General features: G+C 32.7%; 1 protein-coding gene across 3 annotated transcripts; it reads right to left on the bottom strand.

Moving 5' to 3' along the window:
* Positions 1–75,151: 75,151 nt before the first annotated feature.
* On the bottom strand, positions 75,152–136,097 carry LOC142318319 (transmembrane protein 135-like). Of its 3 annotated transcripts, none has more exons than XM_075354891.1 (9): positions 135,942–136,097; positions 129,741–129,859; positions 127,723–127,846; positions 125,680–125,831; positions 102,612–102,711; positions 95,880–96,017; positions 84,051–84,191; positions 76,697–76,860; positions 75,152–75,345 (listed from the first exon to the last, which is right to left on the bottom strand). In XM_075354891.1, exons 1-9 carry the CDS (start codon positions 136,095–136,097, stop codon positions 75,276–75,278), a joined length of 1,164 nt encoding a protein of 387 aa, XP_075211006.1. In that variant the 3' UTR covers positions 75,152–75,275. The 3 variants fall into 3 exon arrangements, with proteins under 3 accessions (XP_075211006.1, XP_075211007.1, XP_075211008.1); XM_075354892.1 differs by having other exon boundaries at positions 127,795–127,846; XM_075354893.1 differs by lacking the exon at positions 129,741–129,859 and having other exon boundaries at positions 135,942–136,077.
* Positions 136,098–144,179: the final 8,082 nt, after the last annotated feature.

Here is a 144,179-nt window from a genome sequence, read left to right as displayed (position 1 = left end):
AGATGGCTCTAAACACGATAGTTATGTTAGCTGTGCTTTTGTCGTTGGCAATAGAACATACATGTTCTATTCTAGGCTTATCAGCATATTCAGTGTTTTCGTCTCGGAGCTGTATACTATTAATAAGCTCTTAAATATAATTAGCTCAACATTTCAATACGTACTTGTCTGTTCAGATTCCATGAGTGTCTTGGAGGCGATTAGTGACTCCAGACATCGTGTTGTCTGTGATATACAGTCTGCTACCTCTGAAATGACTGAGCGTAAAACAATTGTTAGCTTCTGCTGGATTCCTAAAAATATCGGAATTTCAGATAATGGGCGTGCTGATAATACGGAAAAAGATGCTTGTTTGTAGCCTCTTTCAACAAAAAAATCTCGTTTGTCTTTCAAAAAAATCGCGTTTTTTCGTACGATTTTGTTTGTTGTTTGTAGAGAGTGGTTTATGATGAGTGGCAAAGTACATGGATTGCTGCCATTACCAATAAACTTTGTCTAGATAAGGACAGTGTGGAGCTCTTCATGAAGGAATTACCATCGAGAAGAGTTTATTATTTACCGTTTGTGACTAGGGCACACTAGGTTCACTCATAGATATCTCATGACTTACACCAAAGCACTCGTTTGTGTTTGCTGCGACTACCAGCTAATGGTACACCACATTCTTGTAGACTGTGTTTTTTTGTAGCATTATCTTGTTAGTTTAAACTGGGGCCTAACATCCGAAATATCTTAGGGAAAATGAAACGATGTATCGAATGTCTTAAGGCCGTGCATCTGCATTCAAATATTTGATTATTCATGTAATCTTTTTCGTCTATTTTTACTATTTGGGGTACGCCAGATGGTAATACTATTTTTTAAATTACTACCAACAATAATTACTATAGATAAAACAATTATGTTTAATGACAATGTTTAGTAATGAATGATTCAAATTCAAACAAAACTTCCATTTTTAACAGGAATATGTAGTTATTTTTAATTTATGTGTATCACTTATTAAAAAATATAATAGTAATAATGAATGCATAAAAACTTTTTCAAGCTTTCATGTGAAGAAGGTCACAGTATAGTATAGAAAAACGTATATTCAGCAACCTTTTTTTTAAAAAAAATAAAGTAATATGGTGCAAACACAAACCATTGAATTACATTTATTTACTGCTACGAAATAAAAAATTTTGTTTAAAGAATTACAATTATTATAACGTTATCATATCATCTAATAACAGAATAAATTCTAGACTATGAAAATTGTATTTATTATATAATTATAGTATTTAGATATAATAAATATACCTATATAATTGGTAGATTTTAGAGCGAGGTTGGACTGTATGTTCATAGATGATACCTTGTTGCTTGTTGAATAACAGTTTAATGAATTGTCGTCTTGACATGAAATGAATTGTAACATAACGTATAACTTGACATAAAAAATTAATGCTAACATTAATGCTAACGTTCATCCGAACAAAGAATGGAGTCCATCCGGACTAAGAGTATGACGTGACCGTCTTGGATCAGATTCGAGCGCCGAATGCTAGTAATTATGAGTAACACTAATTGTCCATCCGGACGAAATGAAAAATGCGAACGCATTGCGCGGGATTCTACGTAGAATACTAGTACTGCTTAACTCTCCGGTGAGCGCTAGCACCGAACGGCTCGATGTGGAACGGAACAATAATAATATAATTATGCAGAATGTATCACGAAGTTCTTCCAGAACTTTCATAACCTATTCTGTTCGTAAAACTGTTTTGTTGGCAGAGTTACGACTAGTGAAAGATGTCGCTCGGATTTCAGCTTCCCCGGTGAAATGAGATCGAACTGAAATTTTTACCACGTTAATTAAGAGGCAGAATTAGTGATTTCTTATGGTTTTTTATCCGAAAAATCGAATAAAAAGAACACAGAACTGTATCTGCAGTAGTTTTTGACAAATCTGGGGGTGGAAACCAATAAATTGTGGTAAAAAACTCTGTTTTTTTTTTTTTTGTTTGACGTAAATCCTTTGTTAAATGGGTAATAAACAAAACTTGTAGAGAATTTAATCCTGAGCAGAATGGTGTAAGATAAGTTAAATAAAACAAAGAGAAGTTAGAAAAATTCGAACTTTATTTAGAAAGTACATTTCTACATTTGTCAGAAAAGTACTTTTTTCATGTAAACAAAAGCCAAACTTTTTTTGGATGATTGGGTGATGTGAAAAGTTTGTTAAAACAAAACACTGTTAAAGACTGCTGTTAAAAAATTCAAAAGGAAACTGAAAATTGCACAACAATTTTAAAATAAAAATAAGTAAAAATTTCTTAAATAATAATTTTTTTTATTAATGACAAATACAAAAAATTTATTTGAAAAATTGTTATTTCAAAGTTGGTAATAAAATAACAGCTGATTAACAATGCGCAATATATACTAATGATTAAATAATTCTGTAAGGTGCAATAAGTATATTTGGTTCTGTGAATTGCACTGTCGTTGGCGAAGATTTTCTATGAATTTTAGTTTGAACGTGGTCGGTTTGCCATTGAAGTAATGCCGTAATTATTATTTACAGAGAAATACGTTGATTTGGTATTCATTTTGGCTGTGTGTAATGGTAATGTTACAGTTGTTGTAATAGAATATGAAATGAGTTTTCCGAATTGCAGGATTCCATATCCCAAAACCATTAGCGCAACTTTTCGCAATCTTCGGGAAACAGATTACTACCTAGTTTTCGTACCAGCTACAAACCTTTCCAACATGACGTTGTTATTTATGAGATTATTATTGATGTAGGCTTCAGTACACGATATCTTTCTAAGTGGATCAGACTTTCGTATTCGATGATTTGGAGGAAACTTAAATAAAACGACTTTTATCTTTATCATAAACAGCCAGTTCAACATATACACCTAGGAAACTGTCCGCTTCGCGTGAAGTTCTGTAACTGGTGGAATACAAATCTACAATTCTACAAGTATGATTTGTTCTTCGACAAGGCAAATTTCACTTGAGACAGCATCAACAACTTAACGTAACGAAGATACATGGGAAGAAGTAAATCCTAATGAAACTGTGGAAGGTAATTTTCAAAAATGATTTAGCATTAATGTATGGTGCAGCCTTCTTCAAATCTGCGGTATGTACCGTTCATATTACCTGGCCGCTTAAATGCTAAGCACTACTTGCATTTTCTTCAAGTAGAATTGGCACAACTGCTTAAAGATGTTCCTCTAGCCCTGAGATGCAAAGGATACTTCCAGCACGATGGCGTATCTTCCCACTTAACTTGTGCAGTTTCCACTCATTTAAATTTATCATTCCCCTGAGAAATGATTGATAGTGGAGGTTCCTGGCCACCAAGATCATCTGATCTAACACCTTACATTTTTGCGCATAAATAGGGATTTTGTTTTCTTGTTTTCAGTCATTTGACTGGTTTGAAGCAGCTCTACAAGATTCCCTTCTAGTGCTAGTCGTTTCATTTCGGTAATACCCCCTATATCCTACATCCCTAACAATTTGTTTTACATATTCCAAACGTTGCCTGCCTGCACAAATTTTTCTTTCTACCTGTTCCTCCAATATTAAAGCGACTATTCGAGGATGCCTTAGTATGTGGCCTATAAGTCTGTCTCTTCTTTTATCTATATTTTTCCAAATGCTTCTTTCTTCATCGATTTGCCGCAACACTTCTTCATTTGTCACTTTATCCACTCATCTGATTTTTAACATTCTGTAGCACCACATTTCAAAAGTTTCTAATTTTTTCTTCTCAGGTTCTCTGACAAAGTCCAAGATTCCAAGTTGGGGTCGTCCAAGTTTCACTTCTATATAAAGCGACGCTCCAAACATATACTTTCAAAAATCTTTTCCCGATATTTAAATTAATTTTTGATGTAAACAAATTATATTTCTTAATGAGGGCTCGTTTAGCTTGTGCTATTCGGCATTTTATATCGCTCCTGCTTCGTCCAGCTTTAGTAATTCTACTTCCCAAATAACAAAATTCTTCTACCTCCAAAATCTTTTCTCCTCCTATTTTCACATTCAGTGCTCCATCTTTCTTATTTCTACTACATTTCATTACTTTTGTTTTGTTCTTGTTTATTTCCATGCGATAGTTCTTGCGTAGGACTTCATCTATGCCGTTCATTGTTTCTTCTAAATCCTTTTTACTCTCGGCTAGAATTACTATATCATCAGGAAATCGTAGCATCTTTATCTTTTCACCTTGTACTGTTACTCCGGATTTGAATTGTTCTTTAACATCACTAACTGCTAGTTCTAAGTAAAACGGGTGTAGAGAATATCCTTGTCGGACTCCCTTTTTTATTACGGCTTCTTTCTTATGTTCTTCAATTATTACTGTTGCTGTGTGGTTCCTGTAAATGTTAGCAATCGTTCTTCTATCTCAGTATTTGAAACCTAATTTTTTTAAAATGCTGAACATTTTATTCCAGTCTATCTTATCGAATGCCTTTTCTAGGTCTATAAATGCCAAATATGTTGGCTTGTTTTTCTTTAATCCTCCTTCTACTATTTATCTGGGTGCTAAAATTGCTTCCCTTGTCCCTATACTTTTTCTGAAACCAAATTGGTCTTCTCCTAACACTTCTTTCACTCTCTTCTCAATTCTTCTGTACAGAATTCTAGTTATGATTTTTGATGCATGGCTAGTTAAACCAATTTTTCTGTATTCTTCACATTTATCTGCTCCTGCTTTCTTTGGTATCATGATTATAACTCTCTTTTTGAAGTCTGATAAAACTTCCCCTTTTTCATAATCATTACACACCAGTTTGTATAATCTATCAATTGCTTCCTCATCTGCACTGCACAGTAATTCTACAGGTATTCCATCTATTCCAGGAGCCTTTCTGCCATTCAAATCTTTTAATGCTCTCTTAAATTCAGATCTCAGTATTGTTTCTCCCATTTCATCCTCCTCAACTTCCTCTTCTTCCTCTATAACATCATTTTATAATTCGTTTCCTCCATATAACTTGTCAATATATTCCACCCACCTATCGGTTTTCCTTTCGTATAATAAATCAGTGTACCATCTTTGTTTAAAACGTTATTTGATTTTAATTTATGTACACCAAAATTTTCCTTAACTTACCTGTATCCCTGTCTATTTCAAAAATGTTCATTTCTCTTTCCACTTCTGAACACTTTTCTTTAATCCACTATTCTTTTGCTAGTTTGCACTTCCTGTTTATAGTATTTCTTAATTGTTGATAGTTCTTTTTACTTTATTCATCACTAGCATTACTATATTTTCTACGTTCATCCATCAGCTGCAATGTAGCATCTGAACTCCACAGTTTTCTACCATTTCTCTTTGTTCCGCAAGTTCACTTCTGCTGATTTAAGAATTTCCTTTTAACATTCTCCCATTCTTCTTCTACATTTTCTACCATATCTTTTTTACTCAGACCTCCTGCGATGTCCTCCTCAAAAATCTTCTTTACCTCCTTTTCCTCAAGCTTCTCTAAATTCCATCGATTCATCTGACACCTTTTCTTCAGTTTTTTAAACCCCAATCTACATTTCTTTATCACTAAATTATGGTCGCTATCAATATCTGCTCCAGTGTAAGTTTTGCAGTCGACGAATTGATTTCTAAATCTTTGGTTAACCATGATTTAATCTATCTGATACCTTGCAGTATCACCTGGATTTTTCCGTGTATATATTCTTCTATTATGATTATTAAACTGTGTGTTGGCAATCACTAAATTCTACTTCGTGCAAAACTCTATAAGTCAGTCCCCTCTTTCATTCCTTTTGCCCAGCACATATTCCCCCACTATATTTCCTTCCTTGCCTTTTCCAATGCTTGCATTTTAATCTCCAACTATTATTAAATTTTTTCTCCTTTTATGTGTTTAATCATTTTGTCAATTTCTTTGTATACACACTCTACCTCATCATAATCTTCATATGTGCTTGTAGGCATATAGACGTTAACAATCATTGTCGGTTTAGGTTTTGATTTTATCCTTATTACAATGATTTTATCGCTTTGCATTTTGACATACTCTACTCTCTTCCCTATCTTCTTGTTCATTATGAAACCTACTCCTGCCTGCCCATTATTTGAAGCTGAGTTAATTATTCTAAAATCACCTGACCAAAAGTCGTTTTTCTCGTCCCACCGAACCTCACTAATTCCTACTACATCTACATTTATCCTACCCATTTCCCTCTTTAAATTTTCTAACCTACAAACCATTTTTATACTTCTAACATTCCACGCTCCGACTCGTAGAATGTTATTTTTAAATTTTCTGGTGACCCCTTCCGTAGTCGTCCCCACCCAGAGATCTGAATGGGGGACTAGTTTACCTCCGTAATATTTTACCAAGGAAGGTGCCTCCATCATTGCTATATGAAAATGCAGGGAGCTACATTTTCTTGGAAAAAAAAAGCAGTTTTAGTTATCCTTTGCTTTCAGTTGCGCAGTACTCAGAGGACTGAGTGTTATTGATATGGCTGGTTAAGTTGTCCTGACCTACGCCCTTAACAACTACTGAAAGGAATCATTCCTTAGCCTGGCTCTCAACAAATACCTCTGATATAGTTGCACCTTTGGTCCAGCTACACTGTATCACTGAACACTCAAGCCCCCTCACCAACGCCAAGGTCTCATGATTCATAGGGATAGAAGAAAAATATTGTAGGCAAAATAAAAATACATTCTTGTGAGGAATTAATTGCCTGCATCACTGATGTGGCTGAGCAGCTTAAGGACAGCTCCGAACAACTAAACAGAGCAAAAAAAATAATACAGAATTGTGCCATGAAATATGTATTCATACTGTCAGTGTTTTGTTCCTAACAATAAATGAAAACGTGCATACACATGTGAAAATAACCACAAACAGTAGGCACAAATACCAAATCAACTGAAATACTACCTTTAACATAACTGTAGTGAATTTATTACTACTGTATGAACAATGTATAGAAATGTGGTATTTAAACTTAGCAGACTTGATGAAATAATTACCTTGGAAAGCATTCTTCTATTTTATCAATCACTTTTCAGGTAGGTTATTTAGTCATACTGTATTCAATAATTTTGATTACTTACTATCACTTAATTACTTACTTACACTTATTTTGTGTGATAAATAACAATGTAGAAGTCTGGTATATCTCTGTTAAAAATTAGATAAATAAGAAAAGATTATAAAGAGAGATTTATTTCCAAAGAGAAATTTTGGCTGCATATCTGTAGCTAAGATTTCATTTCTCTCTTTTGTACATTTAGTCATCAATGTCTTTTTTAAGATTTATAATTTTTTCAGCTGTTTAAAGTTAAAAAGTCTGATCCAAGGTTAAAGATTATCTTTTCCAGACTTTTAGATTATCAGACAGGCAGCAGCATTTTGACCTCCCAGGGCCTCAAGGAGTCAGGGCGCCAACCACAGAGCCGCAGTGCTTAATTCGCTTACCATTCCTGTCTAGCCAGAGGGCTCTGCCCCTTGCACTTTCGCACATTACCCTGGTGATTGTGAGAATAATATGGATAAACAACAATTAAGTCTTTATAGATACCTGACAAAGAAGCTAAATTACAAAATACAGATAGTAGGTAACTAAAGTACACAAACCTTTGATAAGCAAAAATCCACAACTTATTTCATTTGCAATGGTGATAAATGTACTGATGAATTAAATGGATTAAATTCTCTGAATATTTTTAATTCACAACTTTACCCATAAGGGGAATAGGGTCTTGTTCTATTGCTTAAAACCTTCTCTGGGAAAACATAACACAATGTATCCTGCAAATTTGAAAGCAATTGATCAGTTTGTTCTCGCATGGTTGTGTGAACAAACAAAAAAGACAAATATCAGCTTTATACTTAAGATATATTTTCCCTACAAACAACACTATAAACACATAAAATTATTATTAGCAAGCTCAATGCAAAACTGCCAAATTAAGTTTGATAATTACAATTAAAAGTTGATCATAACAAACTATAAGATTCAACTTATGACAGTTATCACTGTTTATTGTCAGTTAGACTTACGACAGTTAGGCATCTGAATTTTTTTTTAAAAACCTGATGTTGAATCAATGGACTACAAAAGTATTTGTTATATCAATGGGTAAGTTTGCATTGAGCTTGCTAATAATTTTGTGCGTTTATGATTGTTTTTATTGATATATTAATTGAATGCACTGGACAACCTACTTAATAAAAAAGTGTTTATAAACACTATACTCCCCTTGCAGAATAGTATGCCAAATTTATCAGTATTAAATAAAACTTAAGAACCCTCAGCTAATCAGAATTTTGGTGTTGTAAGAACGTAACAGTTGTTAACACATCCGAGCTATTAAAAACTTACAAATACAGGGAACCTTGCAAGATAATAAATAATATAATCTTATTACCTTGACAGGCTTTTTACAATTCCTGCCAAGATTAAGATGGGATATACACCTTAGCGTAATATTTAATTTGAACACATGTAACATTTGTTTGATGTTACAAATCTCTAAAAATGGTCTTCCACGATTGTCTGTTGGGAACATTGAAAATAACTAAGTAATTCTTATCAATCTACTTCTGTAGAACATAAGATGCTATTTAAATGTTCTTTTCTTGATTACTCAAATAAATACATCATAATTAGAAGGGAGCTTCTAGTCATCTTGGTTTCTAATTTTTAAATGCAGAAAATGACTGATTTGAGCCTTTTACTAAGCTTATATATTTGATTATTCCACTAGTGAAATCATTAACATTTTGAATTCTAATTTGAGATTAATTTTATAAAAGCTTGTATAAAAGCATAATTTATATTTAGAAATAAGCTATTTAAATAAAACAGTTTATCAGGTTGATAGCTATCAGAAATTAAGTCCTTAATTGATCAAGGCATTTATTGTAAGATAAGAAAACTTCATCAGCAGATCACGTTATGAAAGAATTTAGAATGTTTATTTTTAAATCAATATATATTAGGGAAAAACGTTGTATCAGTCTTTATTCTTGTAGGAAATCATCTAAATTCCATGAATGTTAGAGCATACAGTTCTGATTGCTGGATGGATTTGAAACAGAAGTTAGTTGGAATTTTTATAGGAACTGCCCTAAATACAACTACCATAGTCATAGGAATTCACAGTAAAAGAATAAATCCATTTTTTAATTTTTTTAAATGTAATTTTTTTTATTTTTCTTAAGGACTTGGACCTCTTCCATGGGTATCAATGAGTGAAATATTGGCACCTAGTATCAAGGCATCAGCTTCTTCAATCATTACATCAATATGTTTTATTCTCTTTACAATTACAACAAAATATTATCCATTTCTTAATTCATTTGGGTCGTTTGTACCGTTTCTTTTCTTTGCAGTAGTAACTGTATTCTCATTTCTCTTCATACTTATCTTTTTACCAAACACTAAGCAGCTTACACTATCACAAATTCAAGATTTCCTTCATGGGTTGAAAGAAAGAAGTATGCATGGTTTCTACAGTAGTATATACTTATTGAGTTCAGGGAAATTAGCTGCAAGGCATGTGCAACAGCAGGAAGGAGCTGGAACATCAAGACAAAGAGCTTTACCAATACCAGAAGAATCAGATAACAATTAGCCAATAACTTGTTGATTTATTGAAAGGATTAATGATTGTGTCTATTTTTTTACCTGTATCAGTTAAAAAAGATAATAAATAAATTGTATTAATAATAATAATAATATACTTACTATATTTATTTATTAATATTTATTAAATATAGAATTTATTTTAAAAAATCACAACACTAATTGAAGAGTTACCTGACATTCTTCCATTTTGTTCTCTAGCTTATGTAAATTGACATAAAATAACCCAGCATTTTATTAATAAGAATTAATTTATTTAGAGATAAAGAAACATTAGTTACATGAAAATGATGCAGCTTGAATTGTAACTGTCTAATAAAATTCATATCAAATAATAAACAAACTTCTCAATTAAAGAGTAGGAATAAGTGATTCAAACTTTGGTAAAGAACAAGGATACAATAGTGAAAATTAATGTCCCATTTAGTACAGGTAGCTTGTGGCTGTAATATTAAAAACTTTTGAAAAACAAAAATGTATGAATAATTCTGAAAATGTCATTGGAATGTACAATTATTTCTCAGAAAACACACTGTTACTTTTTGTAACAGTTTGTTTAAAATAACATTGTTACTTTAAACAATAAGTACTTATAAGTAACACCGTGTACTTTTTGCAAATAAAAAGTGTATTATTTTTTAAAGAATATCAAATTTAAGTTAATAACAAAATGAGCTGCCTGAAATGATCATCAGTAGCAACTGTATTTAAGAAAGGAATGGATATATGAAAGCTATTAAAGGCCCTTAGTTGAGGTTAGTATCAATTACCTATACTGACTAGGAAGCAGGTGTTTGAATTTTGAGATCCTGTTGACTAATGGGCCAAGTGAGAGTTGCAGCTTTGAATAGGTCTTAAAAAAAATCACTTTCTAGTTAGATAAGATGGTTGATGGTCTTGCCTGACTGTTTCATCAAACCATTTTAAACATATTAGTCATTTTATATTAGACTATATTTTAGTTTTAACATGGGAAAAACATTGTACCTATATCATTGTTCAGTATTATAAAATTCATATTTGTTATGTTTTGAATAGAATTATGGGTAATATTAACTATTGTGCAAAGTTCTAAGATCTAAAAAAACAAAAGTTTGTGTAATAATATCCCCATGATTATCATAAGTTCTAAGATCTAAAAAAACAAAAGTTTGTGTAATAATATCCCCATGATTATCATCTTGGTGTGATACAATATTAAAAAATGACAGCCATAGTGAAAAAAAAACTATCCTTTCATACAGGCTTATTAAGGAAAGCGCAATTAGTTAACTAATCTGCTCTGCCAGTTTCAAAAAAGTTTCTTGGCAAAACTTAAAATGCTTCAACTCTGTTTATTGCTGCTGTTTTCAAAGATTACTTTTTCTGAAAAAATTTTCCTAGATTTCCTTAGGCCTTGATCTCTAATAAGATTTTTCTAATTTCTGATAACCCATTGCTCACTTACTGACTTTTAGCAATTCACTTACTAACGATTAATTGCTTACCTTCCTTCATAGCCTGCAAGATCGGTAGTCTAACAATCCTGTCATTCAATAGATTTGTACTGATTTACCATTGGAAAAATTCATTTTACAATTTTAGATACAATGCACATCCTTTCTCTAGACCTCTGGATAAAGGGGTATGGATAACTCTGAACAATTTCTGGAGGAATTTTTATTTTATTTGGCAGTTTGTGAGGTGTTATCAAATGGGTTCATAATGCAAATTAAACCTACCTTGTGGCAAATCAATATAGTTATAGGTAATATAGTTCTAGGAAGAAAGCACTTCCACTATGAGAATTTCAATCCTTAGTATACAAGTATGTTAATTACTAAAACTGAAGCTGATGTGACAACTGAATTTTTTTATAAAGTAGAATAACCATTTACAAAAATGAAACCAGGGTAGTAAAGAGTGAAATAATACCCCATATGTCACTGATTTACCTTTATTGTTATGCAACAGCAGGCAATCTGCTGATATCTAGGTACTACTCAACCCTATAAGTAACCCATAACGTCCAATGCAAAAGCTGCCTTTTGAATGAACTTGACTATAATCAATGGAACAGATTCTAATTAGTGCTTCTTGTGATTCACGTGCTTCATGTACTTTACAGCTGAATTATCTGTTGTATAGAATGTACTACTTTCTTTTAGTGAAACAGCAAATTAATGTACCACTAATTTTGACATGAAACATTTGACATACCACATCATACACACTGACTACATATTGAGGGACAATTTGATTATAGAATAATGGTCATTTAATTCCTAGTTCTACCCTCAGTTCCAAGATTTCATTATGTATACAATAAGACCTCATTTCTTTTTCTTTTATTGGTATGTTAGATTCTATTATAACCTGTTTTTTGTGAAACAAGCTTAAAATAACATTAAAAATTATTAAAACATTCACATTTTTAAAGAATTTTATCCTTAACTTAAAATCATTAGTTTTACATTTACAGTAAAAAGAATGAACAAGGTCCATAAGAAATAAGTAATTTTTTTTATCAAGTAATTGCAGATAACATTATTCTTTGGTATTTTTCCTGTTCTTATCTTTAAAGTATGTAGTTTCATCTCAGTCCTCTCAGACTGCCCTTTCTGCTATACACTGCTGTATAGCATTTGAGTTACCTAGTTAAAATGGTATGGAATGGCTGTTATTCTTGATAGTGCTAGAGATATTTTTGGGAGTAATTTGTATCTCATATCATATTATCTGCATACTTTTGATTATAGCACCTGATATCCAGCATACTTTCCACGCATTAGATTCGCATAATAATCTTTTTCTTTGAAACAAGAAAATAAAAATATTATCTTTCGAATGTAAACTTAACATTATCAAAAACTGATGCAAAAATAAAAATGAGATAATAGCCCAAAACTTTTGATCTACCGAATGGATAGTCACAACAATTATAAAAGGTAAAGAATAAATTCTTGAAACTGTGAAAAATGCTCAATTTTTGAATTGAAGCATCATTCGTAAACGTCACGGTATTATTGCTGAAATGGAAACAATGTTAAAATTATGGTGTGATAATCAAGTAAATCTGAAAATTTTTCTTGATCAGAATATGATGCACTTTCAAGCTAGGCTGATCTTTCAGAGATTAAAAGAAAAAGCTGGGGAGGCAGCTAAAGATGAAATGTTTCAAGCTAGTAACGGTTGGTTAAGCCGATTCAAAAGTCGCTGTAATTGACATAGCATTGGAGATAGTAGAGAGGCAGCAAGCTCTAAAAAGAGGCTCCGCCTCTCTATTCAGAGAAACTTAAAGCTATAGAAGAATGTGGCTATACCAATCAAACCATATTCAATATGAATGAGACTGGCCTGTTCATGAGTTCTCTGGTCTCTTGGATGCATTGCCAGAGAGTTCTGTAGCCTTTTAGTGTGCTGTTCGTGTTTTGACTTTCGGTAGAGTGTGTATCTGCATCAGTCTGAGCGTTTCTTATTGCATACTGCAGTTGCCGTTGTATAATTTCAAACAGACTCATTCCGTGCCCTCCTTGTGGTGTACAAGGCTTGGATTTTTACGAACGTGTACCCGTCTCAGTGCGGCGAAGAGGTGGCAACGACTTCTGGTCGTAAGTACCCTGTAACAAAAAAGTGAATACTCCCTTAAGTCCTCGTGTTCATTTAAGAAGGAGGGTAACCATGATGCTGCACGGTATCACGGGGTGTTTGAGGTAGGCGCTGGTCTCTTCCAGAAGTTCTCATCTGAGGGTAGAGTTTTTTGAATTTCGCATCCTGCCGCGTCAACGAGTACCTTGACGTGCAACGATGTTTCAAATGTTGTCGCTTCGGCCACAGGACCAAATTCTGTAAGTATGCGTCAGTCTGTGCGCATTGTGGTGAAGAGAGCCACAAACACGATGATTATCCATTGTCCGCAAAAAAAAGTCACAGGCACTCCGTGAATAGCAAGGAGTGTGGTTGTTACAAGAGTGCAGTTGAAGTTTATTTCAATTGCCCTCTTGTATTAATTATTAACAAATAATAATTATTAACAAATATCCTAATAATTATTAACAAATGGAACCAACAAATATCCTTCCCGCACGATAGGTATTACCAAACTGTTAAGATATTATTACAATTAAGAAATCAGGATACCATTAAATATGCTTAAAATCAAGTACAAATACTTTGATTTACATTAGATCGGTAACAAAATGAAGCCATAAATACAGAAACTGTAGTTAGCAAATTAATGCAACAAAAGTAACTAAGACTGATATTTTATTTTTATAAGAAATAAAAGTCTTAAGAGATTTAAATAATTTATTAAAATACTTGTAATATTTTAGGAAAATTAAAAAGTATATTCTTATAAGAAATAAAACTTAAATATAAGTTTCTACAATAAGGTTTACTGTTCTGCTATTATTTTACAATTAATAATGAATTTTTCCATTACTTTTGAAATTTGTTTTATTTTTTTATCCTAAATCTATTTTAACCACTACTTTTAATTTATACAAATTATTTGTGTTTAATATATACATATCAATATCAATATATCCTTTTGATATGATTTTAAAAAGCAATTTCGGCAAAGAGTTCTTCAGGATCTGGAATGTCTCCCCAGATATCCTCTTCAGCAGCTTCAGTTATAAGTCTAAATTTTTCAAGTTCTTTTGTTAATTCTGGATCTTCTTCAAATTCCTGTAATCCTTTGTGAACTTTTTTTAATTTTTTCAGACTTTTCATTTCTTGTTCAATATCTAGATCTGAAGGACCTGCATCTTGATATTTTTGTCCTTTTTGGCGTTTTTTTCTTTGTTTGCGTTCTGGTTTTGCTTTGTTAACAATTGGTTTTGGCTCCGAATAAGATGCCCAGTTTCCTGCATCTTCACAAGAATCAAACAATGAATCAACTGCTTGCTGATCTTCCACAGTCCCGTTTTTCTTTTTTTCACTTTTCTCAACTTCATTTGGTATATATTTCATTCCTCCCAGTTGAGGGTTCACCATCAAACTTGATGCTTGAAGGCCAAATCTACCTAACACCTGTTGATAAAAGAACAAAACAAAATTACCATTTACATCTATCTTTATATCTATCATTTATATCTATCTTTGAGTGAATATGTGTTTCTAATGGTATCTAATTGGTTTTTGTTTTGTGTATACTTTTAGGATGTCTATTACACTCAGCAATGACAATCAATAATTTCAGCAATGAAACTCATAATTCAGGAGTGAATAATTTAAATATATAAATTTTAGCAATGGCAAATCAAACAAAATTTAATGATAAAACATCATTAAAAATTTATCTCAACATGTATTCAGTTGTTTTAGTTAATCCTCAGTGATTAGTATAGTTGTTTCTTACACATCTTCAGTGGTTTTTTTTTTATTAATTTGAGATTAGACGCCTAGACAGTTGTTTTGGATGTGGTCAAAAATGATTTGAATTGTGTCTGTTTATTTAGTAAATTGTTGTTACATCTTTTTGTCTGTTTATATACATTTTATAATGTTCACTGCATTAAGATATGGCCCTTTTTTGTTAAGTGTACAATGTCAAAGAGTTTTGAACAATGATGGTTTAATTTGTCATGTCAATGTATCGGAATTTAAAATTGTTGATTTTAATAAACTCTAAATTAAAATTTCATCATTGTCTAATATAATTATGATTAATTATTTTCTATTATATTATAAAAGTTTTAGCATAAATTATTTTTTATAAGTTATGTAATATAAAGTTGTAGTAGGTAAACTCATTTAACTTCTACACTATTGACTTGCAGTATGTTTCAAAATAGATGTAATGTCATTGTAAATAAATATTCATGACTGAAATATGATCTAGAGTGGTATGCAAGCTATTCATTTATTAATATCTCATTATTCCATGTAAGTTTGCTAGCATTACCAACCAACTACTGGAATAACTTTGTTTATTAAACAGTGATATGTATTAAACAACGATAAGTATAACCCATAAAAAAAAAAACAGGAAATAAGTAATGCAAGAACAAATGTGAGGTTAAAAACAGCTAAAAACTCAGTAATGTCCATATAATTATATTAAGTATGCAAAAATAACTCACGTACACGCACGCTTGTTTATATTTATAAATTACAATTAGATAGAAATTTTAAATGTTTCTACCAAAACAGATCACAAATAAAAAAACTGTTTAATATCAGCTAATTATTAACATATATATAAAAATTATTAACATATATAAAAAATGATTAACATATATATAAAAAACATTGAATAGTATCATGAACTTAGCTACACATTACAGGTTCCTTCAAGAAAAGACTGTTTCAGGTGATTTTGAAGTTAAAAATAAGAAAATATTTCCTGTAACTTATAGATCACAATGCTTTATTTTCGAGTTAAGCTGCCAAAAAATTCCACCCTTATCTTTTGTTGTAGATAATGTATGTAATGCTGTATTAACATTTTTTTGATTCTGTATTGTATAAAATTAGTCTATTCTTATTTTATTTGACCTAAAATTATTGAAAAATTTCCACAACTTTATCTAATATTTTTTGAGAACGATCACATAAAACAAAAATTACAAGTAAAAAAAAAATATTATTTTTAGTGTTTGTACAGTACTGTTGAGTTGCCAAATTAACAAATAAAACTTTGTTAATAAATAATGTAGAGAATTTAACTGAGAAAATTGACATGAATTTAGTCAAAAAAGAAACTTAGAAGAAGTTAACTAGTTTGAGAAATTTTGCTTCAATTAAAAGCCAAATCTGGCAGAAATTTGTATGATTCTAAATAATAATGAAATAAAATAACTGAAATCATCAATAATAATGTTAGTAAAGATAAATAAAACTAAACAAAATTTTAATATCTTACAATAAAATTTAAGAAATTTCAACATTAAAATCAAAGTGCTTCTTAACTCAATTCTGAAGATCTTGAAGATTATTAACTTAAAAGTTAATAACTGTTGGTCTTCACCCAATTCCATAAGGAAAAATCTATTTGAGAGGTCTGGAGACCTTGGTGGCCAATTAAGAGAAATGTCACCTCTAGTCCAATTTCCAGAAAACTGTTCCTTGAAAATTCATGATATTAAGTTGTGGAGCTCTTTTGTGTTGAAAATCCTTGTTCACGTTTTGTTAGTGAAACATTTACCAGTAGAAAAACAGCTTTATTTTGTAAAATTCCTTCTGGGTAACTTTGTTCCATTAGATGATCAAACAATGTTCTAATATTAGAAAGCTCCAGTTAATTGGTTTTCTATAATACCACACCTCTCTCATTCAATAAACATTTGTGTCCACAATATAGTAGGATCTATTCTGACCACTGATGAAAATTTTCAGTATTGTTGAAAAGTATCCTTTTTTGGCAAAAGTATCCGTTGGCAAAAGTATCCTCATTATTATGCAGTAGTTAAAGTATACAGTGATTCACATTAATCCATTTGTAATATTGCAGTGGCTCAGCAAAACATTCTTGCTGAAGGTGACACACTTTCAAGCCATGAAAATGTAATGTTCTAGATCATTAGTTCCCTAGATATTCTTCATAAAGTTATTCTACAAGTTTTGTCAATTGTTTGAAGAAAATTTATTAAAAATCAATTACTGGAAATCAATTCCAAAAAACAATTATAAAAAATTCTACTAAATACTTCACAGTTTGGAACCGTAGAATTCCTACTTTGGTTTTCTGCAAACTGAAGCTTTACCATTTGCATTGCAAAATTCATTCATGTAAACCATATCTGCATATTTAGCATGTCTAAATAAGTGTTGAATTGTTAATACACAGATCATATGTAATTTAGTTTTTCAGACTCTATTTGAATTATTTTTTAGCACAAACACAAATAAAAATTAAATTCTATTTTGACTGATTAAATTCAATATTAAGTAAAAATATTTATAATTCAAACAGCCCAAAATATATAACACCTTGTATGACTAAATTCACTTTCAAATTAAATTTCACTTTATTCAATTAGTGATGCACCGCCAATTCTAATTAGATAAAGTAATAAAATTCAATTAAAAATGCATTATAATAAACTTATTTGCTGATATGTAAATAAAACAATTCTGAAATTGCACTCTTACTTTTCTGTAGTACTTTTATTTTGCCTTTCTTTTTTTTTGCTTTTAATTGAAGAAAAATTTCTTAAAGCAGTATTTGTTTCTTTATAAGCTTTTACAAAACTTTACTTTCGAACTGGCTACTTAAAAGTTATTATACTCTAAACCAAAGAGATTTTTATTTTTTAATTAAGCTTTTTTAGTCTTTTTAATATTAGATCAGTTCTGGGAACCACTTCATTATAATTTGTAGATAAATATCATCCTAACACCTTTATCGACACGTGAATCTTATAATGCTAACAGAAACACCGATCGCTGGGACTTGTGAAACTACTTTTTTTTATATTTTCTTTTTGTCCCACACTGTAGTGCTAAAATATTATGTAAATTCCTAATTACATTTCTAAGCACCTAATTAAACTGCTTTAATTTTTTTTTTAATTACTTTTTCATTAGTAAAATAAAAATATAAAAAAGTCAATTTTTAAAAAAGGAATTTTGGTGTTGTAAGAATTTTGAACATACATTTTTCAAAAAGAGTTTTATTTACAGCTAATCACATCGGTATAATTGATAGAAAAAAAAATACATGATAGTATGATGTTTTTATAAATATTTATAAAAATGTTAAAATTTTTTTTTTTAATTTTCACATTTTATTTTTTATCTTAGAGTACACTTTGAGCATTTGTATAAAAAGAACATAAAAAAATATAAATGTTTTGTAACTTATAATAAAATAATAAATTATGAAATTTCAAACTGCCTAGTTGTTGGTCCAATATTTTCAGTCTTTACACACAGTCTAACAGTGGCTTGAGTTGGTTTGCTGAAGTTGTGATCTTCAGGAGTTGAGTCCCCTATTCCATCACTATTGTTTCCTGTGTAAATACAGGCATTATACAAGAAGAATGTTTTGGCCTCTGTCAGGCACATAATTTTTATACTATATTTGTGCAGTTTCTTTGGCATATACATTCGGCAACTCACCTACCTCTAAACAATATTAACATCTCATCAGTTGTTACGTTCTCTGATAAACTGTACATCTGTTTAGAGTTTTCAATCACTTTGTGAAAATTTCTGATATTGCAGAGCTTTATCACAAGCTTTCCTTATATGTCGGGTTTGAGTATCATCAAATCTCAAACATGAGAGTAAAATCTCAAAGCGCTTTACTGACATAGACCCATCGAAAAATAGTATGTTTATAACATTTTTAGCAAACATGTATGCAATGGTTTTATTGTTAGAATTTAAAGTAAAGAATGAAAGCAATAAGCTGAATCTCAGTATTGTCAGTATCACAGTAATTTGACTTACTAGTTGAACCACCTAATGTATTTCTTGCTTTGTGTGTACAACTATTTAATCAATTATCTTGGGATCAAACAGCATATTCCATATTTCTATCTTTTCAGGCTTGTTTCCTAATCTTTTTTTCTATTCCAGTCAAACCTGGTAAATGTTCTATAATGATGTTGTGCACTCGTGTTGCCTACAGGCACTCATCCTTGGCTCATTTGTGCATCAAGGATAACCTGGTCCACACACATTCTTTTTCATTCAGCTTGAAACATATTCTGGCAAATTCTTATCAACTAGAACAATTTTGATTTCCAATTCACCACTCCTCATTGGATCTTCAAGCCCCATTTTGCTGTCCATATCCTCTGTATCTTCACTTGACACTACGTCAGACAATATATAATCTGGGTCAGTGTCAGAATCGTCCACGGACTCTCTTATTTCTGAGGCATTATTGTCTGCTTCCAATTCTTCAAACATCATATTTATGCGTTTTTATAGTTTTTGCCATCAAAAGCAACCTGCCTACCCACAGATAGGTGAAAACAGATTTATTGTGGAGAAAGGTAGTGGGAGGGTAAGCACTGTGTAGCCCAGAGATCAAGGTCATGCAGGGATGCTATCATAGGAAAATGAAATTTCTCCCTGGTCTCACATATCGGTACAAAGGTGCAAAAGTAAAGGTAAAGGTAAAGGTGATTTTGATAAAGGTGCTAATATTTTACTATAATTAGTGAAAAATGTTAGTAGTGTATTATATTATCTACAAAACAAACATCAGGGTGGAATCTTTAGACAGCATAACTCAAAAACAAAGCATTCCCACACCTATACTTGTTTGACTTCTTTTCCATTATTTGGCTCTACAGTTACCTGAATGTGTCCTTTCCTGGTGAAACAGTACACATAAATAATCAATGTGATGTTTGAAGTCAATGTGATGTGATGAAGTATTTTATATACTGTTTCTAACTACCAATATATTAATAAGCAGCGAGAAAAATAAAAAAAATGTTTGGGCAATCAGTGATTCTTAAATTAGGACATATGAAATGGAATGAGCATCATATTAAGTTCAATTAAACAGTAATTCTTAAAAAAAAAATACAATCCAAGTTGTGGTGTTATCGCATCTTATTCTGTGAATGTTGATGATGTAAAGTATGCTAAATTTCACTGGAAATCATCTAACACTGACACCGATATTTATTTTTTAATGTTAATTTTAAACAACAAAAATATTTACAAAAATTAAAATGTGGTAGGTATTTAAAATGTTAATGTTTACAAATTTGTTAACCTGAAAACTGTTTGCATAAAGATTGATTTACAATTGAAATACAGATAACACCTTTAAAAGCCTTTTGCTATTAGAAAAAAGAAAGTTGTACTCTAAGAAAAAGCTACAGGGGCAGTGAAATAGCATTCTAAATACTAAAAGGTGAGCAAAATGAAAAATATTTTTTCACAATATATTATGTTAAAATTTCAGTTGTAATATGTTTCAGATCATTACATGTTTAATCAGTAATTAAATTGTAATGAGATTGCCAATATCAATAAAACAAAATTAATGAGTAATATTACCAAAACAACTCTTTTGAATTACTATGCTATATATTTGAGCTATTAATAATTGTAATTGCTATGAATTATTAAAGATGATTATATTTACCTCAGTGAATAAGGTAATTTACATCTCTATGAATAAGGTAACAAGAAACAGGAATTTCTTACAATAATTTGTTTCATTTTATCTTTTGTGAAGTTTGTCCACTTTTTTATGACTATTAAAACCACACATTATTTCATAGTAGTGATTGTAAAATTTATTTTAGTCTAGTTTATAGATTCATTCCAGCATTTCTTCAACAGAAGAAGATTATTTTAATGTGAAAATTAATTAACTAGGTAAAGTTTTCAGTTTTTACCTTGCACAAGCCTTTGCTGAATTCACTTGAAAAACTGTTTTTTTTTTTTTTGAAAAGAGGAAAAATATACATGAGTATCAAAATTTTCCATAAATTTGTACTAACAGTCAAATATAATATCAGGGTAAAATTATATTTGCAACTTTCTTTTATTAAGAATTTTATTTATAAGTAAATTCTATTTGATTATAATAGAATTTTTTTTTGTTTCAGGAAAAGTATAGGGACAAGGGAAGCAATTTTAGGCCTCAGATTAATAGTAGAAGGAAGATTAAAGAAAAACAAACCAACATACTTGGCATTTATAGACCTAGAAAAGGCTTTCGATAATGTAGACTGGAATAAAATGTTCAGCATTTTAAAAAAATTAGGATTCAAATACAGAGATAGAAGAACAATTGCTAACATGTACAGGAACCAAACAGCAACAGTAACAATTGAAGAACATAAGAAAGAAGCCGTAATAAGAAAGGGAGTCCGACAAGGATGTTCCCTATCTCCATTACCTTTTAATCTTTACATGGAACTAGCAGTTAATGATGTTAAAGAAAAATTTAGATTTGGAGTAACAGTACAAGGTGAAAAGATAAAGATGCTACGATTTCCTGATGATATATTAATTCTAGCCGAGAGTAAAAAGGATTTAGAAGAAACAATGAACGGCATAGATGAAGTCCTACGCAAGAACTATCACATGAAAATAAACAAGAAGAAAACAAAAGTAATGAAATGTAGTAGAAATAACAAAGATGGACCACTGAATGTGAAAATAGGAGGAGAAAAGATTTTGGAGGTAGAAGAATTTTGTTATTTGGGAAGTAGAATTACTAAAGCTGGACGAAGCAGGAGTGATATAAAATGCCGAATAGCACAAGCTAAACTAGCGTTCAGTAATAAATATAATTTGTTTACATCAAAAATTAATTTAAATGTCAGGAAAAGATTTTTGAAAGTGTATGTTTGGAGTGTCGCTTTATATGGAAGTGAAACTTGGACAATCGGAGTATCTGAGAAGAAAAGATTAGAAGCTTTTGAAATGTGGTGCTATAGGAGAATGTTAAAAATCAGATGGGTGGATACAGTGACAAATGAAGAGGTATTGTGGCAAATAGATGAAGAAACAAGCATTTGGAAAAATATAGTTAAAAGAAGAGACGGACTTATAGGCCACATACTAAGGCATCCTGGAATAGTCGCTTTAATATTGGAAGGACAGGTAGAAGGGAAAAATTGTGTAGGCAGGCCACGTTTGGAATATGTAAAACAAATTGTTAGGGATGTAGGATGTAGAGGGTATACTGAAATGAAACGACTAGCACTAGATAGGGAATCTTGGAGAGCTGCATCAAACCAGTTAAATGACTGAAGACAAAAAAAAAAAAACAATTTAATAAATTCTTATTTTGTTAATAACTGTTCAGCAGTTTTAAGTTCAATTATCTCTTTTGTATAGGGCATTGCAAATTGAAATTTACAGTATTCTCTAATTTCATACAGACAGCTTTCTTTTACCTGTGATATATAAAAATGTTTTTCTCCTTCTGAAAGGGTATCCCATGCTGCAGAAACTGTAGCTTTTAATTTATTTTTTGATGTATCAGGAAAGAGCCAATGATATAAAGTACGAGTTCTTTTACTAAAAAGCGATTTTGCTGCTTTAACCACTTCTTCATGTTTTTCATTACTTAAAACCATTTTATTACCATTGCCTTGCTAAAAATAAAATGATTTAAGTTGATAAGCAAATAATAAATTGTAAGTATTATAATACAATAATTATAATATAATATATATGTGCTAAATAATAAAAAAAAAATTGTGCACTTACTGAAAATTATTTTTCTCAGAGATAAACATTTTTTTAAATTTATTATACTAGGTTTGAATGGGAACCAGAAAATTGTGAGTATAAATATTTTTAAGGAAATAATATTTTAATAGTACAAAATATGTAATTTAAGTAAAAATTCTTTCTCTAAGATAACATATTGCAGGTGAGCACTTTACTTGTGGAGACATTCCTGCAGTGCACAAGGAGAAATTGCTTACTAACAGGTGAAGGGATCTTTGAGACTATGAAATGTTAGCTTTTCTTGAAATTAAACAGTTGCAATAAAATTGCATATAGCTACCATAGGTTACCAGATGGTTGAAACATCTGAATTCAACAAAACAGATCAATGCCACAAACAGGACAATTATCTACAGTATGATATAGCCTGAGAGGCTACCACTCACAACGCTGAGTGGCAGCGTTGTGAGTGGTAGCCTCTCAGCCTTTCCAAGGTCCAGAATTCATATACAAATCAGGGATGGGATTTTTACACACTATAAAATTTTCATTTCATCTCATCCACTGAAGAAATACGTAATGGTGGTCCTGGAAGCTAAAAAAAGAAGATGTTTTCAGACATGAGAAGATGTCTAGAGATTTTGGAACAAAGGTGTCCAGCTTGGTCAGCTTGATTTTGTGACAGTATCTGTAAGGCCATTCTTATTCTGGAAAAAAAAATGGATCAATTATACTATGCTATTACATAACACACTGCATGATATTCTTATTTCTGTGTAATGGACACTTGTGTTGTAGATTTTGTTGAGCTTGGTGCAAAAATTCTGCTTATTTACGATCCATTGGAGTGGCAATCCTCAGACTTTTAATGAACTCATCGTTTCGATTTAATTTTTAAAAGCATTTGTTTAGAGAGTTTTTTCTTCATTAAGTGATTATTAGCTTTGACTTTCTGGAAATTCTGCAATTTTATAAATGGTAATGTAAAATGCAAGTCTACACTCTTTTAACTACATAAACTAGAACTACTGTGCAATGTACAGACACTGCTTGACAGCCACTTGAATTTTGTGGGCTTGTTTTGACCAAATCCAACACCCTTGATTATTATTTGATATACGAATGATTCACACATTGCCTGAAGGTATGCAAAAAAATTGTTTCTGGCCTGAAATTGTTTCTTCAGAATTCATATTATGTATTATCCAATATAACACAATAAACCTATTTATTTATTTTTTTTTTGTTTATACTAATGTAAATTATAAATAAAAACTTATTCTCTAATTATTTTTAAACTGATATAATAAATACATTTTAAACTGATATTATTAGAATACTGCTTCAGAATAGCACTCATGTTTTACACTTTGGATTCTTTGTACTTGTAAATATTTTTTTCCTAGTTTAAAATTGAAAGAGGATAATTTATTTGGATGGCAAATTCATTTGTTTATTCTGTCCCTGCAAAATCAGTAATCATATTGACTGCTATGTTTGAAGAAATTAATAAACTAGATGGGTGATAGAATTTTCTTGAGTACAAATTTTTTTGTTTTAATTTATTAATAGTGGTAAAAACATATTTCAATCATACAACTTTATCTTCCATTCTTTTCTGTAGTTAAATTAAAAAACTGTTTGTATCATTTATTGTATATATAATATTACAAATAATGATGAAAATATTGGCCAAATGAAAATGTGTGTCAACATCAATCACCTTTTATGATAAATATAAATGAAATGGATTCCCTTTGAAAATAAACAGGACTAAAACAAAGATAATATTGCAGAAAGAAGAAAAATAAAGGATAAGACAAAAATGTATAAATTTATAAATAAGATAACATAGGATTTTGTTTTATTTAAACGCACAATTTAATGTGGTTTGAAATTAATATCCAAAAGCAGTAAAAAATTTAATTTTTTATGAATACTGTAAGGTACCAGGTAATAGCTTGGTACCAGACAGTCTCTCACTCCAATATTTTCTGGAATATGACAATTTAAAAAAAGAGGATAAAACTTCTAATATTTTAAAATATCATAAGTTCTTGGATTCATTTCTAGACTAAACAATTTTGCCATCAGAAATCATGTGATTCTTTTTCTTCCATTTCTGTTATTAAAAGAAATATACTTATTCTAAAATATACTTTTTCTGGGTAATAGGTCTTTTCGATTAAGTAACAATTATTATGATCAGATAACTTCATCTCAGAGAATATTTTTTAAATTATAGTTTTTGTTGAAATAACTGCTTCTCTTTTGCTTATTGAATGATTTAGTTAAAATTTCTAGGCTAGTTTAACTTTGTCTTAAGATTGCATCAGAACATTGTTAAAAGCAGATATCAGGGAAAGAGTAGGCTGTGGAAAATATTCATATCATGACAGCTTCTGATCTGCCAACTTTACTTCACAATGTCTTTTTAACAAACATTATTTAGAGTGAGCCATGGTCATCTTGCTGATAACTCAGGGTATGATACTAAATATCATGAGAAAAAACTTTTTAATTTTACAGTGCTATATGTTATTGCTGCACACTGATGTAATGGATGTGGTGGATGCATAGGAGTCCTGGAACTCCTCAAGAAAAAAATAATTGAACCTTTAAATTTATAGTTTCTAAACTATTTGTACAAAACTGTTGTTGAGTAAAACACAAATAATAAATTATTAATTAATAAAAATAAACAAATTATAAATAATAATTTTAAATTGTTAACACAACTAGTAAAATTCAAAAGTAGTTAGTCATTTTCTTTATAGATTGAATTTTGTTTTCCTTAATTTATATCAAATATGACTAAAGCTGCCACTTGAGCTTATGTCACTTAGTTGATTTATCATAGATTTTATTATAAAACTTATTCCCAAGTATAAGCTTCAAACTTATGAAGTGAATTGTTTAATTCACTTCACTTCACAAACCAAAACAAAATTGGAGTGTTTCATTAATGACAAGCCAGATTGATTGATTGGAAATAATCTTGCATTTTTAAGTCTAATTATATTATATATTAAAATTAATTGAGAATCTTCGCAACAGGATTTGGGATAGAAACTTCACTCAGGGGAGATCATCCCCAAAAATTCTTGAAATATATTTAATATTTCATAAATTTCATTTTATTTCTTTATCATTTTTCTTGGAAATTCTTAATCTATTCCTGATTGTAATTCTTATTTCAAAGTCATCCTGGTCTTCAAAGAAACCTACGTCTCTGGCTGTCTGAAATAAAATGCTACTCAAATTTGATTCTGTTCTTATGGTGCAGCAGTCTTTTGTGAAATTAAGACTGAAGTTATCATCAGCTCAAATTTATCACCAAAAGTTAAAATTTTGTTCTGTCAAATACCATTCAATTCAACTCAATTGAGCATCTGACATGAACAAAGATTCACTGAATTCTCTTGGTTCATTGTTTATGAAAATTATTCCCAATTTTTCTATTAATCATGCAGTGTCAATCATTTAATCCATGTTTACTGCTGTCATATTTGAATGAAAAGACTGATCCTAGATTTCAGACTCTTTGGATGAACATTTTTGAGATTGCAAGAGAAGCTGGTTTTATTTAATGAACTTCTTGGGTTTATGATGATTACCCTAGCCAATAAATATTTTCTTCATTATTCAGTGCAAAAGTTAAAATAAGAAACTTTATTTTCAACACAAAAACATATTGCAAAAATTACTGACAAACAAAGTGCACAAATTTTTTTTGGTAATGGATCCATGAGAAGAGATTCAAAACATGAGTGAAATAATAATGTTGCTACAAAAATATTAATTAGTTAACAATTTAGGTGGATTGAATTAATTATTGAAGGTTTCCAAGATGAATTCATTACTCTCCTTTTGCAGATATTTATTTATTCTCTGCTAAAACTCAACTGCTGACTCAGAATGAGTTTACCCTCACTTTTTTACTTCTTTCTTTTCCTGTTTAGCCTCCGGTAACTACCGTTTAGATAATTCTTCAGAGGATGAATGAGGATGATATGTATGAGTGTAAATGAAGTGTAGTCTTGTACATTCTCAGTTCGACCATACCTGAGATGTGTGGTTAATTGAAACCCAACCACCAAAGAACACCGGTATGCACGATCTAGCATTCAAATCCACGTAAAAATAACTGGCTTTACTAGGACTTGAACTGTGGAACTCTCGGCTTCCAAATCAGCTGATTTGGGAAGACGCGTTCACCACTAGACCAACCCGGTGGGTCTCACTTTTTTTACTGCCCTACCCAAACTTCACATTTCAGATATTTTATAGATGTATTATAATGATAAAGCAATAAATCAATGGAAACTGTGAATGCTTGCTTTCCATTTAGAAATTCAACAGTGCCTAGTCCTAACAAAGTTTACAAGTCTTGCCAACAACTGATATCTTAGGCCTGTCTTCAGACCACCTTTCTTGATATATTATAATAAATCTTCTCTGATGAATCTAGAACATAACACAACTACATATACTTTGTCAATTGACAAAAAGGAACAAAGCTATCTGCAACAGTATAATTTAAGCTGCACCAGATGTCCCAGAAATTTCCATATTAACAGGCAGTTTACTTAATTTTTCAGAATTAAATAATGGACAATATCCAGGCTGAGTACAATAATTAATAGAAACATTCTGATATTATTGAAAATTCTTACTAAACTCCAACTACATGTTTTTTTTTGGTTTTTTTTGGTATATTCTGGGCCAAAAACACTTCGACGTGTTCATTGCCTGGACAAGACAAATATGTTGTAATAAAAAAAACAGATATTACATTTTATATCTAAATTAGAATAATAAAATTTCCTGCTGTTACACAGCAGTTGGCTGATACACTCTATAGCAATTTAAAAATCTGAGTTTAAACAGACGAGCCTAAGGAACTGTGAAATACGAGGTACGACAATAAAGTAATGAGACTGATTTTTCTTTGCAAGATGTGGCAACCCTGCAGCTTGCGTAGGCACACCAACTTTGACCTTGGTCTATAAGCTACTTCTAGTCCAAGCGGCACATCGATGCAACTGCTCAGTCGTGAGTTGTGCTGTATAAGTGAACACGTGTTTGTGTCTCTCGTCACAGAAATGAAACCGCAAAATATTACGCAACGGTATGCAATTTCTTTTTGCGTTAAATTGGGTGAAAACGCGACGACAACTTGTAGTAAGCTTCAGAAGGCTTTTGGAGAGGAGGTTATGTCAAGAGCTCAAGTTTTTCGGTGGCATAAAATTTTTAGTGAAGGCATAACGAATGTTGAAGATGAAGACCGCAGTGGACGACCATCAACCTCACGGACAGATGTCAACTTGACCAGGGTGCGTGAAATCGTACGATCTGATCGAGGATTATCCGTGAAAATTATTGCAAAAGAACTCAACATCAATCGAGAAACGGTTCGTCTAATATTAACTGAAGATCTTGGTATGAGAAAGATTTGTGCAAAAATGTTCCCCAAAAATCTCGCACAACAATAGCGAGAAACACGGAAAAATGTGGCAGCCGATCTGTTAGAGCAAACGGAAATCAATCCAGATTTGTTGAGCCGTGTTATCACTGGTGATGAATATTGGTTTTTTCAATACGATCCAGAGGCAAAACGCCAAAGTTCGCAATGGTGGTCAAAGGGATCACCCAGACCAAAAGAAGCTCGCATGTCAAAGACAAAAGTGAAATGCATGCTTGTGTGCTTCTTCGATTCCAAGGGTATTGTTCATAAAGAGTGGGTACCTCCTGGACAAACAGTTAACCAATATTTCTACAAAGAAATATTAGAAAGACTTCGTAAACGAGTTCTTCGTGTCCGTGTCATGATTGCTGATAATTGGATTCTAGATCACGATAATGCGCCATCCCATACTGCTCTGTCAGTACAGCAATTTTTAACCTCAAAACAAATTTCAGTACTACCACAGCCACCTTATTCACCAGATATCGCTCCGTGCGACTTTTTTCTATTTCCAAGTGTCAAAATGGCGGTCAAAGGACACCATTTTCAAACAACACAAGATGTCCAAAAAGCTGTGACGAGGGTCTTGGAGGAGTCACAGCAAGTACAAACTGATGCATCTGTTTGAGTCATCAGATATCCATGAGTGAACCTAATGTGTCCTATTCACAAACAACAAATAATAACCTCCTCTTGACGATTATTTCTGCTTGAGGAGTTCCATGGTGAAACACTATTCTTAATTGGATGAAGTTTATTGTTCATGATAGCATTCTAATCACTTTGTCTCTCATCATGAACCACCCTCTTCAGTAAACAGAGTAGATTGTTAAAAGCAATGCGATTCATGAAAAGAGGCTGGAAACAAGTCTCTTTTGCCGCACTATCAGCATGCTCATTGCCTGAAATTTTTATATGGCTGGGGATCCCGCAGAAGCTCACTATTGTATTACATCTAGTCATTTGTGAAATGACGCAATGAATCTCACAGATAAGTGTGTCCAGAGTTCACATCATTAATCGCCTGTAGGGCACTATAGGAAACTGTAGGGGAACTGTCATTAATGTACCTATTGGGCACTCATGGAATCTGAGCAAACTTGAACATGTCGATATTTTAGGCTAATTATATATAAGACCTTATTAATGGCATACAGTTCTGCAAAAAAAAAAAAAAATACTGGTGATGCTGACAAGGCCAAACATGAATGTTCTGTTGCAAACAACAAAGTCACAAAAACACAATTAACGTTTCTAAAGCCGTCCATATAAACTGTAACATCAGGATTTATGTTATTTATAATATTATAAAATTAGTTTTGTAAGATAACCGAATTTGTGTTCTTTTTATTAAACTGATAAAGATCAAAATAGTAATTAATGAGAAAAGGCTGCCAAGGAGGCTAATAACATAAAGCAACAATAAGAACTGGAGGTAATTGCATATATAAAGCTGAGGAAAGGCATTGAGCTCTGATGCCTAGTGGAGCAGTATGTCTCAGCTGTTCCTGTTATCGATTAGTATGTTCGTTAACCTATATCGGAAGTATAATTATTTACAAACCAAAGAATTTATTGAAGTTGAGGAGCGATTGGAATCTGGAGTGGATGGTGGATCAATGGAATCCAATGCTTCATCAATGCTGTTAAATGTCACAATATCATCTCTTACTTCTTGGAAAGGTTTAAGCTCTTCAAGTTCTTCATCAGGTTCTTGTTTTATGAATTTTTTTGTATCTTCTTCCTAGACACAATTACAAAAGTAAAAATTTATTAAAGTGGAACAATATAAAAGACTATTTTTTGTAACCTAATATTGTAATATAATAAATAACTAGCTTTTCAGGGCTTGCTTTGCTTGCCTTTCCATTCTAGCCAGGCACTTAACCACCTGCAACCCCTGTTTTGTCTGTTATCTCCATTGTTGTGAGAATAATAGTGATAAATAATAATTAAAGTCTATAAAGCTCTCTTACCTTCACTGTTTCTGTTGTTCTTGATATAAAAGCTTTGATATGCTTCTGCTCCTGTCTAGACAAATATATCCCTTTTGGTTACCCTTTCCATCTTCGAGCAGACAATATGAACATACATTTGATCATTGTGCCAATTCGTCCATGATCAGTATACTTGATCTGTACATTGTAACTAAAGCTACTTTTACTTCTATCCTTATGTGACCATAGGAGCTCTAGAATGACATCAGTATGAACTCATGAATTTAACTGCAACTGACATTGCAAATTTATTGCAACTTGAGTCTGGTCATTGCGGTCTTACTGAGCAGCTGACCAAGAATCACGCACATCAGTTGTTTCAGAGGAAAAAGATACTCTCATTCTTTTAGCAGACTTTGAATAATAAGAAATTTAATAATAATAATAAGACTTTGAATAATAATAAGGTAACTTCTCTTTCATTAAGACATATTTTTTTATATTTGAGAATCTTATATAAAGAGTGTTTTCCCTCGGAGATGGAATTATCTTCGTCCTGATTCCAACTATAGGCCATACTACAAGGACTGGATTTTTCGGCCAACTGCAGATATGAAAACTTAAATGATTAAGGAAATGGATTAACACATTTTTAGAGATGGCCATGTGGTGGCTAGGGTTGAAGAGATTGGAGGTGAGATGGAGGCCCTTCTGCTATCCACATGCCCCTTACGATGGCAAGCATGTAGCATGCAGCATCATGCTACCTATTCCAGACCAGCTGGAGTACGGTATCACAAATTGATAAGAAAATATGAAATTGCTGTTCTGGAGACATTAGCAATGGCTCTTACCAGCAGTAAATATAAGTTTGGAAATCATCTGTGGAAAAATAAAAGAGTACCCAGCAGTAATCATCCAACAGGATATTTTATCATCCGTCAGTAGTTACGAAGAATACATTAAAATTTATACTGACGGTTCTAAAACCAAACACAGTGTTGGATGTTCCATATATGTAAATGGAGATGACAATTTTTTGAAACTGCCAGATATGGCAAGTGTTTATATGGCAGAACTTATTGCCATACAGCAAGCTCTTTGCTACTCTGAATATTTCTGCGAAGAGAGTGCTTATATGTTCAGATTCGTTAAATGCATTTAATGCAATTGGGAACAAGAATATTAAGGACGTTCTTATCGCAAAAAACCTATCAATTTTGTATGTTTCAAATGAACAAGAACAACGATATGTATTTTTATGGATTCCAGGGCATGCTGGTATGGCAGGAAACGAAAGAGAAGACAAAGCTACCAGAAACGTAACAGTCTGTGATAACCTGGATAAAATTCCTGTACGGTGGCAGATGTAAAAAATTGTCTGACTAATACAATAAGAAACAGGTGGAGAAATGATTGTAGAAGATTAAATACCAAACTAAAAAAGTTAAAACATTTCCATATAATTGGAGAACAACATGAAGCTGACTCGCCGAGAACAAGTTGCAGTGACCAGAGTCAGAATCAGTCACACGTGACTGTTAACAAATTCATATTTTTTAACTGCGAAGAAAGACCAATGTGTGGTGTTTGTAATAAAGCACTTATAATCAATCATCTAATGGAAAAGTGTACCATATATGAGGATCTCAGAAAGATGTTCGGGCTAATAAATAATGTTGCTGTTGATTTGGAAAATGTAACTAAAGATAAAGTAGTTGCTTATCTACATCCCAGTGGACTACTAGCAATTCTATAAGTAATTTCAAGCTTTGGTAAAGAATCTCTAAAGAAAGTAGTTTAATTCTATGGACAAAAACAAAAAAAGAGCGTCTTGAAGCGTGGCATGTATAAGGCTGGAAGGTAGCCCCCCTCTTGCCTAGGACACCCAGGCTCGCCTGCATGCATGATTGGGGGAATCATGGTGAGGCATGGCATGTAGGACCCTGGAGGGTGGACAGAGTGTGCAAGGCATAGGTTATGTGCAAGGAATGTCTGGTGCTGGAAGGACAAAGGGAGCCACCCTGCTGAAGGGTTCTTTGGCATCCTCAACAGGTGGTCGAATTGCTCCTATGTCCCGAGGGGGACCCCGATGGCTTAAGTCTACATGACAATTATATGGAGGCAACCCACTGCCACAGTATTTTATGACAGCTGATGTGCTGCTTAACAGCAGTTTCAGTTGCCCCAGGGGTGCTTAAAAAAGAAGGGAAGGAAAAGAATTCTATGGATATGGATTCTACAGATATGAATAATGTTGGTATTGTAAAGACATTCTTTTTTATTTTTGTCTGTGTTTTATTTATTATTTCTTTTTAATATCAGTGCCTTTACACCTTGTAAGTGTTCTCAGTGTTTGTGCTTAACTGTTCTGAGTTAATAATTTTGGTGTTTTTAAATAAAATGTAAGGGTCCTTCACACCCTTACATATGAGGAACCTGATGGCGATTCAAATCTTCTTTAAAGAACATGGCAAGGGCTAAAGATTGTACAGTTTAATGACTGTAGATTGTAAATTAATATCAATCATATAATAAAACATTGAAATATTTAAAATTATACTGATCAGAACTTTGAGATCTTTTTCTTTTACTATGGTAACAGAAACATAATGAAGTAAAAGGATTTTTTTTTTCTTTAATATCTTAACTCCTATTAGGAATATTGTGATAGTTCTAATTGGAGATAATGACCAAACCTCTAAGGTATAAATTTGCAAAGTTTCATTAAAACCTATCTTTAAGTGTTTGCATGATGCATGTACAGGAATGATTTTATTTAATTTATTATAGTTATCATTTTATATCTAATAACCTATTTCTAACTATGTTAACTTGTTTGTAAATATTTACCATATTTAATATTCTAGTTTTAATAACTTGTTTTGTAATAAATTATATATATCAAGCGAACTGTGCTTAAAAATGCTTTAAAAGATGATTTTAATTATCAAAATCAAGAATAATATTCCCAACTGATTTAAAGTGCTATTAATATTTCATCGGTAGTTGCTTTTTAATGAAGTTTGGATTTTTTTTGATAGCTTAACACCAATCAAGTCTTATTTGTTAATTATTAATTGTTAGTGATAAACGTTATTTTAATTAATTATTATTATTAGCTTTTAAAATAATGATTTATGTATAACATTTAATTTTAAAACTTATGAAAATATCTTCTGAACAAAAAAAATTAATTTAATGAAGTAGTTTATTTTAATATAATAGATTAGTTTTTTTAATGGGCATGTAGGATATAATTAATTACTTTTGATGCTCACTGCAAATCACTTCGTTGCACAGAGAAGAGTAAGTTTTTGTAAATTTCCCTTTCAAGTAATGGCAAATACTGCAATACTTTCTAATTCTTTTTTGATCAGGTACATTCTGCTGTGGTTGTTCACTGATTTTAAAGAACTTACAAATTGTAGCTGTTAGTTCTTTACCAAGAGTCGGGATACTAATGCGCTTCATCTGCTATGGAGTGGTCAATTTTTTGTGTAACTCTAAGAAAACGATTCATTGGTTTTTGGTTGCAATCTGGTGATTTTTTATAGAATTGATTTATGTATGTAACATATGCATTAATAGCAGTAATATTCAAAATATTGTATAACATACCCAAGGACCAACTACGAGACTTCCTCCCACAATTTGTGTTCTGACACATTTGATCCAACTTGTCTATTGCACCTTTTGTCTGATTGGACACAAGGATGATTTCAGCTTTTTAGAGGGAGTCTGCACAGATGCATTATCATGCATACTTGACAGAAACATCACCAGTTTACTGGTTCTTGGCTTACAGGAAATGGCAGTTATTTCATCAGAGTAAAACACCAATGATATATGTATGTCTCTTTTAAGGTACTTCAAATTGTGATCTGGTGGAAGTTCATTTTTCTTAACTGTTACAACAATTGTCAGTCCATAATCAGTGAGAAGCTTTTTGATGAGAGGAATACTTGTAAACCAGTTGTCAAAATTTATATTTATGTTACTGCTTCTAAATCCGTCAACCAGTTTTTCCACGAAGAAACTTGCTGCAGGTTCCCTTAGGTATAGACCCTTTATTTAACTATGGAATAGTCTTGATCATAGATTTATTTTTTTACTGTATTTATTCAGTTTGGTACTCATGTAAATATGGAATGGACAACGGCCTCGAAAACCAAATAATCGCTTGTCTATCATGCAGTTGGATCCAAGTTTATAATTTTGTTCATGCAGTAATTATTAATGAAATTATCCCAGACATATTTTAATAAGAGCCTATTTACTCTCAGTCTTACCTCTCTTGTTTGTGGGTCGAAATCTAACAAAATTAATTTAAAAAAACATGAACCTTTCTTGAGTCTCTTGTAGCATGATATCTGTCTCCACAATATTCACTATCAAATAAATGTTTAGTAGACAAATGGTTTTCTTTAAAGCTGCAGCAAATATAAAGATTCTGACTAAAGTTTTAAATCCTTCAATACACATCTTTTTCACAGAATTATTTATTCTAAAATTTTTTCTTTGTCTATGTCTGTGTGTTTATTGTTGGCCCATATCAAATATGTAGTTTTAAGTTTAGAACAACATGGATGGATGGATCGATCCTAATGCTTCCAGAGGGTGAGTAGGAATCATATGAGTGTTTTATTGTAACCAGATGTTTCAGTTTATTTATAACCTGATTTGGAAATTCAAAGCACTTGACAGTTGATCAGTTGAGGAATTATCTAATATTTCATTTTATCATTTGTATTTCTGTAATAATCTAGTGTTAGAGCAGGTGCAGGAAGTGAATATTAATGTTAAATGTATTCTGTTCATTTTATTTCATTATACTTCAACTAGAACTCTGCAACTTTCATTTGTAAAAAAAATTATATATATTTTTTTCATACTGTGATATAGAGGGACAAGTCCAAAATACTTATATCCTTGAAAAATTAGGGTATGGGTTCTTAAATGGTTACTAACTGCTGTGAAATTTTCTGGAGATTTAACCTCAAGTGAATTCAAGAAATTCCTCGAGTTTGAGGAATTTGTTCCAACTGTAACTATGCTTTACCTTCTCTGCTACTGCTAGGGCCCATTGATAAGAAATGCACCTTCTACTAGAAACCAGAATTAGTTGTTAGATAGTTCACTGATGAAAATCACATCTCTTAAAAAAGTACTGTCATCATGGCATTGTCTGGAGATCTAATATATATGACACACCTTGATCTATACAGTGTGGTACCATTAAAAGAGGTATGATTTTAATTCATTATTTGAATTTCCTTCCATTACCAAACTAGTAAATTAATTCAATCTGATAGTTTTTACAGGAATTTATAGTATATAATGTGTTAAAACTAATGTTGTTTTTAAGTAGCCTAGTATTGCAAATTAAACAGATGCTTCTAGAATGAATCTAGATACTTATTATCTTCACCTAAAATAATTACCAGTGGGCTGACCCTATCTTGAGAAACTGATTTTTAAATTTTGTTTGATTATGAGGTAATATACTAACAAAGATTAATAGTGAATTAAACCCGCTTCACTTTTACTGAGGTAGAAACTACTTACATTTTATTAAAACTAAAATAAACTATACTTACCCTGTTTTTTTTTTATTCAGTTAAAAATAAATAAAATATTACTGGGTAAAAGAATCTAATTACATTAAAAGGAATTCTTTTTCTACTAGCTGTTTGATCAACTTTTTACCTGTAACATAATTTTTTAAGTAATACTGAAAAGATTAAATATAAATATGATATTAAGAAGCAGTATAAATTTGACTACAGGTAGATAAATTTTCCTTTTACACAGATCATAATGAGAGAAAAATCAGTTTGATCAGGGAAATGAAAGAAATCATTCTGTTAATCTATCTTGCTATGAGGATTTTTTTAATATAGGTACGGAGTAAACATATAATCATATCTTGACTGGTATTAATGGTTTTTTATTTCCTTACTTGTCGCATAAATAAAAAAGATGATTGATTGTGAAGAGGCACTGTATCTAAAGGAGTAAGAGTGCTTAATCCTGCGATGGTACATTCATTGGATGTTTGAGCTTGATGTAAGTTTTGTGTGTCACGGTTATTTTGATATTCAATTTGAAACTGCAATTCCTGGAAAAACAAAAGTTTTACATGTATTAAAAATTAGGATTATGTCATTATTCCATTTTCATAATCTTTGGTGATGTTAATAATATTGTTTGGCTATTAATACATTACTGTTACATTGTGTAAAAATTTACCTGGTTAAAGGATTGTAGACTGTCATAAACAGATGAGGGATGTACACACGGATTTGTATCACAGTAAACAGATGGCTGAGGTTCCATTTTGACAAACTGTAATGAATTTACTGGGTTTGCTAGTGGTGTTGCGCTAGTGGTGAATACAGTACGTCCTCGATGCCATGGATTCCAGTATCTGAGTTGAGGCTCTTCAGTTACTACCTAATTAAACAGAATTGTTCAAGAATAAATCAAAAATATTTTAAAGAACTTACACGGCTTATCACATGGCTCTTTATAATATAAAAAATCCTTTAACTTTCATGCTATAGGTTTCTTTATTAGCGTTTAACTTAACCATTTTTGTGACAAATGTTTAATGCCTTTCACAACTCTCATTTAATGACTGCTGCTACATTTGCTTGTTAGATTATTAATTTTTGTATTTATTTTTGATAGATCCTGAATGTTTGTCATCCTTTCTGCAACACTTGCAAAACACAATTGATTACAATATTGAAAATTTTAATTGACCATCCAATTAAATAAATATTTAAAATTCCCCTTCCTTCAAAACATTATCGTGAATACTATGTATACAAAATTAAATATATATTTTTCTTCATCATAAAAAGTTTTGTGAATTGTAATTAAAAATTAACTTCTGTTTCAACATGAAAACAATTTAACAAAAATATTTTCTTTAATCCGTGAACAGATGTGGAAAAGAGAGGTGGTTCTACCTTACACTCAAATACTATTCCGAGATGATGAAGATATGAACTTAAAATAAAATAAATATCAATTAACTCGGTTAATGTTGTATGAAAAACTAAATCCTGGAGAACTTCTGGTGTTGCGCCTTCAGTAATCAAATTTTCAGGATACCTTCCAGAAAAAAAAAAACAATTTTGAAGAAATTACATAACCAAGAAAAAATAAATACCCTTAAATAATTTGTGCAGTGAAATATTACAAATAAACAGTATAAATTATATATTATAACTAAAATGAAATATATAAAAATCATGTCACAGAAAAGTAAATTACCAAATATAAAATAATAATAAAATGAATGAAAATTTAACCAAATACATAAACTGATTTGTAAATCATAAAAGAGATAATGCAGAGAAATGTCCAGATAAGTTGGTAATAAGTTAGTAAACAGCCAAATCAAAATATATGTTTCTAAAATCTGAATGAGGGAAATACATGCAATTCAGAGAACTGGTCAACAATATCACTGGTGAAAGAATCACTGGTTGAAAAATTTTTTTATCAAATTCTCTAAAATTTAGGGTCCTAAAGGAGAAATGAAGTAAAATAATGATTCAGAGAAAATGAAGTGGTAGAGACATAATAAAATTTATTTTTAGAACAATATGGAAGTATAGAATGGCTGGGCAACAGATGAATGAGGAAAATAAAAATAAGGAACAGATTAGTAAGAGAGGAATTGTTTGGGAGATCTGTGAAGGACAGATGTGGTTGAATGGTAGAGTTTGCTGGCAGATAAGAATGCTTACTGTCGTTGAGGATGCCAAAGCCCATCAAGGTGTAGAATTATACATAAAAATGAAGTTGTGCTACTGATGAGCAGTATAGACTCTGTGTCCTTACTGATCTGTTCATAGTGTTGTGTTGTACTTTGAGTCTAATTCAGTGCTGTTTTGAGCTGGTGGTCGATTGAGTACCTTCCACCAGTATTGAACTTTTGTTGTTTGAGGCTATTACAACCAGTGTGTCAATAATGTAATTAGATAACTTGCTTCTCTTTGCAGAGAGTTGAGTGCATGAAACAGGTGTTTTATTCAAACATGCATCTGCCTCAACTCGGTGAAGGGGTAAAAATTATTCCTAGATGTAAATACCAGTCACAAGCAATGGGTGACCCCTGCTTGCACCCTGCTTGCAATGGGAGTCCTGCTTGCATTATTTTTAGAACAAGGGCTGTATTCTGTGGTTGCGTGTTTGTATTTTATTTTCACATACCCAATCCAGTAGCGGCTAAGAGGTGCTAAGTATAACAGTAGGATATTTAGGCTTTCGACTACTCGTAACTCACTGTGGGTAGTTGTTACATTTACGGGCTTTAGTGTGGTAGAAAGAAGACAGCGAGCTTAGTTAGATTATTCAATTTTAGTTTGGGAATCTTTGGCTATGAAATCGACAAATTTAATAGAGGTTAGGGGAAAGCACAAACTTAGTAGAAAGAAGATTGAGGAAAGCTCTCCTTCCAGCTCTTCTGCTGAGAAATGTTTTTCAGGGATGTCCACCATGGTTGGGAAATCAAAATTTGTTAGGTCATTTTATCATTTTATTTTATTTTATTTAGGTCATTTTATTTTATTTTTAAGACCTGGTAATTCTGTTTCACTGTTAATTATGGCTCAGTAGATCTTAGATAATCTATTAAATTTCATAGATAACCTTAGAAGCATCAACATCTGTAAGGCAGATGTACCTTCTTAGGCGGCATCAATTTTTTAACCACCAGGTTGGTCTAATGGTGAACATGTCTTCTCAAATCAGCTGATTTGCAAGTTGAGAGTTCCAGCATTCAATTCCTAGTAAAGTTAGTTATTTTTATACGGATTTGAATAGTAGCTCAAGGATACAGTTGTTATTTGGTGGTTGGGTTTCAATTAACAACACATTCAGAAATGGCCAAGCTGAGATTATACTAGACTATACTTCATTTACACTCATACATATCATCCTCATTCATCCTCTTTAGTAATACCTGAACGGTAATTCCCAGAGGCTAAAAAGAAAAAAGAAAGGTGGCAAAAATTTAAGGAGGTGCACTCTGCACAGGCAGAAAGCTTTGAGCATCTGGCTTCTAAGCCCTAGGATGTCAAATAAGATCAAAATGCAGTTCCAGTTCCTGCACAGGACAAGTGGTACGCAGAAGTATTCAGAGGGCAAAGAGAAGCCAGCTAGATTAGGAAGAAACCCAAGGTTGTCTTCTTGAAAGAAGTGGGATAAACTATATCTGTCAAAGAAGTAAAAGAGGATTTCCTTGTTTTCGTTGGTGGCTAAGGGACAAAAATCTCCAACAAAAGTCTTGCAGTTGTAGCAGACGATCAGAAGATAGCCCAGTCCATCAGATAGTCTCTCGCAGTGAAAAAGGTGTAAGCCTAAACGAAAACATAGGTGCCAGGTCATTTTGTGTGACATTGACAACTGATGATGAGGTTCTGTCACTTATCCGAGATCAGAACACTGATTTGGATGAGACTGCATACAGACAAGGTTGCAAGGCGTGATGCCCACATGTATCACAGTGTTTTGCGGTAAGGGCTAGTCTCTTTAAGAAGTTTATTTAAAAGGCTAGACTTTTTGCATCTTGTCGCATCAAAGTATATGTTGACGTCTAGAAATGTTTTAAGTGCTTTCGATTTGATCATAGAGCAAAAGTCTGTAAGTTTGAATTGGTCTGTTTGCACTGTAGTGATGTGGGCCACAAACATAACGACTATCTGCGGAAGGTAGGAACTCCAAACTACGTCAACTGTTAAGAGGTTACGCATGGACTATAGGTACTCTGTAAATAGCAAAGAATGTATCGCTATTTGAATGCTGTGGAGATATATTATAATTCTTTAGATGGTTAGTTTCTGTAAATTAAATGCTTAAGTTTTAATTAAATGACTATGTTTGAACTCTGCGAAGTTGTTGAATGACGTAGTCTCGTTGTTGTTCTCTTATAGCAACCGTATCTGGTTAATAGTGATCTGCCTGGTTTCAAAGGTTGGTGGAATAGGTTTCATTATGTAATTGTCAAGCATGTTCTTAGTTTGTACTTTCAGTACAGGGACCCCACTGAAAAGTATTTGTAAAGACTGGATAAAATTTTCCACCTGGTCGATTCCAATAGGTAATGTTTTTTTTTTGATACAAACTTTTTAAGTACAACTTTTGGTACAAATTCAATACCAAGTCGTTTGTAACCTAAAGTTACAGATCATGGTGGAGTAATATTCTTTGACGGTTATTAAACCTGCTCATTATTCTATTCCCTGAGGAATTGTCGAGAGAGAGTTTCAGCAAGGTGAAATCAGGAATTGACAGTAATGAAGCAAACTGTAAACCGGATCAGACGAACTTCTGAACATTAGGATGACCCAGACCGGCATGTGGTACTAATTTCTCACTATTAAATGAGCAGGACCGAGTTTCATAGGAATAGGCCTCCTGGCGCTTATTCAGAAAAAGGGAAATACAGACACTTGAGATGTAGTCTGTAGTGTACTTAATCACAAAAAGAAGAAATATGTTTATCTGTCAGCTCTTTAAACCCAGGTGAGTGTTTTTATTTACTTCAGTCATTTGGCTGGTTTGATGCAGCTCTTCAAGATACCCTATTTAGTGCTATTCGTTTCATTTCGGTACACTACTTACATCTTATATCCCTAACAATTTGTTTTACATGTTGCAAACTTTGCCTGCCTGCACAATTTTTCCCTTTCACCTGTCCCTCCAATATTAAAGTGACTATTCCAGGATGCCTTGGTATGTGGCTTATAAGTCTGTCTCTTCTTTTAACTATATTTTTCCAAATACTTCTTTCTTCATCAGTTTGTCGCAACACCTCTTCATTTATCACTGCATCCACCCATCTCATTTTTAACATTCTCCTACAGCATCACATTTCAAAAAGCTTCTAATATTTCTCAGGTACTCCGAACGTCAAAGTTTCACTTCCATATAAAATTATGATCCAAACATATACTTTAAAAAATGTTTTCCTGGCGTTTAAATTAATTTTTGATGTAAACAAATTATACTTCTAACTGAAGGCTCGTGTCACCTATCTATTCGTCATTTTATATCGCTCCTGATTCGTTAATGTTTAGTAATTCTCCTTACAAATAACAAATTCTTCTATTTCCATAATCTTTTCTCGTTCTTCATTATTTCTAGTACATTTGATAACTTTCGTTTTGTTCTTTATTTTTTATGCACTAGTTCTTACGTAGGACTTCAACCATGCTATTCATTGTTTCTTCTAGATCTTTTTTACTCTCCGCTAGAATTACTATATCAGAAATCGTAGCATCTTTATCTGTTCACCTTGTAATGTTACTCCAGATCTACTAAATTGTTCTTTAACATCATTAACTGCTACTTCTATGTAAAGTTTAAAAAGTAACGGGGATAGGGAACATCCTTGTTGGACTCCCTTTTTTATTACAGTTTCTTTCTTATGTTCTTCAATTATTACTGTTGCAGTTTGGTTCCTGTAAATGTTAACAATTGTTCTTCTATTTTTGTATTTGAACCCTAATTTTTTGAAAATACTAAATATTTTATTCCAGTCTACGTCATCGAGTGCCTTTTCTCGGTCTATAAATTCCAAGTATGTTGGTTTATATTTCTTTAATCTTCCTTCTACTACTGAGCACTAAAATTGCTTCCTTTGTCCCTATACGTTTCCTGAAACCAAATTGCTCTTTTCCTAACACTTCTTCCACTTTCCTCTTAGTTCTTCTGCACAGAATTGTAGTTAAGATTTTTGAAGAATGACTAGTTAAAATAATTGTTCTGTATTCTTCATATTTATCCGGTCCTGCTTTCTTTGGTACCATACTATAACACTCTTTTTGAAATCTGACGGAACTTCCTGTTTTTTGTAAATATTACACACCAATATGTATAGTCTATTGCTACCTCACCTGCACTGCGCAGTAACTCTGCTGGTATTCCATCTATTACAGGAGCCTTTCTGCTATTCAAGTCTTTTAATGCTCTCTTAAATTCAGATCTCAATATTTTTTCTCTCCTTTCATCCTCTTCTTCCTCTATAACACCATTTTCTAATTCATTTCCTCCATATAACTCTTCAATATATTCCACCCACCTATCGATCTTTCCTTTCGTATTATAAATCGGTGTACCATCTTTGTTTAACACATTATTAGATTTTAATTTATGTAACACAAAAGTTACTTTAACACTTCTGTATGCTCCATCTATTTTACCAATGATCATTTTTCCTTCCACTTCTGAAAATTTTTATTAAACTACTCTTCTTTTGATAGTTTACACTTCCTGTTTATAGTATTTCTCAATTGTTGATAGTTCTTTTTACTTTATACATCACTACCATTCTTATATTTTCTACTTTTAACCATCAGCTGCAATATATCCTCTGAAATCCAAGCTTTTCAATCAGTTCTCTTTGTTCCGTCTATGTTTGCTTCTGCTGATTTAAGAATTTCCTTTTTAACATTCTCCCATTCTTCTTCTACAGTTTCTACCTTATCTTTTTTACTCAGACCTCTTGCAATGTTCTCCTCAAAAATCTTCTTTACCTCCTCTTCCACAAGCTTCTCTAAATTCCACTGATTCATCTGATACCTTTTCATAAGGTTTTTAAACTCCAACCTTCATTTAATTAACACTAAATTATGGTTGCTATATCAATGTCTGCTGCAGGGTAAGCTTTGCAGTTGACGAGTTGATTTCTAAATCTTTGCTTAACCATGATATAATCTATATCACCTGGGTTTTTCGATGTGTATATTCTTCTATTATGATTATTAAACTGTGTGTTGGCAATCACTAAATTAACTTCGTGCAAAACTCTATAAGTTGGTCCCCTCTTTCATTCCCTTTTCCCACCCCATATTCACCCACAATATTTCCTTCCTTGCCTTTTCCAATGTTTTCATTCCAATCACCAACTAGTATTAAATTTTCATCCCCTTTATGTGTTTAATCATTTCGTCAATTTCTTTATATACACACTCTACCTAATCATCACCATGAGTACTTGTAGGCATATAGACATTAACAATCGTTGTTGGCTTAAGTTTTTATATAATCCTTATTACAATGATTCTGTCTCTATGCACTTTGAAGTACTCTACTCTCTTCCCTATCTTCTTGTTCATTATGAAACCTACTCCTGTCTGCCCTTTACTTGAAGTTGTGTTAATTATTGTAAAATCACCTGACCAAAAGTCATTTTCCTCTTCCCACCTAACCTCACTAATGCATACTACATCTACATTCAATCTATCCAGTTTCCATTTTTAATTTTCTAACGTACCAACCTTTTTCAGACTTCTAACAGTCCACGCTCCGACTTGTATGATGGTATTTTTTAAGTTTCTGGTGACCCCTTCCTTATTAGCCCAACCCGGAGATACGAACAGGGGACTTGTTTGCCTCTGGAATATTTTACAAAGGAAGGCGCCTCAAACTCTGTTATATGAAATTGCAGAGAGTTACATTTTCTTGGGGAAAAAAGCAGTGTAGTTTTCTATTGCTATCAACTGCACAGTACTCAGAAGATTTAGCGATGTTTATATGATCGTTTGTCATCCTGATCTACGCCCTTAACAACTACTGAAAGAGCTGCTACCCCCTTTCAGGAATCTTTCCTTAGTCTGACTCTCAACAGATACCGCTCCGATATGGTTCCACCTGCGATTCAGCTACTCTTTCTCACTGAACACTCAAATCCTCTCACCATCGGTAAGGTCTCATTGATTTATAGAGGGAGCAAGGTATTGTAGTCTTTGAAAAGGATTGTGTCTTGAATATTCTGTTAAATTTCTGTTACCAGATGATACTGGGGCTAAGAAAGTCTCATACCATCTACGACAGCATAAGGAAGTTGCAAGTTTTCATTCTGAAGAATTGTCTTCTTTAATAAACAAAGCAATGGTCTGTCAGGTAATCTGTAGTTTGGCTAAGAATAATACCCTTGATTATGATTGTATCATGGTGATAATTCTTGTTCGTTCGTTAGGTAGTTTTAGTCGTGCATACTAGGATCTTTAATAGGATGCTTTTTGCTGGCTATTTTTTTCTTTGTTCCTGTCAAAGAAGGTTTAAGGAACTGTCAAAGAAGAACCTTAGGAAACTTTTTTCCTAAGGTCTTGATAAATTCTAGCCATTTTGAAGCGCCTAGACTGTCTTCTTAGACTTAGGCGCTTCTTGAGATCAGTATGGTTTTCATCCTGGCAAGAGCACAGAGTTTACCATTTATATATGAGTATTGCTTCCTCTAGTGAATCCAGATAAGTGTTAGGAGTATTCTTTGGATATATCATCCGGGACTTTCAATAATTTATGGTGGTCTTCTGCCTTGTTTCAACTACATAGGCGTAGTTTTACCCGGAATGAAACTGAGGTGCTTGAAAGATATTTCAGCAACAAAACTGTCATTTTTCGTGATGGCAGTTTACAAGTAGGAAATACCTTCTCTAAAGGATGTCCACAACGCAGTGTGTAAGGTCCCTCATCTAGGCTGTCGAAATTGACTCTGATGTGGTTTAACTTGCCCAGTGGTTGCCACATTAATCCTTATGCGGATGATGGGCTTCTACTAGTTGAAGTTAAGTCACAGAACGAGGTCAAGTTTAAGGCAACTCAGGCATGCATAAAGGTTTTAAGGTTGTACAGTTTTCAAAACAAGATGTTTTTCAGTCCCTCAGTCAAGACCCTCGTGATATTTTTTTAAATGTTGGTTAGCCGATACGTGTTATCGTTGATCAGAATCTTTGATTCAAGGAGCAACTTTATTATGAGTGTGGTGCTTTCTTTGGTGTTCATAGAGTCATCCATCCTGATTGGTGCTGAATTTCCATACCATGCATGTTCTTTATAAAGATACTTGTGAGGCCATTTCATGATGTTCGCTGTGACCATCTGGGCTCATCATTTGTTATTAAAGGATATAGGAATATATTTTTACAAGCCCAGCGTTGTTGGGGGAGAGGTGTTTACAGGACTTTCTCGCGAAAGGTAGTTTCGGTTTTTTCCGTTATAAAACCTATTATTATTTTTACGGAAAGAAACTTTATATTTCCAAGAAATCAGATCGTTTCATCTCAGGGAACATGCGTGAGATTTAAGACCAGGATTTTGAATCTTGGCTGGTTAGCTGAAACGTGCCTTCTACTAGTTGTTACACACATGTTATTTTTCTAGATGACACATGATTGCGAGGTATTTGGTGGGTTTCCCCCAATCGTTAGAGTAGTCAATAGTCAATTTTTGTCTGAGCATGGTGCTTTCAGGGGGTGGTTTAGCAGACTCGGGCCTTTGTCTGGTCTGTAGAGCCGATAATACTATGAACCATTTCCTGTATGTTAGCCCGAGGTACGAAGCTGAACGTACCAGATCTGTTAGGGGGCTTGAGAGAGTTAATTCCTTTCTGAATCTACGGGTTAACTAGAAAACTCGCAGAGAATGGTTAATAGTGACTTGCTTCCTCAGGTTTTATTGCTCTACGAAGATCAATTGAAGGAGTTTGATGCATATTTTTGGTTAAAGTATTTCCCTGGGTGTCTACGGACCCATTATGGCCGAAGGTAGGTGTATTTGGCATCTAGCCCCGATTAGATAAATTTCATTTATTTTGTAAGGAAAACTGTAATTGAGCTGCGATGTAAGAAGGCGCAGGCACTGACCATAACCCTGAAAGTGGATTAGATTAGAGATTTAGTAACGTAATAGGGAATTCTGTGATGAATCTGCGATGTGGCAGGGTGCATATTTTGACCACTATCCCGAAAGCGGACGAGACCAGAGATCTAGTCAATAAATTCGGTGTGAATCTTTTCTAAATGTATGAACATTGAGTTTCAGATTTCCCTATGATTAAAATTAAACTTAAAGTTGAATTTAGTTAAAGTGATTTAATTTAAATAATATTTACTTTTAAGTTCCGAATTATAGAATAATAATAGGAATAAATCGTCCTAATTGCGATCAACAATTTGTGTTGTATGAGATATGCACATTGATATAAATTCGTTAATTTTTTTATGTCATTACAATCTGGAATTTTGGGTTAAATATTTATGAGGGCAACGGTGTTGGACAAAAAAAGAGATGTCCGAAGAATACTGCAAACTCAAAAGTTATTCGTCAGTGATGGAAATGACTACCGAGGCACATTGCATCAGTGACATCCTGACTTGAGGCATAGCTGATGACTAATATGTATTCAGTAAAAGGAGACAATAAGCGACCTCCGGTAAAGCCCATCAGGTCTAGGATCGAAGGAGGTGTGGCTACTGGAATCATCACAAGATCTTTCCCTAAGGCGGCCGGATTATGTGCGGTATTAACATTTTATTTAAAAACTCCAGCAACCCTGTTCATCATATATCAATTTAATGTAAAAAATATTTAGCTCTTGTTGAATCTTCTTATACAATTGCATTTCATTTTACTATGTGATTACCTTTACTATTGCCAAATGGGCTTTAATAAAAGTTCTTTAAGATCCACAGTATCGCAAAATCTTATTTTAAGTATCAAAGATAGATTTACTTGAACATGATGTCCCAAATTAATTTAACTGCTGCCGTATTATAAAGCTTAAGTCAAGAAAGAAATAACAAAATCAATTTTTACTGTAAGTGTAATTTTCTTGTTAGAATTACTGTTTAAGTAATACGTGCCGTTTTATCACTAAATTATAGACTGTCACGCAGCTACTTGAAATCGTAGATCCATTTTATTGATTAAGTGGGTTCGAGATGAAGAAACAACCTTCAAACAATTATTTTAAGTATTTTCTTAAAATACTTTTGGCTAAGTTCGTAAAGGACATTTGACAGAATCAACAAAGCAAGAGAACGTACTAAAATTTAAAAAAGATTTCTAATTCGATAAATTTCTAATATCCATAAATCGTAATAATCATGACTAAAATAAAAATGACGATATCTGTCGGCCATACGTATATAATACCTTGTATGATAAGTATTTAAATTCCTTTTATTTTTTTGAAAATTTGTAAAAACTTTTTTTTTTTTACAACAGATGAAATAAACGCCATATATTAAAGTCATGTAGTAAAGCAGAAAGAATAATCTTTCTGTCGACGTTTGACATATCTATATGTAAAAATTCAGCTGAAATATTTTCATTAGTTTGAAAGTCATTCTTTATAAAAACGCTAGAAAACAGGTTTTATGTAGAATTAGTTTTTTTACAACTCATGTATTTTACACTTTTCGGGAAAGCAAGCCTTCTTGTTCCATCCAACTATGACTTCTTTCATGTCATTTTATAAGTCTGCAGGACTTATTTTAAATATCCTCGTTCAGTTATCTAAGAGAACTTTTCTACAATGTACATGGAAATGACATACATATTATATAAATAGTTATTTTAAAGATGTACTAACACGTACCCTCGATGGCAACCCGATATTGACATTGAGTTAAAATTTGTAGTGTAACAGTAAAAGTTTCATTAGAATTTGTAAAGTTTACATTATTGAATATGAATTACCAGTATTATTTTATAAGTAATTTTATTTTGTAACCGGTAATCGTTAATAATAAAAATAAGAATTGTACCTTTTCAATAAACGAACAAAAAAATGGTCTTGCAAAAAGAAAAAAAAATTTTTTATTAAATTTAATTTTAATGCAGATTGTATTTTTAAATAATTAAATTTAAGCAACACTGAAAGCAATTCAGTTCTTCTAAACATTTTTTTAAAATAATCATGTTAAAAATTTTTATTAATTAAGATTAAGGTATAAATTACTAATTTTTTTATTCTCATCATTACATTACTGCTAGCAGATTTATTACAATTACATTTTATTTAAATTCATTTTAATCACATTGGACAATTACAATGAAAATTTGTACGCGAAACAGGCTATTATTTAATGTCCATCTGCTTTATACTTCATTAACATGAAACAAGCAGTGTAACTAGGATGGCATAATTAGATTTACTTTTCTACATTTTTCTAATAAAAAAGTTTTTTTGTGGATTGACCTAAACCAAAAATTGAAGAATTTCTCTATTTTTAAGTACGTTTTGTAAGAAAAAATTAAAAAGATAATACTCTAATTTTGTAAGCATTTCGTTACTATCGAATTTTATTTCATCAGGTTTATTTTAATTTTAGTAATCAGACAAATTAAAAATAATATTAAAGACAAATTTCATGAAAGAAGATTATTTGTTCAAAACTTTTTTTTTTTATCTAGAGAAGTTATATTTTCATTTTCCATGGTTTTAAATAAGATTTTACGACGCAATAACTATGGAAACTTTGAATTTCTTCTCCAGCAATCAGTCACCCTACTTTGAAATTTGTTTTTAAAATATTTGTAACTGAATCATTTTATTGATAAAATTAAAGTAATATTTTTAGGCTGTTAGTTAAATCGTTACTGAAACTTTACATTGTGTTAATACTGTTGTTTAAACTATTATGATGCTGTAAAATTCATAAAGCTAAGTGATTAAGATTGAGCGGATTCAGAAATAAAGGTAATGAAGTAAACACAGTTCTTATTCTCTATAATATTGAGGTTCAAAATTATTGCAAATTGCATTCCGAATATTTGTTTTTATTGTTTCCTAATGGAACCTAATGGAACTAATGGAAACAATTGTATTTTAAATGTTAACTTAGTGATAAACATATACGCAATGTGCGGCTCAAGGTACACATTGTGTTAAACGCTCTTTCATTTGCATCGACTTGTTTCCGAATCACGTCAGATATTATTTTGTTCAGCAAATAAACAGATATTTGGCATGCACTCCTGTCGAACTCAAGAGTAAATTTAAGTTAGCTAAAGAAAATTTTCTTAAAAATAGCTACTACGGGAAGGTTAAAACCAAATTTAATGATTTTTGAAGAATGACATTTTTATATTGAACACTTAATACTTTCAAACCGAAATGATATATTTACTAGATTCTTGTAGAAAATTGATTTTATTGAAGTTACTGCAACTAAGCGGTCTTGTTTTTTTTTATTTTTCAATAGAAATTAAAAATCGTTGTATTATTTAATAACTAAAACCTGAAATTAAACAAGAATGTTTAATGTATGAAAATACATGAAAAATATTAAGCATTGAGGAAAATATAAGTGTGCCTGAAAATTGCATTCATAAACTGTCACATATATACGTGTGTATTGATTGACGACTCTGTTTCTTTTCTTCAGAAATGTATTCCTACTTCTAAACACATTAACAAATGTGTAAAATCTCATGTAAATACCACACGACTTCCTTGAATATATTGATTAGTAAATCAATATATTTAGGTTAAAAAAAGATGAATTCGAACTGATTTGCCTCCCCCTTATAAAATCCAAATTAATTAAAATTTCATTTGCCTATAACTCTGAAACCAGTGAAAATAAGTACCACTTGTGATATCGTTGAAAAGCTCTCAACGAGCTTATTACTGCAGTTAAGAAAACAATTTTTTATGGACTTTTAACTTTTGGTCAAGTGAGGGCAAAAAGGGGAAGTGCACAACTAGTTGTTAAAATGTCACGCCGAAACTAGTCAAAATGGATATTTCCGTTGAAATCTGAAAACAGAGATTTTAATGATCACAATACTTCCTTTTAAATCTTAAACTTGATATATTTTATTAAAATCAAAATGAACTTATTATTAAAATCATTATTAGTATTATTAAAATCTTTATTAAGAATCCTTTTCTCATTTTTATTGGAAATCCTTTTCTAGGTTTTCGGGTAAAACTTGAAATTATCTGTTGTTAAAAATGTCAGTGAAAATAAAAATATTTTGGCAATACATTTTTTTCGTCTTATTTTTATTTATTTACGGTTAAACTTTTATTTTTCGGCTCAATAAACAATTCAAAAGAGGCTATTTTCCTAAACTTTAGATTTAGAAATGTTCCATCAAATATAAATTTAAATGTTATGTACTGTTTATATTTTTTAATAAGTTAGTGCTTTGGCTTTCTTTTGATAACAGTAATAAAAACAACAAAACATATCTTTACTATAACTTTCCGTTTGAATTGTTAATAATTTTGAAAAATTGGAACATATTTTTATAAAATGCAATTAGAGCAAATTATTTTTTTATTTTGTTATACTTTCTTCTAAATAGTTCTTGTAGATAAACAAATTTAAACTAAGGTTAAAGACGTAAGCAGTTTAACATATCTTCCTTTATAAAAATTTATTTTATTTCTTTTCCTGTAACTACACAACGACATTAGTTTCTAACATATTAAATAAAATTAAAAGTCTAGAGTTAATTGTTCTGAAATTCATTAAACAAAATTAACCGATTATTATGCTTGATACTAACCTACAGACTGCTTGTTTACTAACCTCCTCGTCTTGTTCCATGAGTGGTAATGTATCCGCCCGATAAATTTCCTGTATTTAGCGATTACCAAATTATGTTAAATTTATGATTTAATATTACCCCAGAGTTTACCTTTTCACTAAATAAATATATTTTGTTATATTTTGAGTTTTCTGATCGTTTGATAAAGGAGGAAAAAACATGTTTCCAAGGTTATGGCAAGACAACAATAATGTATTTCTAATTTTGTTTTTCAATCACAAAAAGTTAGAATAGTTAGTAAATAAATTAAATTATAAAATAGAGGAGCAGAGTTCAGACTTAATTTCTATAAAATTCTCTAGTCGAAGAGACATTATTAAAATTTTTTTATCCAAAAACATCGTTTTTTTTTAACTGAATAAAAAAGAAAAAGTTTTTTCCGAAAATTTATATTAAGTTATCAAAATTTAAGTTAACAGACCCATACAATACGCAGCGTTTACACTTAAATACATTTTGAATGATAAATTTTATCTGGCACCAGATGGAACAGAAGAAATTCAATGAGATCAATTAATAATTGCACAAAATTGATATTTTTTTTATTCTAAACATTCATTTATTCAAACTGAACAACAGAATAATTCCAATTATATTCTTTTTTGTATATTAAGATAAAAATACATTTTGTAGTATAAAAAATATCAAACCTGATCTAAATTCAAATTCCAGTGATAAGTATAATCGTTAACAAGGGTTCTCTAGCACGAAGATTTCAGAGTTTTCAGGAATGGATGTACATGCACTGGATGTAAATTCTTATATTTTGATATATATGTATTTTGGTGTTGGATCTATATTCTTAGACATATTTGACATGCGTTTTATTTTTAGTATTTAAAAAAGATAACGTGATTCATCGCTTGATGCCCCTTAAAAAAGAGGGAAAAAATCAGTGTTTTAGGAGTACATTTTTTTCATTATATTAAGAAAGGTGAAGTTTACAATTTAAGATTAATTATGAGTGTAACTAAAAGATACCAAAACATTCTAATCTTCTTTCTTTTCTGTTTAGCCTCCGGTACCACCGTAACGTATTACTTAAGAGGATGATATGTATGAATGTAAATGAAGTGTAGTCTTGTACAGTCTCAGATGGACTGTTCCTGAGATGTGCGGTTAATTGAAATCCAACATCCAAAGAACACCGGAATCCATGATCTAGTACTCAAATCCATATAAAAATAACTTTCTTTACTAGGATTTGAACGTTAGAACTTTCGTCTTCGAAATCAGCTGATTTCAAAACATTCTAATCAGTCTCACCTATTAAAGGTATTTTACATTCTATCTTGTCAGTCCCTTTACCGAAGTTCTCAATCGACAAAGAATCGCATTTAAAAAAAACGATTCATGAGTAGAGCTTAAAATAAAAATATATACTCTGTTGTGAACAATGACGTAAACAAAAAAAAAATAAAAGGTTACCTTTATAAATAAGGTTATCTAAATAAAAGGTAAAAGGTTTAAAGTAGAAGGTTACCTACAGAATATCGTTGTGCGTTGTCGCCTTAATCCACTCGGCTACACTAACAAAACGTTATTTTTACACGGATTTGAATACTAGATCGTGGATACCGGTGTTCTTTGGTGGTTGGGTTTCAATTAACCACACATCTCAGGAATGGTCGAACTGAGAATGTACAAGACTACACTTCATTTACACTCATACATATCATCCTCATTCATCTTCCGAAGAATTATCTAAACGGTAGTTACCGGAGGCTAAACAGATAAAGAAAAAAAAAGAAGGTTACCTACAACCCTAATCTCTTCCGCACTCAAACATTTTCAATAAAGCATTTACTTTAAAATTTTGTTCACGAAAAAGGATGAAAACAAAAATGACAGTTATCAAATAATATTTACTTAATATTTTAAGGTTTATTCCAAAGTTAATAAAAAACTGGGATGTGTGCAAATTCATAAAAGAAGGTAAAACAAAAACTGTAAATTTACAGTGTATATACGAGGTACAACAATAAAGTAATGAGACTGATTTTTCTTTGCAAGATGTGGCAACCCTGCAGCTTGCGTGGGCACACCAGCTTTGAACTTGGTCTATAAGCTACTTCTAGTCCAAGCGGCACATTGATGCAACTGCTCAGTAGTGAGTTGTGCTGTATAAGTGAACACGTGTTTGTGTCTCTCGTCACAGAAATGAAACCGCAAAATATTACGCAACGGTATGCCATTTCTTTTTGCGTTAAATTGGGTGAAAACGCGACGACAACTTATAGTAAGCTTCAGAAGGCTTTTGGAGAGGAGGTTATGTCAAGAGCTCAACTTTTTGGGTGGCATAAAATTTTTAGTGAAGGCATAACGAATGTTGAAGATGAAGACCGCAGTGGACGACCATCAACCTCACGGACAGATGTCAACTTGACCAGGGTGCGTGAAATCGTACGATCTGATCGAAGATTATCCGTGAAAATTATTGCAGAAGAACTCAACATCAATCGAGAAACGGTTCGTCTAATATTAACTGAAGATCTTGGTATGAGAAAGATTTGTGCAAAAATGTTCCCCAAAAATCTCGCACAACAATAACGAGAAACACGGAAAAATGTGGCAGCCGATCTGTTAGAGCAAACGGAAATCAATCCAGATTTGTTGAGCCGTGTTATCACTGGTGATGAATATTGGTTTTTTCAATATGATCCAGAGACAAAACGCCAAAGTTCGCAATGGTGCTCACCCAGACCATAAAAAGCTCGCATGTCAGTCAAAAGTGAAATGCATGCTTGTGTGCTTCTTCGATTCCAAGGGTATTGTTCATAAAGAGTGGGTGCCTCCTAGACAAACAGTAAACCAATATTTTTACAAAGAAATTTTAGGAAGACTTCGTAAACGAGTTCTTCGTGTCCGTGCCAACATTGCTGATAATTGGATTCTGCATCACGATAATGCGCCATCCCATACTGCTCTGTCAGTACAGCAATTATTAACCTCAAAACAAATTTCAGTACTACCACAGCCACCTTATTCACCAGATATCGCTCCGTGCGACTTTTTTCTATTTCCAAGAGTCAAAATGGCGGTCAAAGGACACCATTTTCAAACAACACAAGATGTCCAAAAAGCTGTGACGAGGGTCTTGGAGGATATTACAGAAGATGAGTTCCAGAAATGTTACCATCAATGGCAGAAGCGCTGGAATAAGTGTGTGCAATCAGAGGGGAACTACTTTGAAGGAGACAACACTAAACATGACTAAAACGGTAAGCAACATTTTTTTTCACATGTCTCATTACTTTATTGTCGCACCCCGTATATATATATATATATATAAAACAACGTGTTGTGACTGATTCATAATCAACGCCCAGCAAAAACTACTTAAGATATATTGATGAAAATTTGTATTTACGTTCTTCTTACGGTGTAAGTGCACACTAAAAAAGTACTTTTTTCAAATTTCGAGTGTAAAAGGTTAAACGGGAGTAACAATGAAAGTTAATTTTTTAATTTAATTTCTCGGTAAAAAATGAAGATATCAACTTGAATTTTGATTGGGTACTTTTATGTAAATATATAAAAACTAAATTCTAGATTTTAGAAATTCGACCTTGACAGGGATAAAAAAGTAACAGTGAAAGCAAATTTTCTCCATTTCCAACTATAATAAACGATATATCCAGTAAATTTGGGCTTGCAAGCACTTTCAGATAAATATCTAACAAGCATTTCAGGTTTTTTAAGGGGCGTGAGTGTATTGGACGGCGGCGGAACTAACACAGCCACTACTATTATTACTGTATATGCAATGTGACTGGCTGCACCTGTTTCCAGTTATTTGAGTAAAAAACATTCAAAAAAATTTTATCGGGTTTTAAATACTCATATATAATATATAGAATATAGCATATAGCATATGTAAGTATTATTACTGGAATATGTTCCAGGAAACGCGTTAATTCTAATAATTATTAGTATGTTGAAGACTTTGTTTTTCTTGCAATTTTTCTTTATTCGGAATCACATCGCTGAATGCATATATAATGAAAAGTCTCTTTGTAGTACACACTCAGTTAGCACTATGCGTAACAGTGTACATAGATTTATGTGGAAGATATATCCAAAAATAATATTACGGAAATAATATCTATTTTATATAATTTACAGGAATAATAAATTAAAGTGTCGGTAGGACGTCTTCGAGTAGAATTTAATGCAAAAAAATCTTCGTCAATTTTCACCGTTAGTGAAGAAAAAACGCATAGAAATAAAAGCATATTAGCATAGTGAAAAACGTAAATAGAGAAAATAATATTAATAAAAAAAGTCTACGCAAATCATTATATGCATCATGTAAAAAATAACAATAATATTACTGTAAGTAGAAAAAATAATAATTAGCAATATAAGATAATGTGTACTATTAGTCAATTTTAATTTGTGTAAAGAAATTTTAATTTTGATAATATGGCAATGCCAGTGATAAAAAGCAATATTTAGATGTGATTCCTGAATTCTCAGGTGATCCTGTTTTATTAAATCGATTTATTACTCTGTGTAATAAACTTGTAGCTAAATTTTATTTAAACTATAACCCAGACGATTTTCAGAATGAATTTTTTTTCAACAATTTTGTCCAAGATATCACCAGCGTTAAATTAATTATAATTTCAAATACAGAGTTCGGCATATAAATCTGACGATTTTGTAGTATTTGCTATGTTGGTACCACCGTCAATGTGAAGGCGGGAGTGTTGTACATCGACATGTCTATTCATGCTATTTCAGTACCCAGTGTGTCGTGGTCGGGTGAACAACGAGCGTTTGTGATTGAAGCCTATTTTAAACATAAGGACTCGGTTATTGTAACACAGCGTTTATTTTGCAGACATTTAAATTTAAATCGACACGCGTCTGTTCCTAGTAGGAATACGATATTGTTGTGGGTGAAGAATTTTAGGAACACATCGTCTGCTTTAAAAATGAAACCAACAGGACGAAAACGGATTGTGTGAACGCCTGAAAACATTAACGCTGTAAGGTTAGCTGTTACGCGGTCTCCAAGACGTTCAGCAGCGAGAGATGTGGCTGCGCTAGCCATTTCTGATCGAAGTGTACGACGAAGTTTTCATGCCGACCTGAAATTCCATCCGTATAAGATGATGTTAATGCAGCAACTTAATGCAAATGATTGGGCGTCTCGCAAAGCAGCTTGCGAGGTCATCCTCGAAAATGTCCACCAGGATGCCATTATTCTTTTAAGTGATGAAGCACATATTCATCTGCCAGGATTTGTGAATAAACAAAATTACCGTTATTGGGCTTCGCATAATCCACGGCAAATTGTTGAAAAACCACTTTACAGTCAATATGTTACAGTGTGGTGTGCGGTTTCAAAGTTCGGCATAATTGGCCTATATTTTTTTGAGGAGTTAAATCTCAGAGTAACAGTAACATTTCATCGATACGTAAACATGTTGAATGAATTTCTGCGACCGAAACTGAATGACTTTCAAGGACACGAAACTTGGTTTCAACAGGATGGTGCCACCGCCCATACGGCGAGAATCGCAATTGATGTTCTGCGAGAAAGCTTTCCTGGACGTTAATTTCCTTTCCTTTCCCGATTTGGCGACATTCCTTGGCCAGCGCGTTCGTCTGATCTGGCTGTTTATGATTTTATTCTGTGGGAGTATCCAAACATAAAGTCTTCAGTAGTCGACCACAGTCAATTACAGAACTCAAGGAGGCCATTCAGCGAGAAATTGAAACGGTTCCACAAGTGATGATTGAGCGAGCAACGTCAAATTTTAGAATGAGGTTAAGTGAGTGTGTGGGGAGTAATGGAAAATATTTGGACGACATAAATTCAAATAAAAAAAATCGATGTAAATAATTTACTATAAATTGCAAAAATTGATCTTTATTTTGATATATTAAATGTTTTAATAGTACGAAACGCAGTTTAATTATCCCTCAAAAATCGTCAGGTTTATATAACCGGGGCCGATTAGTTAGAAATGGGCTGATGTTAGGGAAGTATTATTAAATAGCTATATAGACAAACATGATTGTTTCACATTAAATTTAGAAATAACAGAATTTAAAACAGGAAACATACGAAACACCATTTAATTTTTCGAATAAAAATTGAAAAAATTACTGACTAAAAATAGCTTACTTTACGAATAGAGGACCAGTGATAACTAATGTTTGGCGCAAATATATTGGGAATTTTGCTTTAAGAGTTTTGTTAAGAGGTTTACAGGAACCATTAGATTCACTGATATGCACCAGAAATCCTACCTATCCCAGACCAGCCGGAATACGGTATCGTGAATTGATAAGAAAATATGAAATTGCTTTTCCGAAGACATTAGCAATTTCTACTAGAAAAATACTACCATGGCTCTTACCAGCGGTTAGTACAAGATTGGATCTCTTCTGAGGATAAATAAAAGAGAAACCAGCAGTAATCATCCAACAGAAATTTTTATCAACCATCAGCAGTCACGAAGAATACATTAAAATTTATACTGACGGTTCTAAAACCAAACACGGGGTTGGATGTTCCATATATGTAAGAGGAGAAGCCAGTTTTTTGAAACTGCCAGATATGGGAAACGTTTATTCGGTAGAACTTATTGCCATACAGCAAGCTCTTCGCTATTCTGAATATTTCTGCGAAGAGAGAGTGCTTATATGTTCCGATTCGCTAAGTGCACTTAAGTGCGCTAAGTTCAATTCGGATAAGGACGTCTTTATCGCAAAATTAGGTATTAATTAAACAAGGACAGCGATGAGTATTTGTATAGACTCAATAACATGTTGGTATTGCAGGAAACGAAAGCGCAGTCGAAGCTGCCAGAAAGGTAACAGTCTGTGATAACCTGGATAGAATTCCTGTACGAGTGGCAGATGTTAAAAATTGTCTACATAATCAATAAGAAACAGGTGGAGTAATGATTGGAGAATATTAAATACCAAACTAAACGCAGGTAAAACATTTATATATAATTGGAAGAGCGACATGAAGCTGACTCGCGAAAACATGTATCGGAGACGAGAATTAGAATCGGTCACACTAAAATAAGAAATTCATATTTGTTAACCGCGAAGAAAGACCAATGTGTGGTGTTTGTAATAAAGCACTTACAGTCAAGCATCTAATAGAATCGTTTACCATATATGAGGACCTCAGAATGAAGTTCGGGCTAGTAAAAAATGTTGCTGCTGATTTGGAAAGTGGAAAAGAAAAAAAAATAGTTGCTTATCTACACGTCAGTGGACTACTCACAAGTCTATAAGTAATCTCAAGCTCTGATAAAGAATCTCTAAACGGAGAAGTTTAATTTTGTGGATAAAAACAATAAAAGAGGGTCTTCAAGCGTGGCACGTATAGGGCCGGGAGATAGCCCTCTGGCCTAGGACGCCCGGGCTCGCATGCACGCAAGAGTGGTGAGTCGGGGCGTATCCGATGATGGCATGGGTGAACCTCGAGGGTGGTCGGAGGGCGCAGCAAACAGCAAGCGCAAGGCAAGCCTGGAGCTAAGTAGCTCTTGACCGGGAAGGGCAGCCTCCCCGCTGAGAGGTTCTTTGGTTGTCCTGAAAAGGTGGTCGAATTGCTCCTATGACTTGGGGGGAACCCCGATGGATTAAGTCCTACGTATGGACTTTATATGGAGGCAGTCAACTGCCATGGCATCTTAGGACGGCTGATGTGCTGCTTAATGGCGGTTTCAGTTGTCCCAGGAGTGCTTAAAAAAGAAGGGAAGGAAAAATATTCTTTGGATATGGACTCTTTTGATATGGATTCTACGGATATTAATAATGTTGGTATTGTAAAGACTTTCTTTTATATTTTGTTTTGTGTTTTATTTATTTTTAATATCAGTGCCCTTTACACACCGTAATTGTTCTCAGTGTTTGTGCATAAATATTCCGTGTTGATAATTTTGGTGTTTTTTTTAAATAAAATATAAGTGCCCTGTACACCCTTACATATAACGAACCTGGTGATGATTCAAATCTTTTTCTTAAAGAATGTGACGAGGGCTAATGACCGTTGAAGTCAATATCCATACGTCCCACAATAATAATAGTCAATTTATAAGGAAAGGTATCTTCGAAACTAAATATAAAATTCTTATAGAATTAATCAATATCTAATTCCGCAATATTTTCATTCAAACCCAAATTACATTAAAAAAAAATTAATTCTCAAGAGATTACTTCAATAAATTCCAGTTCCTTTGTAAGAACGCTATTTAAACCCGCTCAATCAAATTTTAGTCAATGACTACCCTTTCAAAATCCTAGCCAAAACCAGAGACCTCAGTATAAACGAATTCAAGAAACACTAATGAGTATTACAACAAGAAATTCAGTAGAACCTCCTAAAAAATATCCTAAATATTAATAAAGTAAAAGCAATTAATTTATGTCTAACAGCGAAACAGTATGATGACCTTTCACAGGAAATGAATAATCTTAATTTACAAAATAAATGTTTAGAAAATAATATAAAACAGTTGAAGAATTTGAACTGAGGGCTGCTGTGAGCTTGCTCTGCAGAAGCCTAGCGCCGTTTAGCGGGTGTCAGTCATTTCGGCTCTTGGCAGGGATTTTCCTTTGAGTAGGAGTGTCAGAGCCCTTACTGCTATGTGCGAGCTCTGGGATGTCGGTATTCTGGGTCAGGCAGTACCTGACTCCCCGGCCAGGGTTAAATTTGTGGGAGGCGGCTGAGTGGGGGAACCCTGAACCCTGGCAGGATCTACGATTCGGGGTACGCCTAACATTTTCTCCACCCGCACCTAACGACATATTGACTGGCGAAACATTTTTTATGGAACAATATACTTCCACATTATCTGTGGCAGAGAGTTCAAACAAAAACCACCATCCTGGAGAGCCTTTGGCTTTAGACCCGAAGCGAAGGAAGAGTTTTGATGTTACTGAAAAAGAAAAGTCGGATCGAACTAAATTTCAGCCAAAAAATCAGTCAGTTATACCGAAGTATTTCGTAGTACCGAAAAGTGAAGGAGCTTTCACAAAATTCAGTCATTTTGTGATTTCGTGTGGAACCGCGGAATCCGCTGGAAGACCAGTTAAGGAGATTAGAAAGACAGCTGTTGTCTGTTCGTCGAAACCGTCAGTGATTTACAATCTTCGTGGCTTCTTAAAGGTAACAAGATCTGCATAATGGATGTTGAGGTTTCACCTTATGGCACTTTGAATACCTCGAAGGGAATAGTCGTGTGCAGAGACTTATTAAACTGCACTGAAGAGGAAATAGTAGAAGAACTTTTCGAACAGGGTGATTTAGCGTGTAGGCGTTGAATACTTGACGCAATTGAGAAGTTGAACCCTCCGCGTCGTACGTCCTTTAACAAGCCAAAGTGTCTGGAAAAGATAAAGACTGGTTTCCACAGACATGAAGTGCGTCCGTTCATTTCGACTCCACTGAGGTGTTTCGGAAACATGGCAGTACGCTCTACAAGGCAACAAGTTTGCTCTTGTGGATCCCCACTGCACCCAGATGAACCGTGCAAGGTTCCAGCTGTCTGTGTGAGTTGTCATGGGCATCACTTGGCAAGATCGCGTAATTGCCCAATGTACAAAAAGAAGTAACCATCCAGGAGGTAAAGACCATACAAAAAGTCAGCTATTTCGAGGCAAAGAAGATAGTTCACAGCAGAATGCCTAAATCAACGTCATACGCTCAGGTTGCAGTTGCTCCTTCAGCTACAATCACGCCCAAAGAAATTACATCTGAGCTAAAACCAACCCTAGCGAACATGATGGAAACAATTCTCAACGAGAAAGTTAGAATGCCACCAGTCATAGAAAGTAGTTTTACACCGGCACCAAAAGTTCACGACGTAATTAAAGGAAATAATATACAACCAAAGCAAGATCCTGCGGCTAGTAATACGACGAAAGAAAATAAGGAAAAATTTAAAAACCTCAATCTAATCAGACAAGTTGAAGTTCAGGTAGAAAAAGTTCCAAATTGGGGAAATCGGAAAGATAATGGGATAGTGACTGAGAGAAAAGAGGTACCAATAAAAATGGTTGTGGAGCCTCCAAAGGAACAGAGGCCTCCAAAAGAGAGGGCGAGCATCATAGCCGCCCCAACACCTTGGGGAGTCCATCAAGCACGGACTTAGATGTGATACACCCCGCTCCATCTGGGTTGGTATCATTGGATGTCGACCACAAAACATCTTTCCCACCACCATCGGTGGCATCAGAGGGGGATGAGCAGATGGTAGAAGACAATGTCTCCAAGGCTTCGGACGTAATATCTTCAGAGGTAGAGGTTGTCCATGGAATGAAGAAAAAATTAAAAATTTATGTTGGCCTAAGGGGAAAACTAGGCGATAAAACATTATTTGCAAAATGGTCGTGTAAACTAGTCGATCTTGCAATGGAACATCAATGGAAGTTTGTCAAATTTGAGTGAGTTACAGGTGCTAATGAGAGAGCTGGATTATGCGCTTGCTTGCAAGAGACGCATTTAAGGAACACTGATACATTCAGACAGAAAGGTTACAACATAGTTAGGCTTGATCAAACACCTAACCAAAGATCATGAGGAGAAGCAACTGATCATCTCAGCAACTGCAATCTCAGTGCCGTCAAAGAAGTTAATCTATGCACTTATTTACAAACGGTAGCTATACGCATACACCGCCCCGTCAACGTGGCATTATGTAATCCTCTTTGTGGTTCCAATTGCTTGGACCCTGCGGGAAGATTAGTTGAAGGTTTTCTGACAACTTCAAATTTTGCATTATTAAATACTGGAACCTTCTTTAATGTCAGAGATGGTTCTTCTTTCTGCATTAATTTATGCTAGTCGCTGCTATAGCGCATAAATTAGATTGGAAAATAAATGGAGATTTACATGAAAGCAATCACTTTCCAATCGTGGTGTTATTAAATACACCTGTTAAATTATATCCCCACATAAGAGATGGGTTTTTGGCAAAGCTAACTGGATTAGCTTCACTTGAGATGTCCATTTTCAAAATCTAACTAGCAAAATTAATAGCGATGTTGAACATTAACAAATGTCATCGCTGCTGCTGCATCACGGCACATCCCTCAAACTTCAGGGATGTTGTACGTGAAGCTATTAAGAAGAAGAAAAGGGCTTTCAACATTTAAAAAAAAGCCCTTCGCAAGAAAATTTAATAAAATTTAAAAAATGCAGGGCTAGCGCCAAAAGAGTTATTTTAATTGAAAATAGAACCGCCTGTCAAAAATATGTCTCCTTGACAACAGGACAAGCAACTTCGGCAGAGCTATGGAGTAAAGTCAAAGCGGTATCCGGTGGATCAACTTATCACCAGGTTACTTGTATCAAAAATGGAGAAAAGCTCCTTGACTCGTCCTCGGACATAGCTGAGAAATTTGCGAGTCACTATGAAGCTGTCAGAGCAACCGAAAATTGTGATAATGACTTTAAAAACCTCAAAGCTGAAACTGAAAATGATATATTGTTTGATACTCAGACGAATTTATATTATAATGAAGAATTCACTGAGAAAGAATTCAATCATGCTCTGAGTAAAACAGCGAATACTGCCGCTGGTCCAGCAACATCCGATACGAAATGATCAGAATACTAGATGTCATTGCAAGGAAGTAAATGTTAGAATTCTTTGATCAAATTTGGATTTCCGGTATATATCCACGATCGTGGAAAAAACGCGATTTGAATTAGAGATCTGAAAGAAGTATTATTGAGAATTTACAAAGCATTGGTCCAATCCAGAATAGATTACGATTCAATAGCGTATGGCTCCGCCAAAAGTCTCATCTTAAGAAACTCGACGTGATCCATAACAAAGGGATCAGGATTGCTACAGGAGCTTTCTATACCAGTTTGATTGACAGCATACTGTCAGAAGCAAGAGTTACACCGTTGAGTTACAGATAGGAAACAATCCTGCTACGATATGCAGCTTATGTCTTAGCCTCTCCAGGTCATATATTTTGTTTCCTTTTATAAGCACGGTTTGGCTGAACAGTATCGGAGAAGACCCACTTTTTCTAGACCATCTGAAATAAGGAGAATGGAGATCAGTGGAGACTATGGTATTGATCTGCCAGAAATTCTCCCGGCCTCCAGAAGAGAAACCCCACCGTGGTTAATGTCTACGGTAGAGGGCCGTATAGACTTGTAGGAGAAGATAGAGCAGGTATTACCAGACGTTTATATTCCAAATGCTTTTCGACTACTGACTGCAGAATTTAAAAGTTTCACCCATGTATTCACTAATGAGTCAAAGACTGAGAACGGCATCGGAAGCTCATTAGTCGTGCATGACGAATCCCACTTTTGGGGCTTCTCTGCAATAGTCACTGTCTACACAGCAGTGTTATACGCAATTCAGAAAGCTCTTCGTTATATATTACATTACAGCGAAGAAAAAGTGCTTCTCTGCCTTCCGTAAGTGTCATCACTGCTTTAAGGAGTGGCTTCACACATTATGCACTTCTTCAAAATATATTGGCAGCATTTAAAAATCTTAAAGATAACTGCAAACAGTGCATCTTGATATGGACACCTGGCCACGTCGGTATTCCCAGTAACGAAGCAGCTGATAAAGCAGTCAAACAAGCGGCGAACAGCAAAAAAGTTGATATTCCATTAATTCGACTGGACGACCTTAAAAACTACAATAAACAGGTCATAAGGAAGGAATAGATAAGGAGGTGGGGTGCACTTACTACGAGGCTTAATTGCATTAAGAATACCCCACTTCCTATTAAAACAAAAAAAACAGTCTAACTCGTCGAGAACAAGTAGCCCTTAAAAGACTTCCAATAGGTCACACCAGACTTACTTCGACCTATATGCTAGCAGGAGAACAGAGACCAATGTGTGAAAGCTGTGACACGTATCTCATAGTGACACATAAAATAGAAGAGTGCACATTGGACAGAGACCTCAGAATGAGGCTCAACCTAACAAACAAATTGGCTCATGATTTATCATATAATGAGAAAAGAGAAAAGAAAATGATCAAGTTTCTCAGAGGAAGCGGTTTATTAGAGCGATTATGACTCATTCATTATCATGACTAATTAATTGAAATCAATTTAACTGTGTTTGTGTCTCACCGTGATTTTGTTTTCTCCAGTTTTGAATTTTGGTGTTTTTTTTTTTTTTAGTGTAGTTGGCGAATTTATTTAAGGAAATGTTTTAATAGTTGCGGGGCCTTTACACCCGCTTTGGTATTTTAACGACATTTCTTCAGAAACGGATTACAAATTTTTAAGTGACAAGGGCCCTACACACCCTTGTCACTTAATGTTTATCTGTGATTTTATTGTTTTGTGATAGTCTGTTCTTCCAGATGATTTGTTTGGTGATACCGGCATTTGACCGAATCACTTTCATGAAAGAGGGAGTGTATTTTAATTTATGACAAAGACTAATGACAATAGTAGTTGATGCCCACTATTTACCAAAAAAATTAAATAATGAAACGAAAAATATTAATATTAAAAAGAGTCGTCATTTTAATATGATTATTCTCAGGACGAAAAATTAGATTTAGCAAAGATTAGAATTGAGCATATGAATTTTGAACAAAAGAGGCAATATAAAATTTAGTAAAAAATTCTGCAGGTATATTTCATGTTGAAGGAAACGATTTAACTTTTACTAACCAAATAAAAGATAAAATTCGGACAATAGATGAGGTACTAGTTTATACACGAAATTACCAATATCCCGAAAAATAAAGGAATTAAGTAGAAAACCAAATTCAAGATATGTTAAATCAAAAAATTATTCGACCCTGGGACTCATCAGTTTGGATAGTACCGAAAAAACCTGACCTGATTAGTAATTAATTTTAGGGGATTGACTTCAAAAACAATAGATTATAAATTTTCGCTTAAAAATATAACAGATATTTTAGACAAGGTAGGAAGTGCCCAATACTTTAGTACATTTAATTTAGCCTCTGGATTTTATCAAGTATAGATGGACCGAGCAGCATGGTAAACAGATATTGAAACACGATACTACGAATTTTTAAGGATGCCATTTGGATTAAAAAATAGCCCACCAATGTTCTAACCAATTATGAATAATGTAATACGGGGAACTCAAAATGAAATTAGCCTTGTTTAGCTTGATGATATTATTATTTATTCAACTAGTTTAAAATAACATAATTTCAGACTTCAATAACTTATTGATAGATTTAGATCCATTAAGTTCAAATTTTAATTTGATAAAACAGAATTTTTACGAAAAGAAGTAGCTTATTTAGGACATCTTGTGACCGCAGATGGCATTAAACCCTACCCAGATAATATAAATGCAATTAAACGTTATCCGATACCACTAAAGAAATTAAAGGAATTTTAGGTTTATTAGGATTTTACAGAAAATTTAACTAATATAACAAAACCACTTTCTAAATGTTTACAAAATAATGTAAAAGTATGTGAAAATATTGAGGATCCAAACTATATTAAAAGTGTTGATATCTGTAAAAATAAATTGTCAAATGAGCTATTACTTTAATATCCAGATTTACTAAAGAATTTAACTTTACAACTGAGGCCAGAAATTTTTCTACAGGAGCAATATTAAGTCAAAACAAAAATGGCGCAGATCTATCCATCGCATACACAAGTAGGACCCTCAGTGATACTGAATCAAGTTATTGAACAATAAAAAAAAAAATGACTCCCTATAGTTTGGGCAACAAAGTATTTTCGTCCTTATCTTCACAGAAGAAAATAAAAAAAAATTATCAATCATAAATCTCTACAATGGATATTTTTTTGTTAAGGGACAAAATTCAAAATTTTTAAGATGGCGATTAAAATTAGAAGAATTTCCCAACGAAATAGCCTATAAAAAGGAAACAAAAATCAAAATACTGACGCGTTATCGTGAATACAATTAAATATAAATGAAAAAAACAAATTTTGAAACCACGTCAGGGAATACAAGTCAAATAGATAAAATAATATAACTGTTAATATATACTCGTATTTTCCAAAATTAGACGATCAGTCGTCAATGATTGTCAATACAGACAGCGAAAATCGTGATGAAATTCAACCAGTCAAAAACCAGCCAGAAGAAGGTCTAGTTGAAGAAAATAATGACCAGACAATGCATTCAAATTATGAAGTTGACATAGTAACGAAAATACCCAAAATTGATGAACCAGTTATTTTTGAAAAAATCAAATTTTATTAAAAATAATAAAATATAACCTGTATGAAATTAAGGTACAAAGATTATTTGATAATAGTAAAACTAGGTTAACAGTTGAAATATCGGAAAATACATTTGTTAATGATATTAATTTTACACAATATTTAGTTTTTAATGTATAATATAGTTTATATTTGGAAAATGATTTTTACGAAAATTTCCACCAATTACAACCGAATATTTTAAAAGATACCAATTATAATTATTAAGATGACAAATAAATTTTTTGCTTGCCTGCACAATTTTTCCCATCTACCTGTTCCTCCAATGTCAAAGCGGTGATTCAGGATGCCTTAAGATGTGGCTTAGAAGTATTTCTCTTACTTTAGCTATATTTTTACAAATGCTTGTTTCTTCATCAGTTTGCCGCAACACCTCTTCATGTGCCATTTTATCCAACCATGTGATTTTTAACATTCACTTCTATATAAAGCTACGCCCCAAATAAATACTTTCAAAAATACTCTCCAGATGTTTAAATCAATTTTTGATGTAAGCAGATTATATTTCTGACTGAAAGTTCGTTTTGCCTGTGCTATTCGTCATTTTATATCGCTCCTGCTTCATCCATCTTTAGTAATTCTACTTTGCAAATAATAAAATTCTTCTACCTCCTCTTTTGTCGTCCTATTTTTATAATACTTTATTTCTTAGATTTTTCTTTATTTCTTAGGGGGGGTGGGTGTGGGTGTGTGTGTGTGTGGGTGTGTGTGTGTGTGTGTGTGTGTGTGTATGTGTATGTGTGTGTACAGACTGATGTGACGTTAAAATTCACAATTCACCGCTTATGTAGAACATTTTTCACTCAATACATCAGGGAGCCACTGTAGCCGATTGGTTTAAGGCGTCTAACATAGCTGTTCGAATTTTTTTTCTAATATTTTAACAGAAAAACTTGTAACATATTTTAATTTTAAATCATACAAATTACCTTTATAATTTTTTTCATAAAATCTAGTTTGAATAGTCGTATTTTTTTTTTATATAATAATAATCATTTTGTAAAAAAACACAGTAACATCACGGTGCAATATTATTATTCAGTATCCCACGAAGAAACTGAGAAATTTTCAGGATATGTTCTACTTGTAAAAAAATTAAAACGTTCACATTAACATAGATCTGGAAACGCCTTTGTTACCGAGTTAAGGCTAGCAAAAAATTTCACTCATAATAAAAATAAGCCCCACTGTAATTTTCTTGGACCTAAATTAAGGAGTAAATTTGGTGACTATTTACGTAATTTCAGCTGGGAAATGATAAAACAGGTCCAAAAACTCCAACTTCAGTAGTTTTTAAGATATCCGACGTAAAACACAAAATTTGGCGCCCAATTTTTTTTTTTTAGGTTTGTAGTGTAATAGCTTTGTTAATAAATGCGGATGATTTAGTAACCTGTAGATAATTTCATTTTGAGATAATTAATATAAATACAGCTAATAAAAAGTAAGTATAAACTCTAAAAAAATTGTTTTTTTATTGAAGCACAACAGACAAAAAATAGACAGAAAGTCGTATTATTCTTTTGTACCTAATAAACATTATTCTTAATTTAGCAAAACAAAAAAATAAAATACATGAATAAATGATAAATGGTAACAGAATAATAAACCTCACTTACAGTAATTGTTTGAAATTCCCTCCTTCACAATGTACACAGCACTCTGCCCGACGTAAAATATTTTCTGTGACTTTCCGTATCATCTCAGGATCGTTTCGTATAAATTCAGTGGCATGTCATATTTTAATGAGTAACTCTTTTTTAGTACTAACCTTTTTCTTGGTATATTATCTTCTTCATAGCCCCAAATGAAATAATCTACTGGCGTTTTCAGGTGATCGTAGTGGCCAGTTGATTGGTCCATCACTTTCAATCCAGTTTAAGAAATTAGCATTCAAGTAATTTCTGGCTACTAAAGAAAAATGTGGCCTTGCGGAACATCGTGCTGCAAAATAATTTGCAATCTAGTTTGTAAAGGTACATCCTACAAAACAACTGGCAAATTATTTTTCAAGAAATGAACGTATACATCTCCCGTAAGGTTTTGATTGAAAACAAATGGTTCAAGAATTTTGTCGTAAATAATGCCACACCAAATATTAACGTGAAATCTTTGTTGAAAACTAGTTTCCGTATTACCATGTGTATTTTCTTTGTCCCGTAAATGACTATGTTTAGAATTAGTCTTCGTTTCTCGTAAAAGTAGCTTCCTCAGTAAATAAAATTGAATTTGTCTTGTCAGCGTTGTCTATAAGCCATTGACAGAAGTTTAACCGCTGGGGTTCAAAACTTTGCAGCCATCTGTTGGCTGCAAATTTTGAATCTTTTAGAGGCAGTATGGATAGAAACTTTCTTTCTGTAGGATGCGCTACACTTTGTTTTTTGAATAACCAGTGCGACATGAAATTCACCTTCTGTTAGTGCCTGGACTGAATATTCTGAACCACACGATCTTCCTCATTAACTCGATGATTTACTTGGCGTTCTACCGAAAACGAACACGGTAGAAATGACCCTTTCGTTTGTAATGCTGATACACTGAAGAAAATTTTTTCGTATTTGCAATCCGCCGTCAAGGAAATTTCTCCTGTTATTCAAGTCAAGCAGCTACATAATTTCCGTTACAAAATCCATCAACAAGAATTATAATGGCATATTCTTCGTTAGATAATTGAATTTTTACACTAATACTCGTATATAATAGCATTACATTTCCTTTATTTATATGATAATTTATGATAACAGATTCAAACGAAGTACACAATTTTCATTGTTAATCAGCTGTTAGTATTGCCAACCTATACAATAACATTTTTCTAAAGTAAAATACAATTCAGTTTAGTTTTTTCGTAATTATTTCGTTTTACCTGTGTGAATTATTTATACTAAGCTCGAAAATTGTTTTATGAATTAGTATTTCTTTTTACATCTTTTTTTCAGTAATTAGAATTTTTGTTTTTAACAGAATGTTTATTAGGTATAGAAAGAATTTTCTTCGTCTGTTTTTTTTCAACAAAAATCGATTTTTAAAAGTTTATACTTACTTTTTATTGGATGTATTTAAATTAATTTTCTCAAAATTAAATTTTCTACAAGATTTGTTAGTAAATCTTCCGCATTTATTAGCCATTTAACAAAGCTATTAAACTAAAAAATTACAAAAAAACTTGTTTTTCTACACCGAATTTTATGTTTTACGTCGGATATATTAAAACCTACTGGAGTTACAGTTCTGGGGTCTGTTTTATCCTATTTGTAGCTAAAATTACATAAAAATTTCTTAAAATTTATTGTTTAATTTGGGTCCCAAAATTACAGTTGGGTTTCTTTTTATTAGAAGAGCTGAAATCCGGGCAAAATCTTTCGCTAGCCGTAACTCGAAAACAAAGCGTTTCCAGACCTACGTTTATGTGAAATTTTTTTCATTATTTTCACCTGTGGAAAATGTCCTTAAGTTTCTCCCTTTCTTGTGGGACAATGTCTATGTAGAAAAATTGTTTTTTTTTTTTTTTTTTTTTTTTTTTTTTTTTTTTTTTTTTTTTTAGTATTGAACTACGTTTTCTTTATTGATAAGTGTTAGTAAAAACGTTTATAAAAATAATTTGTTAAATTTTGTAATGTATATGACTAAAAGTTTTGTAATGTTGTGTAGCATACGTTTAAATCAAAACTTAAAACCAAATAAGTTTGTGTTTTGTTATATATTATTTAGGTAAATAATTTTATACTATACTGTAATTGTCATCTGTTCAACAAGAAACCATTGCTTGAAAAATTTATATAGAAAATTACTACTTCAGACTATCCTTTACCATCAATTCTTTGGGAGATAGATTAAAGGAAATACAATGGGCTGCTAATGATTAAGAGCGTGTAGATAAGAGAGGTAACATTGTGAATACATTGTCTAGTCACTAACATTCATAGATAGGTGATTCTGTCGTTATATAAATGTTAGCTGGCTGTTCTTCAATTTTTACGATAGAACGAATTAATTCAAAGGTGTTGTCAATCACTTGTAATGCATCTTACTTTACAGTGACATATTTTTTATGGTTTATTTAATTTTTCCTTGCGCAGTGAGAAGAAAGGAAGGTTCAGGTTTTTTAGGCGCGTGTACACATACATACACACACCATATATATATATATATTTTCGAGATATATAAACAGAAAAAAAAATGTGTGACCGAAAATTATGTCTCACATTTTCTGTCTAGTTGGTTATTTGGTCCCTCGATTTTCAAGATTAAGATGTCATCTTATTTACTACGAAATTTTCTTAAAATATTTTCAAATAAAACGAAATTGATAAAAGAAAGCATTACTGAAATATAAAGATTACAAAATTGACATGGCCGCCATTTTGAAATTTGTATACGTGTATACACTGTAATGTTTTATTAATCAGACAACGGTAGCATAAATGTGTGAACCCAATACTATTGTGATTCCTCAATCTAATTTTGAAATTAATAATTTTTCTTTAATACACAAAAAATGGTAGACAAAAGGAAAACGAAAGGAAATAGACACTTTTTAAGAAGTAATTATAGTATATTTTCCAAATAGAATTACTGTACTCTTAATTTTGAATGAGAGCTGCATTTTACAGCACGAAAAAAATGACAAGCATGACAAGAAATTACAGGAATTCAAACAATGATATCTGTGAATAAAATTTGCAGATGTGGTCAGTATGCCGTAGAGATAATTTTTTCAACCAAATGTGAAACTTATAAAAATATCCCAAACTACCCCTTTAAAAATCACAAAAAATTGCTTAATTTAATACATATTTGACAAAATTTTTAAAATCAGATTTATCATTGTAAATGAAATTAATCTTATTAATGAATGAAAATGATGTTTTGTAGGATGATAAAAATATAATGGTTTTTCCCTTAACAGCATCCGTCTTGTAAAACCTTGTTTTGTACCTTCTTTCGGGTTCATAAGAAGTCTTTGAATAATGTTTTAAGTTTTTAAACAATAAAATTTATGAGGTATGCATAGGCGACTATGAGTAATGTAATACTGTCTCCATCCCTTAGGGATTGTTTTCTTAAAAACCCTTCCTGACAGTCTACATAAAAAACAATGCCTTTTGCCAAATTTCAAGGCTAGAGATTAAAGATCTATGATAATGAAAATAAGTATATCATTTTGTTAATAAACCTTTCTGACAAATGCAGACTTGCCATAATTCAGAAAAATTAAGTTTTTGATTACTTAATAAAAAAAACCAAATATTATAAAAAAATATGCCAAACCTCTAAAGACAAATAAAATTAACTTTTTAGTACTTATTTTCAGTACGGGAAAGAATAGAAAATATATCACATTCCTAATAAATATCAATATATATATATATATTTTTTTTTTCAGTTATTTGACTGGCTTGATGCAGATCTCCAAGATTCCCTATCTAGTGCTAGTTATTTCATTTCAGTATACCCCGTACATCCTACATCCCTAACAATTTGTTTTACATATTCTAGACGTTTACTGTCTGCACAATTTTTCCCTTCTACCTGTCCCTCAAATATTAAAGCGACTATTCCAGGATGCCTTAATATGTGGCCTATAAGTCTGTCTCTTCGTTTAACTATATTTTTCCAAATGCTTCTTTCTTCATTAATTTGCCGCAACACTTCTTCATTTGTTACTTTATCCACCCATCTGATTTTTAACATTCTCCTGCAGCACCACATTTCAAAAGGATGTAATGTTTTCTTCTCAGGTACTCCGATCGTCCAAGTTTCACTTCTATATAAAGCTACGCTCCACACATATACTTTGAAATTTTTCTGACGTTTAAATTAATCTTTGATGTAAACAAATTATATTTCTGACTGAAGGCTTGTTTCGCCTGTGCTATTCGGCATTTTATATCGCTCCTGCTTCGTCCATCTTTAGTAATTCTACTTCCCAAATAACAAAATTCTTCTACCGCCATAAACTTTTCTCTTCTTATTTTTACATTCAGTGGTCGATCTTCGTTATTTCTACTACATTTCATTACTTTCGTTTTGTTCTTGTTTATTTTCATGCGGTAGTTCGTGCGTATGACTTTACCCATGCCGTTAATTGTTTCTTCTAAACCTTTTTTACTCTCAGCTAGAATTACTATATCATCAGCAAATCGTAGCATCTTTATCTTTTCACCTTGTAATGTTACTCCAGATCTACTAAATTGTTCTTTAACATCATTACTTGCTAGTTCTATGTAAATATTAAAAAGTAACGGGGTTAGAGAACATCCTTGTCGGACTCCCTTTTTTATTACGGCTTCTTTCTTATGTTCTTCAATTATTACTGTTATTCTTTGGTTCCTGTAAATGGTAACAATTGTTCTTCTATCTATGTATTTGAACCCTAATTTTTTGAAAATACTAAATATTTTATTACAGTCTACGTCATCGAGTGGCTTTTCTAGGTCTATAAATTTCAAGTATGTTGGTTTATATTTCTTTAATCTTCCTTGTACTACTAAGTACTAAAATTGCTTCCTTTGTCCCTATACGTTTCCTGAAACCAAATTGCTCTTTTCCTAACACTTCTTCCACTTTCCTCTTAGTTCTTCTGCACAGAATTGTAGTTAAGATTTTTGATGCATGAGTAGTTAAGCTAATTGTTCTGTATTCTTCACATATACCTGCTCCTGCTTTCTTTGGTATCATGACTGTATCATGACTCTTTTTGAAGTCTAACGGAACTTCCCCTTTTTGTAAATATTACATACCAGTTTGTATAATCTATCTATTGCTTCCACAATTTCACTGTACAGTAATTCTGCAGGTATTCCATCTATTCCAGAAACCTTTCTGCCATTCAAATCTTTTAATGCTATCTTAAATTCAGATCTCATTATTGTTTCTCTCCTTTCATTCTCTTCGACTTCCTGTTCTTTCTCTATAACACCACTATCTAATTCATTTCCTCCGTATAACTCAACCCACGTATCGACCTTTCCTTTTATATTATAAATTAGTGTACAATCTTTATTTAAGACATTATTAGATTTTAATTTATGTACCCCAAAATTTTCCTTAACTTTCCTGTATGCTCCGCCTATTTTACCAATGATATTTCTCTTTCCCTTTCTGAACACTTTTCTTTAATCCACTATTCTTTCGCTAGTTTTCACTTCCTGTTTATAATATTTCTTAATTATTGATAGTTCTTTTTACTTTCTTCGTCACTATCATTCTTATCTTTTCTACGTCCATCCATCAGCTGCAAAATATCCTATGAAATCCAAGGTTTTCTACCAGTTCTGTTTTTTTCACCTAAGTTTGTTTCTGCTGACTTAAGAATTTCCTTTTTAGTATTCTCCCATTCTTCTTCTATATTTTCTACTTTAACGTTTTTACTCAGACCTCTTGCGATGTCCTCCTCAAAAATCTTCTTTACCTCCTCTTCCACAAGTAAATTTCACTGATTCATCTGAGACCTTTTCTTCAGGATTTTAAACCCCAATCTACATTTCATTATCACTGAATTATGGTCGCTATCAATGTCTGGTTCAGAGTATGCTTTGCAGTTGACGAATTAATTTCTAAATTTTTGCTTAACCGTGATATAATCTATCTATTACCTGGCTTTTTCCATGTGTATATTCTTCTATTATGATTATAAAACTGGGTGTTGGCAATCACTCAATTCTACTTCGTGGAAAACTTTATAAGTCGGTTCCTCTTGCATTCTTTTCACCCACAATATTTCCTGCCTTGCCTTTTCCAATGCTTTCATTCCACTCACCAACTAGTATTAAATATTCATCCCCTTTTATGTGTTTAATTGTTTCGTCAAAATTTCCTTGTATACACACTCTACCTCATCATCATCATGAGCAGTTGTAAACATATAGAAGTTAACAATCGTTGTTGGCTTAAGTTTTGATATAATTTTATTACAATGATTCTGTCTCTATGCACTTTGAAGTACTCTACTCTCTTCCCTATCTTCTTGTTCATTACGAAACTTACTCCTGTCTGCCCTTTAATTGAGTCTGTTTTAATTATTATAAAATCACCTATCCAAAAGTCGTTTTCCTCTTCCCACCTAACCTCGCTAATTCCTACTACATCTGCATTAAATCTATCCATTTTCCACTTTTAATTTTCTAACCTACCAACCTTTTTCAGACTTCTAACAGTCCACGCTCCGACTTGTAGAATGCTAATTTTTAAGTTTCTGGTGACCCCTTCTTTAGTAGTCCCTACCCGGAGATCCGAATGGGGGACTAGTTTCCTTCAGGTTATTTTACCAAGAAAATCGCCTTTATCTTTCTTATATGAAAATGCAGAGAGCTAAATTTTCTTGGAAAATAAGCAGCTGTAGTTTTCCGTTGCTTTCAGCTGCACAGTACTCAGAAGATTTAGTGATGTTGATATGGCCGTTTAAGTCGTCCTGACCTACGCCCCTAACAACTACTGAAAGAGCTGCTGCCCACTTTCAGGAATCATTCCTTAGTCTGGCTCTCAACAGATAACCCTCCGATATGTTGCACCTTCGGTCCAGCTACTCTGTGTCATTGAGTACTCAAGCCCCTCACCATCGGCAAGGTCTCATGATTCGTAGACAGAGTATACGTATATATCAATATATATATATATATATATATATATATATATATATATATATTCGTAGTATATTTACTTAATTATCTGTCATGTTATACCAATTATTTGTGGTAAATGGCGTGTTAATTCTAAACTAACATTAATACCTTAAAGTTAAAAAATTAAAAATTTTCAATAATTGGTTGTACATAAATTTTGAAAAATGCTCTTTCTATAAAATACGATAGAACATTATAGAAATAACAATCAATAGTAATTAGAATAATCAATTTTTTATTTTACTTCTAATAATGTGCCAATAACAGATGTCTTATATATTACAATATAAATAATTCGTTACAAATAATGTTGGTACAATTATGGCGAAGAAATAGAAATCAACTGTGTTTCAACATTTGAAGCAACTCATCAGTCCTTTTTTTGAATGCTGAGTAAATTATTTGTGCTCTGAAAAAAAAGAAGAAATTCTTGCATTTATTAAGTTTTAGTTTTGTTAAAATGCATTTATTTTGTTTTTTAATTATTTTATTTTGGATTTTTTAAAAATATTATCTTCTAATATTATTTTTATGTGAAAAAAATTTTCTTTATTTATATGTGTGTGTGTAAGCTCGTGCGCTCGTGCGCGCGTGTGTAAAAACTTTAGTAAGATGTTTTCTGAATTACAGAGTTTGGAACTTATTAATTATAATCTCTAATCATAAATAATAAAATGAGTTTAATAACTAAACTAACATTAATACCTTAAAGTTAAAAAATTAAAAATTTTCAATAATTGGTTGTACATAAATTTTGAAAAATGCTCTTTCTATAAAATACGATAGAACATTATAGAAATAACAATCAATAGTAATTAGAATAATCAATTTTTTATTTTACTTCTAATAATGTGCCAATAACAGATGTCTTATATATTACAATATAAATAATTCGTTACAAATAATGTTGGTACAATTATGGCGAAGAAATAGAAATCAACTGTGTTTCAACATTTGAAGCAACTCATCAGTCCTTTTTTTGAATGCTGAGTAAATTATTTGTGCTCTGAAAAAAAAGAAGAAATTCTTGCATTTATTAAGTTTTAGTTTTGTTAAAATGCATTTATTTTGTTTTTTAATTATTTTATTTTGGATTTTTTAAAAATATTATCTTCTAATATTATTTTTATGTGAAAAAAATTTTCTTTATTTATATGTGTGTGTGTAAGCTCGTGCGCTCGTGCGCGCGTGTGTAAAAACTTTAGTAAGATGTTTTCTGAATTACAGAGTTTGGAACTTATTAATTATAATCTCTAATCATAAATAATAAAATGAGTTTAATAACTTCTAAAAAATTTACTGATGAAAAACAAAATTTTAATAAACCCAACAATTGGTAACTGTAATTTACTGGTAAATTTTTCAATTAGACCACAAATGTAAAAAGAAATCTCAGTTTTCACTGGAATTCTAAAAATATATCATAATATAGTCCTTGATTTGAAAAACTAAAATCAAAGTTCATAGAAAGAGAATATTTTAATTAATATTTTCATATAAAATATTTTATTTAATCTGTGTCTAGATCCTTTTCAAAGTTTATTAATAATAAATAATAGTAGTAATTATACTATTATATGTAATAATAGAAATTATAATAGTAGTTAATCATCAATAAATAATCTTGGCATTGAAAACATAAATATAAATCAGTGTATGAAGAAATGTAAATTAATTACAGATTTTCCATTTTGTTATGATCCATATGGGAAAACAATGTTTCAACTTTCTGAAAAAAAATGTCTAGTCTACCTACAGGAACGATTTTGCTTCCATATAAAATTCTGCGTGGAAATTAAGCATTATAATTAATAAATAAATTAATATAATTGACTTAACTGTTGTAATTCTTTTTTTTTGCTTACAATTATGCATGCTTACATTACTAAACATTCAAATAAACTGTATTTTTAGAACTAAAATACAGTAGGAGAAATATTCCTAATTTTTTTCTGAATGATCAACTCAAACCTTTTGTAGCAAAAATTTTGTTCTAACACTGAATTTCAATAATGTTTTAATTTGTTTTACTTACAGTTATCATTAAATGAAAAAATCTTTCAGCAAGATTGAATAGTTTTAAAGTAAAGTATAGTTTTTAAGTAAGTATAGTAATGATTAACTATACTACTTAAAGCGTCTGTATTACAAAACCATACAAATGATTCGATTTTATTAAGGTAAAAATAAATTATTGTGCAACTAACACTCAAACAATCTCTTACCCATTCATTTTATTCATACTTTCATTTTATTTCAAAAATTCTTTCAGAATTTTCATAAAATTTGACCACAACATTGTTTGTTTCGTTATTATAAATAATTAATTTTTAATTATCTTAACATTATTAACTTACTTGTTATTAGTAGATGAATTAATTATGTAGATGAAGAAATTTGGGCAAACATCAGGATTCGTTACTCTATGAAAATACAGTACACCATTACATATTATAAAAACAAATTCCTTGTAAGGTAAGTCCGGAAGTTGAAATGCATTCTTAAAATCTTTTGCTAAAATCTAGTTAGAAAAAAATAACAATTAAATAAGTTTCTCTATGAATTGGATATAAAAATACAAATGAAAAACATTATTTTTTGATGTTATGTTATTATAGATAGTGAATCAGGAGAAAAGAGAAATAGTTCAGAACTGATTTTAGAGCTTAAAATAAAGGAAAAAATTCATACGAACATATGTTTGAAAATGCTTTGTTATCGAGTTACAGCTAATGAAATTTTTACCCGTATTTCAGTTCCTCGGTGAAATGAGATCATACAGAAATTTTTAAGGCATAAAGGGCCTAAAACATTTAACGTTTTCTTATGTTTTTTAACCAAAGAATCGAAGAAAACAGGTTCCAGAATTGTAACTCCCGTTGTTTTCATAATATCCAAATCGCGACTAGCGCGAGGATATCTGTGTGCAGAAGGTTTTCACCCTGCCTTCGGCCACTCTTTATGAGGGTCAGGTGAAGCCGGATCAGGTCCTTGTGGACAAACTCACCGCCGGGTTCCTCGCAGGCGATGCAGTGAAGCTTATACTGCATCAGATCTTCGTGTTCTTTAAAGATTCTAAGAGGGCGAATAACTGGTTGTCAGCAAGGTGCAGATGCAGCTCTTCAAAATCATGAAAACGTCGGTACGGCCAAGCTAGGTATCGTAGTCTTATTAGATAAGATCGGGCTTTGTGTTTTTCGCCTCGTAGAATACCTGGCAAGACTTTTGGACAGGAAGTTCATGATTTTTTGAGGATCTGGGTACAGACTTCCTCAACAAATCCAGAGTATCCGTCGTGCAAGACGCCGCTAAGACTGTTATTATCAAATCTAGTGGGAAGTCCTTCGCAAGTCTCCTGATTAGGAGGCAAAAGACATCCTTGTCCATAATGAAAAGCAGGAACGATGAAATATAGATCCGCATCAAAAATGCAGGCAACGCTGACATGACGCTACGCGATACCATAAAGAAAAAGGTAGCATAGCTAATGTGACCAGAAAGATGACCGATAAGAAGCCTTTCGTCTATGTAAAGAACTACATCACAAGATGTGCAAGAGGCATCTCACGTGAACTTGGAGACAAAACCTCAGTGACGGTTACGTACTTCAGGCTGGTGTTTGACAATAATCAGAAGGCGAAAATGGCACTGCTCATGGATGCTGCTGTTATGCTCCACACTATGGGCAGGATCTAAGTCATGTAGTTCCACTGCCACGCAGCCAAACAAAAGAAAGAAAAGAAAAGAAAGAGAGTGCTTTAGATGCTGGTGTATGAATGCTGGAATAATGATTAAAAATACATTTCAAAGTTCTCAAATAACACCCACAGTCCTTACTGTTGATCGAGTGCTTGCAATCCTTGTACAACTTTCTGCAATTTACAGAAGTAGGAGCCTCAGAATTCTTATGAAACTCTTTATGCTTGTGACCTTGGTAACAAAATATACGCAGAGTGAAACATATTGACAGAATTTAATTTGACCAAATTTACAATAAATAAAACATTTCTGAACATCAATGTACTCCTTTAAGAAGAGAAATCCACATAAAACCTACCCTCAGCAACAAAATTGTTAAATAGAGTAGTACCTACTTCGAATATAGCTTGATACCTTTGGGTATCACATCTACCAGTTTTGAACAAAAACCTGCACTCAGACTTGAATGTCTCCTTATCCAATTCTGTGTTTTTCATCCGTATGAGAGACACAACTTCCTCCTTGGACAGGTAACAATCTGTAGACAATGACTCAAGGCCTCCTTCTAAGTTGCTGATCCAGCTTGCCCATGTCTTACTAACAACAGATTCTGAAATGACTTTAACTGTCTACTTGTCATCCTCTATGATAACCAGACCTTTCCTAGCATCCTGTATCTTTTAAATTTAATCCTTTAATTCTCAAATTTGACCTCTTGCCTTGAAGAACAGTCTGAATCCTTGCTCATTAGTTCTTTGGAGGCTAATCTAGACTAGTCTAGAATCAAAAGTTCCTATGAATAGTGTCTTTACAACAATTATTTGAGGATACCAACTAAACTAGTGATTGGTTAGTCTTAACAAAAAAGAGCCAGCTGAATATCTTTTGGTATTCAGTTTGATACCAGATTTTTGGATAAAACATTACAGAAATAAAATAGTTACCAACAAATTTCTCTTAGTGGGAACTACTCAAGTGAAGGTTATGAAAGAATATATAACCAAGGTATTCTCTAAGTGAGAGTATTCCGTGCTCTGAAGCAGAGTGTGAATTGTGTCTATTTTGTCACACATAAATTGTTTTCCAAGGAAACCAATTTTATTCCTAAAGGAAATTATGATAAAAACTTTAATTAGTATAACATATCAAAATAAATAAACTGTAAAAAAAAAATATAAAAGTGATGAAATTCCATATTAATCTATTAAATAAATATATTAAATAATAGAAAACCAAATGTATACAGGTAAATGTAATATCATTAAATAATTATTTGATAGATGTAAAATGATATTGCTAATTATATTTTTTTAAAGTAATTTGTGCTACTTTTCAGAAAAGTAATAACTTTTCTGAAAAATAGCACAAATTTTAATAAATTAACAGAACACAGTGAAGTAGTTAGTTAATTAGATATGGATACATTGTTTTATTGTTGGAGTGCATGCGTGTGAGAGAGAATGGGCAAGAAAAGGGTACTCTTAATTAAAAATTAAGAATAAAATTTAAAAAAAGAATTTAAAAGGGTAAGTATAAATTGCTTTTTATTCTATTGCTATTATCTATTTATTTTTGGCAAAGATTTCTGGTTTGACAAGTTATTTAAATAAAAATGTTAGCAGGGAATCAGCAGACTTCCTAATAATTTCACTGTTGATTCAACAAACCAAATAACCAGCTGACTTCTCCTAAATGGCAAAATAAAGAAACAAAGACCAAAACCCACTTTTAAAAAGAGAGGATGAAGTTAGTTATTGGGATGCTTTATACACCATAGTTCAGTTGCACTCTGCCTTCAAGGATACGCAACCAAATGGATTTGCAAGTACTGATAATAAGAATGAACAAAATTGAACAGTTTGGAAATAAGACCTGCCAATAACTCTCAAAAATGAAGTAAGAGTTATGTTACAGAGCAAAAGACACCCAGAGTTTGAAGAAAGGTCACAATGCTGGCATATCAAAGTCTGACAAAGAACAATCCAGTTGTTCTTTAAGTTATCCAGTGGTTTCCCTTTTGTGAATCTTTTCAATGAACTGGAACTTACCATCTTTAATTGCTTTGAAGAATCAATCGATTCAGAAATATCCAAAGAAAAAGATGGGTCTTGATCAGAAAAATTTTGTGCCCTCAATTATTAAATGTTATTTGATATATTGAATATAGGTTTTAGATGAAGTTCATTGCCTTTACAGAAATACAAGAGTTTAGGTTAGCAGATGACACAGTCTTTGCAACAAGTGATACCTTTTACAGAAGTGAAGGAAACATCAAAGTCATCAAGGAATTATCTCAATAATATGGTGCCAACTATCTAAAAAACCAAACCTTAGCAAAACTATGGTGTGTAGATTCTACCTATGCTATCCAGAAGTTGAGAGAAAATGATAGATTATGAATAATGAGAAAGTAGAGCACTGTACAATATTTAAGTACCTCAGTATTATCTTACAGTAGACCATGCTTGTCCTGTAAGGACCACTACTTAAAAGTAAAAAAGAAAGCCTCTGTCAAAGATAAAATTCTGCTTAAGTTGATAAACAGTACTTATACACCACATTAAGAAAATTATTGCTAGTATATTTATTTCAGCTGTAAAATACATTACACATATTTTGGAAAACATCAGAACTTCCCAAACAAGGTTTCATACTTTCTTGTTTTGGGAAGCGATTTCTACTAAGCATTGCTGTCAATAAAATAGTAAAATCAATGATGTCATAAATGAAGATATACACAGAAACTTTATTCTCTTGTTAATTTGCACCAAGAAGTATTTGAAAAAAGGTGATAATGGATACTGAAGAAACAGGGACAGAATCTTCACAACCATTTGTAAAGCCACCAAGAGAAAGTATGATTTCTTCCAGAAAGAGCTTCCTATTAAGATTCAATGATCTTCAGATCTCTGAAGTATAGAAACATATTGATAAATGAATGATACAGTTAGGAGACCCTCAGATAGAGTAAAAAACATTAAATAATGGCCAAAATAATATTATTCTTTCTCCTTTGATTATGAAAAATTACCAGTGTTAGAAGAAATTTTAATTTTTTTTAGTTTGTAATTTAATGTAAAATACCTCTAGAGTTTTATAAAATAATCTATTATTAACCATTTATCAATGAAAAGTCTTTCCCGAATGAACCAAATTAATAATAAATTAATAAAAGTAATAAATTTTTTTTTTTCTTTTACATTTTAGGGGCATTATTCCTTTTCCACTTCAAAAAAAAAGAAAAGAAAAATAAAGAGAATATTTTTCTCTTTCTCATAAGACATTAGCGACCAATTCAGTAGACTAGTCTTTTCAAATTAAATCATCCTATAATCAGGCTTATCATGAGATTAAAACTCCAAAAGAAAAAAAAATTATGGCAAGTGTGTAAAGGATCCTTGCCAGTTAAAATTGCTTAAAACTTACACAGTAAATCACTTCAAAAACATAAACCATTTCCAATGAAATGTTCTCAAATCTTTATATGCTTCAACAATATCACATGAATATAAAAAAATCATACTTCATTATAAAATTTCTTTAATCTCATTATTTAGTGTTATCGCCTAGGCTTTCGCTTAGGAATTCATTCTTCTTCCTTTTTTCCATCTAACTGAAAGCTTCAATGTCGAATTCCAAGGTATCTGAGTCCTCAGAAAAGGATTCTTCAGATCCTCCGTCGTAATTCGCGGAGGATCTCCTTCTGTCGGCATCAATTGACACTGTCTCCGCTGGCGCAGTCAGAAGGACATCTCAGTTAAGACTGGATGCACTCAACGCTAGATCATTTGTAGCGGGTGAACTGCTCGCCCTCTCATCTGAAGGCCTCCATGCTTTTGGAGGCTCCATTGTTGTTTTTTGTGCATCTTTCTTCTTTCTTTTCCAGAATCATTCTTTCTGGTTTCGAAGATCCTGAAAGGGGATTTTTTCTAGCTGAATTTTTACTTTAGATGAAGTTGGCTCAGGTTTTTCTCGATTTTGGTTTCAATTGAGTACTTTTTTAGACTCATTCTTGGGCTTTACGGAGTTCTTTTCTTCGTAAACTTCTGCTTTATTCTGCGTCGGTTTTGGACTACTTCCTCTTCATGGTTGTCTCTTCAACTTTTTATTGATGCTATGTTGGACTATGTTTGCTATGAACGGGGCTATTTTGGATGTTATGTCCGTTTGAAGCTACAGGAGCTGCAGCAACCTGCGCAAATGACACCATATTTGCCGTTCTGCTGAGCACAATTTTTCTAGCTTCCTAGTAGCTAACCGTTTGTATTGTTTTGACTTCCTGAATAGCTACTTATTCCTTGTCTTCTATAATTTCCTCTTCGGTACAGTTCAATAATTCTCTACAAACAACTGCGAACTTCCTAACATCATTCATCCGACCTCCGGCGCCTTCCGTGATACCTCGTGCTATCACAAAAGAACTAATCTTCGAAAAATCGACTTCCTTTCTCTTGATTACATGATTTTTAGGAATCGGTCCGCCACTCTTCGGTTGAAACTTTGTTCGATCCTTATTTTCCAAAACTATGAATTCTACTTTTTTGCTAAACTCAACACTTTTCCTCTACTTTTGCTTCCAAACAAAGAGATTCTCCAAGGTGAGGGTTTTTACATGGACCTTCTGCCACGGAAATTGCGGAAGTTGAATGTTTCATAATATATTGTTTCGCTAATCAATGTCACAAGGTGAGGGCGGAGAGACAGATGAGCGTGCCTCGGATCATTGACCCTGCTTAGGTTTCTAGGTCAGCCGCCTCTCGCAGATTAATCCAAGCTAGAGAGTCAGGTACTGCCTGACCCACAATACCGACAACCGCCCAAAACAAATCATGGTCATGCCTCCCGCATCCGCTGCTAACAGCGAAACCCGAGAAGCACAACCGCAATCCGGTCGGACAGCTCGGCATCGCCAATCCTGTACTTTACAGGGAAGCTGGCAAGACCATTGCCCCATTTGCCGACGTAAGCAAAGGTACCAAAGTACCATGTCGTTGCCCCCCTCCTCAAACATGTGCGTAGGTGTTATTGCACGGACGTTGGGTTGTGATTGTGTGGGCACTATTATTATTACTACTATTCTCTCAATTATTAATTCAAATTTCTAAGAAAGATATCTCTAACTTCTACTTACGCTATAAACGCTAATATAATTTATTAATCTTGTTTTTTTTTTAAATTCTTTTAATGAAAGTAAAATATTTAATATTTATAATTGTTCTTTATTCAGTTAGATTCAAGTCAAGATAACATGGTATCAAACAAGAGAGATGTCTCCGTACGTTTTCTGCAAGAAATTGTGTTCATTATATACTTTTTAATTTGAGGTCTGAAGATTTGTTATTGTTTTTAAACTTGCTATTTTAACATATTGTTTGTAAAAGAGATTCAGCAATCTTTCAGCTGTATAAATTTTTTACGTGCAATTTTTCTACTAGTCAAGATTCTTATAATAACGAACGAGATTTTGATAAAATAACTTTTCATTATTTTTACCCGAAATTTTGCTTAATTGTTTTAAACGGAGTCATACTTTTTTTCATTTTAATTCTCTATTCAATCCAAAAACCATCTAAATGTTAGCTTTAGTATTTTCATAATTTTGTTAAATGAAAGATCACTTCATTCTGAGGTAGTTTTATTACACAACCTTTTTATACACTACAGAAAAAAAATGAAAAGCTGATATTTCAGTAGTATCCGTCAGACAGATACATTTTTCTTTATAATTTGAATATATTTAAATATATCTTCAAATAATCGTATAAACGTATCGTCAAATAATCATTAAATTGTATTGTTTTAAAGATATTAAAAGTATTACCGTAACTTGTATTATATTTTATTTTCAGTAACACTATGTTGAAATGACGTATGGGAGGGAAGCTTATTTCTTCCTATCGATTTCAATCTGAATGATTCGTTTAAATACATTTATCAAACAATAAATATTTAAAGATACATACGAGTATTTATATATTTTTCATCCACTTAAGAGTACTGTAGAATTTTTACCTGAATGAGATTTCCTAAAGCAGCTGGTAGAAGAGAACTATTGGGAAAGAACCACAATACCGATCCTGAAATTAATCCTGCAGGAAGAGCATGAATGGCAGAATCAAACCCTCTTAATCGATATAAAGTACAAAGAACTACCTGTTAGTAATGAGGAAAGATTTATTTTTAAACAAGTATAGAATTTGAATATTTTAACACATTTTAAATTCATTTCGTATATTTTACATTTAAATAATTAAGTATTATTATAAATATTAAATGATAATTCAAGTTAAAATCTTAATTTTTATCATTTGAAAAGACAGAAAAAAGATTAATTTTTCACTGCTGGTAGCTTTTTTATTACATAACTAATATCATAAACTATAACGATCAGCGGCGTTATTAATATTTTTTAAATATTAGTACTAAATATAATTATAACAATAGTAATTGTTACGTAATAATTTATTGTTCCAACGAAACAATAAATACTGATTGTAGTGTTGAATTGAATGTATTTTCTTCAGCCATTTTTGGAAAGAGTTTGTGGTAATTACATCTTAACCCCCGTACGGGAAGATGCCCCCACGTTGTCACGATTCGGTCGCCACATCCCCCCGCCCAATTTCTTGCACTGATGGGCTTTAACGGGAGTCGTCTTATAGAAAGTCAACTGATTACATCTCACTGTAATAAGCCAGTCCTCGGTTGAATGCCATCGATGTAAATGCCTCGGTAGACATTTACAGCGGAAACCTTTTTTTAACTCAGCTCTTGCCTTCGGTGCAGGCCTCATACGGACATCTTGAATGTCCTACAACGTTGTCCTGTGAACTAGCTACCCGAGTTCACGGAAGCACGAACCCCACGCTTAGTTTCTACTATTATTGAGCCAATTTCTGTGAAGTCTCGAAATTCCAGGCAAATTTAAACACATCCTACCACCAAAAATGTTTCTCGCAACAACGAAATTTAGTCCTAGTTCCCTTACTAAACTCAACTTTGTTTCGTACCCCACTTAGGTTAAATTATGGACTCCGGTCTGGTCTACAAGGGAGAAGCGGACAGAGCTCCTACTCCCACTCAGCTCCACAGAGTCCCACGTGACATTCACTTCATCAACTATCGTCGAGATGCCGCTACACCTCACGGCTGCATGGGATCCATGCTCTCGGCAGAGCAGTCGCCATCCCGCCGACAGTGTCATGTGCTCATTCTAATCTGTCCTCGTCAAAACGCCGCTACACCTCACGGCTGCATGGTAACCGTCGGCATCGCAGTCGCCAGCATCGTCATAACCGAGCCAGCATGCCGTCGGTAACCTTCGGCAATCGTTTCGTCGACAGCTTATGCAATTTAATAATCACCACAATTCTAAGTCTCCGTGGTTCGCAGCCAATACGCCTACCTTCGGCCAGTCAACTGCCCAGGCGGTTCCAGCCACCCAGGGTGCTACTCTACTTAATCCACTCGGCCGTCCTGCGCAGGGCGAGGAAACGGAGGAAGCCAGCCACACGGGAGTCGTTTAACGGGAGTCGTCTAACGCCTTCTGACTTTTACATCTCATAGTAATAAGCCTGGCCTCGTTGGGATGCCACCGATGCAAATGCCTCGGTGAACATTTGCATTGTGACTTAATAACTCAACTTATTGCCATCGCTGTAGGCCTCGTCCGGACATCTTAAATGTCCTACATCATCTCCCTCTGAACTAGTTAACCGAGCTCGCGGAAGCGCGAACCCCGCGTCTGGCTCTATTTATTATGAGCCAATTTCGTAAATGTCTCGTAATTTGAGGCAAAATAAAACACAATATTACACCAAACATGTTGATCGCAACAACGAAATTTAGTCCCAGTTCCCTTAGTGAACTCAACTTACACATTAATAAGCCCCTGACTTAGGTTAATTATGGACTCCGGTCTTGTCTACCAGAGAGAGGCGGATTGATTGCCTAGTCCCACTCAGCTCCATCGTCAAAACGCCGCTACGCCTCACGGCTGCATGGCATTCCATGACCATCGGCAGTGCAGTCGCCGTTCCACCGAAAGCTAAACAATTGACATCTTATCTTACTAACTGTGGCTCGTTGCCAAAGCGCCTACCTTCGGCCAATCAATTGTCCAGGCGGACGCTAGCCACCCAGGATCCTACTGTACTACCTACTAAATCCCTTCGGCCGTCCTGCGCAGGGCTAGGAAGCGAAGGAAGCCAGCAACAATAACACAGACTCTGTGAGTCCTCCAATTGACCCGCAGATCAAAGAAGGAGTTAACCTCTCAAGTTCAGTTACAACCCTGGTACACTCAGCTTCGTCAGGGACAGACATACAGGACATGGTCAACCGTATCATTGACCCTACAGTCCAAACACAAGCCGGAGTCAACCAACTTAAAGCTAGTCAAACTATTCCTAAAAGCACCATGTCCCAAAAGAAATTGAGTAATGTGCCGATTGGGGGAAACCCAGCTAATAGCTCGCAACTCTCTAACATTAGAAAAAATACCATGCGTGTATCGACCAGTAGAAGAATCGTTCCTCCTAATTTGCCAACAATCAAAATCTTGGTCTTCAATTTCCCGCATACCTCCTGACGTAAGAAGGCCTCCATTCTTAGAAATATACCGCTGGCTAACAGCTAGCAATAGAAGACGTTGGGTTCGCAAAAGAATGTCCCTATAACTTTGGAATTGTAAACGATAACCCCAGACGGGCGTAGCGTACAACATTATTCCCTCACAGACACTTTTGTAAAGAATACGAATACTACGATAGTTCAACCCCCAATCGGGATGAATGACTCTACGGACACCAAAGAAGGCATCGATGGCCTTCTTCGTTACAAACTAGAGGTGCTCCGTGAAAAGAAGTCATTCATCAAGGATTACACTCAGATAATTCTGAACGGTAACATACCTAATGGGAAGGCTGTTCATCACAACTCGCAGATGACGGATTGCAGCTAGACGACCCTTCAAGAATATCATAGTGGTTTTTCTCCGCACTGAAAACCATCTTATGCTGAAGACTCCACAACCTTAGTACCTTACATGCCTGCGTCGCCCTGAGCTCGATCTCTGCACGCGAATTGCCCTCGACCAGTAGCAGCCCATCGTCGGCATAAGCAACGATGCGAGAGCCACTGATCATACGCAATCGCATGAGAGAATCGAACTCAACGACACAGACAAGTGGACCTAGAACAATGCCATGTGGAAAACCTTTAGACACTGTCTTTCGTACCTCCAAACTGCCGTCACGGAGGACAACAGTTCTGTCACTGAAATAACTCGAGAGAGTTCTAATCTCGTTTAGCGTGCAACCACGCTGTTACAGTTGAAACAAAGCAGAGGACACCACAAGTTATTGAAAGCCCCAGATATATCCATAAAGACATCGAGTACATACATGCACTCACTGGCTGAAGCCAAATCCATAACCCTAAAAAGCGCGTTCTCTGTGCCCTTGCCAGGACGGGAAACATACTGATCGTCCATCAGCATGTGATTAGAAGTTAACCTGCTGCTAATGCGGAGGTATAAAACCTTCTCGAAAACTTACCTATTACAGGCGTGAGCGTCAGAGGACGGTAAAAGGAACAGTGGGATCCTTGTCGCTACCCTTGAAGAGCTATTTAAAAACATCTCGTTTCCAACATGTTGGGAAATGCCCAGCGAAGAACAAACTATTGAAAACTCTAGTCAAAGGACCAAGAATCACAGGCAAGGTGCGAACAAGAAGCTCCACCATGATACCATCATATCCTGGGGCTTTATTCCGGGCCAGGCTACAAATTACTTGGCGGACTTCCGCCTCAGTAATTTCTGAAGACACCTCAGAGGGAAAACCTACAACTTCCTTTCAGACACGTCGCTGATATGAAATTTCACCAACCTCGGTATCATCTGGAAGTAGATCGTCCATTAGATGAGTGAGGACACGATCTTTGTCTAAAACACCATCTTGGATCGAAAGAGCCGACAAAAGAATGTATTTTTTCCGCTTATGACCAAGAACTCGATAAACAACACCCCACGGGTCCTTATTCCCATGCTCTTAAACAAAAGAGCGCCAGGAGTCTCGTTTAGAAGACCTAATCTTGAAAATATTGGGTCGTCTTCCAACGATAATCCGCAATCAAGACTGCCGCCGATCAGTATCATCCGCACTCTGTGCGGCTCTCCTGAGCCGGCCCACAGTCCGCTTCAACGCAGTCAATTGCCGAGCCCACCATCCAGCTACTCTCTCTCCATCCGTACTTCGAGGGATATAGTGTTCAGCGGCTTCTACTAGCACAGAAGAGAAATTCTCTGCCAGGTCATCTAATGGAATCTGATCCAGGCTGCGGGAAAAACTCGCAGCCTGGCCGCAAGTATGTTAGAAAACTTGGGCCCGTCCACCGCCAGTGTAGGAAGCTTCCCTGCTGAACTGGAACGTCCACCCTAAAGACATCGCGCAGCCCACCTACCCAATCCAAAACTATTAGTCGGTGATCGCTTTCGCAATCATCGACTACCGACCAATTTAGAATCCTACGAAGAATACCCTTACCAATGGTAACATCAATTGTGGTAACATGGAAGGCCCTCATGGAGGGCCATGGAGAGCATCAGGGTAACATGGAAGGATCAATGTTGGACATGGAAGGCGGCGAAGGTAGTCAACTCACCGGCTACGTTAAAAACATCAAACTGATGCTGCGCGATGAAACCCTCTATTAATTCGCCGCCATCATCCGTGATCCCACTGTGCCAAAGAAGCGATTTGGCATTCGCATCAACTCCTATAATAATAGGACGACCCGCTACCAGCCTAACAATTCTATCCCATCTTTACAAGTGCTGTTCAGTGGGATCTGTGTGCTGAAAGTATGAGCTAACTACAATCAGGTCCAAACCATTCACGGCAAGCTTAACAATGACGTGATGCGTGTCAGAGGCCTGTTATATGAAGTCGCTGTCGACTTCCTGCACAGTACGGCGGATTTTCTATCACCAAAGGAAAATTTATTTCAGCCTGAAAAACCTGGCAGATCACCCTTAACCACATACGGATGCTGTAGAAGGAGGACATCGATGTTCCGTTTCTCAACAACCTCACCTAGCTCAACTTGGACTGCATAGGTTCCCTGGGCGTTAAGTTGACCGAACCTAACCATCGAGAGAGTTGAAGTACATCTCAACTCCTCTCAAGTAACAACCTCACTCCTTGCTATTGACTAAGTGCCTATGACTTTTGCGCAACCTTTTACAGTTCACGCAAGTCATAGCCTCTTTTCTCTGTGGAAGTCGTCACGTTTGTAGCCCTCCTCACCAAAATGCGCGCAGAACGACGCATACTTACAGAACTTGGCCATGTGGCCAAACATACAACATTTGAAGTAGCGCTGCACGTCAAGGTATTCTATGACGTGGCAGGATGCAAAATCAACGAAGATTCGTCCCTCCGACACAAACTTCTGATGGAGACCAGCCCCTAACTTGAATACGCCTTGATACCATGGAACATCATGCTTACTAGTCTTGAAGACAAGCCTACACTACTCTTTGAACAAGGCCTCGTCCCAATCAGTGTTCTGCTCTCGGATGAGAGACAGAACCTCGTAATCGGAGAGGCTCCGCTCTATGTCATAAACTATGACACGGGGCTTTCTCAACCGCTTGGGGTCTACCTCAAGCTTCTTGACCTTGATGATTTGGACCGTCTCCTTGTTTTCCGCCACAACTTTTGTTTTCCAACACAACAAGCCCTTTGCTGGTCTCCTTGATGTCCCTAATCTTCAGGTTATTCCGGTCACCACGAAGGGCTGCCTGGAACACATGCTTCAGGTCTTGGGTCGTGGTCTTCGAGCCCTCTGTCTTATTGACGAACAGAACCTCCGGCTTCTTAGCCGCCTTGCATGCCTCACGCTTGGTCTTCAGCACGTCAGCGTAGCGCCTAGGCTGCGCTGGGGCTCGGACCACCTTGGGAACTACTTTAACCTCCTTGAGCTTGGAGGCCATAGCTTCAAAACCCTCGCATATCGCCACAATAGCTTTCCTCACCTTAGAAAGGGGGGAAGAATAATCTTCCTCCCTCCTGCACTGACTCTTCGCCGCTGCTGGATCGATTAAATACAATATGTCCAACGTACAGTAAGAAACCACGGATTACAGCTCTCGCTCTTAGAAGATCGCGAGTAGGACTAAAGGACGCTAACCTTTACTCGTTACCGGGGCTTACGACCAGCAGTCGTTGCCACCTATTCGCCACGATGAGGCGGGTGCCCGAACAAATATTCGCCTTGTACTGCGTGAACAAGGATGATTGACGAGTCTCTGAAAGTCAAATGACGCTACCGTTGCTAAAGAGCTCAGAATCGAATTAGCCAGTAACTGTCAAATGTATTCACTCGATAACAGCTCAACACACAACGAAAAAAGAGTCTCAACACAACGTCACTTTGTCTGCATCATAGGGGCCAAAGTTGTAACCCACCGGGTTGATCTAGTGGTGAACGCATCTTTCCAAATCAGCTGATTTGGAAGTCGAGAGTTCCAGCGTTTAAGTCCCAGTAAAGCCAGTTATTTTTACACGGATTTGAATACTAGATCGTGGATACCAGTGTTCTTTGGTGGTTGGGTTTCAATTAACCACACATCTCAGGAATGCTCGAACTGAGAATGTACAAGACTACACTTCATTTACACTTATACATATCATCCTCATTCATCCTCTGAAGAATTATCTAAACGGTAGTTACCGGAGGCTAAAACAGGAAAAAATAAAGAAAAGAAAGAAAGAAGGGGCCAAAGTTGTAGTAATTAAATTTCAATATAATACAAGAATACTTTTAAATATTTATAAAAAGCATTGAAATTATCTTACAATAAATAAAATTATAACAGCCATTTAAGAATGAACAATATATATGATGCTCATTCCATGATAACCTGTTTCCATTGTGTAGAAGATCTCTGGACCGGTATGTGGTTTAACTAGGGCTATACGTAAAATTTCAGGATGGCTAACATTAGATGCATGCAGGCATAATGTATGCGATAAAAAGTGTTGTCGGTTGTTAAATTCATTAAAAGCGTAATAATACTTTAATTACTTTAAACAAAAGCATAAGTATTGTTACTTCGAGTATTACTGCGAATTATATAACCCAATTTATAAGCACGCTCCATCTGAAGAAGTACTCGTGCATTTCGACAACCAACTTAGGTGTCAATTAACCGCTACCTGGTGATGCAGCTTACTTCTTAATCACGTTTTAAACAAACTTTGTCATGCTTGGCTATCCTATCTTTTTATATAAAATATATTTCATGAACACACAATAATACAATAATTGTACTATACATGTTATTTTCAATTCATCATGTAATCCTTTTTTACATAACTACTCGGTCATATGAGTTTGCGATACTGTTTTTTTTTATTTATATTACTTCAATGATACATTATTTATAGTTGGCATTCTGTAAAGATAAGTATTTTTTCTACTACCAACTTTTTCCAGAGGTCATAGTCATTTTTTAAAACATTTTAGTAGCCTCAGGGTGTAAATCTCTAATCACTTATTTTACATACTTATATTTTTTGAAAAAAAAAATTTTACGAAGGATATATTCAAAATCTTTAAAAATTGACTAGATGATTATTACAACACTTGAAGCCGTCATTTTACTGACAGCTTCTAAACAGCACTAAACATTTTGTTTATTACTAAAGTAATTATTGTGATTTTTTTTTAATTTTAATTTATTATTATTATCAATAAAATATTTCTCTGTTTTAATCGTAGTTATTTAAATAATATTACTGAATAATACATTAAATAACTTTTTATTTTTATTTTATAAATAATTTAATAACTAAATACCAAGGGTAATCAAACAGGGGAAACGTTAAAAGAAAGCCAAGGTTTTGACCGAATAACTCAAAAGATGTTAGGTATTCTTCCGTTTAAGGCCATCAAGAACATTACTAACTTCTTCGACGGTATCCTTCGGACGTCGTACTTCCCAACAAAATGGAAGGTGTCTCATGTAATAATGATTCCGAACCCGAGTAAACCTGTCCATGACGTGTCTTCGAACAGCCCAATAAGCCTCCTGCCGATTGTGTCAAAATGTTTTGAGAAACTGTTTCTTTGAAGTACCTCGTGAAAGAGAAAAGGAAACAACACAAAATATGAGAGGTTTCATTAATTGTTTGGTAGGAACTCGCACCGGTCGTTGTCCATTAAACGTTTGATATACAAAGTGATTCCAAAATCTGTTTGGAGACATGGCATACAACTACAAAGCACGATGTGAAAAAGAAATGTTGAGATTATACAAGATTTTTAGAACAAGTTGGAGAGATCCATTGCAGAGTTACGGTGGTTCGTTTGGAACGAGGAAATTCATGACATCCTCGGACTGCCTTATGACAGTTTAACTGCTTCGTGACACAATCAAACGGTTCGGTTTAGGTTACAGACAACGATTAAACAATCATGTGAAAATCGAAGAAACACCTTTGACTGTTTCTTCGAAGAAACGAGAAAAGATATATATGTATATACGCGTATATCTATATATATATATATATATATTTCTTGTGTGCCTGTGTATGAAAGTGAACTCCTTCTAAACGGCTGGACTGATTTTGATGAAATTTTGTGTGTGTATTCAAGGGGATTCGAGAATGATTTAGAGTCACAATTTGGTCCACTGGAAAATGTTTTTTTTTAATTAATTTTTTATTTATAAGTAGTTGTTGATTTTGGAATTTTTTTACATTGGATCCGGCAGACTGCACTACCATCGCAGTATCGAATATTCAATAATATACTATTTTAATTTTAGTTTGTTCCGACAGTTGGTGCTGCGATCAAATTGAGAAAAATATTTCGTAATTTTGTGTTATTATTGTGTTACAAAAAATCGCGAGAAAACAGTTTTTTAATAAATAAGAGGCTAATAAATGAGATGGAAATGTAAACAAAGGAAAACCAATTAGATCAATCCAAGATGGCCGCTGTCAAACACAACGATCAATCACAAAGAGCCCGTATGGGCGTTGCCAATGTAAACAAAATCACAACTGATTAAGTAACAAGTAGGCAGCACTGCGATTGCGTTTAAAATTGTGCGCGTATTGAGAAACATTATATTATATTATATTATTATTTATTGAGATAACGTTTTAAAGTGTAATTAAAAAATATACATTGTGCAAATTTGTAAGGTACAGTATTGAAGTGAAAATGTTTTTTTTAAATTTATTTATGTATTGTTGATCTTGGGATGGTTAAGGTTCACAATTGGGTCCGGTAGGCAGCGTGTGGGTCCGGTAGGCAGAGCTGCGATCGCGTTTTAGAAGTTTTTTTTTAATTTTTGGTTTATCAGTCAAACCCAGTACTTGGTGCTGCGATCGGATTCTAGGAATATTTGTTGCTTTGTCGCTTATCAGTTACTTGCGTCGTAGCTTAGTGTTGTTCTTACATTAAAATTCGTATTTTTAACGGACTAATATGTTTAGAGAATAGTTTGAATTAAATCCGATAGGTAGTGCTGTTCTGACAATTAGATTTATTTACATTCTGAATTTTATAAAGTTAAAGGTGAAATTTTATAAGCTTCCGTAATGTTTTGCAAGTTTCTTAATATTCAGTATTAATTGTAACGATTTTGCAGCCACAACACTTTTCGTTAAAAATTTATTTTCCACCGAATACTGTGATTAGAGAGTGGTGTGAATTAAAATGCGGTAGGTAGTGCTGTTGTTTTGCCATTTGGATTTATTTGCATTCTGACTTTTATAAAGTGAAAGGTTAAATTTTGTTAAATTGCTAATGTTCAGTTTTTTTAAGGTTTTATGAAACTTTCAATTGTTGTCATTTAATCTGTATGTATACTCGGATCTAGCAATAGCGAAGCATTGCCGAGACTGCTAGAATTGCGCGCTTATTGAGAATATTATATTATATTATTATTTATTGAAATAACGTTTTAAAGTTTAATTAAAAAATGTACATTGTGCAAATTTGTAAGCTGCAGTATTGAAGTGAGTATTTTACATGATTTTTCATGAATTTTAATGATGATATCGAAACTTAGTTAGAGCCATATGAAATTTTAATTATTGAAATATATTTGGATCTTTCAAGGGATCTTTCATCGGTTCGAATTAGACTTCATCTTCTTTTTTTAATTACATTTCAACTTAACTTTTTTTTTATTTAAATCTATTGATTTTATAATTATTAATCCGCGATTGTAGAAAAAATATAATAAATAATAATACAAAAAAATATTTAAAAAAAATTAAAAGTTATTAGTGAAATAAAATTTGATGTACTTTTACAAATGTGTATATGTAATTTAGTAGGCATTATTACATATGTGTATATGTAATAGATTTGGTGAAACATCTGATTATTTAATATTAATTGAAAATTGTAATTCAGAATCGTATAATTTTTGTATTTTATAGTTTAATTTCTGTTTAATTTTTTAAAATTATTCTGGAATTTCTGTTTAATTTTATCTACATTAAAGTTAACTACAAAGTGATTGAAAAATAGACCCTCACAAGAACAACACATACAGTCTCAGATCAACCACTCCCGAGAAGTGTGGTTAATTGAAACCCAACCAACAAAAAACTCTTATGCGTAATTCCCGATCTTTAATAAAATGCAAAAAAATTCTTATCGTTTAGTTCATTTCAACTTTTATTTATACGACACACCAGAAATCTAAAACGTTTGTTAATCAACAACTCACGAAGATACGAATAATACTGATCAAGAAATACGAGTAATGAAGGGACTATTACTCTATCCTAATATTTCATTTAAGATTTTTGAATTAATATTGTATAAATATTTGATGTTAATAACAACTAACATTTCAGCAATTGTGTAACTGTGTCCACTTTATTAAAGAACTGGATGATCGTATCTCACTTTCAAATGAAATAAGTTTAAATGAAGTGCAGTAAAAAATTTGCTTATGTAATTAAATAGGCGTACAAGAAAGTGATGTGGTGTCCACATCAGATTTTTTCCTTTAAAATAATTCTGAAAAATCTGATGTGGGCTCCGCATGACTTCCTTACGCCTATTAAATTACATATACACATTTTTTAAAATGAAATGTGCAAAACATTTTATTTCATTAATAACTTCCGATATTTTTTCGTATTTGTTTTTATTATTGAATTTTATTTATCGTAAACATGTTTTTCCAATCAGAGAGATTAATAATTATTAATAAATCAACATATTTAAATTTAAAAAAAAGTTAAAAAAAGGAGATAAAAAGTGATTCGAACCGATGTGCCTTCTCGTTTTAAGATCCAAATGTTTCAGTAAGATTTCATTTCGCTACAACTCTGGAATCAATGAAAATAAGTACTACTTATATGTCGTTGAAAATCTGTCAATGAGGGCTTATTACTGTAGTTAAGGAAAAGTAAAAAATCCAAACTTTTTTGAATTTTGGGCTTTTTTGGATACTTTTGGTTCAATCTATTGCAATCAAAAGGAAAGATGCACAACTAGATGTTACAATAGTCCTAAATCCAAAGTTTCAACATCCTACGGCTAATCATTTTTGAGTTACGCGAAATATATACGTATGTACGGACGTATGTACATTCATACATACGTACGTACAGACTTCACGCCGATACTAGTCAGAATGGATTCAGGGGTGGTCAAAATGGATATTTCCGTTGAAACCAAAAAACTGAAATTTTTCGCAATCACAATACTTCCTTTACTTCGTACAAGGAAGTAAAATGGATGTGTATTTAAATTTTGGTGATGTAATTCTGTTAACATACCTTACTGAGGATCTTTTACCTTGTAAAGAGCTACATATCCTGCTGTAAATGTTGGAAGTATTATATCATTCCATTCTGGTGCTCTAATTTTGTTGGAAAATAATATAAGTTTTGCGCATTGTACTGCAGCTCCCAAACCGAAGAAAATGCTCACATTCTGAAAAATAACTACATTATAGTTTAGTATGATAAGTTATACTATAATACAAAAAATAATCAAAAATATTGCATTTTATTTTTTATAATTACATTTAAAGTGTAGCTTACCGGTTGGTTTCCAATAATTTTTTTCACTTAGCATCCGACGCTTTATGTCGTTAAATATCACTTTATTCTAAGTCAATCAAGTAAAATTGATACCTTTTGATTTAGACTCTTCTACAATTAAAATATTTTTCTATTTTCAATCGGTTTTTAGTTTACTGAAATAAGTTTATTTGATTTCTGTTCAAGAACGTATGGGATAAACACACATATTAACCATGCTGATTGTTCCATGCTCATTTTTGGTAGCAGAAATAAATAATATACTTTTTAATAATATTACTTTTTTACTTTATAATTACTTTTATAATTATATACTTTTTTATATCATACTTTTTTTTTATTATGGCTTATTTAAACAGTTTTTTTTTGTAAATTTAGAGGAATAAGAGAAAAAATGAAAAGGATATCTTATGTATAATTGAGTTGTTTACAATTGAACTTTTCCAATCCGTACACTCCTCCAGATTTTATTTATATATTAATCCTAAACATCAGTAAGCGTTAGAAATAAATTATGGTTGAATAATAAAATTAAGATGAATTACCTAAATTTTTGCATCAGTTGATGGTTCAAATATGGAAGGAAGAAAAAATTCCAGCTGATTGGAGCTCTGCAGTTATGTGTCCAGTTTAAGAAAGTAGAGAAAACTAATTACTCAAATTATAGATGTATAACTTTGTTAAATGTAGCGTATAAACTGCTTTTTAAGATTAATGAACTGTAGAATGTTACCCTACGTGGAGAATACTTTGGATTATTACCAGTGTGGATTTAGATAGAACAGATCATCTATAGACAACATATTTGCAATCAGTACGATGCTGGAAAAATGTTACGAAACTAATGTAGGCCTGCACCTTCTATATGTTGATTATAACTAGCTTTCGATAGTGTTTAAAGAGAGAGTTTGTTTTGACATAATGACTGAATTCAAAATGCCATGCAAGCTTGTAAGATTGTTTAGAATGACGCTGCGAACTACTGATTAAAAATAAAGATACAAGAAATGATGTTTGAGATTTTTTGGCTTGATGCGTGGTTAAGAGAGTGTGATGTGTTATCGACCATATGTTTTAATATTGTCATGGAAAGAGGGATGAGAAATGTAGTAAATAACCAAGGTGTTAACATCATGAGTAGGATGCTGCAATATGTGGCATATACTGGCGATATTATCTTGGTTGCCAGAAAGAGGAGAGATTTGAAGGAAGGTTTTCAACAGCTGCAGGAGGAATCAAGACACGTTCACGATCGAGACACAATTGTGCACTGCCGCCGGATGGAATATCAAGGTAATCAGCATTTTGAAGAACTGGGAAATGATAAGTTTGAAAAGTGCATGAATTTCAGGTACCGGGCTACATTAACTGACAAAAATGATATATATGTTGATATCAAAGCAAAGATAACAGCTGGAAATCGATGTTGTTATGGTTTGAGAAAACTTCTGTCATCAAGTGCGGTGTCCAAGAAAGTTGAGATGCCGATTTATAACAGTAATCAAGCCAATTAAGTTATATGGTTCAGACGCAAGGCTTCTGAGAAAGAAAGATGAGGATAAGTTGCATATCTCAAAGAGAAAAATATTGCGGAAAATGTGTACGCCGGTGTGAAAATGGGGAGTGTAAAATACGACACAACTAGGAATTCAGGAAATTTTTGGCAAGCAGGATATTGTTGAGATTTTGGTGAGAAGGTTGAGTTGATTGGGCCGCGTAGAGCGGATGAGCGATAGCAGGCATGTGAACAGAGTTTATAGAGGAAACCCTGGGCAGCGCACGCAGGTTAATGGGGAAACCGAGGAAGCGATGAATTGAGGATGTGGAGGATGATTTGGCGAGGATGAACGTCAGAGGGTGGAGCCGAAAAGCGGCAGATGGGTAGAAATGGAATGGCACTTCGATGGAGCCCAACGCTGTACACGGGCTGAAGCTCCAAAGAACAAGTAAGTAATAAAGTTGTTTTCAACAATAGTTTTTAAACAAAGAGAGAGGGTTGTTAGCATTATATTTTTGTTCTACTTTACATCGAAGACATCGACAAAGGAATACGACCACTATTACATATCCATATTTATTTTTACGTTATTACTCTTATCATTTTTAGAAATCACGTTATTAAAAAAAAAATGAACTGCTAATGGTGTTTTCTCCAAAAAAACGTTCTAAAATGTAAATTAGAGAATGAATATTTATTTAAATAATAATTTGTATTCGGGTCATATCCTCGTACAATTAAGAGATCATTACACTTGCAAAATATAAAATACAATAGTAGTAACAGAATTCCTAATATACAAATAAAATATGATAATAAAAATATTACATAAATACAACTGTGATAGCAATGTATGACAAAAATTAAACCAATCCAAACAATAATTATACAATGTTGATAATTAAAACCTAATACTCAATAGAATTACGAAAACTAAGTAAACTGTAATACCTAATTTAATTAAGATTTATTAATAAGTACCCTAAATTCTTGAAACTACCAGTAGTTTCTTACACACTAACTGATAATTTCTTTAAAAAATTGCATCTGAAATGTTGTATTAATAACTAAATTATAGTACAATAAGCCAATAGGAATAATAAAATTACTACTTTACAAGCTGATTGATTAAGCTTAACTGATTTCGAAATGTACGTTTATATTGCACAGACGTAATGCTATTAAATCTGATTTCTCAATAATTAAACATTTAATCACCTCGTAATCTCAATCATACATAACACTTCAACACTAAAATTTTATATAATACATACCCAAAACTCACTTCACATACAGAAATGTGGTTATTTCATAATAAAATGTATATTTAACCAGAGATATCTCTCAAAATTTACACAATTTAAAAATTTCAACAATAAAAAAAATGCAATATTATAAAATAAATTACATGATGCAAATAATATTAATAATAACAAACTGTTAAACTCATTGATTGTTAATCAATTAGATTGTTTTAAATTTACAATTTATCTTTTTTTAGAAATTAAATTCAAAATTAGTAAATTAATAACAAAGTTAAAAATACGTAATTTTTAGTACAAATATTTTGAGTAAATTCAGGTTAAAAAAAAATCAGGTTAACAGAAACAAGAAACCCTAACTATCGTAAATGCAATATTATCCTAGATTTACATGCATCATCTTCGTATCTATTACCTTACGTAAGTAAACATAAATTATAACATTTTTCTACTTTAAAGTTATAAAAACAAATACCATCACTTTGTCATTTTTATTTGTGATGTTTAGAGTGTATTTTAATAGATATTTTTCTTTATTTCGACGTACGTTGTACAACTTAATAAAAAATGTTACCAATATTTTTTTTTTTGTGTTTTGAAATTGTAAATCGTACAGGTCAATGTAAAATCTATATAAATGGCTACTGATGTACAAATTTTAAGGCAGTTTGTATAATGATCGAGCCTGTCTAATGATTCTTAATTTCTTAAAGTGTACGTTCATTACAAGCTGCTTCCCCAAACCAAGACAAAGATTTAGCCATTTACGTTATAAGAAGGTCACTGAATCAACAATTACCCTCAAGAGAATTTCTTGCACGTTGTTTAGTTATTAACCAGTTGATTCTATTTTTAAATCAGGAATAGAATTCCATTAGCTCTCCAAAGGCAATCCAAACCGGCAACAGAAAATTGGTCCTTTACAAGGACCACCCAGTTAATTCTACCCTTCTTCCGGCGTCCCTAGAATTATTTAACTCTATTAATTTGTTGCAAAAAATGTTGGATATCAGTCTGTTGTCATACTATTTATTTTTTTCAGGGATCCTAACTAGCTCTGAAATGTCAAATAATATAATTTAAGCCTCCGCGTCTCTCTAGCTTAGTGACTAGGCTTGAGATAACCCTAATCACTACGTTACGTAAAATGCATTTGTAAAATATAACTGAACCTTCTCTACGAAATTATTTATTCAGAAACCCACACCACTGCGCTGTATAAAAGTTTGGTATAACTAGCAGTACACAATATAACCTCATTTTGCTGTTCCAGGAGTTGTATTTTGCTCCTGCACTATATACTAATTACTGACTCACCTATCCCTTTGGATTTATTTACTACTGAGTCTAAAAACGCCAAATCGACCTGATGCACTAAATTTGTGGTCTACGAACTAAATCTATGGTCTTTCTTAGCCTATCTCTATGAAAAAAAAATAATAATAATAACTTTATCTTTTCAAATATTAACTGACAGCTTCAAATTATTATAATATTCAGACAAACACTTAAACTTGCTTTTTAAATTTGAGGTTCTATCTGAATAACTTACAAAGTCGTTAGAGTACATCAGCATTAAGATATTATTAATATCTTCGTCCGTACGTCTGCATAAAATTACCATATACTGCCACGCAATTAAGGCCTGATTAATCTTTGCCATGCTTTGAACTGGTTTATTCAGTTTTAATAATTATATATTTTTCAGTAAAATACTCAGAGATCATCCGATGATAAAGTAAAATCTGACACATTCGTATCTTCTATTAAATTAGTAAAATTATAATTAACTTACACTAGATCAATTTTACTGTTACCGTTTGCATTAGAAAAGGTATACTCCCCATGGCTATCACTCATGCCCCTATCACTGACCATAAAAAATTATCTTTATTAAATTTAATAATTTTCTTGTTCTTATTCTCGTCAGCAAGCAATTAACAAAAAAAAAAAAATTGCCATCGAATGGCTGTTTAGATTCTCCTATTCTTTAATTGAAATGGCAATTTATAACTGAATAAGAATTTAAATTATCTTCACGATCTTCAAAACATTTCTCCAGGTCTGTTCTACAATTAATTACCACCGACATTAAAGTATACCATGTCTACAATCACATAAAGTTCCCATATCTCACCCTAACAAACTAAGATAGGACAAATTTAGTATTTTATAACTTATATTTACAATGTAATATTAAAATTATGGTACTATAAATTATCTAATATTATAGAACAAGTGGCCATTAAATCCAATTTGTTTGATAGAAATCGAGGAATGATAGGTATATTAATTAATAAAAAATAGTATAGCGGCTAGTATCGTTTACATTTGTAATTCGTTTGTGTTTGTTACAAATGTAAACGAATTACATTTACGAATTACAAATTTAAACGATACTAGCCGCTATACTATTATTTATTAATTAATATACCTATCATTCCTCGATTTCTATCAAACAAATTGGATTTAATGGCCACTTGTTCTATAATATTAGATAATTTATAGTACCATAATTTTAATATTACATTGTAAATATAAGTTATAAAATACTAAATTTGTTCTATCTTATTTTGCCGCAATGTTTCACTAATAATATATATTTTGCACCATATTCCTTTACAATTCTTATTTGACAGCTATCTAAGCCATATAGATTTGAGATTCTGTGACAGTTCCAAAAGTAGTACTTACGTTGAAGAATCCCAGTCTTCACCATAAATATTTTATGGTGATATCATCTTAATATTAGTTTAAAAGGAAATCCCGTAACAGTTTTTCATAAAATTTCGAAGTCGCCATCTGTTCCGATATATGTATTGTCTCTTCAGTTTTATAAATATCTGAAGAATTAGAAAATCTACGTTAACCTATTTATCTTTGCTTCAGATGAAACGTTCACAGACTCCTAATACTTTTTTCGTTTGCCTTTAATTCATTTCTTCCTTTTTTACGGTCCTTTTTTTCTACAAAGAGTCTGTTTTTTTTAGCAAAAGTGATTAGATCGCTTCGAAATTAACTTCACGTACGTTAACCTAATTAACTGCAATTGTTCCTCATTTGATATCGCTTCGAAATTAACTTCACATACGTTAACCTAATTAACTGCAATTGTTCCTCATTTGATATCAGTAATTATTTTCGTAGTATTCTCTTCAATTACCACAAGTGTTTGCATTAATCGGTTATTCATTTTTCCTCTTTATTCATTGCTATCTCCGTGAAATTCATATTGCTACTTCACGATTCATTTTCATATTACCATAAAGTAACTAAATTGCTGTTTGCTGTTCAAGATAGGCTAGATTTTTTTACAAATTGCTACAAGCTGATACACAAACACGTTTACAACCAAGTTTTTAGTTAAAAACTAAATGCAAAATCTAAGTGAAAATTATTACAAAAATTATTCATAACAAGTCGAAAATTCAATTATTGTAGTTTATTGTCATGTCAGACTTAATGTTTATTAAGTAGTGGTGAATATTTAAACGTTTTGGGGCTAGTAAAGGACATGCAAATAATTAATAGGTAAGTTTGTTGAAACGTATTTCTTATTGAAGACCAATAATGCATATATATATATATATATATATATATATATATATATATACACGTATATATTTGGCCATGTAAATATTATTAGTATTGAAACTGAGTGGTAATAATGATAAACTTCACTTACATTGAAATTAATCTACTATAATATAGTTATTTACTGTACCTTAGCAATGTCTTTCCAGCAGGAATCTTTATGATAACACATAACTGTTGAATTATTTTCTACATCAGATTTATTTTTACCTTGTGGTGGTATGAAAAACCTGTTGAAATTAAAAAAATACGTTCTAAACAACATAAAAGGAGAAATTCCTAATAACAACATGTTTCCGAAAAATATATAATATGAATAAATTCATAATATAATTTTAGAGCTATTTTAACAAAATACCGAAATTTCATTAAAATCCACGCTCTATTTGACCACTTATAATTTTATTAAATCAAACATCCATTTAAATAAAAAAGATTGTTCTTGAATTTATACGAAGTTGGATGAACGGAAGTTGAACGGAAATCTACGTATTTATTTTACTGCTAATTTATTTTATAGCACGAACAATAAGCAACATCTCTTTCTGATGCAATTCACCTTTGCTAATGATATAATGAAATAAAAAAAAGTATATGAGAGTCAAGTTCAGTCAGATACGTTATCCAAATTTTATGAAATTTTACAGTATAATTCCTTGCTATTTGGCTATTCCTTGTTATAAATACAAAATGTTTCATTATGACCTCATTCAGCGGGAAACTGAAATCCGGGCGAAATTTTTCGCTAGCCATAACTCTATAACATAGCGTTTTTGAACGTATATTTTTATGACTTTTTTTAAGTCAAACTCTAGAATCAATAGCCATATTATATCCCAGTCATTTCATACTTTGTTCACAACAGACACTACCTTCTGCTCAATGAACAAAATGTATCACAGCCAAAAAATACCAGTAAAGATGTGGATATGAAATAAGAAATTAATTAACCCAATCTGTACGAGATATATTACATAAACTGCTCTATTTTAGTAGAAAGACTCTACCAATACCTTGAAAATCATATTCTTAGCTAATAATAATAATTTCGCTGCTTGCGGTGGGAGTCGTGACCGTGATCTGTTTGCCGACGCTGGACGGAGTGCGGACAGGGCGTGCCCATCCCTCTTCTCGATTGTTTGAGAGTGGGCTGCTGAGAGCTTGCTCTGTCGATGTCTAGCGCCGTCTAGTGTGAGTCAGTCACTTAGGCCTTTAGCAGGGATTGTCCCATGAATAAGGGTATCGGAGCCCTTACTGCTACGTGTGAGCCATGGGATGTCGGTAGCGAGAGTCGGTACCCCGGCGGCTAGCCTTATTACAAAAGGCATTACATAACATGCAACTTGAACAATCATCAAACGTGGCAGAGGGTTCACGTAAACACCCTCGTTTATAACCAGCCGTTTTACCTGAGGCGAAACGGAGAAAGAGTGCTGAGTCAAGACGACTAGAAATTGAAGTTAACATTGTGCAAAGAGATTTTTATAAGAGTAATGTATCAAAATCGAAGTATTTGGTAATCACAAAAGAATATGAAAATTTTTCGAGGGTAAGCCCTTATCTCATTGCTGGAGAAATAACAAAATGTGCTGGAGGCCCAGTTAAAGAAATTACGAAAACTTATAATGGACTTCATGTGGAGACTACGAATGATGCAGTCACAGAAGATCCTAGGGCTCAAGAATAATGAATATTTTGCTGTTCGTGTCGATCCGCACGGCACATTCAACACCTCAAAGTGTGTTGCGGTCTGTCGGGATCTTCTGAACTGCACAGAGCAGGAAATAGTTGAGGAATTTACGCCACAAGGAGTGATAGAGTGCCGCAGATTGAACTTGTGAAGGAATGGAGAGGTTCTATCTTCTGCCTCTCATGACCACAATTTTAACCGACCAACTCTGCCGGAGAACGTTCGTGCAGGAATTCACCGTTTGGACATTTGTCCCACAACATATGAGATGCTTCAAGTACCAACGATTTGTCCAAACCGCTCCCAGATCCGAGAGACCGCAAATATGCGTGTGCGGTAATGAAGATCATGAAGGAGAGCCATGTAAGGAGCCTCCTAAATCTGTAAATTGTAAATGACAGCATTCGTGCAGATCCCGAAACTGTCCTGTCTGCAAAGAAGAAGTAGTTTTGCAGGAAGTAAAAACCCTGCAGAAAATCAGCTACCTTAAAGCTAAGAAGATTGTAAATGCCTGCAAGCCTAGAGCAACAACAACTTATGCTCAGGCTGCGGCTGCTGTTCCTGCTCTTGCTGTCGATGAAAGTCAGCTTATTAGTAAACTTGCGCCCATTTTGGCTACCGTGATTGAAAGAATAACAGAAAACAAAATGAAACCTTTCAGTCGTAAGGAAACCGTAAAGCCAAAGATAACAGTACAGCCTCCTGATGAAATGTCTTCGAAAAACAACAGTGCTCTTGACCAGAAGAAAACGGACGCCAAGCAAGAAGGTTACGTCCGTTTACGTGAAATATTGGATGATAAGTCGAAGAAAGTGACTGCTTCGCAGTCTGTTATGGAGGCACTTCGGTTGCTCCTGCAACCCAGGTGGCCTCTAAATCACAGAGACCACTAAAAACCACAAGGAGGGGAAGTGTCCCCCCAGTCAGGGGGCAGTGACTAGTGCGACTCCTGTATTGTGGGGGGGGGGTCATCCACGTTCCCGCCTCTAAATTGGCGCCTGAACCAGACGCATTTAAGTCGAATTTAAGAAAGTTAAACGTAATTCATAACAGCGGCATAAGATACGTGACAGGCAAATTTCGCACCATTCCGGCGACTAGTCTAATATCGAAAGAAAGAATAATGCCACTACATTATAGAAGAGAGATACTACTGATAAGATATGCGGCAAATATATGGGCTTTTCCTACCCATATAAATAACAAATTTTTTAGCAATCATCCTTTGGCTGCATTAGATGAACATCGTGCTACCTATTCCAGACCAGCCGGAATAAGGTATCACGAATTGACAAGAAAATATGAAATTGCTTTACCAGAGATATTAGCGATTTCTACGAGAGAAATACTGCCGTGGCTTTTGTCAGCGGTAAATACAAGGCTGGATCTCTCTCGGGAAGAAATAAAAAAGAAGCCAGCAGTAATCATCCAACAGGAATTTTTACCAACCGTCAGTAGTTGCGAAGAATACATTAAAAATATACTGATGGTTCTGAAACCGAATATGGTGTTGGATACTTCATATATGTAAATGGAGAAGCCCATTTTTGGAAACTGCCAGATATGGCCAGTGTTTATATGACAGAACTTACCGCCATTCAGCAAGCTCTTCGATACACGAAACACTACTTCGAAGAGAGAGTACTAATATGTTCCGTCTGTCTAAGTGCACTTGTTGCAATTAGGAACAAGAACTTCAAGGATGTCCTAATGGCAAATATCCTGTCCAGTTTGTACGTTTGAAATCAACGAGGACAGAGATGCGTATTTGTATGGACTCTAGGGCGTGCTGGTATTGCAGGAAATGAAAGCGCAGACAAAGCTGCTAGAAAGGCGACAGACTGTGATAACTAAGATGTAATTCCTGTACGGGTGGCAAATGTTAAAAATGGTTTAACACAATAAGAAACAGGTGGAATACTGATTGGAGAAGATTAAATACAAAATTTAACTCGGTTAACCGTTTCCGTTTAAATGGAAAAGTGATGTGAATTTGACTCGCCGAGAAAAAGTGGCTGTGCCCAGACTTAGAATCGGTCACACGCGAATAACAAATTCATGTTTGTTAACCGGCGAAGAAAGACCAATGCGCAGTGTTTGTATTAAAGCCAAGTTTAACATCTTATGGAAAGGTGTACCGTATATGAGGACCTCATAAAGAGGATCCAACTAATATATAATATTGCTGCTGATTTGAATAATGGAATGAAGAAAAAATAGTTGCTTTACTACACGTCAGTGGACTTCTTAAAAGTCTGTAAAAAAAAAAAATTTAAAGCTCTGTTAAAGAATATCTAAGGGTTAGCTTCTATAAATATATACAATGGGAGTCCCGAAGCGTGGGATGTATAGTGACGGGAGATAGCACTCTTGCCTAGGCCGCTCGGAGTCACTTGCATGCAAGAGTAGCGGAATCGGGGTGCATCTAGTGATAGCTTGGGGTACCCTCAAGGGTTGACTGAGAACGCGGGGCCAAGGGTTTCCGCAATGCATGCCTGAAGCCAAGTAGATCAGGACCGGGAAGGACAGCCTCCCCGCCGAGGGGTTCTTTGGCCGTCTTGAACAGGTTATCAGATTGCTATTATGACGCGGTAAAGGACCCCAAAGGGTTACGTCCTACGGGCCTGTTTATAGGGGGAGTCAATTGCCACGGCATTCTAGGGCGTTTGATGTGCTGCTTAATGTATGTTCTGGTCACCCCGAGGGTGCTTAAATAAAAAAGCGAGACAGGTAAAAGGAGAATATGGTATTGTAGAGACTTATCTTCTCCATTTTTATACTTGAGATTTATTTTGTTTTTAATTTTAAGATCGGGTCCCTCCCTTTACACCCCATAAGTGTTTTGGTGTTTTGTGGTTAAATGATCTGGGGCCCTTCACACCCTTACTTATGACGACCCTGATGGTGATATTAACCTCTTTTTAAGAATGTGAAGAGGGCTAATGACCTTAGCAGTTGATGCCTATTAAAACCAAAAAAAAAATAAAAAAAATAATAATAATGTCCAGGACAAATCCAACCCCACATCCATGCAATAACATCTACGTATATGTCCGGGGCGGGCAACGACATGGTACTTTGGTACCTTCACCCTCCGTGTTGCACGTGTTGCGACGCGGAGGGTTGGATTTGGGTTGTTGAATGTCAATTCAACAAGCCAAAGTGCTCAGAAAAGATAAAGGCTGGCTTTCACAGATTAGACGTCCGTCCGTTCATCCCGACTCCATTGTGATACTTTGATGTCAGAGGTATAGACACACAGCGGCTCGTTGCACTAGGAATCCACCTGCCTGCGTCAACTGTCGCAGGAATCGTTCAGCGAGATCTAGAAATTGTCCAATGCATAAAGGAGAGGTAGCAAAACAAAAGATTAAGACCACTCAAAAGGTGAGATACTTAGAAGCGAAGAAAATTGTTAGTAATAGTGCGTCGAAGTTAATGTCATGCACAGCTCTGTCATTTCCTGCATCGTCTTTCAAAGCGAAGGATGTGATTACAGAACTGACACCGGCGTTAGCAAGTATATTTGAACGTATCGTGAACAAAAAACTTAGAAATAGTCCAACCAGAAAAGATAGCCCAAAATGGGAGAAGAAAGCAGCAGCTGTTAAGCAAACGAGTTCGTCTGCTTTGAGAAATGAACCTTCGACCACTTCTAAGACGAAGGACAGTGAATGCAGAAAAGAAAAGAAGCCTGAACCCAAAGTTGAGGTTACAAAAATCCCCATGCCGGAAACCGAGAAGATTCCTACGTGGAAAAAAAAATTAGAAAAGAAGATTTAGGAAAAACAAAAATGGAGCCCCCAAAAACATAGAGACTTTTAAGTGAAAGAGCAAGGATTTCAGCCGCCTCGCAAGCAATAGCGAGGAGTGCATCGAGTCTTGACTCGGTTGCACTACTGACCACAGCATCTGGCCATGTATTATCTGATGCCGGTAGCATGGATCTGCCTTGGTTTACTGCGAACGATTGGATGATTCTAACTCCTCGGTCTCAGATATCTTGGAATTTGACATCGAACCCTTTATGATAATGGATAAGAGAAGTAAAAAAGCATGGCCTAAGGAAAAACCTTGGTGACAGGGCATAAGAAGAAGCTCGTTTTTATGTGTTTTGACGAATTGTAATGAAAGGATGAACATTTTAATTTTTGCGTAGCATGAAGATGTTTTAATATCTTTGACAGAAGTGGTCTGTGAGTTGTTTAAGTGACAATAGCCCTTTACACGCTTGTCATTATATGTTAAACATTTCTTAATATGAGGGATTTTTAAATATTTTGTTAAGGTGTTTTTGAAAGTGTTTATTTGAAGTGAATTTGATTGTTTGACAATGTTTTGTTGGAAATGGTTAATGTTTTTAAGTGGAGTCGAGTTAGAGATTCTGTCGTGTTTGGACGTATTTTTGTACGCTCTGCTAGTATTCTGGTTTTATCGGTTCAACGGTGTTTGTTTTTGATTTGGAGGATTGGCAATTGTCGGTGGAAATTTACTGGAAGCGTCTTTTAAATTTTATGATTTTTGGATAGGAATGACCATTTTATTTAGTGTTTTTTAGTTGATCAACCTTATTGCCTTTGGTAATAAGGTCTATAGTCTGCTGGTTGCAGTAGCAAGTTAGTGGGGGTTGTAGTGTGTCAGTAGATTAATTTGTTTACTGCTCGGGGAATTATCTTTAGTAGATAGTATTGTTACAGCTGTTATCAATTGCAATAGTGGATAGGGAACTATCATAGCTTAGACTGACAAGCGCTGCTTGAAAGTAGTTTTATTAATTACTATAGTAACTGTTAATTTTTTTTTTTTTTTTTTTTTAATTATAATATATTTATTTTTACTTATTTAATTTAATTTTATTTTATTTTTATTAATCACTCAGTGACACATCATGAGAAGACGGGGATCGCTCCCGCTGGAAGCTACAGCCACGCAAAGCACTAGTGCACAAAAGTTACCTCACGTCAAGAAAACTGACGTTAAGGGAAAAAAGAGGGCGAGGCAAGGATCCACAGATGAGGAGGATCCTTTGCCAGAGACATTGGGTAGTCTGGTTCACCAACTAGGACTCACGATGGCGGCACTTAAGCAACATATAGGACCCGGTTTGCCTAAGTATATAGGCACCCATGAAATGGAACTCAAGAAGATTTATGAAGGCTTAAATGGTTTGACCGAGCCGTCGGCGCCTGTGACTTTAATCTCGCAGGCCACACAGACGATGTCCAACTATAGAGAAGATGATATAGAACAAATACTCACAAAAGAGCTAGAGGATGAAGAACTTATTGAGTTACTACATAAGAGATGGCCGAACGTACTTAGGGCTAAATTGAGTATGGTTTCTGAATTGCCCGCTGGAGTAGGAGATACTTGTAGCCTGAGAGATGTTTGCAGAATCCGCGTGAGTGAAGATGACGACACAAGGACCCCCAAATATAAGGCGGGAGATATTATGAGGGATGAGCAAACTGTCTTCGGAGAGGAGACAGAAGTGAAGCGGAGGAAGTATAAAATTTTCTACGACTCTAGCATGGAAGAGAAGAACACTATGCTTACTATACTGAAAGCTCTGAGAAGAATTAAAGGAAATACTAATGAATTAGCAGTTTTGACTCTATATACGGACGGTGCAGACTCTCAGGTTAGGCCTGGGCAAATGCGTATTAAGAAGTCAACCCCTCCTGTGGAGGATAGTAGAACGTTAGTCGTCAAAGCTGCGGGCAAAACATACGCTGAGCTTCTGGGTGCCATGAAGACGGCGGTTGCAAAAGATGATGCTAAAGATGTAATTTCACTGAAAAAAGGAAGAAATGAGGAGGTACTGGTAAGAATACAGGGTTCCAAAAGTGCTGAAGAATTTACCTGTATTCTAAAAAATAAAGTTGCCGACCTAAAAGTGGATCTTAAAACAAGAGCCGGGCGTCGCACTATTGTACATATTAGAGACGTCGAAGGAGACACCACTGAAGAAGAAATCTTAGCGGCTATAACGGCGAGAGTTGGTGATATGGAAGATGGTAGGATCTCTTCAATAAAACCCGGATTCGCGGAGACCAGGAATGTTACGGTGATCACATCCTATAGGGCAGCCTGTAGGATGGTGGAGCAGCGTTTACGTATCGGCTGGGTGAACTGCCGAGCATTCATACGAGAAGATGGTGAAAAATGTTACAGATGCTGGGGTACGGGTCACAGTCGTCAGGATTGTAACGGTCCTGACAGATCTGAATTGTGTTTTAATTGCGGTGGCAGAGGCCACGTTATTGCGAATTGTCAGGAGCCCAAGAAATGTCTGACGTGTAACAGCTATGAGCATAGGACTGGTGCATAGCAATGCGATATTAATAAAAAAAATGATTAGAATATTACAAGCAAATGTAAACAGGAGCACGCTATCACACAGCATGGTATCTAGATTGGTTGTACAGAAGAAAGTTGACATATCGGTTATTACCGAGCCAAATATTTATGAGGCAGCTAGGTCTGGTTGGTATGCAGACACTGAGGGTGACGTAGTAATTAAAGATGTCAGTAATAGAGTGGCAAGTAGATTAAATTTTAGAAGCAAAGGCACAGTGGCGCTAGAAACGTCCAAAACATTGATAATTGGCGTATATATATCTCCCAATGTGGCACTTAGTGAATTCACTAGCACCCTTGATAAGATACAAGAGCTAATTAGTAACACGGATAAGAAGATCATCATGGTAGGAGATTTCAACAGTAGGCTGGTGGCGGCTGGCGGTCGATGTACGAATAAGAGAGGTAAATTATTAACAGACTTGATGGAGACCGTTGGCTGCCATTGCGTTAATGATGAGACGCCTACATTCGAGGCCATGGGACATACCTCTATCCTGGACTTCATCATACTTGACAATAGATGGAGGAGTCAGCAGTGGTATTGGGAGGTGATACCGCATGATATAGCTAGCGACCATTATGCCACGATGATATCATTGAACGGTGTCAGTTTTAAGACGAATGAACAACCTTCATTGATTAGATTTTCGGCGTACAAAATAGAAGTAATTACCAATAGAGTGGCTACAAGACTAGAGGCGGCTGAACATCTTACGCCAGATACTTTGACCAATATTGTTATGCAAGAGATGGATAGAGAATCGCGCAATTGCCTAAGGAAACACACGGTCTATTGGTGGACAGGTGAAATAGCGCACCTTAGACAGACGCTACAAACCAGGAGACGTGTAATGCAAAGGCTCAGACCCGCGGGTGACTCGATATATCAGGAGGCAGTTAGCAACTATAAAGAGGCTAGAACAGCTCTCAATAAAGCTATAAAAAAAGAGAAGAGAATACACTGGTCGAGGTTGTGTGCTGAACTAGACAGTGACCCATGGGGCATGGCTTTTAAAATTGTTACAAAGAGGTTTGGCAGAAGGCTTCCGATACTCTCCAAGGATTGGGCTGAAACACAAGTATCTAGTCTTTTCCCGCATATAACTGTTGAGGAGCGCAACCCCACTGAATGCGATAGCAGAAGATTTGCCTTATGCGAGTTGCAATGTGCTGGCAGCATGCTTGCGACTAAGAATAGCCCCGGACCGGACCAAATACCAGCTGCATTAATTAAGAATCTCATCAAGAAAGCACCTTGGGAGATACTCGAGGTGGCCAGCTACGGCCTGATTCGCAAGACTTTCCCGGAGTGTTGGAAGGAGGCAAAAGTTGTGTTTTTGCCTAAAGGCACAAATGATACAGGACAATTGACATATAGACCGTTGAGCCTCCTCAACACGATGGGAAAAGTGGTTTAAAAAATGTTGGCTGGCCGTATAGTGCAGGAGGTGGAAGATGGTGCGAAAATAAGTGCTAATCAGTTTGGTTTTTGGAAAGGCAGGTCAACAGTTCAGGCAATTAGTAAGGTGATTAGTTGGGCTAACGAAACTAGAAGAGGTACTTGGCGGACAAGAAACATTCCTTTGCTTGTCTCTTTAGACGTGAAGAATGCTTTCGGGTCGATTCCATGGAAACATATTAATGCGACCATGGTTGAAAAGGGAATTAGCCCGTACTTGAGAAGGCAAGTAGAGGAATACCTCAAAAGTCGCAGCTGTAAAGTCAAGGCGCAAGAGCAAGAGATATCCTTTAGTATGAGCGCCGGAGTACCGCAAGGCTCAGTCCTTGGACCACTTTTATGGGTCATTGCCTTTGATGGTGTGCTTCGGCTAACATTTCCTGAGGGTGTACAAATTATAGCATACGCAGATGATCTGGCAATCCTTGTGCAGGCCAGAACGATCGATGAAGTTAAAAACAAGGCAAACGCTGCATTAGAGACAGTTGGTAGATGGCTCATTGATAGGGGATTGCAGCTTTCGATTGAAAAATGTAAATACATTAAATTCACTGGAAAACGTGTATTGCAGCCAGTAGATATATGAATTTGAGACTATAATATTGAGAAAGTAACAGTATTAAAATATCTTGGAATCATCTTACAGAAAAACTGCAGATTTACTGAGCAGGTACTAAGTGTCTGTCAGAGTGCGGAGAAACTGACTAAATGCCTAAATATAATTTTGTCAAAGCAGAGCGCTCCTCGGGCATCAAAAAGAAGAGTATTAGCGACAACCGTAGTGTCAACAATGATGTATGCCGTGCCAGCATGGAGTTGTGCTCTCACTATTAGCAGAAATAGAGACAGGTTAAAGAGAGCACACAGGGGGATACTACTGGGAGTAGTATCTGCCTATAGAACTGTTTCTTACGAGGCCCTCTGTGTGCTCTCGGGAATGTTACCGATTGACCTTATCGCCAGATATAGAACCGACAGGTTTTTAGGGAGAGCAGAAAATGAAGTCAGGGAAAACATAGATAGAATCTGGCAGGAGAGATGGGCGGAGGCTGGAGTGACTGGATGGACAAGAACCTTAATTCCAGAATTAACAGGATGGATAAACAGGCGGCATGGAGAAACTGACTATTGGATCACCCAGTTCCTGACGGGACATGGGTGTTTCAATGGTTATCTCCATAAGGTCGGAAGAAGGAATGAACCCACGTGCATGTACTGCGAACAGGACGATGATTCTGAGCATACGTTTTTTGTATGTAATAAATGGATAAGACTAAGACATGACGCAGGTATTCATGGAAAAACGCCGAAGGAAACCATGAATTTCATGCTCAGCAGTAAGGAGAACTGGAGGAAGGTCGCTGATTATATAAAGACAGTACTAAAACAGAAGAATGAAGATGAAAGAAGTATGGGTTTCTAGTATGTTAGGTTGGGTGGACAGCCTCAGCGGTGAGAGCCAGCATGCTTAGGTGAGATGGTTTCAATGATCCGCTGAGGACTCCTTAGGGTGTGCTGTACGGACAAGAGAATATTATGAAAGTTCCGGGGATCACATCATGACTTGTAGGTATGATGTGGTTCCATAGAGGACATAATAGAGAATAAAAAATCTCAAAAGAGCCACCGGTAGGCCTGACCTGCCATGCCGGTACATAGCCGGTAGGCGGGGAGGGCCTATTAGAGTAACGGACACTCCCCTGGGTGGCGTAATACCATCAAGTCGGTCCGGCCCAGGGGAGTAGAGAGAAAAAAATGTTTTTAAGTGGCAAGGACCTTTTACACCCTTCCCACGTGTGTTTCTTTTAGGATTTTATTCGCATGACAAGTCTATTTATTAGATGATCTTTACTGACAAGACTAGTCTACAGACTACGTCGCTACTATTTTGTCAGGGGCGAAAATATTTTCCGTTATTTCTTTTGTTTTTGAAGTGTAAAGGGCTGATGTCCAAAGTAGTCGATGCCCCTGAAACCTTAAAAAAAAAAATAAATAAATAAATAAAACGGATGGTAATAGCTCGTATTTTAAATATCATATTATATTACAAATTCTCATATTACTATGTTTTCTTCTCAGCTACTATATACTTTCAAGATGTAATACTTTTTTTTTTACAATTGAGCTTTACAAATAAATGTCATTTTAAGTAACAGGTATAATTAAAAAATGTATTTACTTTTAGCTTTACAGTATTGTAAATTATGTTATATAATGATTAATATTTTTTTATAATGCTGACCTATTTTTTTTTACTTTTCTCGTCGACATTTTCATAATACAGCCAACTTCTGCAAACACCAGTGATGCATATATTTTTTAGTATTATTGAAAATGGTTCAGTAATTTACATAGTGTATTATTATTATTACTATTACGTATAATATTTTAGTTTATAAACAACTTTTAATTATTTAGATAAGTTAGTTATTAAGTTAGTTAGATAAGTATAGATTAAGTTAGTTAGATAAGTTATTTGAAGTTAGTTAATAGGGATTGAACTAGTCCTTTTCAGTATGAATAAATGAAAAACAAAATTTTTATTTAAACGTAATTAGAAAATCTACTTTTCCGCCACAATATTCAAGAATGATTAATCAGTTTTAATTTTTTTGTTTTATTTCATTGTTGCTCGACTGTCGCCGTTATATTCATGTTTTTAGGGTGCGATTGGCTAGTATGAATTCAGCAAAACTTCACGTTAAAAGTCACGTAAAATTATCTTTTATTATGACTCATCTTTTATGTTATGTAAAATTAGTCTTAATTAAATTAATGTAAGTGAACTGTTTTGAAAACGACGGAAGTTACTAGTGTAACATCGAAGGTACAAACGGCAATGTTGCAAATCACTAACTGGATAATTTATTTACATTACGGCGGCAGCCATATCCTATAGCCGCATTTGTAAATGGCAAGGAATATAGTCGAGTAGCGAGTGTGCTGCAATTGCAATTGAAATTTAGTCGCAATTTCGTTTAACTACAAATGAAGTATAGTTTTCATGTACACATCGACAAAATTTCTTGAAAGAGAGTCTCCAGAACTAAAAACTATGTAGGACATATGTCCTACATATTCTACATAAAGGATATATATTTTCAACTTGATGAATGAAAAACAAATTTTTCTAAGATTTTATTTAATTACAGGATTGGATAAGATGGAATAAGATGTTTTTAACTAAACTAGTTTGTAATAATGTTTGTAAACTTTTAAGGATTATTAAAATATATACTTTTCTGAAATACATATTTCAGATATTTATAATAAAATAATACTTTTAATTTCAATTATGACGAACATACATTAATAAAAGGGAAAAAAACAATTATACGTAAAAAATATTTATTTCATTTCATTTTTTTTTTTTTGTGTTTTTTGAGATTAACTGCAGCTGATGCCAGTAAATGAAGATATTTATTCAATTTTGAAATCTTAAGCTGCCTGTCTTAGACGACATAAATAAGATACAATATAACAATATACTGAAAGAAAATGAACGTAGGAATTTTTTTAACAAATTTCTATCCGAAAATACTGCATTTCTTTTATTTTTTATATTAGTAATAAAATAATTCCTGCTATGGCTTTGAACGTTTTATTGAAGCTTTTACTATATGTAAGTGTATGATAATTTAGGTAATTCATTCTAGCATTTGCAATAATATAATGTGGACGTTTTTGGTCATTCGTTAAGGTTTTTTTCTAAAATTTATTTTTTATCATGCGGAGTCAAACACTCAGTATAATCTTTAATTACTGTATATGAATTATACATCGAAGTAACTATCACTTAAAATAGTGGAAGTCATCGTTAATTTTTCTGGTAGTTTTCATCGAACAAGCTTAAAGCATTGAAGCATGTGCGAATTCATAAAAATAGTGTACAGAATGTTGCGATACCTAGTTTTGCTGTTCGCAACACTACAGATACTACTTCTGTGCCCTAACTCTTGTCTTCAAATTATAAACCTGACTGAGCTTCCTCATCATAAATAGGACAGGACTCAATAACAAAAATATCTGGATTTATACTAATATAGTGTTATACGAATTATAGAAACACACAATAATCGTAATTAGAAAAATCTCTGAAGGAAGAATACCTTAGTACTTCGTCTTCTGAACAGACTGAAATTAAAAGTGAACAATATTCCAAAATTTATGAGCATTTTCAAGGTACATCGTGTAAGAGTGAGTATCTTCTAGTACTCAGCGGTTAGAACGAAAAATGTGATATTAATTCATAAATTGGACATTTATGTTGAAATCTGATATAAAATTCAATGTTGCTTATTCACAAATTTTGGGAATTTCCTCTAACATTTTGTGTTTTCAAGTAGTTTCTTGAATGTACGTATTACGTTATTTTATAGTTAAAAATCAGGAAAAGTTTCCTTTCAGTTTAACAATTACATCATTCAAATATATGACTACAATAAAGCCCAAATTTCTGACAATGTTTCCTCATATAAACTCAAAATCTCTGTTTAAAACCTTTGTATTTTAATATAACAAAAATATGTTTTGAAAAAGTGATTATGTTTGTTATGAAAACAAAAAAACAATGAAAGTATATCATTTCTGAGAAAAAGATCCCCTACTCCTAGTGAAACTGGTTATTTATATTTCACACTAGTTTTAAGCTTTAGTCATTACAAATCATTTAAATTTAAAATTAATATTTAAACTACTTTTATCAATATGAGCATAGAAGCTTATTTTGGTTATTACGGTTTAAAATGACACAAAACATTATTATTTCGGTAAATAAAAATAAATGACATTAAAAAAAAATTAATCTATAATTTAAACATACGCACTAGAATATTGAACTCACTAATTTGAACTCTCGTGTGCACTAGAATATTGATTCTAGTGCGCATTATTTATTGTCAATTGAAAATTATATATACAATTTTATTCAACATATTTGTCCTTGACGCAGGAAGCAAAAAAGAAACCTTGAGCGCTACCCGCAAGTTCATATCATTATAATAGAATGACTAATAAAAGAACTAATTAAAAATACAATATTTAACTAAATAAAAATACATGATTTTGGTAGCACGATACAGAAAAAAAAAAATATAATAAAATAGAAAAATTAAGTTAAAAATACATAGAATAAGAATGTAAAATTATTTAAGTGTAGATGGAAATAAAATAAAATAAAATACAATAAATTCACACCCAATAAAACGCACCCTACATTCAAAGTAAAAAAAAGCAATATCTAAAAGAATAAAAATAGAGAATCAACCTCTAAGGATTTATTTAAGGTTTTCAAATATTAAATGGTCAAAAGCATAAATTAATATGGCATTTACTTACGTATAATTATGTATTTTATGCTTTACCATTAATAAGTGATTTTATTTTTAAAGAGATTTTAGCCATTCGTTAAGGGTTTATTTATCATAAATAAAGCATTGTAATAAAAGTATTTATTTAATTTATTAGGTTCAATTTTCCGTTGTGTATTTTTTTTTTCATATCTAATATTTCATTAATACATTCCCACGTTTGCTTAATATTGTTTTTATTTGATTTGAACTTATCAAATCAAATAAAAACAATATTTTAGTTGATTAGTATAATCAACTTTTATTTCTGTATTATATTGTTTAATGTGTTCCTTGTTATAATTTCTTATAATCATCTTTTAGTTTTGTATTAAAAGGTTGTTTTAATTATTTATGGTGCATTTTACCTCTTTCTTTCACACGAGCTACCATGCTCGGAATGACCCATTGTTTTAATGATTTACTTTTATGTGATATTTTAATAATCTGTTTATGTTTATTTAAGAAGTCAGTAAGTTTATTAATAAAACTCGTTACTAATGTACCTATAGTACCAGTGTTATTATTGCATATGTCGTTCCAATTTTCTTTATCTAAACTAGATTTAAGTTCATCATAATTTATTTTATTGATAATATTATCGGTTGTTGTCTTATCTTTTACAAAATTTGTAAGTTTCATATGAAAAGAAGTACAGTAATGGTCAGTGAAGACAGACTTCATGATCGCCCCCATCAGATCACTCTTCTCCGGAACCGCTCTTAAAGAAAATATGGTCGATGCAGCTGGTCAACTGTATTTCGCCATCGAGACTGTTTTGTAATCGGGTAGGTTTGTTTATATATGATTTAAATTCATGTAGTTGCATAATACTAAGAGGTTAATTTATCAGGTAATTGTTATCAAGAATATTCAAATTCGTATTCCTTATTACAATTACGTTATCATCCGTCTTTATATTCTGTAGATAAACATCTAAGCTAATCAGGCAAGAATGTATGTTCTGAGAAGGCGATAAATAAACGCCAATCAGTTTATGGTTCCCGTTATCAATTGTAAAATTAATATCAACTGAATTCGCATTTTCTAACTCTACTTTCATTATCTCGTGTTTAATATTTTTATCGACAAATAAACATATACCGTCACTCTTTGAGAATTTATTATTTTGAATGACTATTTATTACCTTCTAAACTGAAATTAAATTCAATGTCATCATCGATTCAAGTTTCGGTCAATATAATAATTTGAAACTTAACTTTACTATTATTTAAGTAAAACACAAATTCATCACACATTTTTCTTATAATCTTATATTCATATGAATTATATTTAGGTCATATTTATGGTTAAAATATAATTGAGGATTAAAATTTTTAAAAATCATTTACTTCTGTTGTATCGTAGCACTCATACGCTATCAAATCATCTAATTCATTATTAAAAGACAATAAGATAAGTAGTTACACAAACAGATTAAAATTAGTAAAAAGTCTTATGAGAAATGAAAAAAAAAACACAATAGTAATAATAATAAAACAATAAAAATAATAAGAAATTTCTAAAATTACCCAATTCCTGTCGGGCAAAATTAAATACCTGTAATCGCAGTAATCAGTAAAATACAAACAATATTAAACTCTGTTACCCATTAAAAAATTACTACCTACACAATTATAGTGAAACACATAGAAACATAATGAAATATATCCGAATTAACGTACCGACATTGCGATTTGTAAACAAGTTACTTATTTTCTAATCGAGCGATATCATCCTCCTTAGTGAGTATTAGTGAGTATATTCAACACATATTATCAAAAGCAAGGCGTAACTTCGGTTTATTACAATAGACGGCAAGGAGTTTCGTCAATATTAGGACTTGCCTTCTTTATAAATCGGTAGTGAGATGTCACCTAGTACATTCCGAACTTATTTGGAACGTAAAATAAATTATACCTTAATATGGTGGAAGGTATCCATGAAAGATTTTTTCATGGATCAAGATAAAATTTTACTTCGCAGCCGACACTTGCAAGGAAGAGATCCATTGTCAATTGGGCATTTCCAGTCTTACCTCTAGAAGAACTTTTTTTGACCTGGTACACTTTTATCGTCTATTGTATTGCAAATTTGTCCAGGAATCCACTACTAAAATTCGTGTCCCTTGTTCCTTATTAAGAAACCTAAGATTGTTTTTGTACGATCGAAGGTCTGATCTAACATCTAATGAGCGATGTAACGAAGTAAAAACATTCATTGTAATGCTCACAATGAAAGAATTGACTTCTTTCAGTTCAATGAAAATAAATTTAAAAGTAAAATTATAGGAGATAATATGGTCATAAGCAATACGCCTTATCTACGCTTATTCATATTATTTGTGTGTATATATGCATGTGTGCACGCATGTATATGTGTGCGTATATATATATTTTATATATATATATCATCGATATGTGTATGTAAGGTTTGGTGTTACGTGTGTTGATCGTACAATATGCCAAAGCTTAAATAGCAGTTCTATTGTGTAAAATAAAATGAAATAAATAAAAAAATATTATTATTATTATTATTATTATATTTTTTATATATTCACGAGAGAGATCCAGTCATATGTTTACCGCTAGTAAAAGCCATGGCTGTATTTCGCATATAGAAATTACTTATGTTTCTGGTAAAGCAATTTCATATTTTCTCTTCAATTCGTGATACGTTATTCTAGCTGATCTGGAATAGATAGCACGATGTTTATACAATGCAGAAAAAGGGTGATTGTAAAAAATTATGTTATTTATTTGGATAGGGAAGGCCGATTTGTTTGCTCCAAATATTAGCAATAGGATCTCTCTTCTGTATTATAGTGGCATTATTCTGTCTTCCGACATTAGACTAGTCGCCAGACTTATACGGAATACACCTGTAGCGTATCTTATTCTTCTGTTAAGTATTACGTCTAACTTTCGTAAATGAATATTTGTAGCGAATGAATATACTATACATCCGTAGTCAATCTTCGATTGAACCAATGGTTTATACAGCCTCAGCAGTATTTCTTTATCTGAGCCCCAATTGATGGTTGATAAACATTTAATAATGTTTAGGGCATTTTTGCATCTATCACTCAAGTCCTGTATATGTAATTTCCATGTAAGGGATTTATCTCTGAATAGATCTAAAAATCGTACATTATCCTAGTATAGTATACGATGGTCATCGGTGGTAGTTTGCTTGGCATTTCTCCCGCCACCACCCCATTCGGCCACCCTAAATCATAGACCGAATGTCTGTGCCCTAAAAGTGCCACAAATGTGTGTGCCACATATTATAATTTTTTTTTTTTTGTCTTCAGTCATTTGACTGGTTTGATGCATCTAGTGCTAGTCGTTTCATTTCAGTATACCCTCTACATCCTACATCCCTGACAATTTGTTTTACGTAATCCAAACGTGGTCTGGCTACACAATTTTTTCCTTCTACGTCCTTCCAATATTAAAGCGACTATTCCAGGATGCCTTAGTATGTGGCCTATAAGTCTGTCTCTTCTTTTAACTATATTTTTCCAAATGCTTCTTTCTTCATCTATTTGCCGCAATACCTCTTCATTTGTCACTTTATCCACCCATCTGATTTTTAACATTCTCCTATAACACCACATTTCAAAAGCTTCTAATCTTTTCTTCTCAGATACTCCGATTGTCCAAGTTTCACTTCCATATAAAGCGACACTCCAACCATATACTTTCAAAAATCTTTTCCTGACATTTAAATTAATGTTTGATGTAAACAAATTATATTTCTTACTCAAGGCTCGTTTCGCTTGTGCTATTCGGCATTTGATATCGCTCCTGCTTTGTCCATCTTTAGTAATTCTACTTCCCAAATAACAAAATTCTTCTACCTCCATAATCTTTTCTCCTCATATTTTCACATTCAGTGGTCCATCTTTGTTATTTCTACTACATTTCATTACTTTTGTTTTGTTCTTGTTTATTTTTAATGCGATAGTTCTTGCGTAGGACTTCATCTATGCCGTTCATTGTTTCTTCTAAATCCTTTTTACTCTCGGCTAGAATTACTATATCATCAGCAAATCGTAGCATCTTTATCTTTTCACCTTGTACTGTTACTCTGAATCAAAATTGTTCTTTAACATCATTAACTGCTATTTCCATGTAAAGATTAAAAAGTAACGGAGATAGGGAACATCCTTGTCGGACTCCCTTTCTTATTACGGCTTCTTTCTTATGTTCTTCAATTGTTACTGTTGCTGTTTGGTTGCTGTACATGTTAGCAATTGTTCTTCTATCTCTGTATTTGAACCCTAATTTTTTTAAAATGCTGAACATTTTATTCCAGTCTACATTATCGAATGCCTTTTCTAGGTCTATAAACGCCAAGTATGTTGGTTTGTTTATCTTTAATCTTCCTTCTACTATTAATCTAAAATTGCTTCCCTTGTCCCTATACGTTTCCTGAAACCAAATTGATCTTCTACTAACACTTCCTCCCCTTACGCCCCTTTCTTCTTCTGCACAGAATATTAGTTAAGATTTTTGATGCATGAGTAGTTAGGCTAATTGTTCTCTATTCATCACATATATCTGCTCCTGCTTTCTTTGGTATCATAACTATAACACTTTTTTTGAAGTCTAACGGAACTTCCCCTTTTTGTAAATATTACATACCAGTTTGTATAATCTATCTATTGCTTCCTCACTTTAACTGTACAGTAATTCTGCAGGTATTCCATCTATTCCAGGAGCCTTTCTGCCATTCAAATCTTTTAATGCTCTCTTAAATTCAGATCTCAGTATTGCTTCTCCCGTTTCATCCTCCTCAACTTCCTCTTCTTCCTCTATAACACAATTTTCTAATTCATTTCCTCCGTATACCTCTTCAATATATTCCACCCATCTATCGACTTTACCTTTCGTATTATATATTGGTGTACCATCTTTGTTTAACACATTATTAGATTTTAATTTATGTACCCCTAAATTTTTCCTTAACTTTTCTGTATGCTCCGTCTATTTTACCAATGTTCATTTCTCTTTCCACTTCTGAACACTTTTCTTTAATCAACTCTTCTTTCGCCAGTTTGCACTTCCTGTTTATAGCATTTCTTAATTGCCGATAGTTCCTTTTACTTTCTTCATCACTAGCATTCTTATATTTTCTACGGTCATCCATCAGCTGCAATATATCGTCTGAAACCCAAGGTTTTCTACCAGTTCTCTTTATTCCGCCTAAGTTTGCTTCTGCTGATTTAAGAATTTCCTTTTTAACATTCTCCCATTCTTCTTCTACATTTTCTACCTTATCTTTTTTACTCAGACCTCTTGCGATGTCCTCCTCAAAAATCTTCTTTACCTCCTCTTCCTCAAGCTTCTCTAAATTCCACCGATACATCTGACACCTTTTCTTCAGGTTTTTAAACCCCAATCTACATTTCATTATCACCAAATTAAGGTTGCTATCAATGTCTGCTCCAGGGTAAGTTTTGCAGTCAACAAGTTGATTTCTAAATCTTTGCTTAACCATGATATAATCTATCTGATACCTTGCAGTATCGCCTGGCTTTTTCCAAGTGTATATTCTTCTATTATGATTTTTAAATTGGGTGTTGGCAATTACTAAATTATACTTCGTGCAAAACTCTGTAAGTCGGTTCCCTCTTTCATTCCTTTTGCCCAGCCCTTATTCACCCACTATATTTCCTTCCTTGCCTTTTCCAGTGCTTGCATTCCAATCTCCAACTATTATTAAATTTTCATCTCCTTTTACGTGTTTAATTGCTTCATCAATCTCTTCATATACACATTCTACCTCATCATCATCATGGGCGCTTGTAGGCATCTATATGCCTACAAGCGCCCATTTGTATACTTTTACAATTATAATTTTATCCTTATCCTTCATTTCATCCTTATTACAATTATAATTTAGCAACGAATTTGACGAGCAGTGTCCTAAATATCTCCTAGAGCTAATGTAATAGCGTGAGATGACTAAGGGCGCTGCCATACACCACCGGCTTACGTGTCCCAACGGCTCATTTGTCATATATTTACTAAAATGAGTAGGCGCACCCCGTCAATTACTAAAAATATATATGACATCTATAGATTAAAATTTACTTCGTCTAAACAGCAATTCGCTGCCACACCTAGGTCACTGAATGACAGCAAGTACCTGTCCTCCATATTAAAGTGCTTGGAGCCTTAATTAGCTTGTGGTCAGGCATATATCTCTAGGTTAGCTTTCCAAAGGAGACGCAGAATCTCCGTCCTCCTGCCGCCCAATGTGTATGCTTGACACAACTGGTAAGGTATCGGAAACGCTGTTAAAGAAAAGACTGGTTGCAGGGATGAATCAAGAATTACAGTCATCCAACCAGTACAGTTTCCGGAAGGGTCGGTTCACCCTAGATGCACTTCAAGAGGTTGCTGAGGCGGTACGGCGAGCAAAGTACCTCAATCATTTTTTGCGCCGTGTGGTCCTTCTCATTACGTTGGACGTGAAAAATTCTTTCAACTCAGCCCGATATTTGGAACGCCGTCTATGACGGCTTGCTGAGGCTGAAGATGCCTGATAAAATGGCTGGGTTGGGCACAATGACGACGTTGCGCTACTTGTCGCAGATCACGAAGTGGAGGGTGCCCAACTGAGACTCAGCCAAACCATGCACAAAGTCAGTGCCTGGCTGGACGACCATGGTTTATCTTTAGCCCTCAGAAAAACGTAGATCGTAGTTCTAACGAAGAAGCTCTCTTCTCTTCCTGCGGGTTGGATTCGAGGTTGTCGAGACTAAGCCGGCCTCAAAGTGCCTCGGTATGATGACTGACCGGAAACTCAGTTTTGCTGAGCAGCTTTGGAGAGCCGCCAACAAAGGTTCGAGAACCAAAACTGCATAACTGGGACGACATCGAGCACACGTTTTTCAAATGTGCTCGGTAGGCGGCAGATCGAGGGACACTAGAGGCGAATCTCGGAGCACTGAGCCTCCACAATGTAGTTGCGATAATGCTCCGTAACCTGAGCAGCTAAAAGAGTGTGACCCGATTTGTTGGTAGCATTCTCAGAACCAAGAAGGATGGCCTAGATAGTCCTGAAAATTAGGTAGCGGCCTTCCCAGGCTGGTATAGGAGGACTCGGCGGGAAGTAATATGTTAAACGGTTATGGGTCGAGTCCTGGTAGAAAGGAGGGTGATTTTATTCGGTAGTCTGCTGAAGGTGATTGGATAATACCATTAGTGGGACCCGACACTTCGTCGTAAATGTATTTCCACCTCCGTCGGCAAAATAAAAAAACATGAATTTTACTTAATTACAAAAATTTTGAAACAAGTGTATGTGTTTCACTCCTTCCCGTATAATTATTACAACTGATAACTAGAGTAAAATTTCATCACGAAATACTATATTATTCCAGTTTGTAAATACATTCCAATTTCTAACTATATTTTAATGAATGATTTCACCTCAGAATTATTAATCTTTGTAATTTTTTTTTCCATATAACAACAGATATGATAATTTAATGATTATTTACCATTTTTATAAAAATATAAATGTGCTTGGATCACATTTGCACATTTATTTTTAATTAAAAAGTTATACAGTTTGTTTTTTTTTTAAGGTGATGGGCATCGACTGTTCTGGTCATTTTGCCCTATGAAATTGAAAATTTGTAGGGTATGAAAAATGCTATGCCTGACCGGGTTTCGAACCCGGGGGACTCTGAAAGGCTGAATTGTTAACACTTCGCCACTGAAGTTTGCAAAATTAAAAATAAGAATTAATTAAATTTCAATTTAAAATCCAAAATTTAAACGAACAGCGTTCATTAATGTTAATGTTATAAAAATCCATTATTCCAGTTATTGAAATTTAAATTTGAATTTTATATACCTTTTGTTTTTAATTTTCATTATTTTTGCAGATGTTAGTTTTAGTAGATGAATACGGAAAACCTGGGCTACTGAAATGTTTTATTATTTTTATATTTTAGTACTTGAGAAAATAGATTACAACTTTGAAAAGTAGTTGAAATAACGACTAGAGAAATATACGCGTACTAAATTACCCCAGAGAGAATGTTTTCTTACTTACCATTGAAGGAAAAACAGGAAATGCAAAACATAATTGGCGATTTAATTTACAAACTGCCATAAAAGCTACGCTGTATAATGAATCAGATAAAGCATTTCCATTTCTTATTTCAGTGACAGTACAGTGTTGCAACAGTGCGTTTGCGTATTTTTAGCTCTCTTCTGCATCTTTCGTGGACTAACAGTGACTGAATGCTAGTTTATTATCCTGTGCAAATGGAAATTAACTTAAAGCATACCAAAAAAAGAAGTGCACTCTTACCAAAGAGACGAAACTTGGTTAGATTTGTCCACTCGTAGTTTATACATTAAAATGCTGTTCGTTAGCATGAATAACAACAACTGGACGTTACTTGATTTTGACATGAATGTAAATCCTTTTGTTTCTAGCTGTCGAATGCAGGCTTCCAGGACCTTTTCTTACATATAAAAAAACCAATTAGAGACGTAATTTCTACACACTGAAAAGAGGTTAGTATATTTAGTATTTTATGTAATCCAATATTTATTTATTTATTTTAAAGATTTCGCTATATATTGAAAGGCATCACTCAGGCTGCGCTTGTGAATGGATAAAACATTATTAACCAATAGAACTTACTTAAAGTTTAGGACCTTAGACCTACTTAAAATAACAAAAATATTACAGACTATAATAAATTTTTTCTTTTGAGTTAATTCTTCACATATAAATACAATATACAAAAATGAAACAATAAAAGTTATTACAAAAGTAAAACTAAAAAGAAAAAGTAAATAGAGGATCAAATCAAATATATAATTATTAAAAATAATGTTGACTTAGGCAACTAGAAGAATTTATAGAAATAAGGATGAAAACTTCTATAATTTTATGGATTTAACATTTTCACGAGACTAAACAACATCCTTCTCCTCTCTGCCTTTAATTGAGAGTTAGATCGTTTTAATCGTACCATCTTTTAATCATTAAAATATCCTGAATGACGTCATTATACAAGGAATTTCAATTTAACCTTTAAAGAAAGAATACCTGTGTAATGACCATATAAGAAACATTTCCTTTTTATTTTTAACTTAGAATGATTATTAAAATAAATTGCGTCAATTGATATGCAGGTGTCTACTTATGATAGGTTAAATGAAATAGGGCAAACTAGACTGTCCTGTCTCGTCTGAACCCAAACATTATGATCCTTTAAATATTTAGCAAGTCTGTCTTTTTCAGCCCTTTCCCATATTATGAGAACACTTAATAAAAAAATATAACAGTAATTCGCCGAAGGTCTTAGCACTCGCCTTATACAACAATATGATAATTTTGTCAGTTTAAAACGATAGTGAAATATAACATTAATTAAGCTGTAATAATAATAATAATATGCGTTAAGGTGCTTAAAAAATCAATGTTTTGTTTCAAAAGGTCATTTGAAATACCGTTATAACATAAAGTTGAATTTCACGTAACCCATTTATCTACCCTCTTAAGTTCTTAATTGTTTTTATTTAATTTTAAAAAAAGAATCAGAACATATTCCTCAACAGCAACAACAGTACTACCCAGTTTTATGCGCTTTGCTAAATTAGGTTCCGCTTTTACAAAACACTTATTAAATCTATTTGAAAAATTTGTAATTTTTGTCTAGATCCTTCTACCACGGCAAGGAAGAAAACTTCTTGTAGTAAACTTCTTCTTTCCTGTAAATGAGTTTAATGCTTTTTTAAAGTAATTTTTTGAAATAATTGCCGTAATTTAATTTATTCTAATATATTATTTAATATATATTATAAAAGCGTTTGCAAAACTTTATTTTTTCTCACAAATATAAATGTATATGTGTCAGCTAAAATCTCATTGAAACTTTTTGAACTTAACTGAAAGTATAATTTTTTTGGATGAATTTATTAAAAAGGATTGCTAGAAGATTTAAAAATATGTATAAAATTAAACATCAGGCATAACAATAAACATAAATTAAACAAATTTTGTGTAAAATAACGGAATAATAAAGGTAAAAAAATTTAGTTACAAAATGTTCTTGCTTACGATTTTAGTAGTTTTCACTTTCGGCTTAGATCGGTTACAATTTTATGAAATTCTAATTTTAGGCCATGAATGAAAAATTTTAGTAGATTCATTCATAACTTGCCTTTACAGTCGAAAAACAAACATATCATTCGATTTTCAAGTATTCAGATTTGACAAAAATATTCAGTAACATACACGTTGGCAGATGAGGGGTTGAATTTTATATGGATTAATTGATTATTCTTTGTGTATCACGTATTTCCTATGTATACTAATTAATTTAGTTGTGGTAATTACCATATTTAAATAGAAAATAGTTAAACTAGTTCTTCTCATTTGATGTTCAAAGAATACTGGAATACTACTTACTACTCCGTTGCCGAAACCTATCCAGTAATAATTGAATCTTTTGAACGTACGCCTGAAAAAAAAAAAACATACTTCGTATTTTTATTATAGAAATACATTTTCACCTTTTTGATTGATTTGTGTAAAGTCTTATATTTGTGCAAAATCTTACATTTTTTAGGGAGAAACTAAAAAATAATTTCTGAAAAGCTGTAGCCATGTATAAATGTCCAGCGTAAAAGCTGTCCAATACTGTAGGTGGTAGTAATTAAGAATATTGCAGGGTAAAATTATCGTAGTGTTTAAAAGAAGAGTGACGTGATTTGTTTGTAATGCCTTAATTTAATTGTTTTAAGCATCTTATCTACTATAATAATTTATTTATTTTTATACATTATATTTAAATTTTTTTATGTACATTTTACTCATTAATTTAAGTTAATGAAACAACATTTGAGGTACTCTATCTCAGTCTACCATACAACAGTTTGTCTACAACTGGATAGCTTGAGTGCAAAAAAGGAGTACTAATATATAAATTTAAGTAATAAGTGATAAAAGAAATAATAATAAATATTAGTTGACAAATAAACAGTAGCTATGAAACGCAGGGTTTAGAATAATAGTTAAAAAATACAATCTTTTCATCGTTAATACTATTAAAAGTACTCATTTTATAGGTTTTTTGTTTTCTTTCTCACTTAATACTATTTTGTCTATATTTTTTTTAATTTAAATCTATTTCTTTATTTTCTTACATACGAGTAATCGTATACCTCAGTGATGATTGTATTAACAACTCAAATGGTCATCCTGATTTAGATTTTAAGCAAAGTTTTTGTAATAGTTTTTGAGCGTAATATAATTTTACAATCTAATTCAATAACCGTTGACCATTATTTATTTGAACGAATTATATCAAATTTAATTATTTCCCCTCCAAGATATTTTTTCTACCTTTTGACAATTTATTTATTTTTTAGATTATCATTCTTACTTCCTTGCACGAAGTAAAAGAAGCACTGTGATCGCAAAAAATTTCGATTTTTAGATTTCAACAGAAAATCCATTTTGACAATCCCCGAATTCATTTTGACTACTTTTGGTGTGACATCTGTATACTTACATAAATAAGTACGTATGTATTTATTTCGCATAACTCAAAAATGATTAGCCATAGGATGTTGAATTTTGGATTTAGTTGTGTACCACCTCTTTTGATTGCATTCGACTGAACCAACAGTACCCAAAAAGGTTTGGATTTTTGGCTTTTTCTTAACTGCAGTAATAAGCTCTCATTGAGCGCTTTTCAACGATATATCATAAGCGGTACTTGTTTTCATTAGTTCCAGAGTTACAGCCAAATGAAATCTTAATAAATTAAATATTTGGATCTTAAAGGAGGAAGGCACATCGGTTCGAGTCAGACATCATCTCCTTTTTTTTTAATTTAAATACAATGATTTATTAATTATTATTAAGCCCTGACAATAAAAAAGATTTGGCGATAAATAATAATTCAATAATATTAAAAATTATATATCAAAAAACATCAGAAGTTATTAATAAAATAAAATGTTATGTACTTTTCGTTTAAAAAAAATGTGTATATGTAATTTAATAGGCGTACAAGGAAGTCATGTAGCGTCTACATTAGACTTTTTTATTAAATTAGCAGTAAGCTCGGTTAAAGTTTACCTCTTTCAGAGCCATCTAATTTTAAGACAGTGAAAATAACCGAATCTCAATGTCCTACGTAAAGCAGTAACGTGTATGTTAAAATCTAAACAAAACTACTTGCACATCGCATTTGTATTTGGATTTAAATCTGTTCATAATCAAATACAAATTGATCGCATCAATATTAACCACTCAGCATCTTATATAAAAAAACACCATCATCGGGTGCATCTAGAAGTTTACAAAATGTAAAGTAATTAATTGTATGATTTAAAATATACACACACCTGAAAAAGCAGTTACTTGCAACGAATAATGATCCCGAGAAGGCGCAGTGTAAGAGAGTACCAACGAAACAGCGAAGAAGAAAATAGAACTCTTTTTTGCTTTTAATCATATACTGTAACTATTTCCAAAATAAAATTAGAAGTCATATCTCTAACTCTACATTAAATATTTTTAATATAATAGATCTAAAAAAAAAAAAACAAAAAAAGATTACTGAGTGCAATTTATAAATAAAATACGATTCTGTAACGAAACTTAACGTTTTCGGATTAATACAAATTTAAACTTACTTTTACATTTTACAGAAGTAAAAGTGCCGAGCAATTTCAAATCACGAAAGGACTTGAATAATTAGATAGAACTTTTTCAAAATATTACAATAGGATCAAAGCTTAAAAAAAATTTTACCTAATTTTTTAAAATTATAATATTTGTAAGCTAATTTATGTAGACCAAATAACAATAAAATCGGGATAGGAAAGAGTCCTGGGGTCGCAGCACTGTATTTTAACTTTCTGAAATATAATGGAAAGAATCTTAAAGAGACTAAAAATTTCTTTAAAATTTCAATCGTAATTTAAACCAGTATTCCATCAGTCAACGATTTCTTTTGATAGGGAGTTGTTAATTATTATGGTATTTGTTCTGAAACTCAAAAACCCAGCAGATAAACCGTCTAATATTTTGTTTGAATTTGACTGACGAATGTTTTAACTGCTCCTGTAGAAACGTTTGTAAATCACTTAAAAAAGATATACTTCAAAATTTATACTAAAATTTTTATACTTAGTAAAATTTTTAAAAAATTTCCAGTCGAGTCGAATGAATTGCTAAATAACAAAAAATTAAAGAAACATCCGATAGAAAAAAGTAAACAGCTTTACCAATATTCGAAAACATTTAAAGGGTTGGCATTTTTGAGTAAAGTTATTGAACACATTAGTTTCCTTTGAGTAAGAGGCAAAATGCTGATTGAAATGACACAGTATTTAAAATTAATACAGTCTCTATTATAATATTTATTTATTAGATACGTACTACAGAAATAAATGAAAAGTTTCACGCAGCAGAAACTGGAATTACTATAAAACTTACAGCTTATTTTACATGATTTTAAATTTTATAAATAATTTTCCTTAGGAAAATGAAGTAACATCTTAAAATATAATAATAACAGTGTATGCAGGTACTCTAATGATTTGAAATGATTGATAAAAAATAACATAAAATGAGGTGAGATGAATGAAACTTCACAGATTTTGAAACTGTTAGTTGAAGGCTCATATCAGTACTCGCTGACAAAAAATTTTAACAACTTTTTACTTGGCTCTTAACAAACCGAACGCAAAGGTAGTGTCAACAAGAAGAAATTAGAAAAGCAAATGACCAAAAATATCTGTATCGTAGATAAAATATTTTACGAAGAATAGAGTACTAATAACCGCAGACAACGCTGAGTCAAATATTTCTCAATTCTCTCTTTGTCTTTCTTTCTGTCAGTCTTTTTTTATTATGTCGAGAATAAAAAAAAACTATTATTGTAATACCTTTAAATTTTCTAAATGTTAAGTAAATTTTGGATTTAGGACTGTCGTAACATCTAGTTGTGCACCTCCCCTTTTGATTGCAATCAACCGAATCAAAAGTGTCCAAAAAAGCCCAGAATCAAAAAACTTTAAATTTTTTACTTTTTCTTAACTACAGTAATAAGCTCTCATTGAGAGCTTTTCAACAAAGTATCATAAGTGGTACTTATTTTCATTGGTTCCAGAGTAATAGCCAAATGAAATCTTACTTAAATAATTGGATCTTAAAAGGGGGGAAGCCACATTGATTCGAATCACTCTTCATCTCCTTTTTTTAATTTTTTTTTTTTTAATTTAAATATATCGATTTGTTAATAATTATTAATCTCTGATTAGAAAAACATGTTTATGATAAATAATAATTCAATAATATTGAAAAAAAAATATTAAAAAGTATCAGAACTTATTAACAAAATAAATTTTTATGTACTTTTCATTAAAAAAAAATTAGTATATGTAATTTAATAGGCGTACAAGGAAGTCATATAGTTCCCACATCAGATTTTTTTATTTTCTATAAGTGAATGAACTTACACTTATTTCACCCTGTTCTTTATGTATTGAGATTATACTTCTGTTTGAACATAAGTCTAAGAGAGAACATAAACCGTTAAAAAACATACGCACGCGCAAGCGTGCACACACACACACACACACATAAAGAGAGAGAGTTCTTTTGTATGTTTCAGTTTCTTCTATTGAAAGTTGCAAATCATCATTGCTTATTCTACTTACCTTATGTACATACCCATTTAGCATTTGTTTTTCTACTTGGTTTGTATTGAAAGCACTTAAAAATGTAAATGTTTGTCACGAATAACTTGTTGTCTTAAATGAATTACACAATTAATTCATTTCGTAATGCACACAGCCAGCGTAAGTCTGATTTTATTTAACTACAAAGATTAAATTTAATTATAATTTAGTAAATTTAAATATTTTACGAAAAAGAATACGGTATCTCTGAAATTCTGTGAATTCGTTAAATTATCCTTTAAAAATGTGCACGTAAAATGTTGATAATTATTTAAAAGTGAAAACTTTTATACTGACTACATTAACATGTTGAATTTGAAGAAATTTACCCCGTATTCCAATTTTTTTCTAAGTGTTAAAATAAAAATTCTTTCTCCTGGTAGCCATATAACTTGGTGGCCTTGCATTTTTTGTACTTTAATAAAATAATTAATTAATTACTTAATTCATTGAGTTATTTATATTTTTTATTTAATAATATAATCTATAAACATTTCAATAATAATTTTATAATAAAATTATTTAAAATGATAATTATTGATAAGTAATGATAGTTTAGAAATAGCCAAATATTTTTAATTAAAAAAAAAAAATAAATGGGTAAATGTGAAAATTGATTTTAATAAGTATTTAAATTCAATTTATGGAACTTATTTTAAGAAATAGTTCTATATTGGCACTGAAAAATTAAAGCAAAATACTTTTTTGTAATAAATACCTTATTTATATTAATTTTAGAAAAGCATATATTTTCATGAATAAGGTATCAAAATTCAGTCCATGTATCTTCGTCTTCTGACTTTGGGTGAATGCCAATTCATGTATGTTAAAAAAATAATAATAAATATATAAAAACCCTTCGAAAATTTTTACTTAGTCGTATGATGAGTTTTTATTGTCAATTTTTTTTTAAAAATATTTATAATTTGTAACTTTTCGCATGCTAAACAAATTATTCATTAATAGAAACTATATTTAATGTTACCCGTACATCGTTCACTAATTAATGTTAGGGTTACACTAATTATTGTTTTTAGATTTTTATTTTGATTAATATTTTGAATTTGGATTTGATAGTAATTTTTTTAATTATATTTTTTGGATTTAGCTCCTTATTATGTACATATCGTCCGTCACTCTCGTAAATTGAGATGTACTGGAAAGTGTCTCTAGAAACGGATTTTGTGTTTTTATTAATTTAAAATAAGTAAATTTACTATCCAATTCAGTTAAATGTGATAGGTGAGCACAAAAACACCAATACTATTTACAATACTAATCAGTATAAATCCATTCCTCGCTGTAGACCCCGAAAACTTTACTTACACCTTCAAATCCAGTAAGAACAATAAAAATAAATTTAATGTTCTTACTTACTTATTATAATTACACACTTCATAATTTCGAAATTATGAAATATTTTTTCTTGGAATTTCTTGATAAATAATCTAAATGTACACTTATTAGCTTTCACCTATTTGTTAAATCAGAAAAAGTGTTCTTTATTTATTCCTCTGTTTATACTCTACAACCTGAAATCTATTTTCCTGGCACATTGCTAAGCGACTGCTGGAAAAGGCGTAAGGTAATAACTATATTAAAACTAGGCAAGACAATACTACCAGCTATTTATTCGGTGGTGGAGACAAAACATGAGGCAAAAATAAATCAGTATTTTATCCATCGATTAAAAAATTATAAAACTTTCATTCTAAGTGAAATAAATTAGACTTATATATATTTATTACATTTATTTATATAACTAATTAAAGAAATGAAAACTAGTTTTTACGTAAATAAATAATGGTTATGTGAAATACTTCAGTCGATATTTTTAGATGAAAAATAGTATAGTAAGATGAAAGTTGATATTGTTGGTGTAAATGAGGTAGTAGTTTCGTTTGCTTCAAAGTTTACAATAATCCTAGCGCTAGCTAACTTCTTATTCAAGTAAGCCCTTGCACAATAGCTAATTCAATAATGAAATAGCTTAAATTTCAACTTTATTAGCCAGCCTTGAACGGTTACAACGTTTAATGTTTTTTTTAAAAACGTTTAACGCAGGATTTATGACAAATTCAGCCGTTAACGTTTTAAAGAGTAAGAAATTAACTCAAATAGGCTGTTTGCTTACCGACTATATGAACAATAAACAGACTGAAACAAAAAACCTTGTTTTGATATTTTATTACAATTGAATTAAATAATAACAAAAAACAATAGGGAATGTTGATATTTTAATCAATAGGTTATTACAATTAATTAATTATATTTTATTTTAACTAAGGGAAAAATAGAAGGCAAAATTTTTGGAAGAATAGAAAGCAACTTGAATTCTGTTATTCAAAATAAAATTCCAGTTATTGTTAACAAACATAGGAAATATCCTCCATATTACATCAGTAACTAAATAATTACTTTTGACTATAAAAGTATTGTATAACCTAAATAAAAATCGATAATTTTCTCCGAAAACATTGTTTTGATTATTCATTTAACTCCAACTGAACTCGAATAACGTTTTCCGTCTCATTTTCTTATATGCAATTTTCCTGCATAAATGGTAATTAATGTTGTATGTACAATTCTAAACTTTATACTCTTCTCGTATGATTAAATTGTAACCTTAAACCGCACAATTTAAACAGAACTCATTAGTTATTACTAATTAGTTGTTAATTATTATTAATTAGTTATTTAAGAGTTACAATTATTAATTAAATAGTTTGTTTGTATATTTAAGATGTACATTATCTCTTTTAAAGCAGTTTTTCCACTGCGTATTTAAAGTGAAAGTAAATTTTATTCAGTCAAACCTTTTCATGAAGCGGTGGATTTTTGTAGTAATTAACCCACAAACACGTTCGTTAAAAGTTTCGTTTTCCGTAATTAATTGTACGTATTCTACTCAACCAATGTAAATAATTCAGGGAAGCTGATATTATGCTTTTAGTGGATGCAAGTCTACTTTGAAAGGACTGTTTCATCTAAAAGAGAAATACGGTATTATTCTTATTATTCGTTTATCTATAAAACATTCTTCGTTCTTTTTAACATCAAACTGCAGGCTAAAGGATAAAGTTAGCGTGTTTACTCTTAAGTTAAAAATGAAATGTTTTGTAAGAAATCGGTATTCAACTAAATCTACTTAAACAACAAAATGTCATCAAATAACTAACTTGATTTTTGTACTGTAACGAATAATTTAACCTATTTAGACCTTATACGCTAATATCTGGAACTAATAAATCTGTGTTTTAATTACAGGTTTTAAATATTTTCTTAATAGAGACATTTTCTCAGACTCTGCAGTTATAGTTTATCAGAACGTTAAGTCTAGATAAGTCCTTCTTTAATTTTTTTTATCTTGGGTTTAGGTAAATTAATACATAAACATAAATTTATAAATGACTAAACACTAATTTAATTATTCACCAAGAATGGAAACACATAACGAATCGCAAAGTATGACACATACAGATAAAATTAATTGAGGTTATAAAGTTATAAAATTAAAAATAAATGATAATTATGAAATATGTACTACATATATTATCTAAATTTTCTCGTACGAGTTATAAATGATAAAGACAATTAATTGTAAATCCTGTATCTAGAGGAATGTTTAAACGCCTAGTAAAAACTGTTAGGTCTAGCCGTACTCTAAAAATATTTAACTGTACGCCTAATTATTGAATGGATTTTAATTTAAGAAGTATTGAGATTATAAAGTAATGATAGCAATGATAATAACTAACTTAAGTTTATATTTAGTTTATATTTTTGTATTAAAAAGAAAATTTTTAATTCTATGAGGTAATAAAGAGTTACTAAAGTGTAATTATATGTTTCACTAACCAGATATGCGAGTCCGAAAATTTTGCCACCACTGTTAAAACAGTCCCACCACATCATCCAAATCGCTTTAGAACAGCTCGGTGACCACGGATGAAAACTATGGCATGCAGTTGTATAATGAAGCTGATCCACTCCCTGCTTGCTGAGAACACTCATGATGAACGTTTATCTTTCAAGAAAAAAAGTTATATTTATTTTATGCGTTAAAATTACCGCTTAAATATCATGTTTAACATTTTTAAACAATGTGTAACAAATCATTTAAAAAACTAAGTATGAAACTCTATTTTATACAATTAAAATAACTTGAAATAAAAAAGTATGATTTAAATGTTACAAAATTAATAGTTGAAAAAGACCTCTAGACTATTCTTTCTGTAAGTCTATTTGAAAGTGGAACCGATGAATAGTCAATGAAAAAATTCAGTAACAATTTCGATGTCAACTACATTAATTCTATTATTTGCATATTTGTGCCACTAATATAGATAATTATTGTCGGAACCATGTGCTATATATAGTAAAGGAAAAGAAAGATTTGCTTTTCGTTTCAGTTATTTTTTTATTGGGCACGTCTTCAAATACCGGTTTCGAATAACGTGGGTTCAATCCTGCTTTCAGATTGATAACTACGTACTACATACCTGTGGAATCACAAAGAAATAAATCAACAGAAAAAAAACGTACTTTTTTGTTACTTGCGACTAATATGAATCAGTTAGAACAATTTAAAAAAAAAACAACAAAAAAACGCGCTCATCATATATATCCATTTCAAGGATGTAGTTAGTCTGTAAATGATGACTGAATTCATTTCTTACTCCTAGTAATATAATTTATTGCCTTGCGCAAGTCAATTTCTCCTCACGCTATATTTCAAGGTTATGAACTGTACTTCAAGTAGTTATGTACTCGCTCGTATTTATTTATCACCTATTTAAATTTGCATTAATCAAACTAGCATGGGCTATAAAAAACACGCTAGTAGAAGTAGGTTATTTTTTATTATGTAAAGCCTTACATCTAAATTAGTGCCAGTCATCATCACATACTAAATCAATAGATTTTTAGACTATCTACAGTCAGTCGGTTAAGAAAAAAGGTTTTCTAATGCTTATTCTTTGAAAATATTTATAAATCACAAATAGAAAAACATAAGTTAAAGAGTGCCATTATATATATAAGCATGAATACCAATTCAGAAAAATATGAAAAAAGTTACACTCATAGATTAGTTGTTCATTAGCTTCTGTGAACGTTGATTTAGTTTTAATTATTATTGTACCTAATATTCTAAACAGGAAGAAATACGACTGATACTTTTGACTCGATTGAATGTATCAAATTGCAAACAAAGAAATTGCTCTTTTTACAATTAATTGCTTGGAATTAAAATAAACGGCTAAAGAAAAATACATCTTATTTATTATCCGAAAATACATTTATAATTATGGTAAACTTAAAAATCTTAATTACTACTTAGATATATCGTACATTTACTAAGCCTTGTTATTCATTTTTTTTTTTTTTACGTAAGATTATAATCGGAATAAAATAATAAAGAAAAAAAAATTTTGTCATGTAAAAAATTTTGAATTTTTTTACATAACAAACCAAGGATGAAAAATCATTTCTTTAGAACAATTTAAAAAAATGATGAAATAATATATTTATAAAATAATAACAATTAATTTAATAAAAAACTTAATAAATAATTAAATATACATCTTTCTTACTTGAAACTGATTTCTACTAAAAAAAATTTTTTTTTAATTTTTAATTAACTGATATTGATTTTTGAAGTCGAATTACCTTTTAGATTTTATTACTTACGGTGTGAATAATTTACCCGAGAAAGTGGAACTTAAAACTAACAGTAATGAATTAATTTCAGGATACAAACACCACTTCACTTCTTAACTACTTAATACACCTCTCCAATGTATTATATAGTGTATAAGTCTCAAACTGGCCAAGACTTCTTACTCCCTTTTTCACTGTCTCTCTCTCTCTCTCTTGCCAGAATTGAGCGCACAATTTTTCAAAATTCAATTGAGTACTGATATCTGCAAGTTTCTCAGGCTCGTATATCCTCATTGACAAATGTTTTCTAATCTTACACCTTAATAATTAACAAAATTTTTATTTTATCAATTACTAGTGACTAAAAGGAAAGTTTTAAATTCTTCTTGTAATTACTACTTGATACAGGGCTTAAGAGTATGAGTGGGATTTATAAAATGACAGACAAGACAGCAGAAATTAAAAACTTTCTGATTGATGATAAATTAAGATTACCTGTAATAAAAAAAAATCCATAAGATCCAGATGGATGATTTAAATATACTAACAGACTGAAAATAGATGATCTTTCAACAACATGTTGAGAGTTATAATAGCCATGAAGAAAAACCTACAGAATCTTTGAGATGGTGTAATCCATCTTTAGTCACTCAAGGCACTCATGAAACATAAAATAAACAAAACTGTTTGTTAAAAAAATAATGTTGTGGGTACCAACTGAGTCCTCGTCGTTTTCTAAGTTGCTCTATGATTTTATTGTTCTGTGCGATATTTCCATCTTTGTTTGAACCATTAAATAAACAATGCTTATAAACTACTTATTATGATTAAAATTTCTTCCAGAAAAAATATGACAGCGATATTTAGATGCATTCATGATTATATCATTCAGTGGCTTAAAATCATTTTTATTCTCCTTAAACAAAACAGTATTGATTGCATAAAATAAAATAAAATACTTGTGGTAGACCAAAGCCATTAAGATCAGAAGTAAAAGAATAATAAGTTGGCCAAAAGACTTTTATTAAACGACAGTTACTACTGGAAAAAAGCAAAACGCTGGTGTTAAAGCTTTATGTTTTTATTTATATTTCAAATGTGGTTTTTTTATGTATTACCAAGCTGGAGAAATTATCTTTGTATTTTATTTATCTGTATTATATTTTATGTTAAAATCAATTACTCGCTATGAAATTGTAATTTCTTTGAGCGATAGATGTTTAATTTCACTGATGGTTAGAAACAATTTCCTGAGTATTCCATGCCATGTTTATTATTTCGCAACTGGGGTTAGACAAGAGTAGGGAACAAATTGCATTATTTTTCTGAAATTAATCCAGTTCTTTAGTTTGCCCCATCTTCACCTTAAGCAGTTTATTAAAGTGAGAAGATTTCTCACTTCAAAAAGCAAAGTGAAGGAGAGTATCAGCGTTGTCAAGAGAATTCATTGTCTTTCAGTTTACTAATATAAATTAAACATGAAAAATTAGGGTACCTTGAAACTAGTGCAAAGTTAGAGACTGATTGTATATGTAATAGGTGTATGTGTGTGTATGTTGAGGGGGGGACTGGATGGAGACTTTGTATGATTATGGATTTAATCTCTGTTTAATTTTTACCACTAAAGTAAATAATTATATTACTCTCAAGAGCACCACCACCACTGTCACAACCATCACCATCATCTTCATTATTAATATCATCATCAAGTCATCATTACTGGGCAATAAAAAACCAAATAAAAAAATTTAGTCTGACTATTACAGGCAAGCTGTAGATGTTACAACATTAAAACAATTGTGAAAAATATTATTATTGTTTATTTATATTCTAATTCTCTCACTTTTTTCATTAGCACCTCTCACGGGCCAAAAATCTTAACCAAAATATTTGATCTGCTATTAAGCTTTTCATTATATTTCTACATTTTAATGTTAGAAGTAAAAGGAATAGCAGCCTCAGTGAATCAGGTTACCTTCATATTCTTTGTTAATTAGAATATGCCAGGATGGGTGTACTCTACCAAATTATTTTTTTAAATTATTTATTTAACAATTCTAGTAGATCTTTTACCGGTCACTCGAAATTACGAAAAGATGGGTATACTATATTGTGGTACAGATTTATTAAGGATAAATATTGGCATAGCCATTGTGAGATGAAAAATCTTGGCCACTTTGTTATTAAGAAATATTCCTTAGAGAGAAAAAATTAGCATCATACATTAAAATAATGTACAAACTTGGTGTTTCCAAAAACCAGTCAAAGATCTGGGATTGCTGCTGGATCATTTGCAATGTGCTTTTTGAATACATGCAGAATTAAATCCCAAATTGTAACTCAAGTCCATCAGAAAACCAAAAGGCTCATGAAGTCAATTGCATTATCAGTTTATTTTTTTATCAGTGAAATTGCAAAATTATTTTGTCGTCGTTAATTATATACGAGTGCTGTTGATCTCCCTGAAGAGTGGATCAATCTAAATTTACATTTTTTTTGTGCAAAGAAATACTTCAGCATACAGATAATTATTGCCCAAGTGACTTATTTAGGCAGCTGAGCTCTAGATCGAGGGTAATTTCAACTCAATCTAGCCCGATTTCATAATGTACTACCAATTATTATTATGTAATTTAATTAATTAAATTAAAGTATTACTTAATTTTCTGTGTTGCTAATTGTTCCTAACTGAAAGTAACAGATGTAGATTGAATCAATTTTTTTTCATCTGGATAAGTTTTTTTTATCTTGTCTACAAACCATTGTTTAATAATACCTAATTGGTATACTTGTGCTGGCCTCTGTGACTCAAGTGGTAGCAGCTTGGTCTTTCATCTAGAGGTCCCCGGTTCAAATCCTGGTTAGGCATGTCATTTTTCATATGTTATAATATTCCATTTCCATACCCCATGCGCAAGCTTCAAGCTTATGTAGCAATATCATCAAGCAAAAAAAAAAATAAAAAAGAACTGCAATCTATTTAGACAGGTTTCTGGTTACACCATCTTCTAAATATTACAATTAAAAATTAATTTCTTCTTGCTGTTAATAAAATAAGGATTACTGATATTTATGAATAAATGCTGTTTAAAGTGTTACATAAAAAAAATATTATAAACATACAGGCAACGAAAATAGTCTTTCTTTGTCTGTTTGTATTATATTTGTTTTTATATATTGTTTTGTTGCCTTACAGGCAACTAACATTCTATTTAATAATTGTGCATCTGTGCCTCAAACACATTTCCTAAGTAGGAGCTCATTAGCCACTAAAAAAATATCAGCACTGACTTCAACTATGCCATTTTAAATAAGAATAACATTTTTTTTAAGATCTCTTTTTTTTCTTTTTTTCTGTAAGTAAGCTGCATTTTTGAAGTTTTCTTGTAAAATGTGCAGTTGTAAAATAAAATCGTTCGGTAAACAATCACTGGTAAAAATTATTAAAGTCTCTTCAAATTTTTAACTTTCCGGTTTTGGATGGTAAAAATAAAACATTTATTTGTATTTTTCCTATTCACTGATATATTAAGGTGATGTGTGAGGTGTTACGTTAAATTACCTTGAATAAAGTAATAATAAATTAATATTCATAAATATTAATTAATTAATATTAATATTTATAATTAACTTTGGCGCATTTTAAATTAATGCCGTCTGACCTATTGTAGTAATACCACTAGTATATTAAACAGTTTTCACAGTACACCGTTTCATATATTAAATGCACAGATTTTTTCCACAAATTCAAAAATTGCACCTGTTTTAATAGACCAAATTATAAATACTTAATTACAATTCACAATTAAAATAAAATGTATTCAACTCGTTTGCTTAATATATGTATAGTGAGGTCAAGAAATTAATGTTCTATTATCAAAACAAAAAAAAAGTCTGCTATATTCATTTTTTTAGTGTTTAAACAACATTAATATTAATTTTGGTATTTTCATATCCCATACAGAAAATATGAATTTGTCACTAGTGCTAACATTTGTGATGAATGCAATGAATGCAATATTCTATTCCATTAACTTTTAAATTAAAAGCAAATTAAAATTATAGTAACCCTTTCTTAAACTGCCAAAAAAAGTGGATAACTTAGTCTACTTCTCTTCTTGAAAAAATGATGAATTTATTAAAACAAAAGATCAGCTTTCAGCATTACAGTACAGGAGCAACAGTTTTCTACAATAATAATGTTTTTAGTTCTAGGAGTACTGTAAAAATAATCTTTTGATAACAAGTTCCAAAAATAGATTTTCTATATACGAGTACATAATATAGCTAATTGCAGTCTAAGCGCATTGTCTGTATGCTTTAAGGCTTTTTGTTCTTAAATGTGGTTTGAAATTTATTTCTTTTAAAATAATTATATTTTATATATTATATTAAATATTTTTTATATTGTATTAAAGGCAGTAATTTTCAATATATATCCAATAATATCTTGGTTCTGGATTCTCATGCTATGAATACGTACTGTAGAGGAATTAATATAAGTTAAGAATTAGAAAAGCAATAACGAAAGAAAGAATGAACTAAGAAAACACTATATAAATGTAAACACTACTCGTATAGACTTACTTTCTTAATAATTAATACTTTCAATTATATATATATATATATATATATATATATATAAAATTGATCAGTTAGTTATTTTTATTCCCACCAAAATTTATTACAAAATTCTCTTCAATTGTCACTGTATTTAAATTAATTTCTTTTGAGTCCTTTTCAAATATTCCTGAAAGATTTTCATAAATCCTAATTATGGTTTTATACCATTTCATAGTCTATATATACTAATTTATATATAGTCGTAAGCTTTACTTATGAGCATATATAATATAAGCGTTGTAAAGATCATTTCACCTTACAGTTTTTAAGTTATATTGACCCATTAATTATTCTGCTTTTGCTTTCAGCCATTTACTTTATGTTTATTATTTATTCTGATTATTTAAATTATTGCAATAGATAATTCAGTTTTAATAATTATTACAATGGTCAACATAAAATTTGGAACTGAAAAGGGAGTAGGTGTTCTATATCCTATTTTATATGCTGAATCTGAATATGTATTCCAAAACAACCCATCATATAACATTTTTAAGTTACAACCCCTTAAATTTATTTGAACAAACAGTATAAATAAGTTAGTACATCTGTATGTTTGCTTATTCACATCTGATTTATATTGTGATGCATGCTATGATAGAACTATGTTTAATACATAACAGTCGAATGATGTCATTTCATGTCAAGTCAGATATATATAGACATGACAGTGAGTCATGTAATAAGGAATCCAACATAACAAAATTTTCGTCAGTATGAGTTCAGCACCTGGTATAACTTGCTGTGTTCTTTAGTTGTGGTAGTGGTTTTATTATTCATATATTACAAAGATTGTTTCATAAGTGATGACATAAATTTAGTGAAATATTTTTATGACAGAACTTTAAGTATTATTTTATTGAACATCAAGGTTTGTTAAATCGTCTCTCTCACTGCGCGCGCGTGTAATATTAAGTATTATAAATTAAAACTTATTATTTTTAAAATTAAGTAAATATTTGTGTAATATTTTAGTTTACTTTCATTCATTAAAACATTTTGAATTTTACAATGAATGAAAATCGGGCTTGTAAAAATTTAACAAATATTTTTTGTTACATTTGCCAAGAATTCACCATGAAAAGTCAACAAAAACCAGTGTTGAATCTGCTGAAAACTGCTTACAAACATTATTTTGACTGCCCCTTGGGAAATGAAGATAAATCCTGGTTTCCACATATAGCTGGCATCAAGTGCTACGTTAAAACTATCCCAGTGGTTAAAAGGGAAAATAGACCATTTGACTTTTAGCGTAACTATAATTTGGCAAGAGCCTACTAATTATTATAGTGACTGCTATTTTTGCTTAACAAATGTAAATTGTTTCAATTCAAACAATAAAATCAGTATTGCATACCTAAATGTTCATTTAGCTAACAGTCGAATACTTACAGACTTACTTACCTACTTATAGACTTACATTCTTAATACTTAATACTATTATTATATATATATTTACAATTGATCAGTTGAAGCTGATAGTTAGTAAGCTGATAGTTATTTGAAGCTGCTTTGTCAACTCCTTCGTGTCTAGACGGTGCCTGTATCTCCCATGCAGCTCTTCCTTCCCCAATCTAGAATTTTATCTACATTGCTCTCTTTCTTGTGTTCTATGTTGTTAGTCCTGTTGGCTAGGTTTAATGGCGTATAGTTTTGGTCTGCCGCTATGATGGCTTGATGGAAGGGGTGTTGCTTGCTATGGAAGTAATCCCTTAAGTTTTTGTTCTGACCATAGCATGGATTTTTAATATAAAGTACTCTTCTTTACCTTCCTTTCTTAGGAGTGTGAATCTTTCTTTCAACGAGTTGATG

This window comes from Lycorma delicatula, chromosome 1, assembly GCF_047948215.1.
Source record: "Lycorma delicatula isolate Av1 chromosome 1, ASM4794821v1, whole genome shotgun sequence".
NCBI classification, from domain to species: Eukaryota; Metazoa; Arthropoda; class Insecta; order Hemiptera; family Fulgoridae; genus Lycorma; species Lycorma delicatula.
This window is presented reverse-complemented; position numbering and strand designations above follow the sequence as displayed.

Excerpts from the sequence above, each read along its gene's own strand:
- LOC142318319 (XM_075354891.1), bottom strand. The coding sequence starts at position 136,097 with ATGAGTGTTCTCAGCAAGCAGGGAGTGGATCAGCTTCATTATACAACT. Across the intron at positions 125,832-127,722 it reads CTATTTTCTATTTAAATATG|GTCCTGGAAGCCTGCATTCG; the intron begins GTAATTACCACA and ends ATGTAAGAAAAG. Across the intron at positions 96,018-102,611 it reads GCTGGAAAGACATTGCTAAG|AATGTGAGCATTTTCTTCGG; the intron begins GTACAGTAAATA and ends GTTATTTTTCAG.